Source organism: Amblyomma maculatum, unplaced genomic scaffold (genome assembly GCF_055883805.1).
Source record: "Amblyomma maculatum isolate TAMU_Amacu unplaced genomic scaffold, ASM5588380v1 scaffold_20, whole genome shotgun sequence".
NCBI lineage: Eukaryota > Metazoa > Arthropoda > Arachnida > Ixodida > Ixodidae > Amblyomma > Amblyomma maculatum.
This window is the reverse complement of record NW_028146745.1, coordinates 4,594,030-4,719,459: the sequence shown is the minus strand read 5'-3', so window position 1 is coordinate 4,719,459 and position 125,430 is coordinate 4,594,030. Positions and strand designations below refer to the sequence as shown.

At 45.6% G+C, this 125,430-nt stretch overlaps 1 protein-coding gene, 1 long non-coding RNA gene and 1 pseudogene across 2 annotated transcripts; 2 read left to right on the top strand and 1 right to left on the bottom strand.

Annotated features, from left to right (window-relative positions):
- The first annotated feature begins 52,106 nt into the window (after positions 1 to 52,106).
- LOC146171546 (uncharacterized) lies at positions 52,107 to 74,188 on the top strand. The gene is made up of 4 exons (XM_084586496.1): positions 52,107 to 52,133; positions 52,761 to 53,035; positions 72,687 to 72,934; positions 73,620 to 74,188. The coding sequence occupies exons 1-4, from the start codon at positions 52,107 to 52,109 to the stop codon at positions 74,186 to 74,188; spliced, it is 1,119 nt and encodes a 372-aa protein (XP_084442622.1).
- Positions 74,189 to 81,182: 6,994 nt separating this feature from the next.
- On the top strand, positions 81,183 to 88,661 carry LOC146171545 (uncharacterized). The gene is made up of 3 exons (XR_014702857.1): positions 81,183 to 81,434; positions 83,310 to 83,459; positions 88,310 to 88,661. It is a non-coding gene; the product is annotated as an uncharacterized LOC146171545 (long non-coding RNA).
- Positions 88,662 to 93,706: 5,045 nt separating this feature from the next.
- LOC146171544 (uncharacterized) lies at positions 93,707 to 94,537 on the bottom strand (annotated as a pseudogene).
- Between the last annotated feature and the right edge of the window lie 30,893 nt (positions 94,538 to 125,430).

Here is a 125,430-nt window from a genome sequence, read left to right as displayed (position 1 = left end):
TTACTATAGCTAAAAGACGCACACGAGCGATAAGTATGCAATGAGTCCTCTCCACAAGGCAAAACGTCTTTGGGCTAAGGCTAATAACACCGAAACAAATTATAGGATCTCTTAGATGTCTCTTAAGAGGAGAATGGTGAAGGCCTACCCTTCCTTTCTCCTATTATGTGCCTCTTATCGCCGGTCGTTGCAGTGCTAGATATGGATATACTTGCTTTACAGGAAAGGAAAGGTGCAGTATCTGCCACCGCTCCTTTTGCGTAGCGTTCCTTAGCGCGGGTTCAAGTGTGGGATTTAGATGGCAGCAAATCTCGCGCATAAATATTGTGCACGATCCTGCACAATATCCTTTGCGCGAGAGTCGACTCTCGCGCACATTTTTTAATTCCATGATCCTAGAAATGATTTCGCCTTAAACATTTGAGATCATATTGTGCACCCGCATTGGAGGGATGCGAAAGAATTGACGCCTACTCCACACTTTGTCCTCCGTTTGCTGCACTCGGGACTGTAAAAGCAACGAAATACCGTTCAATTCTACGCTTGTACGAGCGCTCCAATGAAGTAGTGCCAAGGCGACACGCGACAGTAGCACTGCAACGAACGCACGTCAAGTAACGGAAATTTTCACTTTGCGTAAGCTCAAATACACAGCACATTGCAACACGCGCACTCGTCGACAGCAAGGTAACGGCTATCGTGATCAAAGTAGAAGCGGAGGGCCACGCTATCTCTCTTATGGCATAATGGTGTACTGAAGCACGCCATGGAATTATTTTCCAATGCGTTACCCTCTCCCGATAAGCGCCTCTCTTTCCAATCGCGCCGCCGCCATCTCCCATTACGACGGCACGCGTTGATAGTCCTCATAGGTCAAGTGACTGGAAGTGATGCACCATGAGACCGCAAGGGAGGTATCAAGTGGTCGTTTTAGACATCGTTAATACACCGGTTGGCTATTGCGACATCCAATAGACTTACTTGGATCTGAATAATTATCCGGTTACACAACATGCACCAAATTTTAAATCCAGAAAGAATAAAATTTTTCGTCCTCTATGAGGTACAAAATTAGTTTTTCTCGAATTTGTTCTAGTGTGACACAAATACCTCTACAAATTCCTGGTGACAAACTCCTCTAATACTACTTAAGGCTTTTACCTTATAAACCGATGAAGAAAAATGACGCTCCTCACCTTCGCCCTAAATCGGTTCAAGCATCCACGCAAGAAAAAATTAAAAAATGAAGACGCAACAGCGCCACACTACACCCCGTTCTGCCCGCATCACTTGGGAGCTGTCAATGAGTGGGCGCGCCTAGCTGCCCCGATGACGTCACGGGTTAGGTAGGTCAGGCAGCCGGAGTGAGCGGCCGCGCGTTCGATGAGCTCCGTCGAACGCAGCCGTTCAAGTCCAAGTTTCGACCTACGGCGTGCATTATACCGCTGGATTCGACTACACACGTGAAGTGGAGTCCGAGGAGACCGCAAGTTCGGAGGTAGGCACACTAATTTGCCTATTTTTCGGTGGCCCACGCGGGACCGCTAGGCCTACCCATAGGCCTAGCAGAAGAAAGACGCTCTCGGCGGCGGGAGCCACAGAAGAGCATGAGCAACGCAATGGAGCTGGTGGAGGGAGAGACTATCGACCCCGCGGAGCTAACTAAGGGTACTTGGTTTATTACGAAAAAGAAAGGCCGCGTAGTGCCCCTCGAAGAGGAAACGCGAACCGCGACCAAAGATGAAGAGCGGCGGACTACAGGTCACAAGGCCGCCATCGGAAGAAAGCTAGCGGCAAAATCGGTAGAGAAGCAGTCCGTGCAGATACCGAAGGACGCCGAAAAAATAATAATACGCCCCCGGGGCGGAGTCAGCCGTCTAATAGAAGGTGGAATGATTGAACTGGCTGAATCGATCGCCCGCGCCGCCGGCATCGAGCTCAGGGACGCCGAGAACGACATCTTCTCGGCAAATATAAAGCAACAGTCCATACTAATCGCCACTACTAGCGAAGAGCGTGGAAGAAGGTACGCGGCTTTGCGCGCAGTTCTTTGCGGCAGCGAGAATATAGAAGTAAAGGCCTATCCCGCTATGCCTGAAGATTGTGGCAAGGGAGTCGTGCACGACGTCCCCCTACGCTATTCCAACGAAGAGCTATTGGAGCGAATACGCAGGAGAAAGGAGAACCCTTCAGTGCTCGGTGTTCGCAGACTGGGAGCAACCTCCAAAACAATACTAATCCTCTTCGAAGATCAGAAGGTTCCGCGCTGGGTGTACCTATCTCCTTTCGCGCAAAGATGCGTCTTGTACAAGAAGAAATATGAAGTTTGCCACGCGTGCGGGCGCATGGGACACCGAGACGACGTCTGTCCGGATCCGACGAATAAAAAGTGCCGCGGATGCGGCATGGAAAACCCGAAAGAAGGTCATCTGTGCGAACCCAGGTGCCAGCTATGCGGAAAGAATCACCTCCTCGGCGATAAGCGATGCCGGGAGATATATAGAACCCCATACATCACCAAAAAAAGACGTTGGGAGAAAAAACTGGGTCAGCAGGAACAACTGGCTGATGCAACGCAAAACTGCGAGCGAGCGGGACGCTCAAGAACCAGAAATGGTGAAGAGGACCCCCGGCTACTAAGAAGGAGATCGAGATCAAACAGCAAGGACTGCCACCACTTCACAGCCAAAGAGGGGGACTTCCCAAGGCTGGAGGAAGGAGCCACCGCCAACTCTACGCGACGCCGCTCGAGCTCCGGTACCAGGGACCGTTCCAGCTCTGGACGAAGCCGCTCCAGTTCGAGGACCTTGGCCGACTCATCCACTGCCAGCAGCTCCGGGTGCTTTACACGGGACCCCAAGACGTCGTGGGGACCACCTGCACGCAGACGCAGTCCGAGCGAAGATCGAAAAACGGTAAGCTTCACGGTTAGCAGTTCCCAGGTAAATAGGGAGGCAGACGAGAGAACTAAAAAAACTAGAAAAAGAGAATCGAGAGCTCAAGAGCATGCTCAGCATGCTCACTACAGAGATTCAAAATTTAAGAATGGAAAAGAGTACCCCCCCTCCTCCACCGAGGAACCAACTGGTACCCCAAAAACAGGTACAGAAACAGATGCCCTCTTCCCCGCCTACAAAGGTCGTAGTCGCGCGCCCTGAGCAGAGGGATAATGAAGAGGAGAAAATGATTACTGAAACAATCAGGCCACCCCCGCAAAAACGTAAAGGGAACGAGACGGATCCGCTGGTGGCATTAGAAAGGAGACTGGACGCTAAATACGAAGCAAGATTTGAAAGAATCGAGACCCTCCTCACCCAATTAATGGGTGCGGTAAATCAAATGCAGACGCAATTCACCGCGATGCAGAACGCCTTCACCGAGAGGCTAACTACATTAGAAAAGACTGTGACCCCAATTCAACAAAATGGACAGGCGCAGTAAAAATGAAGACTCTCTGGTGTGGCAGTGGAACTGCCGCGGCTTCCAACGAAAGCGAGCGCTCTTGCAACAGCACTTAGAGCAGAGCGCAGAAAAACCTTTAGCTATAGCCCTTCAGGAAACAGGAAAAGGTCTACCAAAATTATCGGGATATCAGGCGTTCCACGGTAATCGGGGAGAAAAATCCCGCGTCTCCACGCTAGTTAAAAGACACATAGCGGTAGTCGAGCATGAGGTCAACTCACGAGACATCGAAGCTGTATTAATAGAAATTATCACTGGTCGCAAGGAAGAGGCTAGTCTCTTCATCTTAAATCTGTACAGCACCCCCCAGCAGAGAAAGGTACGTTTCCGCGCCCTCTTCCGCAAAGCGATCAAAACAGCAGGAAGCAATACTCTTATAATTCTAGGAGACTTCAATGCCGCCCACCAAGAATGGGGCTACAATAGACACGACCCCAAGGGTAGGCAACTGTGGGAGGACATACATGAGCTCGGCCTCACCCTGCTGACGGACCCTAGCTGTCCGTCCAGGATGGGAAACAGCGTCTGTGCAGACACCACCCCGGACCTTACCTTAGGAAAAAACACGGGAGACGCAGTCTGGAAAAACACAGCTCAAAATTTTGGCAGCGACCACTTTGTTCTGGCTCTCACCCTCAGCAAGGGCGTCAAAACGCGTCGCCTCAAAAAACCCAAAATCACCGATTGGGACAGGTTTAAGCAAATCAGAGAAAACTGCGAATCGGGAGATGAAATCCAAAACATAGAGCAATGGGCAGAGACGCTTAAGAAACAAGTAGAGAAAGCAACCACGACCCTACGGGAGGACGATGCGCCGGTGACGGTTGACAGCAAACTCCTTCATATGTGGGAAGCAAAATGCGGCATGGAGAGGCGTCTCCGGTCGCAAAGATGGAACAGGAACCTTAGGCGAAGGATAGCAAGATATAACAAAGAGATTGAAGATTACGCAGTAAAACTTTGCGAACAAAACTGGTGTAGTAGGTGTGACGAGATGGAAGGGAACATGAGCCTTGCTAATACGTGGAGCCTACTCAGACACCTACTTGATCCTGACAATTCGAAAACTCAATCGGGCATAAGACTGACGAAAGCCAGACACGCGTTCGAGGGCACGGACGGGGAACTCATGGCGAAACTAATTAACATGTACGTAGGCGACACGCAAACCTTACCCCTGCCGGATTACGAAGGACCCTTAAACGAGGCCCTAGACGCGCCGATCACGGAGGCGGAGGTTCGCGCCGAAATATTAGGCCTAAAAACAAAATCGGCTCCCGGCCCAGACGGAATCACAAACAAGGTTCTCCGAAATTTGGACGATAATTCCATCCGCGCGCTCACGAAGTACATGAGAATCGTATGGGACAGAGGCCGCCTCCCACAACAGTGGAAGACGGCAAACGTAATTTTGATACCGAAGCCAGGCAAACCCCCTAAACTAGAGAACTTACGACCAATCTCTCTAACATCCTGTATAGGGAAATTGATGGAGCGGGTAGTCCAAACGCGACTAACGCGTTTCATGGAGCTTAACGACCTGTGGCCACACGAAATGGTTGGGTTCCGGCCCGGCCTGTGCACACAGGACGTAATGCTCCGCTTGAGACACGATATCATAGAAAGCGAAACCAGGGACGCGAGGGTACTACTAGGTCTAGACCTGACAAAGGCGTTCGATAACGTAAAACACGCGGCAATTCTTTCTGGTCTCCAAGAATTGGGGGTCGGAAAGAAAACGTACGACTACGTAAAAGACTTCCTGTCGGGTAGAACGATAAAGATAAAGTTTCAGGACATTGAATCCTCCACCGTCAAACTAGGAAGCAGGGGTACGCCACAGGGTTCGGTGCTGTCCCCGTTCCTCTTTAATGTTGCCATGCGAAACCTCCCGGCAGAACTGAGGAAAGTGGAAAACTTGAAATTCAGTATGTATGCGGACGACGTCAACCTGTGGGCTACCCAGGGGAGTGACGCGAGCATCGAGGAGCGCTTGCAAGCGGCGGCGGACACCGTCGTGTCCTACGCGGCCGAAAGGGGCCTCTCGTGCTCTCCACAAAAATCGGAACTGTTTATATACAACCCGAAGGCGCTCAGGTGTAAACGCCAGATAAACATCAGCGTAACAGTAGACGGCCAAATAGTGCCAAAAGTCGAACAAATTAGGATCTTGGGGCTGTTTCTACAAGCAGATGGGTACAACGATACAACGGTAAAGAAACTGAACGCGTACGCCACGCAAGTCACGGGTCTGTTCAGGAGAATCGCACTAAAGGGTCGGGGCCTTAAGGAACGAAGCCTCCTGAAACTAATGCAGGCTTACATCACTAGCCGCATATGTTACGCCACACCATTCCTAAACATTAGATCAGACGAAAGGCAGAGAATAGACGCACTCATCAGACGATGCGCGAAGAGGGCTCTGGGACTACCCATCTCGACCTCGACTGAACGCCTCCTCGAAATGGGGGTGCACAACAACTGGACGGAACTAGCGGAGGCTGTGCGCATGGCGCAACTAGAAAGATTAAGCAGAACCACCACGGGCAGAACCATCCTCGGCTGGGTGGGACTGCAGTCAGATAGAGGAACAAGCCACAAAGTAGACATTCCACGAGAGTGTCGCGAATATATAATAGTGCCCCCCCTACCTAAAAACATGCACCCTACGTACAACAAGGAGAGGAGACAAAAGAGTGCCGAGACGCTCGCAAAGAAAGCGGGGAAAATGAAGCCGGGGGAGGTCGCCTACGTGGACGCGGCTAGCGGGAAGTCGGGGGCGGCGGTGGCTGTGGTCGTCAACGGCCGCGGCGTGCCCGCCGCCGCCGCGTCCGTTAGAAGCCGAAATGTAGACACGGCTGAAGAAGTTGCAATAGCGCTCGCTTGCGTTGGAACGGAAGCCAGCATAGTTATTAGTGACAGCAAAACAGCTGTCTGGAACTTTGGAAAAGGGAGGGTCTCGACGGAGGCAGCCAAAATTTTAGAGAAAAGAAAACTTGAAAGAAAGATTCGAATTATTTGGACCCCCGCGCACGAGTCCGTCCCCGGCAACGAGGCGGCGCACGAGCTAGCCCGAGCTCTCTACTTCCGGGCAGCCGTAGAGCCGCCTGATTGCGATGGGATGGACGAGAGGCTGCAAACTTATAAGGAAATTTTAGAACACTACAGACTTAGCAGAAGGTCCCTGCCACCACCGGACCGAACGCTAACTAACAAGGAGGCCGTCGCTTGGCGGCGCCTGCAAGCTGGGAATTTCCCAAGTCCCGTCTGGCTTTTCCACACGCAAGTGGAGGAAAAGGCGGACGATAGATGCGAAACCTGCGGAGAAAGGGGTACTCTTGATCACATAATCTGGCAATGCCTTGATTCCCCTGGCGCCAAGGAAAACATAAACAGTAGAGAAGCCTGGAAACTGCTACTGCGGAGCGAGTCCCCCGCCAACCAGCAGCAAGCTGTCCGCCTGGCGGCTGAAGCCGCGAAGAAACACTGTCACTTCGCCTGTCTTTAGTCGCGGAGGCCCCGGCCTCCGTCCCATAGGCCTGCGTGCCGGGGGCGGGGAGTAGGGGGCCTCCTACATCGGTGGAAAAATAAAGTTCGTAACAACAACAACATTGCGCATATGAGTGGTTTGTGCTCGGTAATGTATCCTCCTAGTCGGCTGGGAGCGATCGGCGGGATGTAAGGTTTAAAAAATTGTTTGAAACGTATTGGCTTCACGCAGAGCTTCTACATGTGACACAAATTATGACAATGACCACCTCTGTAGATTTCTTATATATTATTACCACTAGTACCGTGTCAAGGGCCCCTTAAAGAAAGAACCGCAAGTCATTTGGAAAGAAAGTTTCTATCGAAATAGCGTTAAAGGCCCCTTGTCGTAGAAAAACCGGTGCGACGCTGTGGTTACAACGCGAAAACCAGAAGAAAATAAAGAAACAATAAATGTTTTGCGGAAACCCGTGGAGTCGAACACGGTTCCTTTGCAAGGCGATGCGAGAACGCAACCACTCCGAGAAAGAAACATTTTTTTTTTATTTCCAAGTTTTTAATCAAATTTTACACAAAGAATATTATTCGATAAATACTCAACAAGCCTAAAAACTACTCGATCTCGGGCTGCGTGATCCATTAAAAATCGTGCATGTGCAGCAACACTTCCATTCTCGGAAGCCACTGAGGCACTTGGTCTTTTGTCTTGAATAAATCCATGATGCACGCAATGGCTTGGCGAAACTACTGCCGTATATTCCTTGCATCCATGCCTGCATGTCTGAAAGCCATTCTGGTTCGCCAGATACTGTGCAGGCCCAATAACATGATCCTTTCCAGCGGTAGCCCATCATATTCTTCAATTGGTAAAAATCACATTCCGAATACATCCACGGGTAGGTCTCATTTAATGGTTCGTTGTAGAATGTCCCATAAGAAAAAGGCTTCATGTTCGATAGTTTCTGGCTTGCGGCATATGAAGCAGTAATTTACGCAAGGTACAAAAAAAAAACAATTTCTAAATGGATCTTAATTTCTTGTGTATTGCTATGGAACTTGAAAAAGAAAGCTTTTGCTCCCCCTGGTACAGTCATATTTTACTTTATTTTAAATTTTCCTTGAATTCATTCCTTAAAGGAATGAATTCAGTGAACCTGCACATTACAACTATTTGTACAATGGAATCGGGAGAAGGACTTTGCACAAGTCCTTAAAAGGTTCGCGTCAAGGCTGATAAGTATTCAAACGAAAATCAGGCTTGCAATACAAGACATGGCATGTATACTTCTTTAAGGATTAAAAAAATCCTCCCTCGCATGCTCGCCGCACTTACAACTTAAAAGGTTCGCGTCAAGGCTGATAAGTATTCAAACGAAAATCAGGCTTGCAATACAAGACATGACATGTATACTTCTTTAAGGATTAAAAAAATCTTCCCTCGCATGCTCGCCGCACTTACAACTAAGTTTGGTAAAACTTCTTTCAACCTAATCTGACACACAGTTCGTAAGAATGGGTTCGGCGGGTGTGCTCCCAAGCACTTCCTCAAAGAAAAATGGCGAACACACTGTGCAATCTCTGCACATTCACAGGAGAACAATGCAGTACTTGTAGCACGCACCATACCCTGGTACAAAAAATAATTTGCAAATAGCCCTTCGCCACCGTGACAGAACTATATTGCTTCTCTGCCAATAATGGTGGACCTAATGTATGTATTGCCTTATGGCTGTCAGCAAATGTTTAGGTGAGTCATTAGAAAAAAATAATTACGGAAGTAATAGCTAAGCGAGTGACAAAGCACATTTACCCTTCGCTTACCCGCAATACCACGCCCAATGAGAGATTCCTTCGATTGTACGGCGCTGCCGCTTCAGATAGCGCGATCTGTCGCCCCATTCAAAGCATTATACATCCATTCATCCTCTTCAAACCTTTGTGTTAAACGCTATCACGTTTAATTCTATGGGGGTTATTCTCGAAGTCATGCGCCACGATGGGGGGTGGGGTGCAAGATGCTGCTGTCACCTTCTAGCCCCGGAGTGCCAACCATAACAGACAGAGATGTGACCCCCAGACCGTGGTGGGAGAAGTCGCCACTGTGGCGGGTGCAGCCCAGAGGGTACAAACACCGAGTTACATGCTTGAAGCAAGTTTTAATCTGCCTGAATAATGATACACGGCAAATCAACGGTCCTGAAAGACAGCCGTCGTAGCGAGCGAATGTACAGCTCGCGTACAGGAGTGCAATAAAAGCCCACTAAAAGAGGAAGCACGCGCAAGGAGCTGAGATGAGTGTTGTGCTGACCTGGTGTGGTTTCGCCCTCACGGCCTGCAGCGGTAAGGGCGCACGACGACCGGGACACTCAGTGACGGCGGTGGTCTCCTCGGCGGAAATTATGAACCGTTCCGGTGCTCAATCAACCGCCTAAAAGACCCCGAGAGAGTATCCCCGAGAGACCGGGCAAAGAAGGTCTCCGGGCTACGCAGAGAGGAAACAGGGAAATCCGCTGCGAGAGACTGGGTGGAAGTAAGGTGTGGCCAGAGTGCCCCCTTCTCGCGGTCCTCCTTAACAGCGCGAGCAATCTCGCGGGGTAATTATGCGCTGCCGTTAAAAAGGGGGCATGTGATTCGTGTCAATCTCCACAACTCCAAAAGGTGAAGCTAAAATGTCCTCCTATTTTTTCGTGAGATGATGAAGAGGCTCCAACAGTGAACACTTGCGGCCAAAAAGCATCCACTACAATTACCTCAGCAATGATGCAAGAACATTACAATGACGACCTCTAGTTATAGTATTACATGAAGCCGTGGCACGACTCTATCCTTGGAGTCGGTTAGCCTTCATGGCTACATTATATTATCGGTGGCTGCATGGTTACTTCCTTAGTTGACACATGTGTTGACTCCTCTATTATCAGAGGACAGCTCGCTGCTCAGCTTAGAAGAGTAACAAGCACTTGGTACCTCACACATATTTGCGCGATGGAATACCTTCTGAAGTCACAGGCATGTGCATCTCCAGCGCAACTTCCAAGGAATATTGCATTAGGACTTCCTTCTTAAAATTAAGTAATCGTGAACTGCGATTCATACTCATGACACTTTCGCCGAATTACGCCAGTCCATCAATGCCAAACCGGAAACATCACATGATCCTGAATGTCCTAGGGGAACAAAGAAGAGCTCTACCTCGGTCGAGCGAACGTCACCATGACGGGAACGGTAAAGCTCTGCTGACAGGGGGTTGGGTTCTGTTGACACATTATGGTTATGTGGTTATGGCACTGAAGTTAAACATTATACATTGGTATAAATTGCTCGTTTTGTGTTTCTTGTATCCGTCATTGTGGTTAATATTTTAGGTTTTGCTAAAATAGGATAGGCTGGGACTTAGTCTTACAGAAAAATTTAACAGCTAACGAATCGTTTACCCGCTTTCTCTATGCCTCTGTCCTCTGGTCTCCAGCCTAAGGTATGCGCATAATGAAGGACTGTTCGGCCATTATACGCACAGTGCTAGAGAATGGCTTCGATAAGAAGAGGGGCCAAGAAAGACAGCAGCGCATGTGGAACCTACACGTGCTCCTGAGCCAAAAATCCAAAACCTTCCGATACTATCCTAAACCCTAAACTACGAGTTAGGTTTCCGTGCCTTTAAAAGGACAGATTGAAGTATACAACACCAGCAGCCGGGAGGATCAGCCTCTGTTCTTCTGACCTGGAAAGCAGCCATATTCTGCTGAGTGTTCTAATATTTGTGTAATTTACTAGATGTCCTACTTTAGAGCGTGTGGTTTGGACCAAATAAAAGCTGACGAATAGCAGACGGAAAATAGAGGCCATAATCATTTCCGCATTCAAAATACGTTGAAGCACGTAATGATGTTCAGTAATGGGCCTGATGAGGATCCTTAAAAAAATCGCCGCTAAAAACGCCCAACATACACAGTGCCAGGTAAAAAGCTTCCAGTTACATTTTTGCTCAGAACCTATGATTGATCTGCGTTTTTATTAAACATAATGACATGGCAGTCGTATAGTTGCTAAAGAATTTTTTTACGCTCTTTGTAGTAGAACAACATTCGTCCCTACCCTTATGAAATATCGATTTCAGATATATATGAAAGCATCACATTTCTAAAGAAATGATTCGAAATGAGCTCCAGTATAGGGCAGTTATGTCTTAAAGCTGCTGGAAAGGTGTTGTAAATCAACAAAGAGATCAGCCATTATGTGTTTAAACATTGCTACTATTTCATTCGGTGTTCTCGATTAAGAAAGGTACTTTTCAGCACATATGCTGCAACAATTTCAGGCATAGAGTTTGCTTGCTTTGGTCGTACAATATGGCTCCAAATAAGGGTAAGATCGACATCTCAAAGTATTTTAGCCTCTGTACCTACTTTCCTAAGATTATTTTCATTGTTCTCGCAGCTGCCTATAAACTGCTTAATTTGATTCTAGTGGATGTACGGCGATTTCATTATTGAAGTGAGAATAAATTTTCGAACAGCGACTGATTGTAGGCCGTAAAAGCCTGGTGACCTTTTTGCGTTAAGAAAAAGTATTTCAAGAGAATCTCAATCATACTGCTTATAAAAGGTTGTATAATTATTTCTTTTGCCCGTCGCAGACATGTCGCACTAGCCAAGTTTCAGTTATGCAGCGCGAAAGTTTATCCTTCGCACTTTCATGGAATCCGGTCATGCATATTAGAGGTGATCTCCTTTCTTCTAGCGGTAGTGCTATATCAGACCTTTTTTGCCAGCTTCGCCATCAGCTTGGCCACAAAGGTTGAACCATCCAGGAGAACGCGAGCTTATTGCGTGGCTTGAAAACAGCACCTACACAAACAACATTTTAGGGTGGCAAAAAATCATCATCATCAGCCTGACTATACCCACTGCAGGACAAAGGCCTCTCCCATATTTCTCCATCTAACCCGGTTCTGAGCTAGCTGCATCCACTTGACCCCTGTGAACTTCTTAGCCATTCTGCCTACCTAACTTTCTGCCGTCCCCTGCTATGCTTTCCTTCCCTTGGAATCCAGTTTGTTACCCTAAGCGACCATAGGGTATCCTCTATTCGCACTACATGTCCTGCCCATGCCCATTTCTTCTTCTTAATTTCCACTAGAATTTCGGTAACGAGTTATTTCTCTGAACCACTCTGCACGCTTCCTATCTCTTAATGTTACCCCTGCCATTTTTCGTTCCGTAGCACTCTGGGTTGTCCTCAACTTAAGTAGAACTCTTTGGTTAGCCTCCACGTATCAGCCCCATAGGCGAGTACAGGTAAGATGCAAATTAGTAGCCCCCAAACATGAAAACAAAATAGCTCGGGAACATCTTCTGCCGAAGTTCTAGGTTCTGCAGCACTTCGGTGTTGTGACGGGTTTACTATTATGGCGCACAGGCAACGAAAGCCATCATGCGCAATACACAACGTTTGGCTAATTTTTTTACTGACCAAATTTTAACAGTGTTTAGATATTTACAACTGTTTTAGGAGCCTCATTTTTCGAGAAATGTATGGGTGGATGAAATTTTAATAGGCCAATTATCTCCTCTTAGTAAAGTTGGGTGAGATGAAAATGGTTCGAGTTATAAGCATGATAATAGAATATAATTCAGGATAAGCAATTTCAAATGTATCATCAAAGGGATTGTCGGATTGTTAGAGTAAAAATGTGTGTCATGTGTATGTGTATATGTATATGTGTCCAATATGAAGACGGAATGGGATAAACTCATGAAGGCGCTCTTCCTGCGTCCATGACCTTTATTCTTCTAGGTGGGTTTTACAAGGTGTAGCTTATTGTTACCTACTCTGTTCTATTAGGTCTGCTATTGTTATCTTAGCTTACACTACATTTGAAAAATTCATGCACTCTTTTTAGGAGATGTGCAGGTTTGTTATTTCTCTCGAGTTCGCGCGGCACATACATCGGGTCTATAATTTCCATCTCTTACGACATTGCTCGGAATCCAGCTTAAATTTATTGTGCGTCCTTGCCTAGTGGCGTTGTTGATCCTCTGGGTGATGCTTCGTATTAATATTTGAAGTACATTTCTAAAGTGTAATGCCGCAAGCAGGCTCATGAAGTCTCCTTTTATTATACTGCTTACGATGTTCTGGTTTGTTACTCAGTGTATGGCTATACGGACCGCGTAGGGTTTGGCTATAAATATAGATGAGCAGTTTGGTAGTTTCACTACTTTTTTTCCAGGTACCTTGCGCAACTCGACATCTGAAGTAATTTTATAAATTTGAGCTGTCTGTATAAAATCTAGATTTGTTCGTATATTTCTTTGCAGGGCGATGTATTCTTATAAAATATGCTTTGCTGAGTTTGCTATTTTTAAAACTGTGTCCGTGTGAGGCCACGTGCAGAGGGTAGTCTGCACCATTGCGGCAATAGATCACCTGTTTAGGCGTTATTTGGAAGACCATCTCGCATTTCTAACTATTTGCTTATGTCCTTAATGAGGAGTAGCAAAGGTTTGATTGACTGCGAATTTAACAGTAGTCTTGAAGTCAGGTGTTCTTAAAGGGATCTTATTTTGAGAACATATGCACATGCAAGCCCGCAGAATTTGACTAGTGGTGTAGGTTGGTACACGTTCACACTTTTCACGCCGCTGAGTGCCATTATCGAAGAGTTAAGGACGTCAGTGACAGATGCGGTCAGAGTAAGTAGAGTAGAAGCGCTCAGGTTCTGTACTGGCAAACACAGAGAGACCTGATAATTGCTCATGCAAAACCCGGCGTATCCGCGTGCATGAAGAGACTTTTAGAAGTATTTATAGTTGATTACATAAGCATAGGTGCCTTGTATTAAAGGTATAGTCATCCACAACAAACCAACCTCCGGCTAAATTATTATTTCTCACTGTGCTGTCTTCTTTTCGCAGTTACAAGATTCATATTTTTTTCAAAGGAATGCCCATTGCTCAGTGTTGTTTTCCTGGGACACAACCAAGCTACTCGTCTTTTGTGGCGTATGCATAGGAGTATATTTCCCGTGACAAGTATGGGCAACAACAACTGCAGAAAACATTACAAAGTTACTACTCCTTAAAAAAACGTGCAATAAGAAATATTACTAAAGATTCTTACCTCGAACATACAGGACCAATATTTAAGCAGCTAAAAATAGTTGAAGTAACATCTTTGTATAACTACAGGCTTTTGCGATTGTAAGAACAAGGCACCAGTAAAAAGGACAGCACACTAACACTCATAGGAGCGCTTCAAGACAACCCAAACACATACGACACCCGTAACCCGGAGCATTGACACGTTACAGCGTGCCGGACGAACTATGGCAGGCAGATGCTTCCCTTCAGGCTTCCTACCATATTAAATCAATACTTTGCTAATAGTGACTAAGATTTCTCTCTTCCTCCCATTAAATTTATCCGCGAAATTTTTCTATAAATACTTATTTTTAAGTTAGGTGTTCTGTCTTGCGGCGTTTCTGTTTTATTTTCATGCATTGTTTTCTGATTTAACTAGTGCTTTTTTGTAGTACAATTATTTATCCATTACCTGTTTTTTCACTGTGTGGGCGTGACTTTCTCTGCTGTGAAATGCCGTGATATGCAGGGGCAGCCGCCCCGTCAAGCTGCTCTTTGAAGCAGCGTTTTAGCGGCTGCTCCTTTCCTTTCCTTGTAGTAAAGGAAAAATAAAGTATTATTATCTTAGGTGTCTCACATGACTGAATTTGCATTACCATCGTTCCTGGTTTCAGTAATAAAACGGAGCGCTTGACATGTCGATTGCAAACGTATTTCTAAACACTGCGCACTATCTTTTACTACGAAAACAGGCAGTCATGAAGAAGATCCAATAACATGTGCGAATTCATACAGTGATTATGTAGAATTCTTGGATGTATTTCTTAGGCTAAAACAATGTCTCAATGAAATTTATTGCCTGCTATCTGAACTGTCTATTTAAACTCTATAATCATTCTATATGCTTTCATTGCTATTAAAATGTTCGTACTAGTTTTGAGCATCTTTATATAAAAAGCATGACTAAAATATAAGCGCTTGTAGGGAAACAAACCTATTCTGTTCAGTGTTTTCAGCAAGCAGGTACTAAAATCTGTTCAAAAGTCTTATTTTACTTTTGATTAGGGTCGCTTCGAAAATAGCTCAATATTTTAATTTCTGGTAGCTGCGTATCAGGAAAGAAATTTATTTGCCACTTCATATTTCTCAAACTGCGTGTTTGGATATCGTCCAGCAATAAAGTTTCTTTGGCTTATGATGCCCTTTGCGATGCGTACTTTTTCTTGGTATTATTGGCAGAAGAATCAAGTCGTCTCTTACTGACAGGGGGTTACTTTTGTGCGCTCGATATGACAAAAGAAATTTCCTTTGTTGATATACTCGAAACTACAACACTTGCTATTTCACGCACTGAAAGAAAAGAACGGACATATAGTTGTTTTCAAAAATCTATTTATGCAGGAGAATACAGCTGCCGGTGCGAATACCCTTTAAAGATTTAGTTCAAGTTAATCAAAACAACTAATGTTTTCCGACCATAATCAACAACGCAAGAGCGGCCAAAACAGACAGTTTTAACACAGATGTAAAGAACCTTCTTCTTATAGCAATCTTCTCCATTCATAAAGAAGTAAAGACACCTTTAAACTTACACAGTGTTCTAAACACAGAGACCATTATCCTGATAAATATTAGCTAGAAACTTACGGAATGAATTTCTGTGTTGTGAGATTTTGCCAGTTTTATAAAGGTTATATGAGTGCGCAGTTCCGGCGTTTGGCGTATTCAGAAAATGGGTGCAAATCAGACAGATAGATGGTTTTATTTAAAGAAAAGAAGAGAAGCTGGCCGGAATGATTAAAATCTGGCCTGCTACTTTTCACTGGCGAATGGGAGAAGAAAAAAAGATTATGATGGTCGAAGATGGGGGAGAAGGCATATAAAATATATATACAGGCATGGCAGCTTGCTTTACAAGAGCAAACCAAGTCAAATGGCGCACAAAATCAGCCAAGAGCCCGCACTGCCGGGACCCCCTTCACTTGTCCTGCCAAGCGCCCAGCTGCAGTTCCTCCCACCGAGGCCTCTTGTCCAAACTCTTTTATTAAATTTGTGTTCAAGCAGTCAGCTTTGAAAGTTCTGACTACAACGTCGATTAAGAGCTACCTGGGGAGAAAGACGCTAGCCCAATAAAATAAAATTGTTTTTCAAGCAGAGCACCAGAAGGACGCAAAAAAAGAGCGCCATCGTTCATTGCGACCCCTAGCTAAGGCTATAGTTAAGACCATGCAGTGGAGCAAGGAAAGACCAGGCGAATGCTACTATGCAGAGTTTGTAAAATATTCATGGGGAATGGCTGTGAGGAACCTTGGAACGTGTGTGTATGGTAGGTGACCAGGGTCCAACAAATTTAAAATGAAATTCCTGAATGTGTGAACAGTCATATTTTTTCTCTTTACGAAATGTACAGCTTTCATACATCTAATAAACAAAGTAAAGTTGCTGTATGCACGATAAAAGGTCAGTGGACACAAAAAATGCCAGGGGTCATCTCTGTTAAGCCAATTTCAATGCGAAAGCATGGGAACCTGCAGTTGTAGCAGTGCAGGTGCTGCTATCTGGCAGCAGCCATGACAAATAGCGGATGTTTAACCGTGGCCTCCGCGACCACCTGTGGCACAATGGCGTGCTTAATGGCGTGCTTGACATTGGAGGCCATGAGCTTAACCGTAGTTACACCGCCGCTAGGACGTCGCTCCGTAAAATTGTAGACACTTAAAAGTGAGACGAGAAAGCACCTGTCATTGTGGGTCAGTGGTTAAGGAGATTGAAGGCTGAATCAGAGCACCCAGGTTCTACCCCGGCCACTGTAATCCAACGGTTTATTGTTAAAGCAGGTCATAGTCGCTCAATGTTAAGTGATAGGCTCCATCACGCTTTCTGTTGGCCGATGAAGTTAAACGGCCCCTCAAGGAGCCGTGCGCATTTGCGCCGCTATACCGGTCTTAGTTTGAATTTTCCGTGCGAGGCCGCATGGTTGTGACCCCAGGAAACAGCATAGCCACTCAGAGCAACGGAACAAACAAGATTGGATAACTCAGAATAACAGCTTGAGAAACAAGTAGTGCTGCATACTACTCAGAAATGTGGCGCAACAAACACAATCACCTGAGAAGAAACACAACACAAACTTCCAAATGCTAACCTAAGGAATAAATTACGTCAGGTGAATTGTAACTGTCTGCTAGTCATATTTGCAACCGCAAATATAACAGTGCGCTGACGTCATAAGTTTTTTAAAGACATCTGAGAGGTGATTATGGCACTAAAGCCTCCACAAGTTGCTACCTAAAAGCAGAAAAGTCTGAATATGCAATGCAGAAGGAAACACGCCACAACCAATAAATAAAACTATTTCTGAACTGCAACTAACAGAAAGTGCGATTAAAATTTCGCAAAAAAAAGTGACGCTCGTGCTGCTATCACTTGTATTGAGATGTAGAGCTGTATATGATTGCTCCACACAAAATTTATCGAATTCTTTAGTGTTTACCTACAAGTTTATACAATTTAATAATTTAGGCTAGGGGACGCATTGCGCTATTTAGATTTGAGATGTTCGCTGCGGCAATGTCCTGTGTAACCACTATGCTAACCTGTGAGGTAATAGTTGTGTCATTTAATGGCAGTATATTTTTTAAACAATTGTGTTGTCTATTTGGCAAGCGGAGAACGAGGAGGCGTTAAGTAAGTGCACGGAGCTGGCCCAGAAAAATAGGTATGTTTTCTTAAGCGTATTAATCTGACTATGCTGCCACCCTCAGTATGTTTGATCTAGAAAGTGATCGGTTAATAGAAGCCCGTTTCGTCATAAGAAGGTTTCATCACATTTGAGCCAGCTTTGTTTTAGTGCGTCTGCTCTACAGGGCCCACTGCACCATTTTAACGCTGTCCGATTTCTTCCTCCTCAACGCTTGCTAAACAGCGATGACCGTATGACACTCTCCTAGTTTTTTCGCCAGTTGATTTGACATTTTGAGGCAACGTATCATGATCGCAGGGGCAGGACATTAAAACGTGAGCAGCCCTTTTTTGATGGGAATCAAATTCACCGGGTGAAACTGAAGTGAAAATTTCGTTGTTAGAACACGTAATTTATATTTGGGCTAAGCGCACTACATCGATAGCCGTATTTCGATCATTTCTTTTGACGCTGGTTTGACTTGTAGGTCTACTTCGGTGTTCTTGTCAGCGTTCAGAAGCAATGTGGTACTAGACTTCAAAGGGATTCTATTAGGAGAGGACATTTTGCTTTGATGAACCCATCGTGGCTACGTATCTTAAGATGTCAGAAAAATTATAAATTTTTTTCGTTTTTCGTTTTCTGTGAAATGTATAGGATCGCCGGTCAGACCATCTACTCGTGGAGAATAAAAACGGGGAATTGTTTCTATTGAGCTTGTTCTACACAAATTGTGGTAGATTGCGACTGCATACCAGTGGATATATGCGACTTAAACTGAAGTGAAAATCTAGTTGTTAGAACACCTAATTGACATTTGGGCTTAGCGCCCTAGATCGACAACCATATTTTCGATAATTTCTTTTGAGGCTGATTAAGCATGTAGTTCTACTTCGGGGTTCTTGTCGGCGTTCAGAAGCAATTTGGTACAGGAACTGAAAGTGATTTAGTTAGGAGATGATGTTTTGATTTGATGAAGGCATAATGACTAGGCATTTAAACCTCTCAGAAAAGAAATAATAAATGTTATCGTTTTTCATTTTCTGTGAAGTACTCTCACACGCGTTCTTTCTCAAAATTCTGATTGACTTTTGGGAAGTTAGTGCGCGTTGACCTGTATTGATATGAACAAAATTGAACCTCATGCATAATAATCTGTTTGTCCCTATCTGTCAAGCGTTTATAAATATAAATGGCATCACTTTCACCTTTGTGCCATGATAACGGCGAATACTCTGAATCGGTCGAAATGAAAAGGTGGTTACTTTCCCGCCTAAAACTTCCTTGTGTCAGATGACGCTACACTCATATGTACTTATGTAGCTGCTTATCATTACGCTTACGTCCTATTTTCCAGAAAGTATACGTAGTCGTTCATTCGTCCGCTTTTAGTGCTGTGCGATCGCGTGGCTTTTCAAGTAATTTAAGTTTTTCTCACCATGGTGCTTCGAAAAGCTTTTACGGATAATGACGTATTATCTCTAACCTTTGCAATCGGATGAGTATTTCGGAGATGACCTCTACAGAGGACACCTGGCGTCACTTTCAGAGGATCCGGAAAAACATCCACGGAAGAAAAGTCGCCATTTGCAAAGTAGGAAAAAAATTGCCCTAACGGGTCGAGTCATACGTACTGTAGCATCAAGCTTCGCATCGCTGGTGTCCAGCTTATCAGTGATGAATTGTATTTACTATCATCGACTTTTATTGTTTTTACTTGAAAGCTTCTAAACTTTCAGCCTGAAACTAGTTTTATTGTGTTTTCATTGTTTTTTTTTTAATTTCTACGGGCTATAACGTGCAGGATTATCTGGATTGGCTTGATGGATTATTCTATGGTATGAGGTTTCTAACCTTCGGATCAAGGTGGTCAAACAGGAAAAGCTATATTGAAGTGGAACGTTCAGAACAACAAAAAATATTGGTTGTAGCTAAAAGTATTGGCAGATGGCAGGTGCCTTTCCAGATCATTATTTGCTTCAATAATGTCCCCTGTCGAAGTTTCATGCAATGTGAAGTTTTATGGCATGACCCGCTCTGCACTGTCATGGTGTAATTTAATACTCCAATACCGACGTCATCAACAGCGCCCTCGTTCTTGCGTGTTTGTAAGATCAAACGCGCACTGGGCAACGTCCTGGTGAAAAATCGCGTATCACGCCAAACCGGTTTTTACTGGTCCTGTAATATCCCTTATAAACCTCATATCGGTGTGACCAGATCTGCATCAAACATAAACACGTTTGTGCCGGGCAGGTCATGTCCGGTATGAATCTCAATTCAGAAGGACCAGTTCCGCATGGAGCTGATATACCAGACAGACCCTGTCCGGGTGAACTGAAACCTGACGAACCCGACATGAAGGGAACTGATACCAGACAGAGTATTTCCACTTCATAAATCAGCCAGGTCTATCGATCAAGGTCAACCTTGATCATGCCGGAAAATGCTGGTGTGCTAAACAAGGATGCAACCATACATATTATACTTTACAAGTTTTCTCTATATCTGGAGTACGCGTTGTTTCACAAATACCTAGAAGATATGAAGCCGTCGAAGTGTGCGCTAGTAAGTCAACACGCTCATCGTACCGCTTTTTCTCGTGCAAAAGTCGCTGCAGCTCGTACGATTTTGTGGGTCATCATCACATCTGCGACTGAAGATCTGCCTTCAACGCAGAACAAGGAAAAACGTAGCGCTTCGTAAGCGAGGACAAAAATACACTAGGGAACAAATTAAACAGATGCAAATAAATAAAGCATCTGCATCCCTACAAGGAAGTGTGGCAAGAATTCCAAACTGTCTTCATCGAATGGGTTTCCGCCCGTCACCAGAAAATTTGCAAATCGCTTTCGTGACACCTCCTGCGGGGGTCGGCCCTCGATAACTAATTGTTAACCTGGCGATTGCACTTTCCTTAATGAGTAGCATTACTAGCTGATGAGACAGGGGCTGGATCATCGGGGGCCAGACAATTTTTCTATTTTTATGAAGCGATCGTTGCAAAGTAATTCTTTGTTATGAATCTCGCCGGGAGACATTTGTTTTTATTATGGCTGGTTCTTCAGCATTCTTTTCTTCCAGGGAGATTTTTTCCGGGGACGTTTATACCTAAGCCCCATTTTAAGTACCTTGTGCCTTATTCAGAGCTCCGAGTATGATTTGAAAGTCTGCAAATGAAGCAGGTTTTGTTGTCTAGTGACAGATACTTGGCATTATATGAATGACGAAGTTTTGGTTTGGGGAGAACATGGACGCCTACTTTCGGTCAAATGTTTTTGTTCTGAATACACCGTTAAGCTTTAAAATTTTTTTACGATATTTATTGCCTCAGGGCATCAGCAAGGTATGAGATGAAGAATGAGCTAATGAATAAATAAATGGAAAAAGGTTGGCTTATTTTAGGAAGTTCAAGAGTGAGCGATGATGTGGTCTCTGAGTCCAAGCGTGATACGAAGCAGGATTGTGGCTTGAAAGGCCAGCTATCGTCAAGTGCTGGATACGTGTTGGGTTCAAAGCTGGGCATACCCACAGCAAATAGCGGATGTCGACTTCAACATTTCCGTCTTTACCTTGGTGGGGATATAAGTATCGAAAATTAGACCACGTCCGAGCGACAGCTGGTGTGAGGGCAACCCCTAGCCGGATCCTCCTAAGCACAACCTCCTCTGCACGGGTGAGACCGCGGGGGAGGGGTGCCCCACACGGAGAGATAAGAGCATGTGTGCGGCGCCGGAGTTGTGTCTTTCTTGATAAAAGGAAGGTAACGTCATCCACATCAAGGAGCCGTGGTAATGATGAATCTTGGGTCACGAGGCGCGTTGCTAAATGAGCTTGACTTTCTGAAGGCAGAAGGTCCTGTGGGACCCTCTCAATACGTGCTGATTGCGGGATGCGCGCCGCCAGATGGTGAATCTCTTGACATATTTTGGGCAAGGGCTGACAGGTTGGAGTAAACGTACCGTTTGAAGTGCGCCAGTGCGGATGACAACTTGAGTCGTAGGGAGCATAGTAATGGTGGCCACGGATCAGAGCGCCTACTGAACTGCCACGAGCTCAGCGCAGAAAGATGTAGGTTGTTCCGAACGTTTAAACGTAGATGTCTGATTCAGGCAATGTCTCAACGGACAGTAGACTGCTGTTTTTGCTTCACAGCGTTGTATACTTGTATCCACGCATATTACAATAGATACTTGAGGCAGATGATCATCTTGCTCTTGATATCTCCGGCGAAGGGACGATGCCGAGTTGCCAGACGTTAGTCCGCGGTTATCTGTTGGCTTATTGTCGTCTAACTGCACGAACTTCCAGGGAGAGAGAACAGGCACAGGTGCCTGATGAATAATATGTGAAGTTGCATACGCCCTCAGTGCTTGCATGGAATGTGATAAGAAGGCTTTAAGTCAGCGCGCATCACGGCGGTGCTGCACCAGCTCATCGATGGTGTTGAGCTGCGCATTCTCTTGTAATGCTACGACCGGAGTGATTCGTGGAAGGCATGTAATGGTTCTCATTGCTTCTCGATTCATGGCTTCAAGGCGATCCCACTGTACTCTTGTAAGATGCTGGAACCTGGCTTGATAAACAATACGTGGCTGCAGCACCGCCCTTACCAAATGACATGCAACAAACAAGCCAGCGCCATCCGTTTTAGGAGACATTCTTCTAATCCCAGTTTGAATAGCTTGCTTGCTTCTTAGTCTGAATAGCTTGCTTTTTTGGCTGAGAAGGCCAACCAGTCGCTGATCCTGATTGATGAATCGCTAAGCGCAGAAGTTTTACACTCGGAATTTCCTGTAGTGGGGTGCCTGATAGACAGAGACGAATTGAATTTGCAGTAAGTTTACGCGTCCCCAGCGGTTTTGCGACACACGTGTGCGTAGTTTTACACACGGAAAGCTGAGGGCCAATGGAAGAAGCGGAATGACAGGTAATACCTAAAGCTGATTGAAGAGCAGCCTCCTGAGTGAGCAGATCTTGGTGAGTGCTCCATGCCATGATGTCATTAGAGTATTTGTCACGAAATCGGCGCCCATTTCCATCAAGTCGGTACGGCGCGAGGCCCGCACGGCGTCGCGTGGAAGGCATGGAGAGCAAAGCCCCCTTCCCCGCGCGGGAGAGCGCGTAGCTTTGTACGCGTTGCGTCACCCTCTTTCCCATTGCCCGGGGAGGACGGTGGTTCATCGGCCAGGAATGTGCCAGGCCTTTCGAGAAGGTTCTATGGGACCTGGCCAATGACGACGCGCGGCTCGACGGGAGGAGAAGAGGGAGCTATAACCAGCGAAGCTATGTGTGTGTGCGCGCTAGCTTTGGCGCGTGTTAACAAACAGACGCGGCGCGCCCTATTTAAAGCGACCGCGCCGCTTGTTGAGTCAGTCAGTCAGTCAGTCAGTCAGTTCGTCAAGTGTTTTGCGACGTGCTCGCCTGTGTTTCGACTGGACTCCCGGGGATCACCCGCTGCTGGCAAGCCCACGGACTTTCAAGGGAGCGGCGCTCGTCTCGTATGGCGGCCACATCGTGACTCTTGAGGCGTCGGACTGCAACAGTGCCCGGTGAACAATTTGGTGTTTGTTTATGTAACTCTCTCGTGTTTCATCTGTTGTAAAGCCTCTACGTTATTGGATACCTGTGTAATTGCATGCTTAGCGTTTGTTATTCTGTGAACCTCTCGTCTGTTGTATTTCAAGTGATCTTGTGTATTCCTCTGTATCGTCTATTGCTGTACATAAATTGTGTTTTGTTTGTTACTTCTGACTCCGATCCTTACTCTGGTTTGAACCGGCGACCGCTGGGCACCAAACGACCACCCCCTTCTGTCACTACAAGGTAGCTGAATTCCGGCTGAGCTTGCCACGCAAGTCGAGGGCATCTCCTTTGCGACCGGAACAGCTACCCCCACTCACTCTAAGGGTGTCTGGGAGTGTGCGCACCGTTAAGGGCGCATCGTTAATAATACCCCCATAATTATTAACGGGTGACAGTATTACAAAAACTTCATTTCAACGATGTCATATAAGCGCCATGCAGTTGGATGAAAGCAATATTGAACAATGTCGGTGACAATACTGATCCCTGGGGTACGCCACGCAGCGAAACGAATCAACCAACTGCGTCACCTCTGAGGCGTATTGTAAGTCCTCTCCCGTCCAAACATGATGCGACAAAACTGCGTACTCTCAAATGGAGGTGGAGCAAGTCAATGGCGTTCAGGATTGCAGCATGACTGATGTATGTTTTTTCAACGTCCATTGCCAATATAGTGCGCACATTGCGGCTGCAGGTAGATAACAGTACTGCTGATGCCAAGACCACCAACCCGTCCTCTGTACCTATGTATGGACGAAATCCAATTTGAGTGGGATTATAAAATTGGGGCTGTTCCAGCCACCACGAAAGTCGTGTAGACAGCATTTCCTCTGCAAGCTTGCACAGCGTTGATATTAATGAGAATGGTCGCAAGATAGCGAGGTCTGTTGGGGGCTTTCCTAGTTTGAGAATAGGGCTCACCACAGCGGATTTCCAGCTCTCAGGTACGACACCATGCAGCCATAGATCGCTTATAGTGCCTAGCATTTGAGGGAGTGCAACGGTACTCAGGGTCTTGTAAACGTCATACTGAATTTCGTCCGGGCCGGGCGCTGTTTTTCGTTTCGCCTCATCAATTGCAGCCATTAACTTAGGCATAGAAAAGAGACTCGCAGTTCCATTTGAGTCAGCAGCAGATGGTATTGTGTATGCATCTGCAGGGATACCTGCAAAAAATTTATCAGCTGAAGGAGGCAATGTATCATACTTTGGGAAAACGTTTTGTGCTGCTTCTGTGGCAAAATCATCCGGCAACAAATTAGCTGCAAAGCATGCTGTTGCTGCTGCGTCAGTAGAGTGGCGACTATGTTCCATTGCACGATCCATTGCATCCATGTTCCATTGCATCGCCATGTTGCATTGCATCGCCAGAGTTAGGCATTCGAGGATTTAGCGGAAAATTGTTCGTACCATGCATGCAACTGGCGTCGCGAGAGATCGCGTTCATATCTACGAGCCTTAGCAGTAAGATAATGCAGTCGTCTACGTACCTGCATCAAAATAGGGTCTCGCCTTGCAGCCAGTTCGACTTGACGGCGGGCAGCCCACAGGTTAAGGAGGCCGAGGTGTGGTGCCGGTCAACCAGCATCAATCCAGGTAGTAGTCGTAGCGCTATTTAGTGCACTTTGTGTGCTCTCAACAAGGAGTGGCGAAGAATCTGAAGACAGACTATCGAGACGTGAGCGAAAGTGGTCCCAGTTGATCACAGAACATTTGCGGCGTAAAGGGCGGAGACGTGCAGGATGGAGACCGATGATGATAGGGTGGTGATCACTTCCCCAGCAGTCTGGCTCCATGTACCACGGGGGAAGTCCCGTGCCCTACCACCACGCCAAGTCCGGAGTATAGGCAGCATTACGTATCTGACGCACAGGTCACTTTTCTGTCCCAGCATGATTTAGCAGTACAAAGAGGGCATTAGTAAAGGCGTCCCGCACACGCCTACCACGAGGGCTTGCAGTGGGATACCCCGCCTCCAACTAAAATCGGACACCGGGACGGACACTTAATAACCAGCCAAGATTAATACGAGAAGGGGAGCCTCCGGCTGGCCTAACGTAATATGAAACAATCACAACGGTTCCTGTCAGAAATTCCACAACAACTGCTACAACTCATTGATATCAAGTGCACCAGGTTTCAAGAGAAAGGCGTTCATGAGGAAATCGCTTATCAACATATAACGCCGCCTTTCCCGGTGGAGCAGAAGTCTGCACGCGACGGTCGGCCACCGAAGGAGAAACGTAGCCAGTGAAGCCCGGAATTATTCGTAAGGCGTTTGTTTCCTGTAGTAACATAGCCCATACCTGGAGCTTGTTAATTCGTACTCGGGTCTTTAGCTCGCCCACCTTCGTGGAATTGCCTTTACAGTTTCGCTGTAGCACACCAGGACGACCGGTATTCGCGATTTTCCGAGCGTTGCAGTATCACGGAAGTCAGGTTGGACAACTGGTTGATCATATAGCGGAGCAACAATGCTGTAGGGGTATCTGTGGTCATTGTGGTACACTTGTTAGAGGCAGCAAATGACAAAGTTTCGCGGGAAGAAGATGACGATGCTGCGCCATTGATAGAATTGGCTGTTAATTACGCAGCTCGTCGACGCCGAGCAAGCGTTTCGCGGTGTTGTCAGAGCTTGGAGACCTCTGCTAAGAGACGAGTGATTTGCTCGTCTACTACAGCCATATCGTCCTCCGGTAGTTCCATGCGTTTCTGTATTGGCTGTTGTCGGCGGCGTTCCTTGAGCACCGTATCGCTAGACTTCGTCTTAGTTGGAGGTGCATTCGAAGCGGGCTTAGGAAGCTCTGGGCACTCTTCGTCATCCCACTGGAGAGCAGCGAAGCGTTTGGGTGTCTGTAATGGTGCCATGTCTTGCATTGGCCAATGCTTAGAGTTCCGAAGACGAGCCTTCTGTGTTGCCGTTTACTTTGTCGGACAAGCTTTAACATGTTATAAGGCTTTATGCCCAGAGCATGCGTACGCTCCCAAGCCCACGTAAACGTCCATCTGAGTAGTGTGTGCCTTCATGAGCGAAGTGACCTGAAAGATTACAAACGCAATGAACTCTACTTCCATCGAGAAAGGAGAAGATATTAGCATTGCTGCTAGTAATCATCAGCGATGTGTCACGTCTTGGTCACTAGACCCTGGTGTGACATCATCACCTTTTTGCAAGTCATCCTGAATGAAATGACGTTTTTGTCATTCTTAATCATGGGACATTTTTAATCGTGATAATATTATTGCCAATTCACATAGCAATCTGCAATCGGAACGACAAAGAGGAAGAAGAGGTTTTGAACTGGGATACAGTTGGCGCACGAGAAACAGCGCCATGTTACGGTATTGACGGCAGCGGGGACAGCCGAGATTAAACGTAGTCAGAGGCGGTCTGTTGTCTGCCCTGCTTCTTTTATATATTTTGGCGCCGAAGCCCGAGATGGTAGTGTTCGCTCCTCCATCGATTTTGTGTAGAGGTTGTACCAGGAATGCTAACCACAGTCCAGAAAGATGCCAGGAGCTCCGCCAACGAACCCCACCGGAGAGCGACGAAGAGTGCTTCATCGTTACACCGTGAACCGCAACGAAAGGAAGCGCGTCATCCTTGGTGCTATTCTGACGCGGCTGTTCTATGAGGCAAGCGAATGTTTGAATTCTAAAGCAGGAGATATTCTTACATTGAAGCTTATCACGCGAGGCTAGAAATATGCAACGGCGGTTTACGCGTACTAAACGAGGAAATGCAGGTTTTTAAAGTCGACGTCTGTGCAGAAGACAAAAGTTTTAAAGCTACAAAAGAGTATGAGAGGACTGCCACACGAATGATGTCGCTCCTCCGTCATCAGATCGAGGGCCTTCAGGCACCGACTCCTGCTTCCGACACAGATGTTTCATGGAGACAATAGCCGATAAAACCTGGCAGCAATAGTACCAGAACAAACATTGTAGGTCGCTTCCTGCCGAAGAAAAATATGCCAATGACGCACTATGCGGTGAGTCAGAGGCGCAGGTAAAGTGTGACGGCTTGAAGACAATTGATATTCAGAGCGTCCCGAATGAAGTGCTATTCCCGGTGAACATTGCAGAGTTTGCTAGCGACGAGGCACTTGATGTTGTTGTTTACGCAGTTGTGCAAGAAAGGGAAGAACAATACCTTGCTTCCAGTATGCAGGCGCGAGCGCCGCTGGCGTACGAGATGATATCTAGGACATTAGGGCGATTGAGTTTGACGATGTTCGCATAAAAGATGTTCGTAACGAATTTCATGCGCCTGATGAAACGGGTGATTCGATAGTCCTAAAAGCCCAGTACGAACACTTCAAGCCCACTGGCGCGGAAACATTGGGGCTGGTTCGCTTTATTGATGGCTCTGACAGTTGCTTTGTCTGTCGCCTTAACAAGAACTATGAAACGCTAGCACTGTTGATGGTGTACTATGAAGCATTCTGTGATCCAAGCGCGTATGTGCACGAGAAGGGGCCAGACCAATGAATAGCAGCAACTGAGCGGTTCAAGCTAGCTGTGTCAAGCACGAAGTTTGCGGATGAGAAATTCGCTCCACGTGCGGCATTGTGCAGTCGGACTGCACTAAGAGCATTGCAAGGGCTTGCTATCAGAGAGCGCACGATGTGATCGGGACGCTTATGCTGCGCAGATGGCCTGCGGCGCAGGTGACGAATTTCTCACAAGGGAGGGGCAAGTATTCGATCCTGGGGACGCACCGATTTGCTAGCCTCGCTGTCTGTGCACTGTCCTTGGTGGAATTCTTATTTTGAGATGGTCAGCGCTGGAAGTTCCTGTGAAGATTTTTCTGTCCCTGAAGTAAACAATTTATCATGTGCCAAAAACTGCAAAAGGCTCAGTACGTACGCGTGGAATAGGGGTGAATTGACAGATCATGAACTAATAGTGTTCGCATTGATACTCTTATGCAGAAATAAGTGACTTGTGTAGCAGATATATATATATATATATATATATATATATATACATTTTAATGGCAACAGGAGATGTCTGCCTGGTGGAAAACCTAGCATGCTACTCCTGATGAGGGTTGAGGGATGAGGGTGACAGAGTGTGGGAGGGGAAGGGGAAATAAATGAGAAAAAAAAGAGAATCGATGTCGCACACTTTCACACGCACATAATCACACACAGATGAGTTTTAAAGGGTATTGATCAACCCTGTGTCCTTAAGAAAAGTTAACTTTCACACGCACATAATCACAGACAGATGAGTTTTAAAGGGTATTAATCAACCCTGTGTCCTTCAGAAAAGTTAGTAAGACCTGGGTAGCTCGCGCAGCAGACGATCCGTCGCACCAAGGACCCAGAACATGTTCAAGGCGCAAGGTTGTGCCTTTACGTAAGCTTAAATTATTGCGCGGTGTCCTGCGATGTGCAGTAAACCGTTGACAGGAGGTTACCAAATGTTCAAAATTTTCACACACATCACATATAGAACACAGAGGCCTGCTTGCTATGCCTATTTTATGTAGGAAGTAGTTTGTGTATGACACATTCAAGCGGATTCGGTGTAGACAGTTTCGATGCCACCTGTTCAAATTGTGAGGAATTCGAAAGACGCAAGTGGGATCTATTGGGTGTAGACGTCGATATTGATGGTTCGGGTCACACCACAGAGAGCGTTGCAATAGCCATGATTCAGTTGCTACAAGTCTTGCTGCATCTCTTCGTGAGAATGGTACTGAAATTGTCCTTGTGGAATCTTTTAGTTCTTTTGCAGCGGCGTCAGCGAAGTCGTTGCCCGCGATGCCGCAGTGAGCAGGAAACCACTGTAGCACAATGCTGTGACTCAGGTCATAGGCCTCTGTGTGTAGCTTATTTATGACAATGACGAGCTCTTCCTGAATTCTTGATTATTTAAGCAATTGTAGTGCAGCGCGACAATCGCTGAAGACAACCCATGCTGCAGGGTGTTGTTGTAGAATATATATAATTGCTTCTCTCAGAGCTGTTAACTCAGTAGCCACAGCTGAAGTGCGATGACTGAGTGTTGCCGAGATTGTAGTGTGCATTGATGGTATCCACACGTCGATGGATGAAAAAATAGCTGTTACAGAGCCATCAGTATAGATGCGGCAATGACGACTGTAGCGTGCTCACATGTGCTCAAGGGCGAAGTATTTAAGGGCGGGTCCTGGAGTGTGGGCTTTTCTTTTGATGCCAGGTATAGTTGTCCAAATTTGCCATGAAGCAAACCTCCATGGTGGGAAAGATGACGGTACTGCGCGTTGATATTGCGCAGGCAGTAGATGGGAGATTGATGTCATACTTTCCTCTGAAAACGGGTAGGCAGGTTCACGTGCAAAGCGCAGCTGGGCGTAGCAGTTTATTTCATTTCTTCAGTTACCCTCAATGGGTTTTAGAACGCTCATTTGAAAGTGCTCTTCGTGCATGTAAACTGGGTTTGGATAGGAAGAACGATTCCGTGTTATGCTTTTCTTTTGAACTTGCGACTGAAATTGTTCTAATAACTTTGTGATAGAGTGTGTGCTGTGTTGTGTTAATGTGTGTCAGTTATGTCATAGTAATGACGTCATTTAGAACTTCCGAGATGCAACAGTGACCTCCAGCTTTCAACTCACCAATTTATGCAGATGAACAAGTTCAACACCGTTTATGTTTGCAGTGAAGTGGGACGAAGCCACAACAAGACATTAGGACGAGCAACAGGGTTCCAACGAGCGATGTCACCCAAGCAGCTTAGTGAACCCTTTCTACCAGCGTACCACGTCACCTGGAAGCAGAGCAAGTGGTGTCACAGTCAATACCTGGAGAGGTAGTGCTCCGGTCGTCGACCGAAAGAACTGGTCATGCAACATTGACGAATACCTATGGCTACGATCACACTCAAGCAGATAAGCGATATTATCCATCTTGAACAGTTGCAACAACCAGGTGAACCACGAAGCCAAATTGAACAATATGCTCGATGAGTGCCAGCAACTTCCCTGTACAACTTTATGATGCCATCTTCGACGCCATTCATCAGTCGCAGGTCGTCATGATAAGGCATCCCACAGGAATCAGGTAACTGCCCAGAAGGTGGCATAGTACGTACTTAATACAGGAACCACGGGATCGATGCCGAGTTGTGTACTGTGGCCACAGCCTACGAATCCGTGCAGTCTGTTGCAGGGCGTAGAGCAGAAGAATGCTCAAAAGTACTTGGATAGAGTGTAGGTTACGGTGTGTGATTAGATTTTGTACTGCCAAGAACCTGAGGGCCCATCTTGTTCTGCACTGTTGGCGGTCGTTGAACTACCCCTCACCGGCGCAGAGTGTTGGAGATTTACATAGGAATCTGCAGTCAGGACGACAAAAAGGAAGAGGTTTTGGACTGGTACAGAGAGGGCGCGAGGGACTGAGCACCATGCTGTAGTATTGACGGCAGCACGGCTAGCCGGGAATTAAATGTAGTCAGATGTGGTCTAGCGTTCGCCCTGCTTCTTCTCTAGATGTCACATGATTGTTATGCAGTATGACTACCATGTTACATAATCAGCTTTCCACCTTTACTTTTTTTACTTCAAGACAAGCAATCACATAACATTACTAGACATGATTACGTGATCTGGAATAACGTGATGGGACCGAGTCTTACGCTACAATTTTCAGTTTATGCATTCACCCCCTCATCGTGGTCTCAGAGTGCGGCAAAAAGGAAAACAATAAGAATAGTCACATTCAAGGGGACCGCACCCCCTTTACAAACATAAGTGGCAGCGACGCCACCACGTAGTGCTGATTGTGACACTGAACTGATGCTCAGCAACTGCAAAGAATGAGAAAACAGTAGTTATACACACAGCAGATGTAAGGAATATCACCATAAATATTGCTACGTGGTTTATTTACAAGGCAGCTGTTAGATGCGCTGGTCATTAGCACACCCAGATCGAGCCAAACCAGCTTCCTCTTCCTCTTCAGCTTCTCCTGCAACCCCTCATCTTCCTCCTATACAGGACCACAGCACGACATGCGTGACAATATATACAAATAGCAGATTCATTCACTTTTACAATATTATTTCTATAACAGCATGCAAATTTGTATGACGTCGCGTGACCTTTTGGTACTAGGACTTCCGGCGACACATTTTGCGCTCCATTTTCTGTGTGAAATACGTGTGTATTCCAGGAGAGGTTGTTAGAATAGAAAACAGCTTAGAAAGAAAAGTTCCAAAATGGCGTATTCGCACGATAAGAAAAAATAAAACGAAATCGCCGCTAAACACTAATATCGCAGATTCTTCTGCAGGCAACACGAATGCGACCTGTGCAGGTGTGGCTTTGCGGAGAGTGGATAATTTAAAGGATTCTGGAACAATAACGCGTTTTCATTGGCGGTAGCTAAGACGGCTAAAGCGATGGGGAAGTAGGGAACAATGCAAAGGCCAGAAATTGCGTCTTCGTCGAAAAAAAGTAAGAGAAAGAGAAAAGCAACAATCCAAGAACGGCTAAAAGCAACAGGATGTTTGGAAAGGGTAAAGGCTATGTACTTACGCACCGACCCGACTGTATTAAAACCAGAAGTCTATTTTGTAAGCAGTAGGGACGCACGCACCCTATGGAGGCATTGAAAAATGCTTCTTTTAAAAAGCTTTATTTTTTAATGTTTACAGAAATAAAACGGGTAAGCTTAACTGTATATCACGCAAACAAAAGCTAATGAAATGGTATAGTGAAGAAAAGACGAGGCAATCGAAAAACCATGATGCCTTCGAAAGAACAGTGAGGATAAGAAGTTGAAGCTTCTTAAGATGGAAAAGAAAAGTGGAGAACGTAATTAAAAACTCAACAGGAAATACAGGTCTGCGTTCTGTGCGAAATAAAACAGTCCACTGATCATAACGCACATGAAGTGTTTTTAAGCACCTTTCAATCATCGCAGCTTCTTGGCAAAAAAAAATCAAGCTTGTTTCAGAGGCTCAATGTTATATTTAGAGAGCTACAGCTCTGTAAAATTTGATGCATCATTTATGTGGAGTAGTAGCATCGATACCGTTATGGCCTTGCAGACAGCATAAGGGAAAGCAGTGCCGTATTAGAGAGTCCTAGGAGCAGAAAGCTGGGGCCAAATATTTCAAGGACAACGATGGCAGGGCAGACGTAAATCCAATGGGGCTAATAATGAACTTGATCTGAGTCTAAGCAAGCATTGCTATAGACATTGGAAAGAAATCTATCAACTAAGCGACCTCAGGACTCTGACAATAGAGCTGACAACGGCAACAGCAAGGCCATAAAATCCTTGAAATCAGTTGCGATACCTTCGGTTTCGCTTTTTCTTCTAATTCCAGTAGTTAAAACATAACGGGATTTAAACTGAAGGAATTAAAATTCCGCGCAAATTGCGCGATTTGTTCACAGCGGTAGGCACGTAGATAATCGCCTGTTAATGTGTAACCACTGCATAGAAAGCGCTAGTAAAAATGCAGTCCTTTGAGTTTATTCTTCTTAGACAGAAGTGCAGCGTATGGCAATATAAAGAGGATGTCTTGCAGTTCTTTCTGAATAATGCAGGGAAGTTCAGTCGGTCACGGCGTAATGTAATTTCAAAAAGGAACACACACACAGTCACACACAAACACACACACACAAACACACACACACACACACACACACACACACACACACACACACACACACACACACACACACACACACACACACACACACACACACACACACACACACACACACACACACACGCACACATATATATATATTGGGGCGGGTTCTCACGGGGCTCGAGCTCTGCTCCCGTAACCAAAGACCCTGCCGCTGGCTCGGGCCAAGTCTAGACAGGGAAGGCACACACCAAGACACAGCTAGCGGTCCAAACTATTTATAGGGGCTCCCAATGTTCTCCCTCGGTCGTAGCAGCACCCCCGAGCGGCGGTGTCCGATGGGTGGATGGATGGATGGATGGATGGACGGACGGACAGACGGACGGACGGACGGATGGATGGATGGATGAATGGATGGATGGATGGATGGATGGATGGATGGATGGATGATGGATGGGCGGATAGATGGATGGATGGATGGATGGATGAAATATAGAAACACCCCTTTTAAACGGGGCGGCAGCTGTTGCTATCCCGCTCGTTTTATTGCGAAAGCAATACTAGGTGAGGTTTTGAGCCTTCAGCGTAGCGTGGTCCGGTAGTTACGCTTTACACCACGTGACTACTGACGTCATACCAGCGCGAGAGCTGGGCTACCAAGTCGGCTCGTCAGCGTAGTGTGGCTCATAGCCACGTCGGCGTTTCACACTTCTTTCACTAGGTGCGCTGTAGTCTAACAGATGGTGTGACGTCATATGCAAGGCGAAGATTGGCTAGCAAGTCGGCTCTTCAGTGTATCGTGGCTCGTAGCCACGCCGGGTGATTAACACTTTTGCCACTGGGTGCGCTGTGGTTAACAGGTGGTGTCGTCTTCAATCGGAGACACTTCTCCTCTCTTCTCTCTTCGGTAAGTAGATGAGGGGAGGCTGCGCTGTATAAAGTATGCTCATTCAGCGCTTGTAAGACAGTTCGTCATGCTTTCTGAGAAGCAGAGGGAGAAGGCAGCTCGCCAGTGTGAAGCCAGGAAGCGACAGCGAGCTACGGAGAGAGAGGAACAACGTGAAGAGCGTCGGGCAAGACGTCGTGCTCAAGAAGCGGCTCGGCGAATGCATGCTTCTTCCCAGTCACCGAAGCAGATTGGTTTGGTAATACCCTAGGCTTAACTACAGCTAAGCCACTGAACATTGTTTTTCTCTATATCTTGAATTTTAAGGCGAACGTCTTTACCGTGTCAACTGCTGAGCACAACCCAGGCGCGCACAGCACGCACTTCACTGACCGCAAATTTGTGCATTTACTGATTGCAGATTTTTCAAAAAGCAACGCCACCTGAAACGAGCTCGAAGGCACGTGTCGACGTTGGCGCCATCGGAAAAGAAACACGGTGCTGTCATCCTTGAACGGGAACTTGTTGCAGCGACCCAGCAAAGCATATTAAGTCGTCGCCAAGGGAGGGACGGCCACTGCTGAGGACGACCCAGGCGCTCACAGCACGCACTTCACTGGCCGCAAATTTGTGCATTTAAAGGTGTGTTGTGTTTTTTTTTAAGTCTTGTATCTATCTATTGTGTGCCTGGGTCGTCCATCAGCAATGGGGGACGATAAATCGTATGTTACTGTGTCGTGGAAACCCTAAAAAGAGAAGCTGTTTGAGAAATACCCTACCACTGTCAAGGAAATAACAGCTTTACTCGTCAAGCTCAACATCAAAGTTGAAGCAATGGAGACAAACATAACAAGATACTTAAGCAGTCTTACAGAATCTGCATCATTTATGAATGAAGGCTTTGAACAATTTAAGGTAGCTACCGCGAAACATGAAAAGGAAGTAACTCTGCTTAAGGCTGACCAAGAGCTACTGAGGAGAGAAGATCTCTTTCTTCAGAAGGAGCTTACGAAACCTAGAACTGAGCTGACAGAAATTCAACAATACAGTTGAAGACAAAATCTAGAGCTAAAAGGCATACCGGAGTCTCCCGAAGAATGCCTGCACAGCATTGTTTCTACTCTCGGAGTTAAGGTTGGTGTCCCGATAACAAAAGAAGACATCGACGTGGTTTGAACGGTACACGATGTACCGTTCAACCATAAGCCACACAATATCATTGTCAAATTCGCCTTGTGCAGCAAGCGTGATGAAGTATTAAATGCCACAAGAAAGAAACGCCTAGCTACTTCAGATGCAGGCTTGACCGTCACCACATCGGTGTTTGTGAATGAACACCTTTGTCCCGAGAATAAGCTGTTGCATTCAAAGGCTATCACTGCAAAGAAATAACACAACTGGAAGTATGCTTGGGTTTCTAGAGGCAAAATTCTGATGAGAAAGACAGATAGCTCAGAAATACATCACATAGTCACGGCAGCCGGCCTTGACACGATAGATTAATTCCGGTAACCGACCTTGACAAGATAGCTTGAAGATTTTGAAATGCTTACGTCTGATCAAGTTGATAACTTCTGCGATTTGAACTGCACTCGCTCAGTACTACATTGCAATATAAGGAGTATATCAAAAAATTTTCATTTTATTTGCTCGTTTTTAGCCGAATACAAAACTACATACGACGTAATTGCAGTCTCAGAAACTTGGCTATTTCCAAATGAATGCCTCAATATATCGAACTATGTTTTTTTGTCCTGCCCTCGTTGTGCCAGAAGTATGGGTGGTGGCGTCGGCCTCTATATTAAACACTCTCTAAGTTTTACATAATGCCCTCATATTGTTAACTGAAGGAACGATGATACACAGGCAATATTCGTGGAAATTGTCAGTGTAATGATCGGTGTTGTTTACCGAGCACCACTTAATAATCGTAACATATTCTTAAGTGACCTTGAAACTATATTCATTAACATAACTATGTGCTCGAAAAATGCTATAATTACTGGGGATATGAACATTGATACACTGAGTGTAAATTATAGTGACTATATTAACCTCCTCTCTTCATTTGGTTTTCAAAATCATATCACATCCCCGACCCGCATTACGAGTAATACTTCAATATGTTTGGATCACATCCTGTGTAACTTTTAACGCCCCCCCCCCCCCCCGTAGTCTCGCTGGAGTATTCAATACCGCGCTTACTGATCATCTACCTGTTGCACTGTTGTACTGTTTCAATACTCGATGCCGCCCCGAACCACCCATCAAATCATTTACCCGAATTGACCACAAAACGTTTCCTCGTTTGATTTCAAGCGTTAGCTTTGACGATTTTGAACCTTTAAATGCCAACGAACACAGCCAACACCTCATAGAACAAATAAATATGTAATAAATGAATGCAAGGTAACTAAAAAATCGAAATATCTCACAATGCCAATTTGCCCTTGGATGGCTTCTTCTGTGCTCGAAGTCATGAAGCAACGCGAACTTTGGCATACGAAAATGAAACAGAACAGGGGCAACGATTGTTACGTAGCTCAATATAGAACTCACAGGAATAAAGCCCTTGCGTTGATGCGTCGGCAAAAAAGGTGTTATTGTCAGTCAAAAATTAATGCTAATGCTAGCAATACGAAGACACTGTGGGAAAGTTTAAATTCTATCATTCAGCCAGCAGGAGCAAAAAGGGTACTACCATCAAAAGCTTTATCCCCAAGCGAAATTAACATGGCAGATGCATTCAACAGGAATTTTTTCTCCGTAGCTCGAAACGTGATCCCCAAAGCACAAAGCCTGGAGCCTGCTCTTCTTCCTCCATGGCAGGAATCCAGCTTCGGATATGATGACATAACTTGTCATGAACTTATATCAGTTAGTAGCCAACAGGAGACGGGAAAAGCGCGCGGACTAGATGGAATTCCTCTGTCATTATTGAAAAACAATATGGAAATTCTAGCGCCTACTTTGGTTTCTTTATTTAACAAGTGTTTTTATGGTGCCACATACCCGATTGCATTGAAGGTAGCAAAAGTCGTCCTAGTATACAAAAATGGAGATCCAGATAACCTAAGCAATCACAGACCAATTTCTGTCTTAAGCTGCATTAACACACTTTTCGAGAAGCTGCTTGCCAAACGTGTTAAGAACTTTTTGAAGAAATATGCCATTCGAAGCACTGATCAACATGGATTTCAGGAGTCAAGATCTAGTACTACTGCAATCTTGTCGCTATCCGAACTCGTTAATGATGCACTTAACAGCAACTTTATAGCAATAGACGTGTTCTTGGACATAAAAAAAGCTTTTGACACTTCGGACCACGAAATTCTCTCCAAAAAACTTGAAAGGCTTGGCTGTAGAGGTTTGGTGTTGCAGTTTTTGAGAAGTTATTTATGCGACCGTTCCCATGGTGTCCAAATTGATGACAATGTCTCTAATGTGATAACAATGTTCCAAGGGCATTCCGCAAGGCTCGGTTCTGGGACCTATTCTTTTTTCCATTTATGTAAATAACCTTCCTTTATATGCACAAAACTCGCATGCCATTATGTATGCGGACGACACGGCTATGGTAATTACCGCCAAATCGATAGAAGATGCAGCAATCGTGCTTAATAAGGAGCTTCAGTGCGTTAAAACCTGGTTCCAACCGTCTATGGCTGAACACCTAAAAAACAAAATACATTATTTTCAAATCGCCGCATAAGCCCGCGTGCATATCACCCTGCAGCTTGCATATTGGAGAAGATGAGTTACAGCAAGTTGACACAATATCATACTTAGCAGTGATCATGGATAAAGAATTCAATTGGCGTAATCACATTGATGCCCTGTGTAAAACGTCATATTCATGCTAAACATTAGCAAAAGCATCTAAATATTTTCAGACTAATACTCTAAAAACATTATATTTCAGTTTGTTTCAATCACAGCTTGCATACTGTATCGAGGCCTGGGGCCTTACATAACCATCTTATATTGATCCTCTGGTAAGGTTGCAAAACAGAGCTCTTGAAATGATAAACCTCGTTGCACCTAGAACTCCATAGCAGCCTTTATTTAAGCAAAATAATATCATGCCACTAACTAACCTAAGAGACTATCGCTTAGCATTTTTTGTAAACCGTGTGATTTGCAACCCTATCAACTTTGCTTTAGTTTCATTCAAGTCCCCTCCGTCCAGTTCTCGTTCAGCCGCACATGGAAAGTACTTACTTTCAACATCCAACAATCATTATGGCCATAGATGTCTCCGTTTCCGTGGTGTTAAAATTTGGAATGCTATCCCATGCTCAGTAATATCCTCAACTAATACATTTAGAGCACTTAAAATTTTTTTCATCTATACAGAAGTGTCTCAATAAAGTGGCTATTTGCATACACTGTGGCCTAGTGTTCTGAATATGAAATCACCTTTTTTTTCTCGTTTCGTTATTTTTGTCATGTAATAGATTTTTAGTTTGTATCATGTTGTTTTATATTATAGTTTAATTTTTCACTGGTAAATATTGATACGGGGCAGAAGGCTAACACAGGAAACCAGAACAGGTGATGAGCAAGTGTTCACAGCACAGTAGAGCAGAACACAGCAGGTGTTCAGGCAAGCCCAACGGTTTTTTCAGCTTCGTCGTCTCTCACTCTATTTTCTATCGTCGTCCTCTTCAGTGGCATATACGTAACAATATGTATTTTGTTTTGCTTCCTGAGTCGTCAGTAGACATACTTGTATTCATTTTGGGTTCCACGACTAGGCTCTGGCTAAGGATCCTTCAGTGTCTGATGTAATCCCTTGTCTACTTTGAAATTGCCTCATCGTTGTCGTCAGCAAGTGTCACGCTTTTGCGGCGGCTCTGATTGGTCGAGACGGGATGACGTCATGGAGGTCTCGACCAATCACAAAGCACCAGCACAGTATGCGCGAATATGTGCCTTATATTGGGATATGCCAATCAAGGACTACAAAATGAATAATTATTGTATAATAAATATTAATTATTACCGATTACTAATAATGATCGACAAAATAAATAATAATTAATATAGATAATTGCAAATTAATAATTATTGAATAAATAAATTATATTTTTTGAATAATGACAGTTGCGTAATTAATTAATTATTTACTAAATAATGCCGCGCACGCTAAAATCAACCGCACAGTAGCAAACGTAGAACAACAGTGAAGATACAAGCAGCGCGATCTCGTCGCTGCCAAGCAGAATTCACTGAATAAATGCACTCGCAGAATGTGAAAGAGTAGTCGCTCGCTTTACTCGTAGCAGCATTCATCGCTACATGAGCGACAGTCTCGTAGTATAATGCAGCACTCAGGCTTGCGCCTTTCATCCCTTTAGTCGCCAAAGAGTCCTAGAACTATACCATCAATCCATTTATTGAATCTTTCTTTCTAGATTCCTAACATTACGTCCCATTTCTGCTTTTAAGCCACCAATCTTTCAATCACTTTTTGCTAGCTTCCACTACGGATACATTCGCCCGACCACTGGTGCCTCTAAACCCATGAGTCTCAGGAAGAGTCACTGCGCCTGCATAAACATCCGGATCCCTCGTATTTGAGTATAAGATGCTAAATCCTTTCTATGGATTTAGCACATACTGTAGATATTTCATCTTCTTGGACAAATTTCTGTTCGTAGCTGCGTGTTCTAATGCACCCTGATCTGTCTTCAAAAAGTAGGCCACGGCCTCCTGAGTTATCAGAGAACGCTTCCTTCCTGATATGCCTTTTCCACTTTCGGTATAGTTCTACACTCGGTCTCTTGCATAGAATTTATCCAATGTTTACATTTTGTGTTTTTCACCTCTTGTTTAATGCTATTTATTTTTCTGTAATTGTGAGCAGCATGCTTACTGGTTAGGTTCCTAGTTCTGTTGCTCAATTGTGAGCCAACGTTTTTTAAGTATAGATATTTAAATACTTTAGCTGCCCACCTGTTACTATCCAATTTCCTCCGGAGGTTTTCATATCACATTTTACGCTGAGCATCCCGAGCTTCAATACATTCTCAGCCCATATCTCCCTGTAACGCCTAATTTGTGATTTTACCGCGGGACCCTGTTTCATTCTTCGAAGGCTAATTTATGTCTAATTTCCTCTGTACCTCTGCTTTTAGGCACCGCATTTCCGAAAGTAATCCCGGCTACCATATTTCCTTTCCAAATAACCCTCAGCACCTGATACCTGTTATATCCCCACAATGCCCTATGCTTCCAAATCGCGGCATCTCTTTGCTACGTTTTCTTTAAGTGTTCGCGCATGCTTTTCAATGTATGCCGGTCCTTCTTTTGCCCATGCCCCAAAATATTTGTATTCTGCCACTATGGGTATTTCATGGCCTTTTATACTAAGAACCTAATCAATTGAGCCATTTAAAATCATCATATTCAGCTTAACTGCTCAAAAAGTAAAGCCTAGAGCGTCCTCTTTGTCTGCCCAATACTTAACTGGAGTTTACAAGTCTTCCTGGCTATCTGCTAACAGCAAAATATCGTCTGCATACATTTACTACGACCATTCCGCCTAATCTATAAGACAGGTTAAAACCAAGATTACTTTCTTGTAGCGTCCGTTCCATAATTATCGTCTAAAGCATTCTTATCCTTCTCATGTAATGTGTACTTTGTTATTCTGGTGATTCGCTGTAGGAAATCCGCTATCTCATGACCGATACCTTCTATGAATATAATGTTCCACATAAGTGTCCTATTTACGTTGTCGCACGCCCCGTTTATGCCCGTGGCGTTGTCTCCCCGCTGCAGCTGTGACAGCACGTCGAGATGAACAAGGAGAGGGCAGGAGGGGCTGCCCGGTGCGCTACGCTAGTCCCCTTCCCTCCGCGCTCTCTACAGCAGGCCCAGGTTAAGGAGGTCTAGAGGGGAATGATGACAGCTCCCCGTCAGAGAGAGAGGGCAGGGTGCTCGCCGCGTCGTGCGGCAAAGGGAATGTTGGATCCCCCTACGCTCCCTCTTTCAATCATGAGCTCGACTTGGGCGCCTTTGACCCATTTCGAGCCGCATGGCTGGTTTTAAATAGGCTCATGCCGCAGGACAGTCGTCGCGAATCGGGTTGGTAGCCTCTGCTCCTGGTGCACCGGCCAAAGCCAGAAAGGCTGCTCCTATGTGGCATGTTCTCCATGTGCAGGCTGCACATGCGACTCGTTCTGAAATCACTGCCGCTGCTGTCACGGGGGAAGATGAGGGGGCGAGTAGGCTGCCTGGCACGCGGTCAAGGGCCGCCGGTACGCCTTAATGCACTGCCACCTTACGGCCGTGCCGACTCCCCGCAGGTCGTTGATTAAGGCAGCAGGCTCCGTCCCTCCATGCCTCATGCTTCTTGCAGAGGTCAGTGTACAGGAACCACGTCTGCCTGCATATTCCGCCGGTCGGATTGTTTGACACGAGACCACTCGCATCGCCCAGCTTAGCGGTCGGCAGTGTTGCCGTTCGGTGATATTGCCGAATATTGTTCCTCCGGTTATGATCTCCTTGCATTACAGCCGCCGTAGCGCGAATTCGCGTGTCTCAAATTTGTCCGCCGTCAGCTCAAGATGCACAGGAGGCCGACGTCACTGGCGCTGCTGTGTCTGTTACCTCACGCTCGGAGCAATCATCCTTATTCAAGCGAATTCGCTGGCTAGGGGTGTCTCAGGGATGGCTGTGGAGTACCTGTGCGCGTGATCGCATCTCCGCAGCATACAGACCCTTCAGGGGAGGCACGGTTTGCGCGAGAGCGCGTGCGGCATTGTCACATTGTTTCAGCGAGTTCGCTGGCTCCGGATGTTGCATTGCTGTCCGTAGAGACCTCTCTGGGTTTCTCTAGCCTCGGCGTCATTCAGTGCGTAGAGCTTCTGTTTCCACAGCCATTTTCTCTGGGACGTACTGCTGGTATGGGTCCTCCGATTCGGCCCGATCTCGAGTCTTTTTGATTCCAGCCGCGAAAGGATCTCAGCAACCTCCAACGCTTCCACCCATCTGAGCGCGCGGTCTGTCGGGATCTCGCGGCCTCGACGGTGAGTGCATATAGTTGCATTTGATGACCGATGCAACGCCTCAGGGCGGGCATTCATAGCTAGCAATCTGATTTGTATTGTTCTTACCGCGGCCACGGTTCGCCTTTCGATTACATTGGTCGCAATCTCGCGCAACTACCTTGTCTAGTCGTCGATATCTGTCATGATCTTGCATTTTAGCGCCAAGCAAATATGGCGTGCCAGTGCACATTCTGCTATTATGCGATGTCGCATATACACCCTGGAGCGGGTTTTTACTCCATTTTTTGCGCTCACTTCTCTGCGCGGAATAATGGCTTTGCAGCAGTCATCTGAGTCGTCATTGCTTAGCATGTATTGTAGCAAAGCTTAATTACTGATCAGCAGGATGTCTCCTACTCCCTTGTAGCAATACCACCTCCACTAGGTTTACCGCGAACCTCACTACAATTGGCTGCACAGCGCAATTTGGTCTGAATTGTCGAGGTTTTGTTTATGGGGTTTAACGTCGCAAAGCGACCAAAGCATGAAAGGCGCCGCAGTGGAGGACTCCGGAAATTTCGGCCATCTTAGATCTTGAACTTGCACTGACATCGCACAACACGCGGGCGTCTGGCTATTCGCCACAATACGAAAAGCGGCCGCCGAGACCGGGATTCGATCACGCGTCCTTGGAAGCAGTAGTCGAGCCCCGTAACCAATGCGCCACCCCGGCGGTCGAGTTGTCGTGGAGTTCCTCTTCAATAAGACTGGTGACACTCTTATGAAAAACTTTCAGCCTTCCTACTAATCCCTGACAAGCTCTTAACTGCTGAACGCAAAGTCGAGGTGGCATCGCCACTCTAACAAGATGCACGCGCTCTCGAGTTGTCCGCAGCAGGGCGCTGACCGCTGCGAGCTCGTTCTACAAATTTGGTGTTCCACCGCTCTTATTGACGTCGCATTTGCGATCATATATTAACGCTCGTTCCGAAATGGCATCTGGCTGCTCGTGAAGTGACCTGGCGAATGCGAGTGACCTCACCGCATTTACATGCAATGCTGTTCCAGCCAACTTTGCTCTCGATTCTCCTGAGGTGCTTAACTTTGTACCTATGCTCCGCGCGCTTCGACAGCGCTCTCACTCGCATTCTCCGCCGTACAGACAGCGTGGTTTTGATCCAACTGCAAAACGAACCTACCGCATCTGCATGTATAGGAAAGGCATTGTATTACCGCACCAGTGCAGCACCACCTACCGCTTGTATAAAAAGGCCTGCAAATAAATGATTCGCGTTCTTCTTGCACTGCTTATTCGCCTCGGTCTCTTTGTATCTTCACGCCAAGATACATGATGTCAGATGTGTGATCACTTCGTATCGGAGGAGAGTTTGAGCACCGTGGCGACAACGATGGAACTTCTGAGACTGCCAACTCCATTGCAAATGACCGAGAATATAACGAAAAACTGGATACGCTTGACGCAGAAATTTTACCTCTTCCTGCAGGCAACCACGACCAAAATACAATCACGCAACGAAGCTGGAAATGTCGCGTTCCTACAGAGGGTAGCTGGCGATGAAGCGCTGGAGGTGCTAACAGTTCGAGGCTGCAGAAAGCAAGGAGGACTACTAAAGGCTGTTTGGGAAGTTTGAGTCCCACTGCACCGAGGTGAGCAATCAAGTTCACAAACGGTACCTGTTTTGGACAGGGAAGCTGGCATGGGGAGAGCAATTCGAAAAGTTTGTTCGGTACCTAACAAAACAGACCGCGCAATGCAATTTCGGAGACCTGCGGGATTCTTTTCTCAGAGATCAGATTGCGTTTGATTTCATTTCATTTATTAACCTCAAATGCCCCTTTCGGGATATTACAAAAGGGTTGGGGTGGATAAACATCGAATGTTACACTTTTCACAGATTTTCACATGATATACACATTTCAATGTTGGCGTTGAAGGATGATGGGCAGGTGATTGCAGCTACGGAGTGGGATAGGTTGTTCCAGTTTGAGGCAGCTCGTAGAAAAAAGCAAGAGGCACAACTAACTCAAACCTGCTTGAGAAATTCTACAAGAAAAACCTTTGCCGCTGTTGAATGCTGACGAGTTATGCAAGGTCGCAGAATTTTTAGCACCTCGCAAGGAGGTGTGGAACGCGGACCACGGATGCGAAACGCGAAACGTGGATTTGTCGATGCTTATTCAAGGCAAGGGTCTCAAAGTAAAAGTAAAAGAGGCGAAGAGAGCAAGACGCAACTGAGGTGGCTTCTTATCGTTTGAATGAAAATCTTACCTTTCGGGTAAATACGATTCTTACATCAAGAGATTGACTTTTCAGAGTCCGAGCAAGCTCCGAGAGCTCATATATTGTCTAGTTTTGTGGAATTCATCACATAATTCCTGCACCTGAACTGCGCTCCGAGATTAGTCCTTGTCCCTTCGGTGGCACGCTGGCGGTGGTACCTTCGTCGGCGCCGCCTGTATCGACGGCATTACCGACCGCACAGTTATTGATATCCGAGCCTGTTTCCCAACTCCTGGTTCCTGCTCCTGGTCACCCGCTGCAGGATACATCGTGCCTTCTCAAAATGCACATCAGGCCGCAAGTAATCTGTCCCCAGGGCGGAGCACGGGAATGGCTAACCATACTTCACTAGGCGATGCAGGTCCTACTAATGTACATAAGCAGCCGAGCACGCCAATACACATGTCTTTATAGCGCTAACATCCGGACGGATGGCTCAGCGCGGTGCTCAGAAGCGTCCTTGAGAAGACAGTGCACGAGGGTATTCTTCCGCTAACAACAGTTCAAAAGGCAAGCATTCCTGTACAACGACTAATCACCTGTTATTTTCGACACCTGGATCAGCCTCCATAAAGTCACCATTGTGGCTCTGACAATCAAGTGCCTTGTTGAGATACCGAATAGAGTTATTCAGGCGAACCCCGAGGCATGGCTTCGAACCAAGGGTTTCCGTGGCTTCACAGCCGAGAAGAGTGCGATACCACTGCCGTGTGGCTCCTGAGTTTGTCTCCTGTTGAGCCTCCAAACACTTAAGTGTATTTCAGTAACAAGCGAAATCTCGGTTCCAGTCGAGGTTTATCTTGTTGGTGGTTCCGACTTACAACGCTGTATTGTCTACTACATCTGACGAGCAACAGGCTGCACTTCAGCCTGAGCTCTACTGCCCTACCCATCGTGTGGCCCAAGTTCGTCGCATGGGAAAGGGGCGCTCTTTCATCCTGATTTTGCAAGGCCCTCTGACTGCCCCAACTCGGCTCTTCTATAATGGGTTCATTATATGCCCTTTACCATATAAACCTAGTGTTGTCTACTTTTATAGGTGTTTCCCACCTGGCGATATTATAGGTCCTGCCCTTTTACAACACCAGATGAAGCTAGGCGAGAAGAAACCGTATCTACCGGTACGGGCTTTGCAAGGCTAATGATCATGGGATCACCTCTACAACTTGCCCAACAAAACAGAAAGCAACTAAAAAGATCCGTCATGTGATACAGTGTTTCAACATGTTAGTTCACCACCGGTCTAGACATCCAACAGATTTAAGGCTCTCCAGCTGGATGACGACGAAGGGCCACAGCTATCTGACCCCAAGTCACCGGCAGTCTTTACACCACATGCTTACAGCGCTAAAGTGAGCTTACAATCACAAACAGGATACAAACGTGATGAGCATGATGGGGCCTCCGCTTGATGATGTGACTGCAGTTGACGATCAAATTGAACGGCTTTTAGCGGAGGTCTATACGCTCCGCAAACATCGTGAACTGCTTGCTCGACATAGGAGAGCAACGGAATCTCAGACTGCCAATATAGCCTCGCCAATGGTTACGACCCATGCTCATGTGTCGTTCACTTATTCCCACAATTTGTTCGCTGCCCTGCCTGAAAGCTCTTCGACGTCAATACTGACGTTTATGGTCACACAGTTTCTAACCGAACATCTGTGCTTTTGCGACACCTGGACTAATAATCAAGTAGGCGACTACAAGTTATAGCGGTGTGCTTCCACAAAGGTCGGAGAGCTCAAAACACATCTCCGCATGATCAAGCTTCATGTGAGGGCCCTGTTACTGCAGGAGACCAACGCGTTGCCAGCCATTCTTGGTTATAGCGGATACGTGTCTCCTCTATGAGTGACCGACGTGTGCACACGGATACTCCTCTGGGAAAGGTGGCTGTGTATGTTGACACACGATGTCCTCAGGTCCGCCTTGCTCTGGAAAACTGGTGTACTCCATATCAGGAGGTGGTTGCAGTGGCAGACAAGTTTAGTACGGCAACTGTTGTAGTTGTGTCACTCTAAGTCAGACCTGGCGGTGAATCTCCCTACCACATAAACATGGGATGGTTATTGAATGTTAAACAACAGTACCCGGGGTGTCCAGTTTTAGTTGGTGGTGACTTTATTGCTCCTCACCTGAACTGGGGCTACTCCACTTTAAGTCCTCACTGCAGGCGAGTGCGGGAGGCCTTTATGAATGTGTTTGTTCTCCTGAACCATCCCAATACGTCGACGAGGGCAGTGCTTCATACTCTGAGTGGAACATACGCTCCAGACCTTACGTGGGGGTCAGGACCCGGCACTCCCTCGTGGCACTTGGAGACGGGCTCCTGGGGGAGTGACCATCATCCTATCGTCATCGGCCTTTATCCATCACAGGCCCGACGATCACGCCGCAAGTGTTCAGTTGTCCACTGGTACAATTTCTGCGCCATTCTACAAATTTGCTCTGTAGAGTCGACACCATCGCTTCTAGACCGCATAAAAAGTGCACTAAATGAGGCTACAACATTTACCTGGGTGCAGGTTGGTCGACCAACACCGGAAGTGGCTCTACTCAACTTGTGGGCTGCTCGTCGACAAGCGGAATTGACTGCAACTAGCAGCCCAACTTCTGCACAAGCACGTGCAAGACTGGATTACGTTACTTCTAAGGCTGGAAGGTATGAGCGTGCTCTTTCCCGACGGCAATGTCATCTGTGGTACGAGTTGTTCTCCACATATTCATCGAATGCTTATCTCTGGCGAACTTTCCATACCATGGAGCAAGGTTGTCGTCGCTGTGATGCAGCGATACAGCATGCTTTGCAGTAAACTTGTCTCCGGATGATTTCGCAAGACAATCAGCGTGCAAGTTTTTCCCCAAGTACGACATGTTTTCCGCACCAGTTGCAAGAAATTATTTGTGGGGCATGCCGGCCCATGTCGATAAGCTACCATTTGCAGCCAACGCCGAGAGAATCGCGAGCTCATTCTTCATGCTCGAATTAATTGCAGCTTTAGATGAAGCCTACCGAAAGACAGAGGCCGGTCCAGACTGCATTACGCACGAGGTTTAAAAAACCTCAGTAGTGATGCACTTCCTCAACTCCTTGACACCATTAACAAGATACGGCTACACGGCGATGTACCAGAGAGTTGGAAATCAGCTATTGTGATTATAGTTCCAAAGGCGTGGGAAACGGCAACAGACTTTAGCAACATTCGACCTATATCCTCAGCGCCCACGATTTGCAAGCTTGCTGACAAAATGCTCGCCACACGAACCTCGTGGTGGCTGCAACATCTCAGTTTCTACCACCAAGCCCAAATTGGCTTTAGACCATCTACAGACACAGTAGACTGGTTGGTAGTTTTTGCGTCCTCAGTATTATCATCCACCCGCAGCCACGATGTACGCACCGTCTTCGCCATGGATGTTGAAAAGGCTTATGATAATATAAGCCGTACTACCATTCTGGATTCCATTGACATGCTCCATTTACCACATGGAGCACGCAACTTTGCACAATCTTTCCTTGAAGGTTGACAATTCGCAATAAGCCTCAGTGGCGATGCCATCAGATCATTTGTCCCTTATTGCGTTGTAAAATAGGACCAGTGTTGTCACCAACATTGTTTAATATTACACCTATCTCCCTTGCATAATGGTTAAATGAAATATGTGATGGTAAATTCTTAATATACGCTGATGACGTCATGGTGTGGAACACAGACAACGACCTACTGACTCAATCCGCTGCCCTGCAATCAGCTTTAGATAGTACGTCTACAATGCATCTTCCATTGGCCTCGGACTTTCCGTCAGTAAAATTACGTCCATATCAGTCGCCAACCGGTAAGGCGCCGTAAAAAAGCGGCAACACCTATTCGACAACATTTGACGCAACCCCACTTCACTAAAGTTCAACAGTAAAAATATCGGGTTTAACAATTCATGAGTCAGGAACTGGATCTTCATGGCTGTCTCAGGCTTAAAAATAGGCATTACAGACTCTGGGTGTGATCAGACGCATTGCTCAGAAAACGGGTGGCGCTAGCTTAGATGTCGGAAGACCGTTTGAGCGGGCAGATGTAACCGCGTCTTGGTTTATCATCATCCTCAGCCTGCCTATACCCACTGCAGGGCGAAGGCCTGTGCCATATTCCTCCAATTAACCCGGTCCTATGCTAGCTGCATCCACTTGACACCTGCGTACTTCTTAACCTCATCCGCCCACCTAACTTTCTGCCGTCCCCTGAATTGCTTTCCTTCCATTGGAATCCAGTTTGTTGCCCTAAGCGACCACCAGTTATCCTTTCTTCGCGCTGGATGTCCTGCCCATGTCCATTTCCTCTTGTTTTGCACTGGAATGTAAGTCACTTGAGTTATTTCTTTGACCTACTTTGCTCATTTCCTATCGCTTAATGTTATCTTACCATTTTTCTTTCCATAGCCCTCTGCGCTATCATCAACTTAAGTAGAACCCTATTTGCTAGCCTCCACGTTGCAGACCCATAGGTAAGTGCAGGTAAGATGCAACTGTTGTATACCTTCCTTTTGAGCGATACCGGTAAGATGCTACTCATAATTTGGGAGTGCTTGCCAAATGAGCTCCATCCCAGTCTTATTCTCCTGGTATTTCTCTTTCGTGGACCGGGTCTGCGGTTACTACCTTTTCTAAGTAGACATATTCGCCTACTACTTCCAGTGCTTGCAACTTAACGTAAACTGCTGTTCCTTCCCTTGTCCATTTAAAGTTACCTTACTCTTCTGCATATTGGTTTTCAAGCCTACCTTTCTACTTTTCCTGTCTAGGTCATCAATCATAATTTTCAGTTCATCCCCTGAGTTACTTAGCAAGGCAATTCTATCAGCAAATCGCAGATTACTGAGGTCTCCTCCAACTACATTTATCCCTAACTGCTCCCACTGCAAGTCTCTGAACACTTTTTCTGAGCAAGCTGTGAATAGTACTGGGGAAATCGTGTCTTTTTCCCTAACATCTTTCTTTATAGGAATTTTGTTACTTTCTTTACGCAGAACTATGGTTGCTCTGCACCCTCTGTATATATATTCCAGCACTTGCATGTACGGCGCGTCTACACCCTGATTTCGCAATGCCTGTATGACCGCCGAGGTTTCTACTGAGTAAAATGCTCTTCCGTAATTATTGAATGCTATGTATAAGGGCGGGTTATATTCCGAGCATTTTTCTATCACCTGGTTGATGGTATGGATATGATCAATGCTCATTGGTCAATAAGTTTTCAAGTCCTTAGCGTCCCCTTTCTCATGAATTAAGATAATCTTTATTTCTTCCATGGCTCCGGTACCGTCGATAACACCAGGCACTGCGCATACAGGGTGGCCAGTTTTTCTAGCACGTTATCCCCCCCCCCCGTCTTTAAACAAATATATTGTTACCTGAACCTCTCCAGCTGTTCCCCCACTTCGTCCTTCGTCACTGGCGGAACGTCTGACTGCATTTCCCTACCGTCAATCTCATTATTGTCGTGACTTCTTTGGCTGCTGTAGAAATCAGCATAGAACTCCTCGGCTACTTTGACTATTTTGTCCATATTTGCGATTACATGGCCCGCCTTGTCCCTTAGCGCATACATCTGATTTTTGGTTATGCCCAATTTCTTCTTCATCGCTATAAGGCTTCCCCCGTTCATTACAGCATGCTCAATTTCTCAATGTTTACTTCTTATATCGGCCACTTTGCGCTTATTGATTAGCTTTGGTATATCTGCCAATTCTATCTGGTCTGTTGGATTGGAAACTTTCATGCTTTGACGTTTCATAATCAAACCCTTCGTCTCCTTAAACAGCTTACCGGAATCTTCTCTAACAATCCTACCGCCTACTTCTACAGTGCAATAACTAAATATACCCCTGAAATAATTGTTCATTGCTTCTAGGCTAATGGCGGCATCCTCGATTAGAGCTAAATATCTATTCTGTAGCGAGATCCTGATCCCTTCTGCTCTCCCCCTCACCGCAAGACGCCCGCTTGCCACAAGGATCTATTCTAATTTACATCGACGCTAGCATCCAAGCCTGCGAAGTTGCAATTGCAGTTCACTGCCCTAGCTTGTTTTCACCGAACAGGACATCAAACTTTAAATTACCGGAACTTCCATTTTCTTTTTGTGTGGAACTGCTTGTAGTGCAAGATGCGATTCGCTCTGTGCGATTCCCAGGCCTCCCACGGCCCGTATTGTCATATGCACTGATGCCCCCCAGGTGACAAAGCTACTTATACGCGGTAGTGGTAGCACGGAAATCGGCCAAAACCTACACAGCCTAGCTGCACGTATACCATAGTCAATTTGTAGTGAATGAACTCATGTGACCTTTTAAGTGCTCAAAGCCAAGCGGAGTCTGCGACTCGCCTTTCACCCTCAACCTCGACATCGCCGAGACTCATAAAATTGAACAATGCTACCTTACCTTGAACACGAATGGAACACCTCGGACGCCGTACACGTGCTCGGATACCTCTGTTCACGATTCGCGGTCTAACCCGTGCAGAGGAGTTGGCGATTCAGAGGATTAGAGTTGGGTTAGCCCTAACACTGGCAGTGATATGAAAGTGGCCTCAGTTTCGAATTTGGTATCCACACCCTGGGTGCCCCATCTGCAAATCCATTAATACAGAAGCTGACATCCATCCCCGGCAGTGGGAATGTCCAACGCTGAACCAACGCGGATCCGGCATCTGGTGGCAGCTAGCCTCTCCCCCATAATCCGCAGTCATATTACGCGGCTTGGACGCAGGGACAACATCATCGTTCACACCTAGACTTCATTGCATCAGCCAACCTTTATTCATTTATTTCACCACAATCTTCATCCTTCATAACATTTCTTATGCCCTGAGGCAATGAACATAGCAAAAAAAAAAATAAAAAAAAAGGAAGCAGTCACTTTGCAAGAAGTGCAACCGACAGCATAATCCTAGGTAGCGTCCAGCCAATGAAAGAAAGTGATATAAATGCCGCAAACCACTTTGCGGTTTACTGTCCTGGAATGTCTAAAAAAGGTTTAGTCAGCTGAAGTTCTGGAGTTTGGAGCTGAAAGAGGAAGCAGCAAGGACTGGACAGTGGACGCTAAAGTTGCTGGAAAAATGTTCTTCAAGGTAGGCGCCGGGTCTCAGGCCAGCCTACTTCCATTCTCGGTTTACCGCAAGAAGCTGCAGGCACACGAGCTGATGCCTACTAGGGCGGTACTGCGAGCGTACAAGAAAGTGTTATAGCACATTTCGGAACGAGGACAGAGGAGGGGACTGTTGGTAATGCTTTTACTGCCATTACGTGTTTTGTGGTAAAAAATGGCCGCCAAGCCATACTAGGACTGGATGCAAGTGAAGCCCTGGGACTTCTCCAGCGCACCGTAGTCACTGCAAGCTCTTCGCAGTATGAGGCAATTAGGAATTTCGGGCATGTCTTCTAGGGATTAGGCTGCCTGATCACAACCCTACGGTATAGTAATGCAGCCAGATGATAGGCTAGTCGTCCAAGCAGCACGGCGGGTCCCCATGTTTCCCCTCTCCCTGCAAGAACCTCTGCAGGGGGTGCTGCGAAGAATGTAGCGTGCGGGCGTCATTGTGAAGGACGGCTCCACAGATTGAGTAAGCCCCTTTATTTTGTTCAAGAAAAATGGGAAACAGGCCTTGCATGGAGCCAAGGAAGATAGGCATGCCCCTAAATAGACAATACCATCTTCAAAAGCGCGAGGACATGGAAGATAAACTGGCTGGGGCTGCTTGCTTCAGCTATTTAGATGCTAAATATGGTTTTCACTACATATCCTTAGACGAGAAGACATCCAAAATTAACAACTTTGCTATTCTGTTCGGAAGGTACCGCTATCTCCGTATGCCATTCTGCATGTCATCAGCGCCCGACGTTTTTTAGAAAGAAATGCAGGAAGTGTACACGTGTACACTGATGATGTTTTAGTCGGGGGAGCAATCAGAAAAAAAACATGATGGAAGACTAGAGGCAGTGATGAAAGCGGCTGAAAAAAAGAAGGTATGACATTCAACTCTGAAAACTTCAAGGTGAGCGTTACTGAAGTGGGGTTGCTAGGTGTCATCATTACAAGCAAATGCTTTTCCCCTATCGCCTAACACAAAGCTCGTCAAAAGTTTGCTTGAAACATCTGTGTCTGAGTAAACATGAAATCCAGTGCATGCTTTGTGTGCAGAACTATTTTGGCAAATACGTGCCATGCCTATCTGAAAGAATGGAATCACTGAGATTGCTTATCACATCGCGCTCAGAATGGAGAATTCGAATGCGAGAGTGGAAAGGTGTATCACAGATTCTAAGCTCGACACCATTTCTAGCAATTTGTGACCCCAGGAGCAATGAAAGATAACCTGCGATACATAAAAAAACGGCGTGGGTGCAGTACTTTTGCATTGTCAAAGCGGCCTGTGGCGACCAGTGGTATATGCATCCCGTGTGCTGACTCAAGCTTAGCAACAGTCTGCGCCGATTGGAAAGGAGGCGCATAGCATTCTCTTTAGCTGTGAGACATTTCAGCAGTTTGTTTATGGACAAAAATATTTCATCGCGACGGATAACAAACCTCTACTCTCCGTAAGTGCAAAATGAATGTATGACTTGCCACCTCGACTCCAAAGATTTCTTTAAAATTGCTCATGTACGGCTTCACATTGCAGTACGTTCTTGGCAAGCATCTCAGCTTGGCAGACATGCTGTCCCGATCATCTCCACTTCAGCAAGGTGGCCCATCTGGTGCCAGGGAGGACGTGGAGGTAGACACAGTAGTGGTCTGGGGCTACATGGTGGCGGACGCAACAATCCAAAAGCTGGCAAAAGAAACTGCAAGGGATGAGTACCTCCGTGAAGTCGTCAACAGGTTATCAACCGGTGAAATGCTACAGGAGCTAACGTCATTTTCATCTGCGCTTTCCGTGGTGAAAGGTGTGCTGCGGCAAGTTACAAGAATGGTCTTACCAAAAAGCATGCGCCGCGAAATTCTAGCAATAATTCATTCGAGGCATTTAAGGCTGTGGAAATGTAAAGAAAGGGCACACCGCATGGTTTTATTGCGAAAGCAATACTACTCTAGGTTTCAAGCCTTCAGCGTAGCGCGGCTGGCAGTCACGTCTTACCCACTTGACGCTGTGACGTCACACCTCACGTAGGCTAGCAGGAGCTGCAAACTTGGGTCTCTCGTCTCACACGGGACGGTTATGTTAGAATCAGCCTGCTAGGAGCTTGGCACTCACGTTACCCCTATATGCCACTTAGGGCATGTTCATACGGCTTGGTTAAAGCGGGGCTTTATATGTGAGCTGGTAGCCTACACTGTCGCATCATACCCTGAAAAGGCAGAGCTTAAGTGTCTCCCATATTTAGATGCAATAAAAACCTTTACTATCACCACCTAAGCGCCGGTGAAATTTGATGCGGTCGACGGAACACTGGTTGTAGTCGATGCACCGCTCGGTCGCTCGTAGCTAACTCGCTCCACACTCCACATTCGGTTCACTCGGTTTCGCTTCACCCTCGGTTTAGCACGTTGAAACCATGCGATGTTTTGTTACAACTCAGGGCATGTATCGGAAAGGCGCAGTAATACCGTACTATAGCGGCACCACTCACTGCTTGTATAAAAAGGGCTGTATTAAATCATACGCGTTCTTATTCCTGCCACTTGTAGTCGCCTCTGTCTCTGCATCTCCACGCCACTATACAATGCGATTCTGAACGAACGATGAGCTGGACCAACTAGCTGGCATTTCCGAGGGGCTATAAGTGATAGCGGTGGCAACTGGCAGCAGCCTGACGAGTAGCTCAGGATCTCCATGACAACGACTCATTCGGCGGACCAAATCCGTGGTTTTACTGGAAAAGAATCCTAGGTTATGCATGATTGCTAGGACCCCAGTGGAAATATTGGACAAAATATATTTAACTTTGCATTTATATTTATATATAATTTCTTGATAGATCTAAGCTGAATGATTGTGAGTAGATGCCTCTACTTTTGAAGTATGTGAACAATATTGTATTATGTTATAAACAGGCGGGCATACCGCACTTAACGCTTGTGGAGTAGGAGATGTTCTAGGCCTTACATTTGGGGGAATACGCCGATTATATGCAACAGGTTCATTATTCGTTTGCACTCAGCAGAATGTCAAGGGGTACAAGGAGGACGAAACATAGTTGTTTTGGTGTACGCGTTAAAGAGGACAAATATGCACGGAAGGCACATAAAACTGCCCAAACAAAAAGGAGGAAAAGAGCCGCGATACTAGAGCATAGATGAAAACAGGTCGTACAAAATGTCCACAGTGCCGAGTGGTATTTAGAGAAGAGCAATAACTTAGTTTGCGGAACGTCCTTTTTGGCCTTAGGGGTGAGGATCAGTAAGGATTACAAATAAATCAGAGAGCTGTTGCCACGTCAGCCGCTATGAATATAACAAAATTACGGTGCAGAAAATAGAGGGGACGCAGGTCGCACATCGTTCGAATCGCCACGAAACAATTCTACACTGAACAGTAGCTGAGAAAAAGAGTACAAGAACAGGTGAACAGGTAAAGTGCCTAAATGACCAGACCGAATGTAAACGGCCCTCCCCCTTTCCCTCTCTCTATCTCTGTTTAAAACACACACAATGTTGAAAAGGACTCGAACTTCACCAGTAGGTGTGTGCAGACAATCAGAACAGAAATACAGTTTCATTCGTTAGGTTAAGCATGCATTTTAAGCGATGGAAACCCTAAATGAAGAAAACTCAGACATTAGACTTTTTAAAAATGAACTCCAGGGGGCATGCTGAAACCTTTGAAACAATGATCAAAAATTTAGTGCAATGCGCTAGCATTCACCCAGATTCGATAGCGGCGCGATCCGTCACACTCAGACCCAAAAGTTAAGAAAATTGAATGAGTAGGAATCAAGGTGGCCTGAGCGAAAACCTTGCCATATGGTACTTTCTATTACTGCATTTATCCAAAGGAAAATACAAATACAGTTACGCAGGGGGTCGGTTGGTGCTTTCATTTTGGTGAGGTTACTACGAGGGAAACACGCCGGGGAGTTTCCATGCAGCTGTTTACCTCCAGCTGCAGAGTGCTGTAGCAGCCATTGCATCCCTCTTTTGCATTCCATTTGGTGCGAAGTTTGTTTAATGTATAAATGTACGCCGTTAAATCGGCGACAGAGCATAAGCCGGAGTAGGTGATGTTTGAAGTAACGCGACAAAACTGAAGACAGCATGTGAATGAAGAGCGATTATATGCTTCAGTGCAGAGCATCGTGGCACCCCACTGGCCTACCACTCCCAACCTCTTTGCCACTATTTGTTAGTATTGGACGTAGGCAATATTTGTTTTCAATGTAGCGAGAGGCATTTTAGGGTGTTTCGTGCTGTGTGACCTGAAGTTTTGGGCTCTCAGATCAAATGCTTGTTTTGTGGATGGGAATCGGCTAGTGCATGTTGTCTTTTAATTTCTTGCATTTAAAGACAGTGTACAATAATGCCACTTTTGTTATTTCGCTTATGTGAATGTGCTGGTAGCACTATTATATTGCCTCTTAGTCGTCTGAATATTTCCCTGCGTTTTTGAGTGATGGTATGGCATGTTCCTAGGTTATGGTGCTGTTACCAAAAGCAGGGCAGACTCAGGTTGCTGTCGGACGGATGTGCCCTTGAATCCTTAATATTCTCCCAAATGGCCATGGTCGTGAAGCCATTGTTTGTTGGAGTTGTTCGGAGAGATGAATTCTAGTTTATCGTTTTTATCAAAATGGGGCGCCAATCACCCATTTCGGCAACTGGGTCTCAAAGCTTACAATCGGCTTGCATCATGTCGCCGGTACAACACCACTGCATAAAATTGGTTTCGTTTATTTCATCTTCACTGGGGGTACTAATATCCACAAGAACGCTCAGTCTGACGATCTTAAATTCATCCGAAAGCACCTTTTCAATCAAATCGCTTGGTAGCAGTTGGGCATGAAGATGAAAAATTGTAGTTGATGCTAAATGAGCACTATTTCTGGAAGGCCACTAAGGCAGTCCTTACCGAGACTCCATCTGTTGTTCTGAAGCTATCGGCCTCTGCAGAAAGGTCAACCAGAGTTCTTCGCGAAAACCCTTGACGAAATAAGGCGTTTGTGTTATCCTTAGATTTTAGACGGATTGTAACCACTTACTTCTGCATAACCCCAATTAAATATTGAGAGAAGTTCAGATGTTAGCACTCGACATATGACCTCTCGCAGCTTTTATCATTTTAGTTTTTGTTTTTTTGCAGAGTTAAGGTACCTTCTAATTCCAAAATGTATGATCTGCCTCTCTAATTATGTAGAAAGCGGGAAATGCCATGAAGAATTTGCTCCTTTATATGTGATCTGGAAAATACATTGATCTTTACTGCATCCTCTCATTTCATAATGAAGGTACCGAGAATCGTACATAATGATGAAGCCTGTATGTCGCGTACGGGAAAACCTTTAGCTCTAAAGAGCAATAATCCATGGCACACTCAGACGCCGGCTTCAGTCTGCTGCCTCCCTCTGCGGATCCTTCTTCGCGTACATGCACTTTGCTACAGCCTTAATAATAAACCGTTTATTATTTTTCATCTTGTAACTCATGCAAATTATCGCGGCATCTCAAGTCCTTGCTTGAGCCCACTGATTGGATTCTACAGATTGAAATTTGTTTTCCAGCTAAGGAAGTGGAGATAACCGACCATATTTTAACGGCGGAAATTGTATCCGCCGAGAGCTCCTTTTTCGGCCATCAACTTGTACATATTTCATCATGTAAACAGTTTTATAAAGCATTCCTTCGCCTCTACTCCCTGGCGGCTTCTACTTCTTCTCCTTAGTCTCGGCCCCTCATTGGTCTAGTGCGGTGAAGGCTAGGCCCGCGAACCCAGATTACATCATCTACTTCGCCTCAAAGCCCATCTCGTCTCATCGTAACTCCGCAGCAGCAGACTTCTGAGCCAGGACCCAGGAACTTCGACCCGGCTAGAGACATCCCAGGCGGACCAACGGCGCTCCCCTTCAACAGCACGCAGCGAGGTCAAATGAGACGAAGCGCCTTGGTCATTCACTTCTGCCATGTCACAGAAAAGAATATCAACATTTTATTCACCTGTACCAAAGCGTCCATGACAAGGTACTGAATCCAGCAAAAGTAACTGCGTTCTTATTTATTTTGTCTGCTCTGACTTCTAATCTAGAGGACACATTGAGACCTCTTCTCAATGTTCTTGTTTTCGCTACCCGGGGGCTAGCAAGGCCAGCAAGAGCGCATGCGTTTTTCTTATGTTGCCCCGACCACCGCGCGGCGCATTTCGGTGCGCGTTTGTTTTCTCTGGCCGAGTGGAATCTTCCTGGCAGCCCTTAGAATGCTTTTTGGCTATGGCCGTTCGCGTTGAAGCGAGTGGCAGCATGAAGGTAGCTGCTGCTGCGTTCAAGCTTGCTCACCCGTTCGTTTCACAGCGAGTGTCCACTGTCGTGGAATGAGACGTGTTCGTACGCGCATGCTGCCATGCTTGTTGAATTAGCTATCAAATGTGTTGCTATCGCGTTCAGTGTTTCGCCTTTCCGACGAAATTGTGAGTTTTTTTCTAAACATACCCTACTACTCTCGACATCACACAATTTGTCCATAAGGTCATTTATTTATAAGGTAGGCAAATAATTTCGATAATAACTTGTTTTAGTTATCATCAAAAAATGCCTGACAGCTTCAGAACTTTAAATGCCACTCATGACTGGATGAGAATTTGCTTTCTTTGCGTTCGAATAACCGGTGTTTTAAAAACAACTAGAGGCGCGAACGTTGTGATAGAGTACATATATATTTTGTGAAACTTGGGCTAAGATCCAATATTATATTTGTCCTACAAAAAATTTATGTACTTCACCATAACGTATATGTTTAGTATTGTTTTAAAGTTGCTTTCTGATGGTTATCACTTTTGTAAACTTTGCGCTTGTTGCTGAATTTTGTCTGTATGTTTAGTTCTTGCGGTCCGAAAATGTTACCCCTTCTTACCAACGCTCGCCGAATCGTCTGTCTTTATGTGCAAAAAGTTTACTATCTGTAATTGCGCAACATGTTTATTTCCCTTATTTGACGCTTTATATAAAGTGACTTTGCTTAGTTGCATAGATTTATTGGAGGGATACGTATATTCAAATATCGTGTTAGAAGGTTCTGTGCATACATATAGTGAAGTTTGTTTCCAGCGTTAACTTTTTACCTTTATCAAGCTGTACCTTCACATTTGTAATATTCCATTGTATCTTCGCATTTCTATGCATATGTTTCGGAACTCCTGCTTTTTATGAGCACTCTCTGTGGCGACTATAATTTCGTTGCAATTACTCAAAATTCACGACCGATGACAGCTGTTGCTGTGCAATATTGTGGAAGAGCACATGTACAAAAAATAAACAAGGGTCTTAGATGACAAAGATTCAATAAAGTATTTGCCGCCAAGTGTTCATTTCATAACCTTTACGTTTTTATATCAACGACATGTACTGCCTTGCTGGTTTCGAAGTAATACATTTCTAAAGTTCGTTTATTATATTCTGTACTTATTAAATAGACAAATTCACAGTAGCATTGATATCAGTTGTTTCTGGCATAATTTTGGCACATACATTATGTTCTTTTATAATAAAATGAGTGCAGCGGTGGCGTAGCGGTAGAACATCCACCTCGCATGCAAGAGGACCAGGGTTTAAATCCCGGTGCCGAGCAGTTCTCCACCGGAAAAAAAAAAAGAAAAACCCGCGTGCCGATGGAATTGCATAAACAGGTTTGGGGTGCGATCGGTGCCGGTGGACACCTCCGGCAACGCACTCCCTCACCACAACAGGAGTTGGCCACCTTGGTGCAGTAAATGGCCGCAACCTCTCATGATTAGCTCTATAAAACCCCGGCCCTTAGTCACCAGCGGCTGCGGAACAACTGACCACGGCGGCGGTCAGACCTGTGACGCAGCAGGAGGTGCTAAGAATTCTGGACTCCTATGGACAGGCCGCCATTGGAAACTGACACTGGCAACGTTTAACGCTAGAACTCTAGCTAGTGAAGCTAGCTTAGCAGTGCTGTTAGAGGAACTAGAGGGTATTAAAAGGGATACTATAGGGCTTAGTGAGGTTAGGAGGCCGAATGAGGCATATACTGTACTGAAGGATGGGCATGTACTGTGTTATCGAGTTTTACCGGAGAGGCGAGAACTAGGAGTAGATTTCCTTGTCAATAAGTACATAGCGGGTAATATAGATGAATTCTATAGTATGAATGAGAGGGTGGCAGGCATCGTAATTAGGCATTAATAAGCGGGATAAACTGAAGGTTGTACAGGCCTATGCATCCACATGTAGTTATGGTGACCAGGCAGTTGAAAGCTTCTACGAAGATGTAGAATCGGCAATGCGAATATAAAGACGTAGTATACTGTACTAATTGGCGACTTCAGTGCCAAGGGAGGGAAAAAGCAGGCAGGAGAATAGGCAGTAGATGACTATGGAATTGGCTCTAGGAATATCAGGGGGGGAGTTATTAGTTGAGTTTGCAGATCGCAATAACTTATGAATCATGAATACCTTCTGCAGCAAACGGAAGAACCAGAAATGAACACGGCAAAGTCCTAACGGGGAGACTAAAAATGAAATTGACTTCATACTGTGTTCAACTACCGCCATTATTCAAGATGTAGAGGTAATCGGGGAAGGGCGATGCAGTGACCACAGAATGATGAGGTCCCAAATTAGCTTATATCTCAAGAAGGAACGCACCATATTAGTAAGAAAGAAACCCATCAACGAATTAGCGGTGAGAGGAAGGGCAGAAGAGTTCAGGATCTCGCTACAGAAAAAATATTCAGCTCTAACCGAGGATGGCTACATTAATTTAGAAGCAATACACAATAATTTCGGAGATGTCATTACTGAGTGCGCTGTAGAAGTACGCGGTAGGATAGTTAGAGAAGATACCGGTAAGCTGTCTAAGGAGACGAAAGATTTGATTAAGAAACGACCGAGTATGAAAACTTCCAATCCAACAGACCAGATAGGATTGGCCGAGATATCACAGCTAATCATTAAGCGCAAGGTGGCCGATATAAGGAAGTATAACATGGAGAAAATTGAGCATGCTATAAAGAACGGGGGAAGCTTTAAGGGGTAAAAAGAATTTGGGCATAGGTAAAAACCAATCGATGGTACCGCAACCATGGAAGATGCAAACATTATCCTCATTCATAAGAAAGGACCTTAAAAATTACAGACCAATCAGCTTACTCTCTGTTACGTATAAGGTATTTACTAAGGTAATCGCTAATAGAATCAGGACAACCTTAGACTGCAATCAAGCAAAGGATCAAGCAGGTTTTCGGAAACGGTACTCTACTATCGATCATATCCATACCATTAATCAGATTATCGAAAAATGCTCGGAATATATCTAGCTCTTATACATAGCATTCATTGATTACGAAAAAGCATTTGATTCACTTGAAACATCGGCGGTGATGCAGTCCTTGAAAAATCAGGGGTTAGACGAGCCGTACGTGAAATAGCTGGAAGATATACCTATACAGCGGCTGCAGAGCAACCATAGTTCTGCATAAAGAAACAAAATTCCCATAAAGAAAGGTGTTAAGCAAGGGGACACGATCTCCACAGTACTATTCACAGCTTGCTTAGAGGAAGTATTCAGAGACTTGGAATGGGAGCAGTTAGGGATAAGGGTAGATGGAGAATACCTCAGTAATCTGCGATTTGCTGATGACATTACCTTGCTAAGCAAATCGGGGGATGAACTGCAAATAATGATTGATGACCTAGACAGGAAAAGTAGAACGGTAGGCTTGAAAATCAATATGCAGAAGACTAAGCCTCGGGAAGCAACAGCAGTTTACATTAGGTAGCGAAGTACTGGAAGTAGTAGGCGATTATGTCTACTTAGGGCAGGTATTAACAGCAGATCCAGACCATGAAAAGGAAATAACAAGAATAATAAGATTGGGATGGAGCACATTTGGCAAGCACTCGCAGAATATGACTAGCAGCAGCTTACCGGTATCGCTCAAGAGGAAAGTATACAACAGTTGCATCTTACCTGTACTCACCTATGGGCTGAAACATGGAGGCTAACCAAGAGAGTTCTACTTAAGTTGAGGACAACCTAGAGGGCTATGGAACGAAAAATGGTAGGGGTAACATTAAGAGATAGGAGGCGTGCAGAGTGGGTCAGAGAATTAACTCAAGTTACCGACATTCTAGTGGAAATTAAGCAGAAATGGGCCTGGCCAGGACAGGTAGTGTGAAGAGAGGATAACCGATGGTCGCTTAGGGTAACAAACTGGATTCCAAGAGAAGGAAAGCGTAGCAGGGGGCGGCAGAAAGTTAGGTGGGCGTATGAGGTTAAGACGTTTGCGGGGGTCAAGTGGATGCAGCTAGCACAGAACCGGGTTAACCCACCAGCACACTGTCCATTACTCGTTGAAATGTCGCTAGTGCGGAGCAGAGGCCAAATTGTATAACCTTGAATTCGAAAAGGCCGTCCGGTGTGATCTCTTTGGTCGACCTTAATTTGCCAATATCCGCTCTTCAGGTCCATCGATGAGAATACCTTGCATTCTAGAGCCGGTCGACTGTGTCGTCGATGCGGGGAAGTGGGCAAACATCCTTCTTAGTTATGCTATTCAAGCGGCGGTAGTCGACGCCGAAGCGAAGCTCATTTTAAAGGCTGCTCAAAACAATCTAGATATCGTCACACACTGCTACTAGCACATCCTGGAACAATGTAGAAACATACGCAAGCAATCGGAATCTTCGAGACAGATCTCGGCGCATCTTTCGCGACAAAGAAAATGATAACGCGTCGTATCGCGACAACGAGAATGAATAAACACGGGATACAGAATTGGTACGCGTGCCAGAACCACCGTGATAAGGCCGCATGCCGGCAGCTGTTGAAAACAACAAATACAGTTTTGAAGGTTTGGCGGCAAGATATTCAGTGATGGAAATGTGTGAAGGAACTTATTACGGCCTTTGTTCAGCCGGAATCAACTGTGCGCTAACTTGGAAAATTTCATTTTAGCTTAGCCAGATGTGAATTAGCAGCTGTTTTTCCCATTTTTATTCTATTCCCTTCATATGTCCACAATATTCCTCCGATAAACATTTTCTTTACCTGCGAGAAAACTCCACACTTGGCTAGTTCGTCATAAAACTTTCGTGCCTTGAATGAGTCGCGCAACAGCTGCTCTGTGTTCACATATCTTTAGTGCATTTCACTAGATTTAGTAATGTCAAATCCAACCACGAATCTTGCGTGAAGCCTCTGCCGAGCATAGACGCAAAATCACCAGCATATGAGCGGATCCAGTAATTTCTGGTGGGAAGCGAATACGAAGTCCCGCAGTCATCGCCGAAGCCGACCACCCCGCGTGCAGAGAGAAACATAGTCTGGCGCTTTTCATTGCACGTCGTAGTTTCCGTCAACTTTCATCTGTACCGAAAAGATTTCGTCCGTGCTAAGAATTTAAACTACGTTGAAGTCGTACCATTTCTGTTCTTGCTGTCCTACACTCAGCCTCAGGACATCGGTAGTGCTGTGGTGTCCTAACAAAGTCCTAGAATTCTCGTTCTATGAGTATGCTAAAACCTACGGCATGATGTCGTTTGGAGTCAGATACGTGGCGCAGCATTATTTCGTTTTCTAAGTGGGACCATCCCATAGTTTCTGATATAGCGGAGACACAGTTTAGGTGTCATTCACAGAAGTATTAGCCGAAATCACTGTTTAAAATGTTTACAGGCGACCATATTTAGGGTATCGCACCATCGAGACATTGAAATCACGCCGCGTCGCCATATGATATTACAATTGACATGCGTTACGGCGCTGGACATGCTAGCCATGCGAAAACGCTTTAAAAGCAGCCAGAACTCTGAACCCATTTAATAGAGGTGTTTTAATTTAAAAGGACGTGCGGCTGCGCACTGATCGTTGGAGGCATGCATTTAGCTGTGGTAATTCCCAGCGGAGCACACATCACCTTTTTTGCGTTTTATACGCGTCCTGTTTCAAAACAACGTGCCTAACACTTAAAGCGCCTCTGCAAAATATAAGAACAGATAATTTAAATATCTAATTCATGAATTGCTGCCTGATTAGCCATTTCGCCGCCCGCTGCCTTTTGCAATATCTTTGGTTTCGCGCAACGCTACCCAGCTTCCTACGTCGCGCCGGAGCGATCCTGGAATACTGTCAACGCTGCTCGCAGGGTGGCGCTGACTTGCTAGGCGATCGCGGCGGCTCCTAGCGAATGCCCACTGCCTATAGGGGTAATATGAGTACCAGGGTCCTGGCAGAATGATTCTGACATAACCGTCCCATGTGAAACGAGAGACCCAAGTTGGCAGCTCCTTCATTTGCGGCTACGGCATACGAGCATATACACGACGAGCCGAGCTGGCTGGCGCAGTGATTACTTCTGTATAGGGCTCCTGAACTTCTGCTTTACACCCTTAGAGGATAGCCGACTGCAATGAGAGCTTCTTCAGGGCCGGCGTCTCAGAGCTAACCTTCAAGATTTTGGTTCGTCATCGAAAACGCAAGTAAGGAAGCACCATCTGAAAAGCGGTTGTAAGCCTCTCCCATCTTTAAATAGGGTCTCAGATGCGAGGCTCAGTTACAATAAATTGTCAAACAAAGTACCTGTCGGGCGTTTGGACGCAACAGAAGGCATTGGCTTCAAACTCGTGAGGAATATTCACCGGAAACCAGGGATGAAGATGACAACAGTGCTTCGCTCGATGACGGGCTAGTGGATTCAAGCACGTCGGCTTCAAACAGTTCTACTGGTAAATCAGCGCTATGATCTGCTTGGTCCCCCCAGTAAGTCTTCCGCCGGCAACGCAGCACGCGTAAGTACAGTGGACCATACACCACTGTCTACTCCTAGGCTGCGCCTGTCCCAAGAAGGTGAACATGTGCAGTCAAGCCACCGCAATGACTCCATTATGACGTTGATTTTAATCAAGTGGCCCAGACCCTTTTTCATTTTATTACCCCTGAGGGGATATATCGGAGAGGTGCCGTAATACTTTACTATCGCAGCGCCGTCTACAGCGCCGCCCACCGCTAGTATAAAAAGGCCTTCAAATGAACCATGCGCGTTCTTCTTATTCCTGCCACTGTGTAGTCGCCTCGCGTCACATGGTAGCTTGACGTCACAATATACGCTTCAGTCTTCATCGTGAGAAGGCTCCTCTCCACAGGCCGTATGCATTAGGATGGATCGTGCCACAATCCGACACTGAAATCCGCCACCAGCAGGAATCCCGCGGGAATGCTCGCGCCTCACTTCCACCTCATTTATTCACCCTCACTTCCTCTGCCGATCACAATCCGTACTAGAGATTGACTGCTTGTCTATGCTCAACCGCGCTGTACGCACATAGAATACAGAGTGCGTAGATTGAAGTTCTATGAGGGGCCGCGGCGGCCCCACAACGTAGAAACCAAATTGTAGCAAAGATAAAATTAAGCCATGCGGCTATATATACGCTTGGTACAGCCGCGGGAGAGCGAGTTGCGAGTGTTCGCTGTCCTTTTTAAGGTAATAAAGAGCAGTACATTGATTACCATTACCCTATACAAAATCAGTAATATCTCTAGAGTGGAATAATGCGCGCCAGATGTTTAGTTTCAATAAACATGCACTTCATTATGGAATGATAAATGCATCTTAGTAGTGTTTGCAGCATGTCGCACGTATACCGAAGTGTTGTGTGTATGAAGTGTGCCTAAATGCGGCCATCCTAATATCAGGTTAGATGTTAAGCTGCACATCATAACTGCTGATGAACGTTTCGCCTCAAAATATTTTTTTGAAGGACCGGGCTTGGAAGCCCCTTCGTGAGAAATTTTGAGACGTTAATTAACAGTTGTATTTTGTCACGCTGTTTTACGCAAATATATATCTCATGTATATCATGCTTTTAAATTATGCTGCAATAATATTAAGGCGATAGCCTTTAACGGCTCATGCTCGCGGATCATGTCTGTCCGTCCGTAACGCTTTCATTACGTGTGAGGCGGTAGCTAGCAGCTGACATGGCCAAGCTCTAACTGGACGTAGGGCTTCCTGACACTACGTTCGGCAGGAGCTGCCAACTCGGGCCTCTCCTTTCATGCGGGAGGGTGATATCAAAATCTGCTTGCCAAGACCCTTGCATTTACATAATCCCTATGCCATGGAGGCAAGTCCATACGGCTCGGTTAAAGCGGGACTTTATATGTTGGCTGGTAGCTATCGCGTCAACGCGAAGGTATGCGTGAAGACACAGAGAAAGAGGTGCCTTAGGGAAGGGCTTCGGATCACCACGTGATAAAGGCTTTCGCCTCATCGCAGTTTAGTGCAAAGTGCCTCCTAGAATTTTTTTCAGCTTTTATAGAAAAGATCACTATGTCGACAGCGCTCCAGCTGCCTGCTGTGGAGCACACTAAATGAAATGTTTCTGCACTGCTTTGAGAAGGGCAAGAGACGTATGCGTACGCAGTTGTGATACGTATTGAGCTGAGCTCCAAAGGAAGTCAGAGAGTGTATGTTTCAGATTGTTTTCTATGTTCTCCACTTAGGAACGCAAGAGCGCTGCCGACATCTTCGACCTAGTCTTAAATGTAAACATGTGCGTGCTATCGAAAGATGTTCATTGTGGCTCATATATGTTTTGTTCCCTATTTGGCAGCTATCACAAGCCCAATGCAAGTACTGTCCAGTGGCCACTGCGTGTCATGCACAGAGCCGAGATGCGTACGAAGAGAGCCTGGGGCTAATATCGCCCCCCCCCCCCCCCACTTCATGTTCCTGACAATAACCAGTGTGTAAAACGTACTTTCTTGAAAACTTGCAAAGGAAGATTTTATGATTCAAGACACGATTGCGAAAGATGCTTTCAGTTTCATCTGCTGGGTTACCCACGTGCGTAACCGAAACTAGATTCTCGGTGTTGCTTAAAACCAATTTTTTAAAATGATTGTGTTAAAGAGCACTAGTTTTACGTTTTTATACAATAAATCGTATCTCTGTGCAAAGTGTCTGGTTGTTCAAGAATTCTTTTGCAATGAACGTCCAAAAATATGACATGAAAGTGAAGGAATTTAAAGTAGGGCCCTTTTTTCTAATTTACACATTCTTTACGCCATGGTGGAAAATGACATGATTATTTAGTTCAATATGACGCTTGAGTGAAGAAAAAATGGACAATGGACTTTATTTACCAGACGTTTTGGAGAACCACCTCAGCTTAACGCTCTAATCAAAACGCTTGATGAGGTGTAATCAGCCATAGCAAGGCAGGTCAGTTCCTACTTCTGAACTAAGAATATAAATATATATTGCCTTAGAATGAAATATTTAAATCCACAAAATTAGAATGTGAAGTAAAAAGTCGAATATTTGAACTTTTGTAAAGAAAAATAAAACACTTCTTATTACAACCAGAATCAAAAATTCTAATTACATTTTGTTCAAACTCTGTAGCAATCGAGCCCTACCAGAAAGCAGATGCATCTCGAATAGCTCTTTCTTATACATGCCAAACCTATTATTTTTTATTATATACTTGCAAAACAAGTTGACGAACGTGAATGCCATGAATACAGGAAAGCTAGAAGAAAGATAGTAAGAATACACGGGGTTTGGTGGTCAGAATACTATCCTGCCAGCATGATCGAGGGGTTTAATTTCGTCATGATAACAAAAGCGGCTGTTTGCGTATGAACATGCATGAATCCTGAAAAGAGTTGGCATACAAAGTAATGCCTGAAATTAGTCGCACTACATATTAGGGGCAGAGGAATGATATTCGACGCATGTGTTCATATTCTTTGTTTGGTTTAGGGGGTTTAACGTTCCAAAGCGACTCCGGCTATGAGACGACGTAGTGTAGGTCACCAGAAATTTCGGCCTCCTGGGGTTCTTTAACATGCACTCACATCGCACAGCACACTGGCGCCTCGCTTTTCACCTCCGTCTAAAAGCGGCCACCGAGGCCGGGATTCGATCCTGCACCCTTGTGCACAGTAGTCAAGCGCCGCAACAACTACGCCGCCCCGACGGGATTTTTGTTCATATTCCGGATACAACTGACAATGTCGCGCACAGCTTGTGGAAAATTTTATAGGGTGGTCGCATTTGTTTCATCGGTTAATGGCAATCATGGGATACACAGGAAGATTCCCAGATAGGAGAACATCGCACATGTCTTCACCACCTGCCGCACTACATGTTCTGTGGACCGAATGTATAACACCAATTACCCCTTTTCACTGTTAGCCGTATGTACCTTACAAACTGTAACTTCTCTTCATACCTATCCACCCGACACTTGAACGTCCTATGCTTGCTGTCTCTTGGAACATCCCCCAGTACCTTTTAAGAGAACATCTCATATCATCCCCTGATAATACATGGCCTGCCAATCCCAGTTTTACACCCCTTTATTTTGAATACCGGGTATTTTTTAAAAAATCCTGAAAGTAGTGAGTTCTAAAAAAACACATACAGGAACAAACTTTGAGGTGCCGCGGACACAATATGCTGCTAGTCTAAAGTATACAGCTAAAATTAAAGGTCGATGCTTAAAGTGCATCGGGAGAGCTGCCGCAACGTGTTTGTAATTTATAATTATTACTTTGTAATGGTGTCCTTTTATTCCATACTACTTAGTTTTTCTATTTGTTATTTTTAATTTGAAGTTATGTTCTGTATCTTTATTAGTTTCCTTTTTAATTTTATTGTTTGTATTTGTTACCATCAATTGCCACCATTATCATTATTACTTTTGTATTTGTATTATTAAAAATCATCATCCCTAATTATCGTTTTAATACTTCCGTATTAAAAATGAAACCTACCACTTACCTTTATTATAGAAGCTGTGTGCTTAATCCCGATGGGGAGTTCGAATATGGGAACAAGGCAATGCCTTATCACATCTTGAAACGAAGAAAATGACGTTTTTAAAGCCCCACACGGCAAGACAATTCGACCGTTCTGTTTTCGCTCGAAACCGAAGCTTAGCAACGAGAGGCCCAAGAAGCTTGGTACTGAAGTGACTTCAGGGTTGACGTTCGCAGTTACTAGGCGCCAAATAAGAATCGCCTGCGCTACTTTCACGTTTCATGCACCTATTTGATTCTCTCACTCTCGAACTTAGAGGCACACTGCAGAACATTTTGCAAAAGTTGGGCTATGAGCAGAAAGCCATAGTATTTCATGCTGCGAACTCAAATATCAGAATATAATTAGGCAGAAGAAAGCAGAAATAGCCTTTTTTCAGCAGAAATACGCAGCCCGCGCGACGGGGCTCACTGCGGGTCGCGCCGCCGCCCGTTATTGGCCAAGACGTTGCGTGACGACATTCTGAGGACCGGGGAAGCTGCCGATGAGGCTCCTTCACTGCGCTGTGTTGATCTCAGCTCTCTGCGGCTTTGTGCACGTCATTATGGCATGCCATTTCCAGACGAATGACCATCGGGAATTTTACCGCATATATCCGTACCAGATACGCCCACAAACGATTCAGCACTTCCGTTGTGGGGAGCGTAGATTTGGCATGAAACCTTGCTTTGGTTATAATGAGGCATTTTCGAAAGTGGTGTGTGTCATTATTAGCAGTAACTACATGACCCTCAGCGAAGCATCGGCCCGCATATTTCTGGGAAGGAAGGATAGCGAACATGCCCTAGCCGACTACCTCCGTCCAGGCCTCTCGCCCCGTCCGGAAGGTCATTGTTGTGAAAAATGAACCCAAAGCTTGGTGTACCAAATCCTGCTTTGAATACCAGTCGTGGTATATTGGGGAAATGAAGAATTCTATAAAAAGGGCGAAGCAGTACACAGCTGCCACCAGACAAATGAACAATAAGCGAAGCGCGGTTGCGGAGCTCTGCAATGCATACCAGGCATTGATGGGGCCATTGTGCTGGAGACCAAGTCAAATGCGCGCAGAATGCTGCTTGAGTCATACGACAGTTAGCAGACGTTGAAAGCCCTTGCTTTTTATCCTACTGTCACAAAACATGTTTGGTGAATTGACGACTGACGTATGTTGAAATCCAAGCTGCAGCTCCTCCGCACCCATACCTTCATGAGAAAACCGTGTTCCGAAATGTGCTTTCTCAGTAGAGCTTCGTCGTATTCATTTCAAACTTAATGTGCATCCCCAAGCAAGACAGGCCTATGTAAAATGACGAGGCAGCAACGGGTGCAAATCGCAAGGCCATGTATGAACAACTTCGATGATTGATTGCTTGGACAAACCGAGGGAACCCAGTCGAAAAAAACTACAGAAAAGTTTCTGATGTTACGACAAGATTCCTGTGCGGTTTTTGACGAGAAACCTGTTGTGACAACAGAACATTTTGTAGTAACATCAGAAATTTCTGTAGTTACAACACAAAAGTGCTACAGAACTACAGAGAACAGAAATATACTACAGAAGAACTACAGAACTACAGAAAAGTACTACAGAACTACAGAAAAATCTGATGGTTACGGCAGAACTACAGGATATTTTGTCGTATTATTGACACAGTTTTGTAGTTTTTTTCGACTGGGAAACCTCGCTTTTTGCGCTCCTTATCTGAATGCGCCTATAGCCAGCTGAGCGGTATACTCCTTATCTTCTAATAATGCTCCCGTAAGGGTTCCACGAACATATCAAGCACGTGCCGTGCTAGAAAAGATCTCGCAGTCTTCACAACCTAGCTTCGACACAGCAGTGGGCTCTTCTTAATCATCTGCTAGTTCGCAAAAATTATCAGCGCGTGCTTCTGATGAGTTGTCCATGTTTAGCACAGAAGCCATTGCGCGAAGCTTTGAGCAAAAAAAAGAAGAAAAAAAAACGAGACACGCGAATACAACCATGCACCGATGCTGTCTGACCGTCCCATCATGAAATTGCAGTCCATAAACGGATCGGAGATGACTGTCACGACTGTTTCGTACAAGGAAACAGAAGGAACCGCGTCATGGCTCAGCCATGCCTTTTTGGCCAAGCCCTATAGAAATCGCATTAGGAACAAACTGCATGTAGTCGCAGTTACGAAAATGCTTCGAGTAGAATTTTTCCTTTGGTGGGCTTGAATTTATCTCTATTCTCAGCAACGCTGCATTGCGCCGCGAGCTTTTAATACAATGGAAGATTACATCGTCGCGTCCACAGCTGTTTGTACATCCGAACACATGCAGAGCTGTGTTGTATCAGGTGCTTAACACTAAGTTGACATGTTTTGTACGTCCGCAACGCATGCAAAACGAGGAACAGCGCACGCCGAAAACCCCCTCCGTTTGCTCTGAATGCCATCTGCTCCGGCACGGACGGAGAAGCGAGGTTTCTCCCTCTGCTTTCCACCGCTGTAGCAGTCGCGCGGGGCGCGGTAAATTCAAATTGCTCGCTTTCAGTCGACGATTGCGCAGCTGTTTTATGCATAATCGGATAAATAACTTTACAGACATGATCAACAAATGATGTACTTCAAAAGCCTATAGTATCGGTACATTTGAGAACCGCTGCAGTGTCCCTTTGAGGAATGCGCAGTTGGCAATCACTGGAATTGTCTTGAGACAAGCTGCTAGGCACAAGAACACTCCCCGAGATTTTTTACCTGAAGCACCACCTCGATCGCCGAGTCTACAAGCGCCGTACGACGGAGCACGGCGCACAGCTGCGGTACAGGGCCCTATTCTCGACAATTCGCCATTTTGTTCAAATTGTGACGTACGCGTGACGTGTGCAGTAGGACGGTGCCAGGTTACGTAAGCACACAATCGGGTTACGCATTCTTACGAAAATAAGAAGTAAAGTGACAGAAAAAGCGCTCTGTCATCTGCTACTATATATTGCCGCCAAGTATGAAAAACGACAATGCTCCTGCAGAAACTGTGCCGCTGCGGTGGATTCCGCGATTCGGAAGCCTCGACTTGCAGCGATGCGCGTGAAGTATTTTGTGGCGTTGCGGTATCAGTGTGTCATGAGTCATGACATACTTGCTGTCGAACATTCGGCATCAGCTACGCACGGAAAGGCTGCGCGAGTTTCTTCTGAAGAGCAAGGACGGCAAGGGAATATTCGCAGTGGTGCGAAATGGGAGCGGAAAGTAGCATTGCTGTTCATAAGCACCGGTGACCTCTCACGTTCACTTATCAGCGGCTTTTAAATGCAGGAACTAAAACGTATAAGGACTTGGTCGTAAGAAGAAATCTGCAGCCGGCATTGTCCATATCTGAAGACAACGCTCGAAGTCTCAAATTATTAATTACTCTTTGGTATTGGCTGTGCTAGTCACCTATTTTGAAAGCCGCGTTATGACCAGCTACCGTCAGGTAACCAAGTCTGCGAAGTTTCTAATATATTTTGTCGGCATGATAAGTTTAGAGCGTGGAAAGTAGAGCAGAGAGATATGTAAGTGAAATGTTGTTTTATCTGCGAACATGCGCACTTGGTTATCAGAGCATTTTTGTATATATTCGTGTTCTTTCAATAAATCATGCAGTTGATAGTCAGCGCTGTTTCCGTCTACTCGCTTGTCCTGTTTGTTGCGCTGTGTGTTTAAAAAAAAGACATATCGAGGGAGACAGAGAGAGAGAAAGAGAGTCTTCCACACACACACGAAGTGGAAGGTAGTGGTGGAAACGTTTTTTTGGTTAATTGGAGCATGCTCTGGGCCTTACGCATAGTCGGTTAAATTTTTATGCGCGGGAGTGCGAAAAGTTCTTTCGAAGCGCGAAAGACGTCCGAAAAGAACGCAAGAACGGAACAGCAGGAAGGTTAATTAAGCGATGCCCAGGCTACCACACACGTGCAGAGGGGGATAAACGGAGAATGAAAGCAAAAGATGACTGAGGAAATCGTGGTATGAAGCTATATTCCGCGTCAACTTTTCTTGGCACCGCTGGGAAGGCTGCCTCCCTTGTCTCCCTGCGCGGGCGAATATAGTTCGCAAGTTAAAATTAGTGTTTAGCCTTGAAGAAAATAGCATTCATAAAACGTGTGATTTTAAGCACATTTCTAACATAACTACGATTCGCTAGCGTTAGAAGGTGACTGCGAAGCGTTTTGTTTTCTTTTCCGAGTTTTCTGGGTTCGCTTGAGTTCCATCGCGGGTCTTGAAAACACCGAGCGCGCTGAAAGAGGATGGCGTCTGCTCCTTGCGCCGCGTCAGGTTCTTCCGAAACTACACCTCTTCTTTCGCCAAAGAAGATGCAAGTGAGACTGAAAATCCGATGGTTGTCCAAGCAGGCGAAAGAGATGGTGTGCAACTTGTACGCTGGCGTAAAGAGCAGTTAGCCTCAGCTTTCTATATCATCCGTGCGCCGCAGTCAGCGAGCTCACCGGTGTGAGTGAGCGTGCTGTCTCCCGTATTAAAGCGGAGGCCCTCGCTGGCTCTCTTAAATCTCCAAAGCGAAGAAGGCTGAAGTCGTCACCTGGGCTTGTTTTCAAAACAAAAAAAAAACCGGGAAGCCGCGGCTTTAAAGGTACGATACTTTCACTCTCGCTACTCTGAGGCGCAAAGTGCATCAGTATTATATGCGCAACGAAGTGCCGACAGCCGCAAAGCTACGGGAGGACGTAGTAAATGATCACGATGCGGATATGCCGAAAATAAGTGTCCGCACGTTGAGGATACTAAACGGTATCGGATTTGCGTTCCGGAAGCGCAAGCGGAACTCTTCCCTTTTGGAAAGAGACGACATCGTCGTGTGGCGACGAAAGTACCTCCGGACGATCAGGGAAATGAGAAAGAAGCAGAGTCAAGTACGCTCTTTGTTAGGTATTTTTGGACGTGTACCTGCATGCATTATATGAGAAGGCAAGGATGAAACATGTATTGTTTTGTAATTGCAGAGCTGTAAGACAATTACAATGGAAAAGCGCAGTGCAGTGTCGGAAGCTGTTCGGATGAACCTGGAGAGGCAGGCGCGTAATAAACGAAGTGATACAGTCATACGTAAGTTGAGTGCCCTGCGCGGTCGGCTTCGTCGTGTCGTGTGATCGCGATGAAAATCCGTCCAGGTGCATCGTCTCACGTATCCTGCGATCACTTATAGCGACGGGGCCGCTTCGGGGCTGCATGTATGAGTCTGAATGCTTTTTTTTTTAAGCCTCTGTCCGTCCTAAATCGAAGATCGCGTCAAAATCACTTTGGGCTGACTGTATATTATTATAATAATAATAATAATAATAATAATAATAATAATAATAATAATAATAATAATAATAATAATAATAATAATAATAATAATTATTATTATTATTATTATTATTATTAATATTATTATTATTATTATTATTATTATTAGTAGTAGTAGTAGTAGTAGTAGTAGTAGTAGTAGTAGTAGTAGTAGTAGTAGTAGTAGTAGTAGTAGTAGTATTTAGCTTTCAAATAGCAATGGATGCAGAAAACCGCGTGCCACATAAATTCACTTCCTTTTGCAGGACCTTTTACTACCTTGATGAGACCTGGGTTAATGCAGGCCACGTTAAAGATAACGTTTGGACAGACACCACAGTGGCGTCAAGGTTAGATGCCTTTCGCCAAGGCCTAACAACTGGACTTCGTGCACCAAGCGGCAAAGGCGGCAGATTGATCGGGGTTCACGCCAGCAGTGAGAATGGATTCGTCGAAAACGCGTGCCTGATCTTTCGCGCTACCAAAGGGACTGCCGCTTACCACACCGAAATGGACGGTGCTCGATTCGAAAAGTGGTTCATGGAACAACTAGTGCCGAACATTGATCAAAACAGTGTAATAGTGATGGATAACGCTCCGTACCATAGTGTGCAACTGGAAAAAGTACCAACTTCGCGTACTCGAAAAAGCGACATTGAATCTTGGTTGACAGAAAACAACATTCCGTTTTGGGGCGACCAGCTAAAGGCGGAACTGTTGCAGGTTGTAAACCAACACAAACATCGATATTCTGGTACCGCATTGATGCTCTGGCAGAGTGCTGGCCACGACGCAGTCAGGCTGCCTTCTTATCATTGTGACTTTAATCCAGTTTAGCTGGTGTGAAGTCAAGTGAAAGGCTACGTCGCTGCCAACAACACTTCGTTCACTCTGTCCGCAGTAGAAAAACTCGTGAACGAAGGGGTCTCCCGCGTTACAAGAGAGAATTGGTCACGGGACTGTGCCCATGTTGTACACCTTGAGGAAGAAGCATTTGAACGTAATGGAGTAACTGACACGCAGCTGGATGCGATTATAATTTCTCTGGACTCGGAATCTAGCTCATCGAGCAAAAGCAGTGAAATGAGTGGCGTGGAAGAATTGAAGGGGGACATCAAGATTGCTGATTCAGAGGAATTTCTTATTTCTCCGCTAAAAACTATTGTGACGTTGTGTGTTGACAGTGTTGTGGAGCATCCATATATTTCTGATAATTTATACGACTACAGTGCTGTGTTTACGCGGAAAAACTATCTGCTGTAGCTTTCTGTGCTATATGAAAATATGTGGTGTGATCTACTGGTGCAAGCATTTATTGAGTGCTTACTTAGAGAAACATGCAACAGATATTGCCGCAATGATATCTTACTGGCGCCGCCATGTGGCGAGCTCGGGAGACTGGCACGCGCTCGTCTTCTTCGCTCTCGGTGCTCGCCCGCCAGTCGGTTCCGTGCCTGATCTTGCCGGTACTTTTACTTAGTTCTAAGTATACCTGCTGAACCAGTTTCACTGGCTTCTGTGACATTTTTGGTGGAGGTGCTGGGTAGATTCCTTGTACGAAGAGCCTCTGGCTGCCCCCTACGCCCATCTGCACACCGTGGACACGACACCTGTGCACAAGGCGAGCCGTCGCTTGAAAGGCTTAGCACCCGAGTGTGGTCCTCTTGTTTCCCCACCGCGAACCACGATGACTACAGCGGCAATTCAGACCACTCAGCTTCCCGTGAGTGCCCAGCAGCTGATCTGCCATACTCCACGTATGCCCACACCGTTTCATGGCGACAAGTTCGAAGACGCTGAGGACTGGCTGACCAGCTACGACCGGGTCGCTGTATTTAATGCGTGGGACGAGGAGCGAAAATTGCAGAATGTCTATTTCGCACTAGAAGACTCCGCCAAGATGTGGTTCGAAAACCATGAGGCTACCATTTCCACCTGGCAGGATTTCCGGCGGCATCTTCTCGCAACATTCGGCAACGATGCAAGAAAAGAGATGGCCGAACTCGCTCTACAGTCCCGAGCACAGCGGCATAATGGAAGCGTCGCCATGTTTGTGGAAGAAATGATTCGCCTTTTCAACCGGGCGGATCCCTCCATGTCGGAGGTAAAGAAGGTGCGCTACCTTATGCAAGGCGTCAAGGAGCAGTTGTTCGTTGGCCTTGTACGTGACCCTCCACGTACTGTTGCTGATTGTACGAAAGAAGCAACAAGCATCGAGCGTGCCTTGAATCAGCGATTTGTACATTTTGATCGCTCAGCAAACATCGCTGCCATAGACTTCCGCTTGCCAATGGCCGGAAACGACAGGGAAGTCCTTCGCGAACTTATCCGAAGCATCGTGCGCGAAGAGCTGCAAAAGCTGCCCTCTCTCGAACAACATCCACGTGTTGGGGGCATCTCGGATATGGTGCGCGAAGAGCTCCGCCAAGCAGTGCCATCAGCACCGTCACCCCAGCCGCCTGCACCACATATCATGACGTACAGCGACGTGTTGCGTACCCCTGCGCCTGAACAATTGGCACCCTGCAACCCTGCTCCTCCCGCACGTCTTCCACCGCAATATCCAGTTTCGACTGGTGTGCCTGAACCTCGACCACCTGTTGCTCACCACATTCAGCTCAAATGCGCGCAAAGAAAACGCTGAGATAGCAATTTGTTCGGGGTCTCAGCAGTCAAATGAAAGCGTGGCCACGTTTGTCGAGAACATGACGAGACTTTTCAGTCGGGCCCACCCTACCATGCCCGAGGCAACGAAAGGACGGCACCTCATGCGCGAGGTGAAGGAACAGTTGTTCGCTGGGCTCATTCGCGACCTTCCGAGAACTGTCGCAGTTTTCGCGAGAGAAGCTACCAGCATGAAATATTCACTGCAAAAACATTGTACCCAATACTGCCGTCAGGCAAGCGTAGTGGCCACACCCTACTGCGCGTCCGTGCCAGCAGCTAGGGACGAGGCATTGCGGGAGCTTGTGAGGGGCATTGTCCGCGAAGAGCTGCAGAACCTCCAGTTGGATGCTCCACCAGCAGTGAATTAACCTACCAGGGAAGTTATTCGTGATGAAATCCGGTTAACGGTGCAGCCACCACCAGCACCACAACTTGAGCTATGCATTATGACGTATAGTGATGTCCTACGTCGACCTGCCCCCGAGCAACATTCATTCCGCCCCGTTGCCGGACCACCACCTCGCTACCTGCGCCCCGTTGAGCAGCAACAAGATCTGCGCCCCGTCGAGCCGCAGCAAGACCAGCGTCCCGCTATCGGCAAAGCGCACTTGAGGCGCACACCCAACAGACGGCCGCTTTGTAATCACTGCGGCGAGCCTGGCTCCATTCTTCGCAATTTCCCATACCGGAGAATACGTTTAAGAGAATTTCCACCAAACGCGCATCGACCTCGCTATGGCGACAGACCATAGGAGGTTGAGGAATACCTGGCTCCTAACGAGATGCACCCGACGTTACCGCAACGGCAGTCGCGATCGTCATCCTCGAGGCGTTTTGAGAAACCCGGTCCATACTCCTCCTGTGGGCAAATCAGGGCACGTCCTCTCGCCGGGAAAACTGAACATGGCGACCTCCAGGGGTGAGGCTGCCGCTACGTCTCAGATAAAACAGCCTCCACCCGACGTTTTGACGCCACGGCCTGAGCAGCGACGACCCGCTTCGATGAACTTACTGACGTGCTGCGAACGCATTGTTTCCGGGGAAATTTTTGCAACTGCCGACAGTTAGGATGTGACCGCACTTGTGGATACCGGCACCAATTTTTCCGTCATGAGCAGCCAGCTAGCCACGGCACTCCGTAAGGTTCTGACGCCTTGGTCTGGGCCAATGACTCGCAGTGGCGGTGGCCATGGGATGACGTCGATTGGCATGTGCACTTGCCGCATAGAGTTCTGCGGTTTTACTTTCACTGGCGCCTTTGCCATATTACAAGACTGCTGCAAAGATCTGATTCTATGCATGGATTTTATTCAAGAGTATCGTGCTGTTATAGACCTTCGGGAGCAGCTCATGGTATTGTTTTCAACCAAGCGTTGATAGCAACACGGACTTCCAGAAAACGATGCTGCGCGTCTCTGACGACCACATAACAATCCCTCCGCGGGAGAGCAAGTTCGTCACAGTCGAATGTGACACAGCACCGGCACGCGTGGCATTGCCGAAGCTAACATGTCACTGCTTTTCACTCGATAAGTTTGTGTAGCTCGGGGCCTTGTCGAACTTGTCCGTGGGCAAGCCGAAGTGCGAGTGACAAACTTCACATGTGAACCGCAACATTTGACGGCGAACACGACGGTCGCTTATTTTGAAGAACTTGGAGAGTGTACCGGCCAATACGCTTTATCCAACACATCAGACCTCGGCAATGCGACGTCTGCAGCCATTCAGACCGATGTGAACCCACACCTCTTGCCCAGCCAGAAACACCCCAGGCAGCACAAATCATTGGGCCAATGTTGTAAGTACGACGGCAAACAGTGGCCCTACATTGGGACAGCCTAACCAGCATGCTCCCAACATAGGACATGCCAGTCACCACAATGTCCAACAATGGCCCAGTCTAGCCAGTGCTCTCCCAGTGTTGGCGCTGCCAGTAGCCAACACTGGCTAGCTTGGGCCAAGATGTACAGTGAGTTCCCGATATTGGCACTGCCGTACATACAGAATGTCGATGTTGGACCGAGATTGCTGTTGTTCCTCCAATAATGGTCGCATCGGGTTTTAAAACTGGCTATAATGGGCCAAGCTGTCCTGCGTTCCTCCGTCATTGGGTTTTCCGTTTTTTAAAACTGGCTACAATGGACCAAGTTGTCCTGTGTTCTTCCGGCATTGGATGTTCCGGTTTTTAAACATGGCTACAATGGACAATGTTATCCTCTGTTCTTCCAGTATTGGATGTTCAGTTTTTTAAAGATGGCTACAATGGACCAAGTTGTCCTGTGTTCCGCCGTCGTTGGCCGTTCCTTTTTAAAACTGGCTACAATGGACCATGTTGTCCAGTGTTCTTCCGGCGTTGCCCGTTCAGTTTTTAAAACTGGCTACAATGGACCAAAGTGTCCTGTGTTCTTCCGACGTTTACCGTTCCGTTGTTTTAAACTGGCTGTAATGGACCATTGCAATTTGTCTTGTGTTTTTCCAGTATTAGCTATCCCTGTATGAAAACTGCCCACGATGGACCACTTTGTCCCCTGATCTCGCAATTGTCATTGCCATCCTAAAAACGCAGCTTTAATGGGCTGCCGAAGTGAATATTTTCCGTTGACCATTCAATCAAAACAAATTCTCCATTTTTATGGTTGAATACACGTGCGCTGGACGCCAAACCGCGGCATTTAATTCCGACAACATTGCAGCCGATCGTTCGGACCTCACCAAGCACCACGTACGGGACGACAATTACTATAACGCATTTAAGCACGTACCGCTGCAACTGTCTGGATTCGTCTTTTCGGTGCGCTCATATTCGGCGCACCTTTGGGGGTCAGCTATATGTGTTTATGGTTTTAGCCTACTGGCATGCATGCAGATTTCGTCGCAGGCGCATACGTTTGTCGCACAATTATATCTAATGATAGCACGACCGTGCGACCACATATGTATACCCCAGACCGGCTAGCACTCACGACCCAATATCCCTGTATTGGACGCCGATTACATCCTTGCATCTATACGTAACCTATAGTACAAATCCAGTTGTCAGTGAGAACGCGCATAAAAACGAAATCGTGTCGCCATAGCATGTTCATGTGACATTAAATTAGTGATTAGAAGGTAGCTTTTTCATTGCCGAGAAGGAAAACGTTGCCTCAAGTTGAAGGAACAAATGACCATTTTCTCAGCGATGTTTTTGTTCTGGTGCTTTTGTATTATCCATAAGAAACTACGCGCAGCATTTTCTGTTTACCTGGAGAAAGGACCGAATACGATGTGTGTACTTTCTAGACGCAATCACTGGAAAATGAAAAGCCGGAAGACTCGCGAGGTTACCATTTTAGTTTTGGGCATTCACACGGTGGTAAAAAAATGACAGTTTTTCGTGCAGACTGCGAGCATGAAGGCCCCGGTACATTTATATGGCGCACGACATATATATCGCCAATAAACAAAAAAATAGTTTTTTCCGCCTATTAGTTTAGAGTTTGACCATTCCAACCGCGCTAGGCGGTGGCAAAGGAATAAAAAAAACTGTACAGGAATGAAAATAATGTGCGCTGTCGAGTCATTCGAAAAAACGAATGCAGCCTAGAAACACTGTTTTAATGAGGCAGTTTTCCATGCCCTTTTCAATTCTTTCATTCTACTAAAATGATTTGGAATACGTTGCTTGCTCATTGAACGTTATCGTCTATTTGTGCAATCCGCGTTAAGGTGAAGGTGATTGCGAAAAACGTCTGTGTATTGCCTGATGCCACAGCGCATCAGGACCTCGAAGCGCACAAAATTGATTCTGTATCATTCATTGCTGTGTCTGTCACCGTCGATTTGCGAAGTCGAGACAAAACATGAGCGAAGAAATATTGTTACAGCTGGAGAATGATGAGGACGAAGTGGCGCGCTCGTTTGTGGAAGATTAAGAAAAAGAAGTGCGTCGAATGGGCGGCCCTCGTAGCCTGGCTCCTTGGCTGTTCCTCAATGTATATATCTTTAATCCTCTTTTGTAAATATATTTCTCCCTGTTACAAAATTATATGCCAAAATTTAAAAACCTTGAACAATTCACAAATTCCGTAGAATGTTCAGAACAGCGCGGTGCGCTATAATTGGACAAAGGCTTTATCGACGTGGCCATAATTACTTGCGCAACAAAATTATGCAAGGTGTTTTAATGCTTTTGAAAGCTGAGGTAGTGTAGAATAGGTGGAAAAAGTTTAAACAATGTGAAAACTGTATTTGTTTTCCTAAAAATTTTCAATGTTCGCTGTTTTCTGTAAATTAGCGCGATCGTATCTCTGTATCCAAATGTCATAAAAATATGAGCTTTACCTGTTTGCGGATAATTATGCTGAGAACATATTGTGGAATTATTGCTGCTCTACCATGAACTTTTTCTGAAATAAAGGCCTGCAAATTAGGAAAATTTTCGTTTCCTGGGCCGATGTTGAGACTTTTTATAAAAACATCTACTCATACCCGAAAAGCGAACATTAACTGAATACAAATAAAAACATGTATATATTTAGTCGGATAATTTTCAGCTAGTTAACTTGAGCATAATTTGTATAATCTATAACCAAAGTTGGCCAGAATAGAAGAGAAGCTCGGAACTCCACCTCTTTGACATTATTAATCAGTCATCACGCAACAATATATAATATTTTGAAGTAAATATAAAAGGTCGAACGACCATCCTTTGTTCGATCATAGGTGGCGAAAGGGAAGGGACGCGCGCATTTGTCGATGCACCAGCTGTATGGATTTACGCAAGAATGTGGATGGTAGATGGGGAGGCTTTCTATTTTTTTAGAAAATGTTTGTCCGTGGTTGGCTTGAAGAAACAATGCGTTTGCGAACACACAAAACAAAACTATTTATTAGAACTCGACTCGAGCGGTGCGCGCTGGCGGCCGCTCATCGGCACGGTCCGAAGTCGCGGCTGGCCGGTGCAAGCAGAAGAGGGCTGGGTAAAGGAGGAATGGAATGTTGAGAGGGTCGTTGGTCCTTCGTTCCCACGCGCAGCCCTTGCGAACACAACACCGCGGCGGGAATCACGCGCTGGTTGAGCGGGTCGTTGTTCCCCCTCGCCTACGCGTCTACGTGCAAGACACAACAGACAGCATCCCCAGCAGCGCTGCTGTGCGGCCTCCTCCCGAAGCGTTCATTTCAGAGCTTGTTGGAGACGCTACAAGACTTGTGACAGCTTCTCAAACATTTCTTTAATTTCTTCCCTCATTAATTTTCTTTTTCATTGTGCTGTGCATAATTTTCTCTTGCGCCTATACATGTCCATGTGCTCCGGTTTGTGCTTGCTACATATCAGTGAATAGCTGAGCTGTGAAATGTCGCCGGAGTACGGATTACAGCAACGGCGGGATACCATCGGCATTATCAGACTCAGTGAACGCCGTCATCTTAGACCGTGAGTATATATCTTTGCAGCATCCCATTGCTTCATAATTGGTTCTATATAATCTCCTACCAGTCCCAAATGTTCTCTTTCCTTATCCTTCTCGAAACAACTGCGCGAAGCATGACTTCAAGAAAGAACTAAGCGAATTTTCTTCCGGATTACATGCAAGCAAGTGCGTGGACTTATTTGCTGGCTGCGATATGAATAGCATTTGCGCCGAAAATAGAGGAGCCGTGCGTAACAGGTGTGTATGCCACCAACACGTGACAGAACACAGCAGGCATCCATTTGCGCAGTTTTTTGTCTGTGCAGCGCGCCGCAATCAATTAGTAACCAGATTCTATGCGCCCGGCTTTGTACATATATTTTGGACAGCCTCTCTTCTGCGCGCAGGAAGCCATGTTCACACAGTTTTTGGATTTTGTTAAGAGTTAAGGGCAGTTTTTTGTTTTCAGATGTACAGACGAAGTTTTGAAAACTGTTCGTGCCGTCTGTGCAAGCGAATTTTACAGTGGGGCAGACATGTGCGTGATGCCGCTTGATGATTAGGCTATAATTAAGTCATAATGAACCTCCACTTTTATAATGGTTAATATCATATTGAGCAATTGAAAGCCGTGAACAGCGCAAGTGAGCCCCTTTTCAAAATTTTCTTAATCGACGCCCCCCTTCTGAGCCCGCGCCTTCAGGTGAGGGCGTTATCAGAAAGCGGCGACAATAGGAGAGCGATTTCGCAGACGCGCTTCGAAGGCGGGGGAAAATAACAATACAATCAAAAAGGCACATCAGCCGTGTGTGCACTGCGTCCCTGTCACTGCAAAGTAAACAACGTGCACGCGGGACACATTGTACAAAACATTGACGGCTGGTATGAGGCAACCATATCGTCCGAAATATTGCTCGCGAAGCGCTCGATCACGGCGAGCACTTCCAGGCGAAATGGGACAGGCCGTCAGGTCCGCCTGTTCGGCAATTACAGCTCTCTGTACCTCACGTACCGTACCGTATGCATGAAGTGCACGCCATAGCCATCGTGCAAGAATGTTGAAACCGAAGCAGCGATCCACGTATTCTAATTCTATAGGAAATCATTTGGGAGTAGAAAAGAGCAACTTAATATGATGTGCATGGTTCTTTAATGAACGATATGTACAAATGGACGGTTGGATAGTTACAGTAATGGAGTGTTCCGCTAGAATTGTTTACGGCCGTGACCGCAATAAACATTACTCATATTACTCTTAGCTTTAAGCTCTGGCATTGATAAGCCTATCTAAAGAACCGACTGGCAGTGACAGGTTGTTTACAGATGTTGATCAAAAGGTAGGCCATCATGCTATTATTGCAGGCATATTTGCTTCTTTTTGTACCTCTGTTTACTAAAACTTAATTTTGTTCCCCATTCCTAGGGACGCTGCACCTCTTACAACACTCACTGTTCAGTCGCTTTTATTCAAGTATACAAAAAGGAGGAAATGCGCATGCACTCATAGGATAGCCTGTCTTTCCGTTAACAGCTGCAAATAACACGCCACTGCTCCTCGGTACCTTGGATGAAGTTTTCAATGGGGTTACCTGAGATGCCTAGCAATTGCTGTAATATTTATACCAATCACTGCAGTGAAACAGAAAGGTAACACTGCATCACTTTAACTGCTGCATGCACCTATAAACGTGCCTTAATTTATTGCCTATTCTTATAGACGCAGGACCTCTTGCTATAGGCTTTGTTCAGTAAGCAACCGTCTTTCATTGCTTCAATTTCTATCTCTCCACCACTTTCTTGTTGCTCTGGGTGTGATCATTTGATTTCATTGTTCAAATCATATTGTTTTATCATGTGTGAATGATTTAGCCTGCACATACATGCTTTCATTTTTTTAGATGCGCATCGGGAGCGTTTTCTACGTAGAAATGGATCGATTGAGTTGTACCGCTGGTGCGAAAACCGACAACCCCCAGAAGATATGTGTCCTGTGGTTGGAAGGGCAATAAAGAAGAAGAAAATCAGCGGAAAAGCCTGCCTAAAAAAAGGTAGCACTGCATCACTGTAACTGCTGCATGCACCTTTAAATATGCCTTATTTTTATTGCCTATTCTTACAGGCGGTGGACCTCTTGCTATTGGCTTTTTGCAGAAAGCAACCGCCTTTCATTGCTTCAATTCCTATCTCTCCACCACTTTTTTGTTACTTCGAGTGTGATCCTTTGATTTTATTGTTAAAATCATATTATTAAATCGCCGGTGAATGATTTCGCCTACACATACATGCTTTCATTTTTTTAGGTGCGCATCGAGAGTGTTTTTTACGTATAAATGGATCGATTAAGTTGTATCACTGGTGCGAAAACCAACAGTTCGGTACCCCCAGAAGATTTGTGTCTTGTGGGTGGCAGGGGTATAAAGAAGAGGATAATCAGTGGAAAAGCCTGCCTAAAAACTTACAGAGATGGCGCAAAAGCGAAATGCTGATCAGAGTTAGAGTCTGATTACTTCTGTTATCCCATTTCACTTGCTAGGTGATGTGACATATATGAAGCACCTTAGTATAATTTGTGGTATACTCACTGAAAATTGTGTAGACATTAACTTTTTTCTCGTTCAATTATTTTGAGTGACGCACAAATTGGAATAAAACTTAGTCATCCACACATCTAATGCCCATAGACATTAGATGCGTGGATGAGCTCATTAATTGTGTTCCTATGTGAGCATGCAATAGTTTGTCGAATATATTAATATGTTATAAGTTGACTTTTTTACTGTTAACCGGAGTAATACATATGCTCCATATCATAGCATTATTCGCCTGTAGTTTGTATCTGCTCTTTCCTAAATTGTATTCTACAAAGTATACGTGTGTCACCTCGTACGTCTATATTTAACTAGCGAACAATTTGCAATCGAATCCCTTTTGTGATGTTTCAGCTACAAATAATGTATGACAGTTGTGACAATATAGGTAGCTTTAGGTATAACATATAGCGCGAAAATCTTTAATATATGCGATGATATTTTTATTCACCGCATTGGCTAAACCAGCCTGTTGAAGAGACGAAATGAAAACAAATATGGATGTCTTCGGACAGGAACAGTAATCGTGGTGCCATGACCATTTCTTTAAATTAAATTTTCATATGTCGTGGGCTAATGTCTCGACACAAAGGAATGACCCTTAGGTTTGCCAGATGCGGCGTAGTATTCTCGAAAAAAAAAAAACGCCTATCACTAAAGCTGGAAAACGCCATTTTTGTCGTTTCAAAAAGTTGCACGTTTGGAGGCCGGCTGGTTGCGTAAATTTGTCATCCACTGTTTTTTACTCACCGCATTTGGGTAACGTTTACTTGTATAAGAAGTATTAAAAGTGTGTTTCATTGATGCAGTTGATTTAGTAAAAAATCGCAAACTTTGCTTCAAGAACAACGCGCTACAAAAATGTTAATGTTCAACCTTACATACTGGCGTGACGCGTTGCGTTGTTTGCACTAAAATATTCTGTGTTTATTACGCAGGTCATATTGTTAATTTAAGGCAGAATTTGGAGCTCTAAGCTGCTATGTGTGTTCTCTGTAACGCCACCAAAAGTATTATGCTGGAAAGCGATTTGCTTATGATTGTAATTATAAAAATTAGGCATTGAAAAATCATCTTCAAAAATATAGCATTGTTAGTGGTGGTCAAAGCTGAGAAATGGAATAATATATTAATAACCTAGATTGAATACTATTGCACCTAGCAATAAAAAAGAATGCAGGACAGAGAAAAAAATCAGCCTTCACTTGCGTTCTGCCATGAAATTGACAGAAATAGTGAATTAATACCATTTTAAGCTATATTAAGTATTTATCCCAGAAGCAGAAAAACGGTGTATAAGCGCTGACAATGTTTTAAATTTTACTTAAGGTAAAATGTAACTAAATTCAGCAAATACTAAATTGAAGTTTTGATGCCTATTCCATAAGGGGGAGCCATATAAGCACATCTATAGGACAAAATCAAGCATTTTTATATTTCTAATATTACATTTTGCAGAATTCAATATATTTACTGACTCAAATTAACAAAGTACTTTGCATTGTTTCCACAGATTTTGATAAAAATTGATGTTGCGGCCGTTTCTTCAATTCTAATCAGTTTTCCTTATTTTACCATTTTCTTACTTTTGTCCAATTTCAAAATAATATGCAGATACACACACAAATCTAGAGCTTCATATTTTTGCAGAAATAAAGAATGGAACCTAGATAATGTAGAGAAATAGTTTCTGTGCCAAGATATTATTGGATCTTGCAAGAATGCAGGCTGAGTTTGGCCATTATCAGCACAAGCACTCGGTTTAATATTTAATGTTATATTTTTAAACAGTATAACGCAACACTTTTTAGTCCGTGATATTTTTGAGGCACTGAACATTTTTTAGAGGGATTTGAATGAAAATCGAAGATGATCTTTTTTTAATTGCAGCAAATTTGCCCTTTACTGCTGTTTTCGAATTCTGAGCAATTTTGATGCGTTGTGGAGAACACACCTAGTGGTCTGGAGCTCCAGATACTGCCTGGAATTAAGAACATGCGTCAGGAAGTGAAAACATATTTAGTGCAACCAACCTAATGCATCATATGCCAGTACATAAGGTTAAAAATGAATATTTTTGCAGCGTATCGCTCCTGAAGAAAAGTTTGCGATTTTTTAATAACACAACTGCAAAAACAAAATAGGTTTCTAATAGTGTTTGTAAATGTAAAACCTGCATATATTTAGTGAGTAAAAAAGAGCAGACGACAAAATCATGGTATCCAAACTTGCAACATTTTGAAATGGCAAAAGCAGCGTTTTCTACCTCTAGAGATATACCATACAATTGTTTTTTTTTTTTCGAGAAAACTACGCGTATCTTGAAAAACTAAGGTTAATTCTTTTGTGTCTAGATATTTGCCCACCACATATAAGAATTTCATTGGAAACGAAAGATGGCCATGGGACCTCGATTATGTTTCTTATCTAAGGCACCCATAATACGCTGTGAGAAAGCCAATATCAAGGGCTTTTTTTAATATTCCATATTTCGAACGGTTGTGCCATCTAAGAAAATCTGAAAGCTAGGCACACCTTAGGTGTCGCCAGCCCTCACTTTCTGTTACAGCTGCATTTGCTAAGCTGAATTAATGCGTTGAGTACTTTATTTTAGCCACGAATATAGCGCTATTACGTGTCAATTTTAAAGAAAGGCCGCAGTGACGCGATTCCTGTAGAATTTGTAAGTGAAATCTGTAAACCTTACAAATCTACCTATATATATGATCTCTCGCAGGTTTTATTCAAGCTACATTACACCTGCTGCGCCCCATAGCTTGAGCCAAGGGTTATAAATAAACCATTAGAAACAGACGATGGAAACCGGTGGTGCATTGCTGGCAGCCACTTAGGACAGCGCAGAAAATTTTTATTTTGTACGTGGGGAAGTGAGGTTATTCGCTTCAAGTACTAAATATTCACTTTAGACAATAAATAGGACTTACAGAGTCGGTGAGCACGTTCGGAAACCCATGTTTCAATATTTGCGGTTAGAAACCTCATGTGTACCTTTTTTTCCAGCTGCAGATAAATTCCGGGTTATGTAGATACCGAAACCGTTACCAGCCCATTCGCGCACCTCAACTGTGCTGCTCACAACATGATTTTGAGCGGACAAAACAACCTGCCGCTATGATTGCTAGCCCCATGCATGAGTAAGGGTGATATGCTGGCGATGGTTGCTTCGCGTCGGCCCTTTGGCGCACATGAAGGCTCGAGTTACAATGAGCGAGCCGAACTTTGCAATGCGGATAATGACTACAAAGTGGTAAGGATATAAATGAGTTTAACAGTATTTTTCAGCTGTAAAATACAAATACAGTCTTGTTGGACGATGTGCTGGCGCGGACGAAGAAACCATAGGCAACTTGTAGGTCTAACGCTACACAGGGCTGTCGAGCCAAGCCAAGTCCTCAATTGTATTGTCCGGGAATCAGATTTCTGTATTTTCGTGGTTTCCTATTGTATCTGGCGTTCAAAATGCAGACGTGAGGGTTCTTTATCACAAATAATCAAACGTGGATTGTGTCGGTACTCTTCAAAGTAGCAACACCATTTATTGTGTAAGTCATTAATCAGTAATTTAGGTAAATAATGTCAATAAGGATTCCAAACAAAACCTTTTCTGTGGCGCTCAAGGTAGCTTCCAGCAATATATATCTGGTTTCCTTTGCCTGCCTCCGAAATGTTTTTTTTTATCCCTTGGATCAAATTTGCTTGGACAAGCAGTATATGTGTAAAAATGATGCACCTGCGAGCTACCCGTTTAAGTGAGCTCCCGTTTAAGTGAACTACCCACAAAACCAGTCAAAAGCGTATATCAGCTAACCAGCGGCCAGTGCAGCAGTCGTGGGCTTAGATCGCTTGTGTATATTATATCTAGCCATTTAAAAAAAATGCAAATGGTCGCCGAACATTCTCTTGGTAACGATATTTAGTATAAACTGTTTGCACATCGCAGAAAGCGTAGGAGCGGCAAAAAACTAGCGCGCCAGTCACATGCGGAGAGAGCCGACAATCAAGCACTAATTCCTAGTGTGGGATGAAACACTGGCTGTCTCAGCCGTATTGCTGTGGAGGCGATCAAAATGCAACAGGGCACATGCTATGCAATGTATGTGCGTCTTTCATCCTAATAAACCCAAGGCAGCTGAAACTAATCTGGAACTCATCCGTATAGTGTTTCTCATTGACCATAAATTTCGGTACATGAATCCTGGAATTTTCTACATCTTCCTAAAATAATGCGCGCGATTTTATATGCCTCGTAATAGTGTTGTAAATTTTGTTTCCTCATTGTTTTTGTGCAGGTGCCATTTGCGAAAAAGTTGGGGTGGACGATTTGGAGGCACACGCATTTATTCGCAGGTGGCTGCCTGGTTCCTGTGACAGGGGGGGGGGGGGGTGGAAGAAAAAGGCGTTATGCTGAAACCTCCCCTGGCGAACCAGGCATGCCACCTGTGAATGCAATTGCAGGGTCAGCCCCCTCACTACGCCTATGAGTGTGCCCTCCAGCTCCCTGGCCCCTTCCACTTCCCGAGAGCCCGCCCTGCCCTGACCAACCCTGCCCCTGCCCCGCTAACTGCTGCTGTGTGTGCCCTCAGCGCTGGCTAGTAACAACTGCCGTCTATAGTAACAATTGCAATAAATATTATCTTTTTGTGAACGATGCCCTTGTTTTGTGAATATCTACTGGTTGCTCATGAGCGACAATTTGAATTTATATGGCCACTCCTATTTCAAAGGCCATTATTGTCCCAGCAAGTTCGATGTGCTGTCACGAATATGGCTAGAATGAAAAAGGCTGCATTTTATGGCCTGCACAGGCAGTGCCACCAAATGTGTAATCTTGACATCATCAATGGCACATGAATGGAGTAGCCGGTGTACCCATCAGCCATTGGATTAATATTGGTATCGACAATATGCGGCATGAATGGAGTAGCCAGTGGACCTTCAGTGGCTAACCATTGGTACAATATTGGCATTGACAATGGGCCATCAATGGAATAGCTGGTATTAAACAAATATTGGTAATACAATGATGGTATAATGCTGGACAGTATTGGCAAGAATCATGGTGCATGAATGGAAAGTCTAATATTGTGCCTACATTGGTGGCTCCAGCTTGGTTGAACACTGGACCAATCTTGGAACGAAAGATGGGCCAAGAATGGAGAATGTAGTAAAATGCCCAAATGCCAATATCAGTCCAATATTGATGCCATTCTTTTCCAGTGATGAACCATTGTTGGACCAATGCTGGTGTGCTGCTTGGGACTGCATAGAGAATCCTGTCAATTCGTTAAGCGATTATTTTGCATCAACCTCCAAGGTCCGACAGACGCCACTAACAAAGCACCGAATTATAGTTGCTGACGACCAACGTCCACTATGTCAGTGCCCTTACCGGGTGTCTTCAAAAGAACGTGACGCCATCCGCCGCCAAGCAACAGAAATGCTCCAGGACGACGTTATCCAACCATCGACGAGCCCCTGGGCTTCGCCTGTTGTCCTCGTCGCGAAGAAGCATGGGACCTTGATGTTCTGCGTGGATTATAGACGCCTCAACAACGTCCGAAAAAAAGGATGTGTACCCCCTGCCGCGCATAGACTACTCCCTAGATTGCCTTCGCCATGCCACTTGCTTTTCGTCACTTGACCTCCGCCGTAGGCATGGGCAAATAGAGGTTGACGAGCGAGGCCATGAGAAGACCGCTTTCATTACGCCGGACGGTTTTTATGAGTTTAAAGTGCTCCCTTTTGGCCTGTGCGCGGCCCCTGCCACATTTCAACGAATGATGGGCACCGTACCATCCAGCCTGAACTTGCAGTCATGCCTCGTATATCTCGACGACGTTGTGATTTTCTCGCTACGTTCGACGAGCACCTAAAACATTTGCGCGATGTTTTCGAGGCCATCTGATCTGCCGGTCTTTCTCTCAAACCCGAAAAATGCTATTTTGCTTTTAATGAGCTGAAATTTCTCGGCCGCGTCGTCAGCGCTCGAGGTGTTAGCCCAGACACAGAGACGACAACCGCTGTCGCTCATTCCCCAAACCAGAATATAAACGAAGCTTGTGTCGATTTCTCGGCCTCTGCGCGTACTATCGTCGCCTAATTCACAACTTCTCCAAGTTCGCTGAGCCTCTGACCCGCCTGAAAAAAGACGCCGAATCGTTCCTTTGGGGCCCCGACCAGAAAACATCCTCCACGGAACTCAAGTGCCGTCTCCAATGTACGCAAATACTTGGCCACTTTGACGAAGAGGCCAACACGGAACTGCACACGAATGCCAGTAACGTTGGCCTCGGTGCGGTCCTTGTTCAGTGGCAGGACGGTACAAAACGCGTCCTTGCTTACGCCAGTCGCAGTTTGTCCAGTTGCGATGTTAGTTATTTAACTACGACAAAGGAGTGCCTCGCTGTTGTGTGGGCAGTCATGGAATGTCGTCCGTACTTGTACGGTCGTCCGTTTCGTGTCGTGAGCGACCATCACTCACTGTTTTGGCTGGCAAACCTGAAAGATCCATGGGGTGCTTGCTCGATGGAGCCTTCGGTTACAAGAATTTGACGTTACTATCGTGCATAAGTCCAGCACGAAACACAGTGATGCTGACTGTCTTTCCCGCGCCCCTGCTCCTTGCCACACGGACGGCTCCGACGACGATTCCGCTTTCCTTGGTGTTATCACGACGTTCACCTCAGCCCGAGAGCAGCTGGCCGATTCTGAACTTCTGCCCCTCACCGAATACCTTGAAGGAACCATGTCATCTCCTTCTCAGCTCTTCAAGCGTGGACTGTCGTCATTTTGCTTGAGCGATGTTGTGCTCCATAAGAACTACGGTCCAACAGAAATCGTTTAGTAGTACCCACTACGCTTCGTGACGAAGGTCTTCGTGCGTACCACGACGACCTTTCTTCCGGCCATCTCTGTTTTTCGCACAGAATGGCACGGATACGCCGAAAGTACTACTGGCCCAGGATAGCTGACGTTGTGTACCGCTACGTCCGTACCTGCCGTGAGCGCCAGCGGCGGAAGACACCGCCCAATAAACCAGCTGGGCTCCTGCCTATCGATCCCCCGAAATTCCCATTTCAACAGGTCGGCATGGACTTACTGGGTCCATTCTAGAAGTCCTCTATGGGTAACAGGTATATAGCGGTTATTATTGACTACCTCAGCCGCTAATGTGAGACCAACGCCATTCCCCGTGGTAACGCAGATAAAGTTGTGCATTTCTTCATTCACAACATTGTACTCCGTCAAGGCGCCCCAACAGTTGTCTTAACTGACAGGGGAACCTCGTTAACGTCGGCACTCACGAGCGAGGTCCTTCGACTGAGTAGCACCACCCACCGCAAGCCAACTGCCTATCATCTTCAAACTAATGAACCAACTTAGCGGCTTAACAAGACAATTGCCGATATGAATTCTATGATTGTAGACGACGGTCATGGGAAATGGGGCCGAATTCTACCTTACATCACCTTCGCATACAGCACTGCGCTCCAGGAAATTACACGCTTGACTCTCTTTCATTTGGTCCATTGACGCTAACCTTTGACTATGCTGGATGCCATGCGTCTTCCGGATTCTGTTCCCTCCACGGTCATGGGGCTGACCAATTTATTCGTGACGCAGAAGCCGCACGCCAACATGACCGACAGCGAATTCGGCACCAACAAGTACACAACGCGCAGCGCTATAACCTGTGACACCGAGAGGGGACTTACACACCCGGCGATCATGTCTGGGTACGGTTGCATGGGCGCTCTGAAAAGATTTTGCGCCGTTAATTTGGACCCTACGAGGTTCTCCGCAGTCTCAGCGTGGGGAACTACGAGGGGCTACCACAAGGCACTGTCCGCTGTTCTCAGTATCCGAAGTCTGGAATTGTTCACGTCGCCAGTATGAAGCCATATTACAATCGTTAAACCGTTTTAGGGTCCAGACCAGAGCCAGACACTCCCGTATAACTTGCCCCGCTTTGCTATTCTTCCCCTACGTTTGTGGCATTAGGTCGATGCCTCTTGGAAGGGGGGATGTGACACCGCTGCCCATCTTCTAGCGCCACCTAGTGGCGGAATGTATTGGCGCGTGGCTGAGCGTCGTCCTCGTCTGTCTCGAGCTTCGCTTTATTAAAAAAAAGGCAGCTCGGTTTTTCTTCTGCTTTCTACGCGTGCTGGTGACATTATTTAATATATTTATGAAGATCTAGACAAGATGGTTGCATAGGGTATTGAAGCAAGAATACCCCAGCGTATCGCAATATTGCCATGATAGCGCCTTGTAGCTTTGAAAGGGCGTCTAATTGGAGGTGGGGGCTGTAGTCTGGCTGTTAGGAAAAACGTTTTGAGATACTTTTATTTTGGGATGAGATGGGAATTGGGATCCGATGTGCGATACGCAGCAGTCTCCGTGCGAAAACATGAAGAGGTCGCTTGGATAAGGGCCTAGGCCTAGTCCTCATAAGATGTGAAGGATGCGGAGAAAAGTAAAGTGCGAAAGTTTCTCCAGTTCATATGCCGAAATCGCTTCTTGGGTACGGGGAGCCATAAAGGGACTGGTCAGAAATAATCTAGTGGTCACTGAGAAGGGTATCGACGGTGGCTGACAACATAGATGAAATGGTCCAGAGGATTAATTAAGGCCAGGGACTGGTGGACATTGAAAGTATGTCCCCGCCCTAGTGGCTACTTTGTCGAGTGTTGAGGAGGAGGATGTTAGCTTGTTGAGCAACACTGGCGTAGGCAGCAGGCCCGAAAGGTCTAAGGATGACTCCATAAAATGCAGCGGCATTGAATTACAGCTATGAGAAGGCATTCTGTCCAGATATATACCCAGGGCAGTAAAAAATTTGGCATAATTTGGGCAGGATTGTAATATATGCCAGTTTCAGGATGATGTGAACATAAGGAAGATAGCAGAGGACGCCCATCAGATAGGATTGGAGCGATGAGGGAATATTAAGCGATGTTAATGAGAGGTCAAGACCAACGTGTATAACTTTCACAGTGAAATGCTCATTAGCCAGGAACATTAGCACAGTATCGAGTTTTCTGAAGGAGGACAGAGTGAGGCAGAGAGGGGAGGAAGATGTTGATATAATGAAGTGCTGTTAGTTTTTGCACTGCGATAGTTCGACTGAATGATATTGAGATCTTCCATAATAAAATCTAACTTGATCACGATGACGCAAGCTATCGCGTTTCTTAGGTGGAGCGGGAAGATAATCTGTGGAGTTTTGTAGGGATGTCTGAAAAGCGGAAATCATATTAAGGAGACGTTCGAGCTGAACTTGAAGTGAGCATCAAGGCGATTGAATTTGATATCAACTTGGGTAATAGCCTTTTCATACTGTTGGATGTAGCAGTCAAGGCCAGACTGGTGTGAGAGATAATCGGCCCCGACTGTCTCAACGTTATAGCACTTCCAATCGATTTTAGTAAACAGTTGAAAATGCAAGCCAAATAAGCATCCAGGCTGCGAACAATTGTGCTGAAGTAGTTGAGGGGATCAATAGCAACTTCCAAACTAGCCCTAGCCACACGGAGCGGTAGGTTATGATAGCTTTATTTAATAAAGGACATCAGAGGTGACGCACAGGATGATGATGATGAAAAACATTTCTTCTTTATATACAGGGAGAGAACGGGAGCGGTCCTTAAGGGGCCGCTCATTACAATTACTATGTGGGCTCTCTTTTACAGGAGCCTATTGGCGTCGGCTGCGGCCCGAGCCCGCTAGACCAAGGCTCGTTGGGCCATCAGGTCGCAGCAGCCGAGTAGGGCCGCCTCCCAATCCTCCCTGGAAGCTTTTGGTAGTGGGTAGAAAGGGTGGGGGAGGGTTCGACATGCCCACATCATGTGGAAAATGCACGAGGACGTTTCATCACAGTGCGGGCGTTTCCCCGTGCAAGCGGGGTCTAAGTATTTTAGTACTGCCGAGCAGAGTAAAGTTTTGGTATAAAGGCGAAGGAGAATTATTGCGCTCCTCCGCATTTGTGAGGCCCTTGCACGGCTTAGGATAGATTGCATGGCTCTATTGTTAGGATTTACTTATTTCTTTGAAAGTGAAGGCGGGATTGGGCTCGCAGTCCGGATCGGTGTGAGAAGAGGGTTCTTGCCCAGAAAGTAAACGCGCGGGCGGCGGCATCGGCCATTTCGTTTCCCTCGAGGTCAGTGTGAGCCACAGGTGCGGTGCCCCCTCGCATAGTTCGATGCGAGGGGGCACCGAAATAGGCGCTGTTTTGTAAAATGTTTGCTGGCGAAGTGCGATATATGTAGCCATGCTCGATATTGCGGCAGGCACCCCTCGAGTCGGTAACGTTGACCCGTGAGTCCTGACCTGCGGCAGCTAATGCGATGGCAACCTCTTCCGCGTGTGCTATGTTGTGTGCACGGAAAATGAGTGTTTACAGTGTTTTTATGGACGCCTGCCGCCGTGTGCCAACCACCATGGTGCGGGCCAGAGACTTGTCCACGCAGAGGACCATGTTTGTGTCCGTAGTGGTTAGCCAAGGCTTCCACCCGCGCGAGACGTCACTGTGGTACTCTTATGTCACGTTGGCCTTAAGAAGGAGTACGTGCAAGACATATCTCCACTCTGTTGGGATACATTCGCGCTATTACGAATGCATTGAGTGGTGGATGTGTAGTCGGACAGGAGGCAGCGACCGGAGGGCGTTTTAGGCAGTCTTGTGTATTGATTCCGCAAGTGTGGCTTTCGCAGTGGAATTAAGGCGTTCACCATCATAAGGCTATTTAGTCGCTGGTTGGGGGTATTGATCAGGATGTTGAGGGCACACTCGTATATTTTACAGAGAACTCCTTCTAGTGTATTCTCGTGATATTTGCGCAGGTGAAGGTATGAAGCCGAGTACAGTCGACTTGTTACAAAATAATGCGGTAGCCGCAAGGCATCTTTGCATCGTAATCTTCCGCGCTTTTTCGAAACCTGTTGGACTATGCGGCCCACCAGGTCCTGTAACTTGCGTAATTTGGCCGGCTTTGTGCAAGCTCTACGATGTCTGTAATTGAAGAGGCCCAGTACTCGGATCTCGTCGTGTTTGGCTATGAGTCCACTGTTAAGGTTGAGGTCGAGTTTGGTGGTGCAATTTCATTAGGGGCGTATGTGCACAAATTCCGATTTGGACAGGGAGCACTGAAGACCGGAACGACAGGTGTAGTTGTCTGCAATGTCCGGCGCTTACGGCAGGGTTGGCTACATTTCTGCTACCGAGCCGTGTTTCGCCCGGATGGTTATGTTGTCGACGTACAGCGAGTGCTGAATACAGTAGACCCTCGAAGTCTCATCATAGCTACATTGAATGGGAAGGACGAAAGGACGCTCCGTGCCGGGTCCCCCGCGTGCCTAGTTTGTATGGGCCATGTTCGGGTTCCTCAATCCGTATATGTCATTGTCGGTCAGTCAGAAATAGCCTAATGCAGTTAAAGATGGTTTGGCCACTATATTTCTGGCCAAAATACGTTAGCATAAATTTGTGGGTGAGGTTGTCGAAGGTCCCCTTCAAATGCAAAGCGAGTCTGCAATAACGTCCTTGCAACTACCTTATCATTCAAGAAATGTTCGATCGCGTTGAGAATTTCCCGATCTAGTTGGAGCAGGATATCCTGCGCGGACCGGTGTGGGTGGAACACGAAGATGGTGCCTGCAAAAACATTTTTGCTCTCACGAAACTCACAGCCTTTCGCGCACCATCGTCTCCGTTATTTTCCACACAAGAAGCAAGGGAGATGGGATGGAGGTTTTCTGTATGAATGACTTTATTAGTTTTGGGAATGAAAGTCACCAGCGCCATCTTCTAACCAATTGGGAGTGGTGTTTCCCCGAGCCAAATGGCGTTGATGTAAGCGAGAAGTGTGGAGTATGCTGAATCAGGCAGATTGACAAGTACATTGACTGTGATTTGATCCCTTCCAGGTGCACTCCCAAATCTCCCACAATCTCCAGGGATAGGACAAAATGTAACAAGTAGAGTAGCCTGGTATATCCTGCTGCGAAGCGCGGACCCTGCGTCCAGCACCGCACCGTCCGTCTGGCGGAAGAGGCAGCAACAAGCCAAGGGCTACCATCATCATCATCAGCATAAGCAGCAGCAGCAGCAGCAGCAGCAGCAGCCTTACTATACCCACTGCAGGGCGAAGGCATCTCCCATATTTCTCCACTTAACCCGGTTCCGTGCTACTGCATCCACTTGACCCCTGCGAACTTCATAACCTCTTCCGCCCACCTAACTCTCTGCCGCCCCCTGCTACGCTTTCCTTCCCTTGGAATCCAGTTTGTTACCCTAAGCGACAATTGGTTATCCTCTCTTCGCACTACATGTCCTGCCCATGCCCATTTCTGTTTAATTTCCACTAGTATGTCGGTAACCTGAGTTATTTCTCTGACCCACTCTGCACGCTTCCTATCTCTTAATGGTATACCCCAACCATTTTTCGTTCCATAGCCCTCTGGGTTGTCCTCAACCTAAGTTGAACTCTCTTGGTTAGCCTTCACGCTTCAGCCCCATAGATGAGTACAGGTAAGATGCAACTGTTATATACTTTCCTCTTTAGCGATACCGGTAAGCTGCTACATAATTTGTGAATGCTTGCCAAATGCGCTCCATCCCAATCTTATTATTCTTGTTATTTCCTTCTCATGGTCTGGATCTGCGGTTAATACCTGTCCTAAGTAGACATAATCGCCTACTACTTCCAGTACTTCGCTATCTAATGTAAACTGCTCTTGCTTCCCGAGGCTTAGTCTTCTGCATATTGATTTTCAAGCCTAATTACTGTAATGCATATATATCATGTATTTGTACAGTATAAACTAATTGCAGTCTAGCAGGTGTCCCTTGTGCTTCGTGTTCTCTGTGTCTGCGTTTTCACCGCTACAAAATGATTCCAACAAGAAATTACCAACAAGCTCAACTTGAAGTTTTAACGAAGTTTCTATTTTGAACTAACTACTTTCATGAATGTTTGAAAGTGTTTGCTGAAACATCCGATCAAATGCCAGCAGCCGCGCCTTCTCACTGAGCCACTCTACACTCCTGATTTCTTAGCATGTGATGAACAACTTTCTTGCCGGGAACCTGCAGCGCTGTTCTTAATTGAATCTAAAAGCTTCCCTTAGTCATTGATTTTCTGTTGTGGAAGTTTGCTGTAAAATACAGCTGTCATGATTGATCATTTTCTGAGGGATAATTTCGTACGTACAAACACAAAACAAGTGCAGATGTTAAAGTCTGCCTAGGTATGACCATGGAAAACATTACTGCACCACATCCGTTTTTTGTCTTTGAACGTGTTCGCTTTTGAACAAGCCACATTTGGGGTCTATAGCTATACAAACGGAAGTCATGGCTCACCTATAGGCGAACCACAATCGATTGTACACGCTACACACACTGCGGAACGGTTCTTGAATAAACACCTTGCTGAAATGGTGTGTGGTCACCTTGTACGGAGTCTTGGTTCGTGCGGTTTCAACGCTGTCATAAGTGGCTTCCTGCTTCTGATTCTAGTTTTCATAGTTCTTTGCCCTTCTTACGCTTGCGGCCTTTCGTTGTTGCATGTTGGCGGCTAATTGTCGGCGCTTTTATCCCAGCTTCTCGGTGTCTCGTGATTGCAGTTTATCGTCGTGATATGATCGGGCACGTTGAACGTTCGCAGGGTGTGCACTGCGCTTGGACGATGAAATATTGGCCTTTTCCACCCCACCAAGCGAAACTCCGCACGACGCGCCTCATTCGTTCATCTGCGCTTTTGGCCCCCTTCTGAGTAACTCGGTCATGCGCCCCCGCACATCCAGCCCTTTGGCCGGTTAATTTAGATGGTTCTTTGCCATTTTTAAATTGAGCGCTGCCGAATTCTGCTTGCATACCTAGTTTGACGACAAACGGGGACGTTTGCCGTTACAGCCACTTGAAGTTGCTTAGTGATGTTGCGGGCACAAAAACGTCCAAAAAAGAGTTAATTCAAGTTGTAATGCCACTGTCCTCGTATCTTGCTACCAGGCTTGTCACACCTGCGTAGCGTCTGGTGGGTGATGGTGCCCTTCTGCCCCTGTCCTCCTCTACAAGCCGACACAACACCACTGTTTCTGCGGCCCTGGGGAACACCATACATGTCACCAAGCCCGACGCTGACTGCAAAGGCTTCAATACGAACATTTCTGCAGACGTACCAAGTTCAACGCCGGCAGAAGGCCTCAACTTTGGCAATGATCCAACGTATTATACCGGGTGCTTCAGCAGCCCCGGCAGCCTCCCATTTTCAGCTACACCGTGGGGCAAGATCCAGTGGACTGGCTAGAACAGATGAACGAGTTGCCGTTTTTAATAATTGGGACGACTTTTTGAAGTTGCAAAACGTGTTCTTTGCTCTTGATGGGACAGCTCAGACGTCCCTTGAAAAGCACCAATCTTTACTCACGATGAGGTAGGAATTTTGTTTGTATTGAAACATATTTCCTTAGGGTATCAGTAGGGTATCAAAGAAGATGAAGGATGAATAAATGAATAATGATTGAATGTGGGATGAACTCAAAAAGGAAATATTGAAGCAGTTCTAGAGCCTGTATAGAAAGAAAGAGCCGAACTGCTCGTCCAGTGCAAAGCCAAGTTATCAGCGAATATGACCTCGCTTACTATAAGCAGCTGGAGGGGAGATTGCTGGAAAACGTATCAACAACCTTAGATATGCGGATGATACCACTTTAATGGCAGAAAGCGAAGTGGAACTCAAGAGACTTCTGATGCCCGTACAAGTAGAGAGTGATAAGTTTGGGCTTAAACTGAACATTAAAAAGAAAAAGATCATGACGTCTTGCCCTATCAAGTCCTGGAGCATCAAAGGACAAGAAGTGGAAGCTGTGACAGATTTTTTCTTCTTGGGCTCCAAGATTACCTCGGAAGGAGACTCCAGCTATGAAATTAGGAGACGCCTGCTTCTGGGAAAGAGAGCAATGGTTAGCATTGATGGCCTAGTAAAGAGCAGAGACAATAGTCTGCCAACCAAGATCCGTATAACTCGTGCTATGGTCTTTCCAGTTGTGTTGTATGGATGCGAGAGTTGGACTGTGAAAAAGGCTGACCGCCGAAGAATTGACGCGCTTGAATTGTGGTGCTGGCGAAGACTCTTGAGAGTTCCTTGGACTGCCAGAAGACCAAATCAGTCCATATTGTCGACCATAAACCCTGACTGCTCATTGGAGGGTCACATTCTAAAGTTAAAGCTCAGCTACTTTGGTCATCTGATGAGAAGAGAGGAGTCGCTGGAGAAAAATTTGATGTTGGGAAAGGTTGAGGGTCGCCGGAGAAGGGGTAGGCATCGAACGCGGTGATTAGATGGCATCCTCGAGGCACTGCAGATGAAGTTATGTGATGTTAGGAAGATAGTGAGAGACCGGAAAGCGTGGCGTGACATGGTCCATAGGGTCACGAAGAGTCGGACACGACTGAACGACTGAACTGAACTGAACTATAAGCAAATGAAGCGCTTCTTTCGCCTCGATAACCCAGACATGATGGAAGCGAAAATGAAATAGTCAATTCGAGGCGGTGAAACAACCGCTTTTAGTAGGCGTTGTAAGAAATCTACCGACAACTGTGGTTGAATCCGAAAAAGTAGCGTCGTCCACCTGAAAGAGTTGAGACTCCCGCATATGCCAATACAACCGCATCTTGAAGCAGTCTATTCAAACCCTTACAACGGATCTGCTTCAAGCGGAGACAGCCTGCGAGAGCTTACCAGTGAGGTCCTTCGAGAAGAGCTGCGCCAGCTACTTTCACAATCCCAACAGCCTCAGCAGCGACAATCGTGGACGTCGTCCGTGAAAACGTTCAGCAGACACTGGGCGTTCCTCAAGCGACGGCTCCAAGGCTCCGACGTAAGAACACACTGCGATGAACTATGCTAGCACGCTACGCCATCGTGCTTTCCGACGAGATCCGCTAAGTCCAGCTCGTAGTGAACTAGCCGCTCGTGAGCGACACCACTTGGCCCCCGCCCACCAACCCTACGAACGACTTTCCCGTGTCAAGAAATACGACGCCTGGAGGACGTCCAGCAACCATCCTCTATGCTTCTTGTGCTACGACGACAGTCACATTCTACTCCGCTGCCCGTATAGACGCATCCGCCTTCGCGGATTGCAAAAGACATCCAGCGACCACGCACCACCGAACGATCAGAAGAAATCGACACCTACGTGCGCTCCCCATCGCCGTTTACCGCTACATTTTGCGTCGTCTAGAAGCAGCTACATGTGAGGAGGGTCGCTTAGCCCCCGTACGGGAAACGAAATGAAGAAAGCTTTGGAAGTGAGGTTTCTATACGACGAAATAACGATGATACTCCACCATCGACGAAGAATGAGCGTGCTGCAACTTTTGCACCGCCGCCGCAGATGAGAGCGATGGTGACGACGCGACTAGACCTCAAACTAATAACACCAATTAGCCAATTGACGACGGTGTGCCCACGCCCCGATCTCAATACAGGGTGAAGACGAGGTAGGGCGATTGGACCAAAACGCCATGTGAGGAGAAGAACAAGTTACCTTGAAGTTACTGCCGACGCACGTACGATTGCTGCCCTAGTGGATATAGGAGCTGACTACTCAGTCATCAGTGGACCGTTCGCCGCGGAGCTCAAGAAAGTAACGACAAATTAGAATAGCACACTGATACGAGCCGCTTGGGCAACCTTATAACGCCAACAGAAAGATGCAGTCCAAGAGTGACCATAAATGAAGATACCTACCTAACGAGCTTCGTGGTCCTACAGCAAGCAGGGTTCACGCGACGAAATTTTGCGCATGGGTTTTCTTAATGAACAGCGGGCGATCACCGATCTTTGCTGAAATCTCATCAAGCTTCAGAGAAATAAAGCATACCTGCTACGTCAAGATAACATAACTTGCTTTGAGCCTCCTCGACAAATTATTTAACGCACCGCCCCGATCAAGCGTCGCGCTCTTCGGTGGTAGCGGAGATGCCGAAACCACTGAAGGCTTCATCTAGGGAAACAGCCAGTTGCTCTTGGATTGAGCACTGGCCATCGACCGAGCATCGCTCATTTCCGGAATGGATAAACTTATGCTTAGTTGACGAACTTCACCGAAGAAGACTCAGCTTCTTCGCTTCTCAGCTTCTCAGCTTCTTAGCAAGGGCACAACGGTCGCCTTTCTCGGCGAGGTAGCAGACATCAGAAAGGTCTTCGACCTCCCCGAAGAAACCACGGAAGATCAACCTTACCAAAACCATCCTACCGTGTTCGACATCGATCCAACCCTGCCTTAAACCAGAATAAAGCATATACGAACACTTTTTGAAAACTACACTGAGTGCTTTTTGTCAGCATTCATGGTGCATCAAACTCGGTTGGTTACTGACGAGCACGCCCGACATATTCTTCAAAGTCCCTGCCGTGTATCGCTAGGAGAACACCAGGCCACCTGAGATCAAGTGGAGAAATTGCTTTGCGGTGACGTCATCCAACCACTGAAGAGTCCCTGCCAGCACCAGTCGTTCTAGTAAACAAGAAAGACGTTACACTTCACTTCTGCGTTGATTACCACCGCTTGAACCTCATTACAAAAAAGAGTGTTTATCCACTCCCTCGAATCAACGACACACTAGGCCGGCTCTGCAATGCAATGTACTTGTCGTGGAAGGATTTTAAGAGCGGCTAATGGCAAATTTAGGTCGACGAAGGGGATCGTAAAGAGACTGCGTTCATCACAGAGACCAAATGAATCTATCTTGAACTCAAAGAGGTCGATGCGTCAGCTTTTTATATGCTAATTCTGGGTTTCACCAGATTACTCTAGACAGAAAGACATTCAAAATTTGTACCTTTTCTACCCTGTTCGGAAGGTATCGTTATCTCATCAGCAGCCGATATTTTTCAGAAGCAAATGAGCCAAATATTTCAGACCCTTCCCTGTTTCACGTGTATATATGATTATTTATTCTGGGGTAACCAGGAAAGAACATGATGAAAGACGAGTAGCAGTGATGAAAGCATCTAAAAAAGCAGGTATAGTATTCAACGCAGAAAAATACAAGTTTTGCGTTACTGAATTGTAGTTCCTAGTTGACATCATTACAAACAACGGCATTTCGCCTAAACCAAAGGTCGTCAAACGTTTGTTTGAAATGCCTGCGCCGAAGAACAAACTTGAAGTCCTGCACATTCTCTGTTGTCTGAAGGAAGGGAATCATTGAGAGTGCGTATCAAATCTCAGAATTCGAGTGGACTGAAAAACCACATGCGAGATTTGAAACGTGTATCACAGATTCTAAGCAGAAGACTAGTTTCAATACTTTTTTATGCCCAGAAGTAATCTAAAATAACCTGCGAGGAATCAAAAGAGGCGTGGGGGTAGTACTTATGCAGTATCACAACGGCCTGTGGTGGCCAGTGGCATATGCATCCTGTGTGCTGATTCAAGCTGAACAACAGTACGTGCTGGTTGAAAAGGGGCGCTCAACATTTCCTTTGGCTGCCATAAATTTCAGCATTTTATTTATGGACAGAACATTTGCATCGAGACGGACCATAAACCTCCTCGCTCCAGCGCTGCAAAATTAATTTGTGATATATCACCTCGACTCCAAAGATTTGATTTGAAACTGCTTAAGTACGACCTCACTTTGCAGAACATTCTTGGAAACTCTACTGAAAATATTGTGCGAGGCTCTGCGTGGTTATCTGTGTGTGGGTATCGACCCGCACAGCGCGAGGTTGTGCGATGCGAGGATGTGCGATGCAAGGTTGTGCGATGTAAGGGTGTGCGATGCAAGGATGTGCGATGCAAGGATGTGCGATGCGAGGATGTGCGACGCAAGGGTGTGCGATGCGAGGGTGTGCGATGCGAGGACGTGCGACGTGTGAACGGTGGCAGAACGTGCGACGGGCTCACGGCGCGAAGGCGTGCACACTGTGAGGACTTTTTTACCTGTGTGTGCGCGGCAACATTTGTGCATAGCTATCAACATTCAGAGTGCATGGATGTGGGCACTCACTTAGTGCAAGGAATGAGCGCACACTGAAGGTGCTAGACATTAGTCTGATCTCAGATGAGAGACATTCGGCATGGGAATGCTACCATGCTATGGTGATACTCTGCATGGTTGTGGTTGCAAGGCTCCTACATCACACCTCATGTTTGTGTTGCGCATAATACTAATATGCCAGCTTTAGGCCTTGTGCAAGACATCAATCAGTGTGTGCTACAGTTATGACACAAAATGTTTCGCAGAAATGATGCTCTCCATGAGATGAGTCTCAAATGCAAAGAATCATCATCATCATCCTCATCATCAGCCTGACTATACCCACTGCAGGGCGAAGGCCTCTTCCATATTTCTGCGATTTACAGGGTGGCCAGTTTCTCTAGCACGATATCCCCCCGTCCTTTAGCTAATCTGTAGTTATCTGATCCTCTACAGCTCATTTTCCCCTTTTCATAGTTTCTAATGCTTTCTTGACCTCGTCCTTCGTCACTGGTGGAACGTCTGACTGTTTTTCCCTGCCGCCAACCTCGTTACGATCCTGACTACTTTGGCTGCTGTAGAAATCTGTATACAGGTTCTAGGAATAACAGGGGGGAGTTACTAGTTGAGTATGCCGAGCGCAATAACTTAAGAATCATGAATACCTTCCTCAGCAAATGGAAGAACCGGAAATGGACATGAAAAAGTCCTAACGGGGAGACTAAAAATGAAATTGACTTCATAATGTGTTCAACCCCCGCCATTGTGCAAGATGTAGAGGTACTCGGGAAAGTGCGATGCAGTGACCACAGGATGGTGAGGTCCCGAATAAGCATAAATCTGTGGAATGAACGCAGCAGATTAGTAAGAAAGAAACCCATCAACGAATTAGCGGTGAGGGAGGAGGGCAGAAGAATTCAGAAGCTCGCTACAGAATAGATATTCAGCTCTAACCGAGGATGACGACATTGCCCTAGAATTAATGAACAATAATTTCAGAGATATCATTACTGAGCGTGCGGTAGAAGTAGGCGGTAGGATAGTTAGAGAGGATACCGGTAAGCTGTCTAAAGAGACGAAAGATTTGAGTAAGAAACGCCTGAGTATGAAAGCTTCCAATCGAACAGACCAGATTAAATTGGCCGAGGTATCAAAGCTAATCAATAAGTGTAAGGTGGCTGATATAAGGAAGTATAACATGGAGAAATTGAACATGCTGTAAAGAACGGGGGAAGCCTTAAAGCGGTGGAGAAGAAATTGGGCACAGGCAAAAACCAGATGTATGCGATAAGGGACAAGGCGGGCAACGTCATCACGAATATGGACAAGATAGTCAAAGTAGCCTAGGAGTTCTGTACAGATCTCTACAGCGCAAAGAATGCAAGCTTCCAAAAGATACATTTGGTCACCTGGATTGGCTTTATTGGCTGATACACCGTGGTCACAGAAGAACTGCTTTTTGGTCCACCAAGTTTGAGCTTGGATACAGGTTTCCTTCTTCAGCTGCTCTTGGCCTGTTGGATTCGAGCTTGGATACAGGTTTTCACTGTGCGATGTCTGCAAAATGCAAAAAAAAGGCAGGACTATATTCTAAAATCCGAAAATTCATCTCATGTCTTTACAAAACATTCTGAGAAAGGGGTAAGTAGGTGCTCTATTATTATTTGATAACAATTCAAAAAGTTTCGATTCTGAACTACAGAAATCTGAGGAACTGACACAAAAATACAGACTGTTCAGCATCAGTCCATCACAAAATCTAATATCTTAGTCGAACAGATATTTCAAGGGTCTTTGAACCATAGCCTATCAATCAAAGACATTTGAGCAATGTTTCATGGAAAGCTACAATAACTAGAGTGAACAGAGCAGTGCAAAACTGGAGATTTAAATGGCCTTTGAGAAATAGAAGTGTGCATTATAGTGGCACAACTCCCAAGTTTGCTAAAAGCTTGCTTAGGATTCATGACGGCCCCTCAGCCTTCCTTCCAATAAGGTCTTGATAAATACTCTAACCACCCGAGGCAGTAGAAACAGTGAATGGGGATCAGGTTAACTGATATTCACAAACATGCCTTGACTAACACCTTTACTCCAAGCGGTCCTCGATGTCTTTTTTTTAAATGAAGCTCCACTTGAATCGCTCCTCGAGTGCATGAGAAAACAGAGCATCTATAAGTGGGAATGACACTACTACAGGGACATCCAGAATTCCACTTGCGAACATGGGGCATCACAGCTTTCACACACTGTGCAGACTTCGTTCTACGGCATACCCAGCCTTTCATGAAAGTGGATACAATAAGGATTCACAGACCCACTCTCTGAAGCATTGGCTCTGAGAACCTCAATCTGACTTGATAATACTGAAACACCCCTTCATGGATCACTGCCTTGTCGTGGCGGAGGGGCTTGCGAAACTCGATGAAGTCGTGAGCTCTGCTGTGTAGGGCCACCCAAGATAGACAGGTCACGGCAGAGAGTTCTGACAAAATGTGATTCACTGGAGAAGGTAATGGCAACCCACTCCAGTATTTCCTGCCAAGAAAACCCTATGGCCAGTCACAATACCATTATCGATATGGCGCCGGAAGATGAGCCCCCCAGGTTGGAAGGCGTCCCACATGTTACTGGGGATGAACAAAGGGCGATTCCTAGTAGCTCCAGGACGAATGAAGCGGCTGGGCTAAAGCCAAAAGGACGCTCAGTTGTGGATGTGTCGGGAAGCGACCGGAAAGTCCGATGTTGCAAGGAGATATATCACATAGCAACATGGAATGTAAGATCTATGACGCAAGGTAAACTGGATATCGTCAAGCGAGAAATGGACAGATTGAACATTGATATCTTGGGTATCAGCGAGCTCAAGTGGACCGGAATGGGAGAATTTAACTCCGGCGACCATTATGTCTTTTATTGTGGGCACGAATCCAAGAGAAGGAATGGGGTCACTCTCATAGTAAACAGAAGAATGGGCAAAGCAGTGCTAGGGTACAACCCCAAAAACGACCGAATGATTTCACTTCGGATCCAAGGTCACCCTTTCAACATAACAGTTATCCAAGTCTATGCACCGACCACTGCTGCTGAAGAAGCTGACGTTGAGAGATTTTATGCGGACCTACAATGCCTTTTAGACCGCACCCCATCATCAGACGTCGTTTTTCTCATAGGAGACTGGAATGCTAAGGTCGGGAGTGAAGAAATATCCGGAATTACAGGCAAGTTCGGTCTTGGTGAGCCAAATGAAGCTGGGCAGAGGCTAGTAGAGTTCTGTCAAGAAAACAACCTGACCATAGCGAATACTCATTTTCAACAGCACAAGAGGCGCCTGTACACATGGATTTCACCGGACGGTCTGTACAGGAATCAGATCGATTATATTATTTGCCGGCAGAGATGGAGAAGCGCTATACAAGCAGTAAAAACAAGGCCTGGGGCCGATTGTGGCACCGATCATCAGCTTCTTGTTGCCAAAATTAAGCTTCGATTGAGGAAAACGCAGAAAACTAGAAGGCCTTTCAGGTATGATCTGGATCAGATTCCATTAGAATATGCTGTGGAAGTGAGGAATCGATTTCAAGAATTAGATCTAGAAGACAAAGAGCCCGAAGAGATGTGGACTGATGTTCGTGATATAATACAAGAAGTTGCTACTAAGGTAGTTCCAAAGCAAAAGAAATGCAAAAAAGCAAACTGGTTATCTGAAGAGGCTTTGCAAATAGCTGAGGAAAGGAGGATGGCAAAAGGTATGGGGGAAAGAGAAAAATACAAGGTTCTCAATGCGGATTTTCAGAAAATAGCAAGGAGAGATAAGAATGCCTTCCTGAACATACAGTGTCAAGCAGCTGAGGACAACAGCCAATTAAGAAACACAAGAGCTCTGTATAAGACAATCAAAGATATCAAAGGAAGCTTCTGTGCTAAGCTGGGCGTGATAAAGGACAAACGAGGCAAGGACCTCACTGAAGCCTCAGAGATAAAGAAGAGGTGGCAGGAATACACAGAAGAACTGTACAAGAAGGACCCGAATGTGCAATCCCAACATAGGACGGTTGTGATTACTGATCTCGAGCCGGGCATCCTGAAGAGTGAAGTTGAATGGGCCTTAGCCAGCCTTGCTAAGAACAAAGCAAGCGGAATTGATGGTATTCCAGCTGAGTTGCTTCAAAACCTCAACCACGACGCTGTTAACACACTGCATACATTATGTCAAAAGATTTGGACAACCCTGCAGTGGCCACAGGATTGGAGGAGGTCAGTTTACATCCCCATTCCAAAGAAAGGCAGTGCCAAAGATTGTTCCAACTACCGCACGATCGCGCTTATTTCGCATGCTAGCAAGGTGATGTTAAAAATCCTGCAAGGTAGGCTGCAGCAGTATGTGGATCGGGAGCTTCCGGACGTGCAAGCTGGGTTTCGCAAGGGCAGAGGAACTAGAGACCAAATTGCCAACCTTCGCTGGATCATGGAAAAAGCAAGAGAGTTCCAGAAACCCATTTACTTCTGCTTTATTGATTATGCGAAAGCGTTTGACTGCGTAGATCACAGCAGATTGTGGCAAGCTCTCCGAGAGATGGGAGTTCCAATTCACCTCATCTGTCTCCTCAGGAACCTGTATGAAGGGCAAGAGGCCACAGTCAGAACTGGGCATGGTCTTACTGATTGGTTTCCGATTGAGAAAGGGGTGAGGCAAGGCTGCATACTGTCGCCCTGCCTATTTAACCTATATGCAGAGTGCATCATGAGGAAGGCCGGTCTGGACGAGTCTTCAGCTGGAGTGAAGATTGCTGGAAAACGTATCAACAACCTTAGATATGCGGATGATACCACTTTAATGGCAGAAAGTGAAGTGGAACTCAAGAGACTTCTGATGCGCGTACAAGAAGAGAGTGAGAAGTTTGGGCTTAAACTGAACATTAAAAAGACGAAGATCATGGCGTCTTGCCCTATCAAGTCCTGGAGCATCAATGGACAAGAAGTGGAAGCTGTGACAGATTTTCTGTTCTTGGGCGCCAAGATTACCTCGGAAGGAGACTGCAGCCATGAAATTAGGAGACGCCTGCTTCTGGGAAAGAGAGCAATGGTTAGCCTTGACCGCCTAGTAAAGAGCAGAGACATTAGTCTGCCAACCAAGATCCGTATAACCCGTGCTATGGTCTTTCCAGTTGTGATGTATGGATGCGAGAGTTGGACTGTGAAAAAGGCTGACCGCCGAAGAATTGACGCGTTTGAATTGTGGTGCTGGCGAAGACTCTTAAGAGTTCCTTGGACTGCCAGAAGATCAAATCAGTCGATATTGTCGACCATAAACCCTGACTGCTCATTGGAGGGTCAAATTCTAAAGTTAAAGCTCAGCTACTTTGGTCATCTGATGAGAAGAGAGGAGTCGCTGGAGAAAGATTTGATGTTGGGAAAGGTTGAGGGTCGCCGGAGAAGGGGTAGGCAGCGAACGCGATGGTTAGATGGCATTCTCGAGGCATTGCAGATGAAGCTATGTGATGTTAAGAAGATAGTGAGAGACCGGAAAGCGTGGCGTGACATGGTCCATAGGGTCACGAAAAGTCGGACACGACTGAACGCCTGAACTGAACTGAATACTGAAACAACTTTTGAAGTACTACCAAGACAAGCCTCCTAATTTTCTGCGGCTGACGTTGAGCATGGATAACTATCGTCAGTTGGAGATTTCAATGCTTTAGTTGATCATCGCATTACGCTAGTGTGGTGTAGGCACATTTCAAGTCATCACCAGATACATTAGCAACATTTCAGAGCATGCCGAGTGCCAAGTTGCAGAAAGCATTTCATGGCTGACAGCAAATGAAGCGTGTGCAGTGGTTTCTGTGAACCACTGTGGACAGTGGTGCAATCGTGGGGAATGTCATATTGTAAATAGGAAGAAATCGAGGTACCGGAGGTGCGGTTTTGCCATGGAAAACCTGTGCTGCACTCATCAATGGCTTTCTGATTGCCTCAAATATACCTGTATGTCTAGATGCAGTGCTGAAGGGGGGGGGGGGGTCAATTCTGTCTTTTTAGCTGTGGAGAGATATTTGCAGTTGGTGAAAGGCATGGCTTTTTAAGGGCGCTTCCAATTATAGCTCCTAGATTGCTTGGAAATAGAAGCGGCATTTGCTTCTGGAAAGTCAAATTTTTTGGCTCGGGTGCATGCGCTGTAACATGCTTATTTGCACCTTACATGTGCTCAACGCTCGCCGCTGAGCACTCAGAGGGCAAATATGCAACTAGGTCACTAGAGTTCACAGCAGTTCGAGCAGTTCTCAATGCCTAAATCCTGTTCTACATGAGCCATATGTCACTGGCAGTGAATGTTGGTAGATGTGAATTGTTTTCAGCCATTTTTCACAGCTGCCATGTTCATGCAGTCTGCAAACCATATTTTACAAGGTTGTGACTCTTTTTTAACCTCCAAAAAGCGACTCAGGCTATGAGAAATGCTGCAGTGAAAGACTTCAGAAATTTCAACCACCTGGAGTTCTTTAACGTGCACTGATGTCGCACCGCACACGGGCGCCTTGCTTTTAGTCTCCATCGAAAAGCGGCCGCCACAGCCTACTAGCCTGCGACTATTGAGGCAGATTGTGGATGCTGTTTACAAGGACTTTACATTAGAAAATGAGCATGTTACACGTAGTGGCATGCACTTTCCGGGCCAAATTTCGTTTGGGGGGACGAGAGCAGAGGCGCCGAGCAGTACAGAGAAGTAAAGGAGCACACCGAGCGAGGGTGTAATTGTCCTCCCACGGGAAGGCTCACTGCGTGTCGTGAGCAGCGCGTCACGACCATTGTGACCGCACTTCCCTCCCCAGCATTCTCCGCCTGCCGCAGTAGCAGCAGTTGCAACCCGAGGAGAAGCAAACACTCGGTGTAGAACTGCTTGCTTTGCATGCCTTTGTTCTCACAGCGCGGCGATCTGCCTCATTTGGCCCTTTCGATGCCAGCAGTGACTGTCAAACCTGGGCAATGCTTTGCAGCCGCCATTTAGAGAGTCACCGACTCGAGAAAAAAAAGATGACGCAGATATAACGCTTTATGTCATGTGACTTCTTCTACACTCACTTTAGATGAGGGAGCAGCCGGGAGTGCATTCAGGTGCTCTCAACGAAGGAAAAGACCTTCTCCTCTACCATTGGAAACCAGTGATTCAACTCCTGCTCTACCACTGGAGGGCACCCGCTTGTCTGAGAGCACTTCGAAGTGCTCTCGAGGGCGCCTGCTTGTCCCCGTAGTCTTGTTCCCGTATGTCACTTGTGCTGTCTGGAGTGGAGAAAAATTTCTGAAGGGTAACTCGGAGGAAATGCTGAAAAGCATTCAAGAATCTGAATTGAACCTTAAGTACAGAAAAGACTTTTCTTCACTTTATAGAGCTGAGGTAGCGTCGAGTGTGGACATGTTTTTGAATTCGGCCACAAGGGTAAAATTTGAATTAACTATTCCACACGCAAAACACTCATGTCCTAAGTCAAGTCCTCTGAACATTCAGAAGCAAACTCGATATTCACAGGCTAACAGAACATGTTTCCCAGGCTGCATGAAAAGGCAGCTGTGAAAAACAGCTGAAAACGCCTAATGTCAGGCGAAATGTCGCTGCCGCTGTGATACTTTCATGTAGAACATGACATATGCATTGAGAAATGCTGTGAAGTTTAGTGACCAAATTTGTTTATTAAGGTTTGATTTGAAGTTGCTGCAACACGTGATCTTTGAGCTTGCAGGGCTCGGGGGCGAGGGAAGAAAATATGCGTTCTTCTTCGCTACATATACACCCAAATCAACAAATTCAACTTGCTGATTTCAGTTTATAAACAAAGCTGGGAGCCACAATGGTCATTGCACTTGAAAAGCCATGCCTTCTGCCTACCGTGAATATCTCTCCACAGAGCAAGTGAACTAACCGCTTTGACTGCACCATGTGTCCAAAGACGTACATAGTACCCTTGTTTGACAAGCAAGCCATTGATGCCTGTAGTACAAATGTTGACATTGTTCACAAGGCTCAATCGCACTACTAGTGGCCCCAGCTTCCTATATACGTACTTGCTAAGACCAAAATGGGAAGACTGCAAAAAGGGAGGGGGGAGGTAGCATTTGTGTACAAAAGGGGGAGGGGGCTGCTACTTTCAGGCAGTGTCTGATGCGTCCTAATCTAAGCATCCTAAGCATAAACACATGCAGCAGCAAGCATGCAATGCATGTCTAAAGGTGTGCGTCCGTCGAGATATCTGCAGGCCGCCACCGAGCGTTCCCACTACGTCTCTATAGCCAACGCAAAACTGATCTGCATGCCCACCACCACAGTTTTCTCTCAGCACCATCGGAGCGCTGTTTAAGTTTTTTAATGCAGAACCATAACTAGCCCTTTTACATGTAATTTCGTCCGTGACCGTTGTTTGCTGCGTTGGTACCGAAAGAAGAGCAATCACGCCATTGTTGAGCTTGGTAACATAAGGCATGCGGCTGAGCGCCAGCTTGGTAACATAAGGCATGCGGCTGAGCTCAATAAGAAGGATCAGATAACATGACATTTGGGCAAAGCCTTTAACCTCAAGTACACTGAGTCGCTGCCCTTAGCTGAGATAGAAAGCGAAGCCAGCAAAGCATCTATATCTACTGTGGCTGCATTAGCTGTGCCTCGCTGCCTACAAGAAACGCAGTACACCAACTGTCTTCGCAGCCAGCGACACCTACTCTTGCTCGGCTAAAGTCTGCTTTGATTGATTTCCTGCTCAGCCAATTATGCCGATGGTGCTAGTGTGGCCTCTGATGGAGATGTTCGAAATTATAATGCGGCTGCTGATTCCTCGGTGCCGGTTCCGCAAAAGCCATTCTATGCAGGCAGAAGCCCCTTATCGGAAGATCTAGGGCAGTGATCGTGCAATCAGAAAGTTTGGTCAAAAATCTGAAGTCTTCTAGACAATCGGAAGGGCTGGCTGCAGGTATGTACGCAACATGCCTTCCCCGCTAGTGTGTCCTTGTCTGTGGAAGCCACTAAGCAGAACAAACTTTCTATTAGTCCCCAAATTTGTACCGTAGCTCAGCACTAAGTAGGTTCTGAAACACTGCTCATATACAGCGACAACTTAAAATGTGCAGCACCACAGAAGTATGTGATGATCAATTACAGCACTGGAGTTAGTGATAGACCATGATTATGCATACTTGGTGTCAGAAGCTGGGATGTCAGGAGTGATGCCAAAGCCATACCCAGAAAAATAATGTGCCAGAAGTTCTATGTTAACCAGGCTTGACCTGCGCTGTCACTCAGCCAATGCTTCAGAGAACAGATCTGTGCATAGTCATTGTATCCACTTCAGTAAAAAGCTTGTAAAGCCGCAGAAGAAAGCCCGCAGAGAGAGCAAATGATAAGATGTCAAGTGTTTACAAGTTGAGTGCCAGTCTATGAGCCCTCAAAGTCACATAACTGCCAAGAAAATGAAAAGCAGGCATTCAGGGCTGCGTGGAGTTGAAGTGAATGTATTCTTATGAAGTGAAGATTTCCTGTCACTGCACTCAATCTCACAAGCTGTCTACTGCCCCTGGCCCATTCGAGATCATATAGATTATAGTAGGTAATTGTGCCCTTAAGTAACTCTCACCTCTTGAATTGGCCTGGGTGAAAGTAGGAGCACAATGACCTACTTGGACCCTTTGCAAAACTCAATGCGTCCCCTATCTTATATCGCAAAATCCTTGTGGGAGAATATTTTTGCACGTCCTGGGTGCACAGTCACGTGACACATGGGTAACATAGCCTATGTCACATACACATATCTCCTAGATTTTTTTTACAGAGGCATGCTGCTCACTCAAAAGACGCGATGCGCGGGAATGTAGTGTGCACCGATTCTGAGCGTTTGCAATTTTTTGTTTTCGCTCTGATTCTTCCGACAGTTTGGTGGGGCGGCTGGTATGCAATGCAATGCGGGAATTCTGGAGTCGTGCGTCTGCTTGTTCGCTGCATGCCGCAGGGATGGTGCATTTTCTTTCTGCAGTCTAAAACAAATGTGCAAGAGTACTTGCCGTGTGCGGGGCTGCATATGTATTGAGTACCAGAGTGCGAATTATTTGCTCACACGCACGCCCATACGCACCCATACACATGCAGTTTTGTAGTGGCGCAAAAAAAGTAATTCTGTCAAAACAGAGCATCTGCTAAAAGGCACGTAAACTTTGACGTTTGGATTAGGCAATGGAATTATACAAGATGTTTCACATCAGGTTTCCTTTATGGGGTTTAACGCCCCAAAGCGACTCGGGCTTATATCACATGAGGGGCTTAACTCAAGGTACAAAACCGGCCCATGTGCGGACATAGAAGCAGTCAAACCTTCCGTGCTACAAAAAAAAAGCAAGCGTGCATACTACTCTGTGCTTTTCCGAGGCAGCTCCAAGCCATCACACACTTGAAACCGTGCTGCCTGCAGTGGTCTGCCCCCCCCCCCCCCCGATTCTTTCATCCTTTTCGCACTGCTAAGTAAAAAAAAGCAAGCTTGCATATTGCTGTGCTTTGCCGAGGCAGCTCCATGCCATCACTCACTTGAAACTGTGCTGCCTGTGTTGGCCAGCCTAACCCCCCCCCCGATTCTTTCATCTTTTCCGCACTGCTAAGTAAAAAAAGCCAGCGTGCATACTGCTCTGTGCTTTGCCAAGGCAGCTCCAAGCCATCACTCACTTGAAACCGTGCCCATTGGACAGCCTTCCCCAGATTCTTTCATCCGTTCCGCACGGCTAAGTGAAAGAATAAAGCAAGCGTGCATACTGCTCTGTGCGTTGCCTAGGCAGCTCCAAGCCATCACACACTTGAAACCATGCTGCCTGCGTTGGCCAGCCTGCCTACCCCCCCCCCCCTCCGATTCTTTCATTTTTCCGCACTGCTAAGTAAAAAACAAAAGCAAGCGTGGATACTGCTCTGTGCTTTGCCGACGCAGCTCCAAGCCATCACTCACTCGAAATCGTGCCCATTGGCCAGCTTGCCCCCCTCGATTCGATTCTTTCATCCTTTCCGCACTGCTAAGTGAAAAAAAAGCAAGCGTGCATACTGCTCTGTGCTTTGCCGAGGCAGCTCCAAGCCATCACTCACTGGAAACCGTGCTGCCTGCGTTGGCCAGCCTGCCCCGCCCCCCCCTCGATTCATTCAAGTTTTATGCACTGCTAAGTATAAAAAAGAAAAGCAAGCATGCACACTCCTCTGTGCTTTGCCGAGGCAGCTCCAAGCCATCACTCACATGAAACCGTGCCGCATGCGTTGGCCAGCCTGCCCCTCCCCCCTTCGATTCTTTCATCCTTTCCGCACTGCTAAATAAAAAAGCATGCATGCTGCTGTGCGCTTAGCTCGCAGGACAGCTAGACTCCCCTCCCATTACCTCCACTCCCCTCCCCCTTCCCACTCGCCACTCGTTTTAAAGGACGGAAAACATCCCTGCACCCTTGCGTCCTTCCCGCGCTGACCAGGCAGCCCTTTTCTCACTCCCTCCCAGTAGAATGAAAAAAGACGCATGCTGGACATGCAGGAGAGTGACATAGCCACGTCACTTCTGTTTCAACGAGGTTTGGGTTGCTTTGGCCTGAGCAGCAGTATATGGAGCGCTCATGATTTGATTGCTTCTGTGCGCAGCGTGTTGGAGCACAGGGATTGATCAGCCACCTTTCCACCTTAAGTTAAACTGTTGTGTGAAACGATAGTGCCGGAAAAGTGTTGGTTCATAAGCTAAGCCACATCTTTAATGAATTTACAGCTTAATTTTAAACACCAACGTTTATGTGACCTTAGAAGATGCTCTCAGTCTTGACGGTTATTTCTTTTCTGACACTGCAAAACAGCATATGTGTGGCATGCGTGTGTGCAAGTAACTAATGCACTAGCCTTGCATGTTTTCATTATAATGAGGCAAACAAATGCACAATCCCTGCAGCGCACTGTAAAGAAGCACACTCTTGACTCCGTGTCCTTGCATTGCTCGAATACCAGCACACCCGCTAAACCACCGGAAGAAAAACAATGAAAGCTAAGCAAAAGATTGCAAACGCACAGAATCGGCGCTCACTCTACATTCCTCTACATCATGCCTTTTGACTGAGCAGCGCTTCTCTCTTAAGGAAAGAAAGAATACAAACTCCATAAGATATGTGTATGTAACATATAGGCTGTCAGTGATGCATCCCGCGATTGTGCACTGAAAACATGCAAAAATACCCTCCCAATTCCCTTTGGGGCAGAAGATGGGTGCAATGTTGAATATTTTTGTATCAAACCTCATGTTATGCACGAATCTGACGAGGAGCATGCCTTCACTATTGAAAACCAGGAGAGGTGGAAGTGGGGGGGTATTAAATTTTGTTACTGAGGGGAGCAGGTAATGGATGTGGTCATTGTCACATAAAATGTCTCCTGGCAGCCGCCTGTTTCTGCCCCCAAAACAGGTTTAGCCGCCACAGTGAAGGGGTTTGCGCTGAGCAGAGAAGCATTGCAGAAATATTCTGCCAGAAAAAACCCATACTTCATTCATGGTCTATGATTACATGTGACATAGTATTATCAATAACACTCCCATCTATACTCTTTTCACTTTACATACAAAATGTGTTCGCACTCAGTTTAGCTACCAAAAAAGTGCAGGGGGTCTTTAAGAGAGGAAATTTGTCGGAGCTGATTTGTAAGAAAGCAGCCATCAACAGGTCTTGTTGAAGACAGGAAGACCAGAAAAATAACAATCCAGAAAGGTCTTCAAGGAGTTCCAATTAGAGAAAAATTTATTCAAAGCAGTTTTGCGTAAATGTTGGGTGAAATTTAGGAAAACAGACAGACATGCTGAAAAAAAGAAACATAAATAGGGACAAGAGATGTGGCAACTGCGAAAAAGAGGACCACCTGTAACCCTGGTCTGGACGCATGCCAGTCTGTGACTTTGGGTTTATATTATATAGGCTAATGCTCTCTTCGGTTGTTTCCTGTGAAGTACACTTTTAAGTTTCATGTAGGCTCGCTTTTAGAGAAAAACCATGCAATTTTTTGTTAATTTTAAGAAGCAAATAATCGCAGGAGTTCCAAAATTCTTTGAAATAGTTCCTGAAAACCAAGTGTATTCAATGATATTAAAGGCCTGTGTAAATCACAATCCATGATCATCATATTGAAGGGAACGGCTTAACAGCCCAGCCTCTGGGGTCTACGCCTAATAAAGTATGGATGCATCATGTAGAACGTAAGAAATCCGCTGGTAATGACATCTGTTTCAAAACTTCTGTCTTTTCCAATCTTAAAGTAATCTCGCATTTTCAGTAAGTAGCACTTTAGTGGACAGAATGCAGTAATTTATAATAAACGACAGCTTCAGCTTGTCCTCAATGTCCTTTTTTTACTCTAAAGCTGAACATGAGCTATGAGAGACATCATGAAGGAGGGCTCTGGGTTACTTTCCAGAGCCCTCTTCCACAAAAGTTCTTAAAGCTATGCAGTGGCACCAAATGTGGGCAGGCAAATTTGCATTTTGCCTATATCAACAGGCCACAGGCACCATTCCACTCCGCATTCTCAAACTCAACAGCCAAATGTCATAGCCAGTAAGCAACGGCAGCAAGCAAAGAAAACACTGAAGAAACCTAAATGTCAAAATAAACATGAAGGGTCACAAATGCAGTAGTGGGTTAGGCAAATAAAAAACTACACTTACTGAAAGATGCCTTCAGTACTTACATCAATGTCCTGCTTCTTGCCCACCACAGCACACCACGATTCCGGCAAAGGGTATAGAGCTTGAGGGAGCCATTGTTTACGAAGTCACATGGAACTTGCTGCAAGGTAAAAAGTACCATGACCCAACGAATTAGTGAAAACGTAATATGGTGCAACACGTACATCCAGAGGCTTTGTGAGCAAGAAATAAAGGCACAGAGTAGGAACACCACAATACTGTTTTTTTTTCTTGAAATGATGCACGACATGCTGGTGCAGGTCACTGCATGAAATTTGCCTCTGCCTGCTAAATAATCTTAAATTATTATTTTTTTAATTCAAAATTTCACTTTGGGATTCAATTAGTTGAAACGCGATTGCCTACAATGCCAGAGAAGACACAATGTTGACATCACCCGAGACATATCAACAGTGAAATAAGATAACTCCTTTCACTCCATCTCGTCGCCAGCCTGGCAGAAGAGCAAGTCAGGCATCACAGTGCCCCTAGTTAAAAACAAAAAAGCATTTAATTGACTTTAACTGCAAGTGCATTTTAACAGCCTATCCATAATCCACCACTGGGTTCGAGATCAGACAAGCCCTTCCTTTCTTTATGCTTTACATCGAGCGAGCACCTTAATTGGTATTGCAGGGCCTAATACATGCCTGCAACTACAATACTACTTTTCTAAGAGATGTGGAACTTCATTAAAATTCATTTTATGACCGAAGTAGCAAAGATTGTATTTTATCGTAAAAGAAGCAGGAATAAAAAACAAGGTTATGAAAGGAAACAATACAGCACTAACTTACAACTAATGTTTACTGAAGTATACATGAAATATATAAAAATGTCGAGCAACAACGCAAACCACTCAATCACTGATAAGCAAAAAGCAAGACATGAATCACTAAAATTTAAGAACAGTTCCCTATCTAGATAACCCAACTCATTGCATGGTAACACGATGGATGGCTCACTAACACATTCATTACCTAGTTGTAAAATGTGTCTAGCTTCAATGATTTCCCAGCTGATTTGCAATGGATGACAGCCAGAATGTGCGCAGCAGAAAGAAACTGAAAGCAACCAGTGCATTCTCTACAATGCACAGCCAAGTTGCCCTTTTCCTATATCTACTCAAATGGAACCGTTCGGAGGTTTTAGTGATTCATGTTTTGCTGTCTGCTTATTGGTGATTGAGCGGTTTGAGGTGTTGCTTGGCATTATATATTTCTTATTTGCATCAATAAACTTTAGTTGCGAGTTATCATCTGCTTGCTTCTTTTCACGTCCTTGTTTTTTCGTGCTGCTACTTTCAAGATGACACCTTACCACTCACCCAAATTGCCATCCTTATCATTGTATTTTATTCAGTGAAATTTTACTTCATGTGACACTAATCAACACACATGACCACGTTTCATGAAACTTAAAGCCACTCAATGAGAGCCTCATCATAAATCATGAAAGTTGGCTCAGATATGCAGCTCTCCATGCCAACACAGCTTGCACAGACATGATTTTCTGTGGTAAACAAAACACTGGGCTGCTGCAGGGGTGGTACAGAGCAAGCAGAATGTTCTCTGACACTGAGAAGAAACGTGGCATTGAATCTTGCTGCACATGGGGACAATATTTTGGGGCTATGCAGCCGAGTCTAGGTACGAAAGGAAAGGAGAAAAGTTTCTGTCCCCTTGCCGTAAAGAGTGGTTTGCTCACTATTTGGGCTAGGAGTGTACTGGGTTGTAGTGAAGGGAGAAAGTTGGAGAGTTAATGCAAGGTCACTAGGGCTGAAGTAACCCACTCTACATGGCAAGGGGAAAGAGGTTTGTTGCCTCCTCCTTCCTGCCTAACTTCAGCTGCATAGCCACAGTTATCCCCGAGTATAGTGATGTGCTACCGTGATCAAGACTTGTAGAATTGAAAACTGTAACACAGGGGTATGGCATGATTAAAATATCTATGGCGTTCATGTGAATAGCACGCTACACTCCAGGGTTGCTGACAGCGTATTTACTTATTTTGTATTAAAAAAACAGTAGTTAGTGAATCATAAATATAATACTTCTGCTATTGGTGAGGATTCCACAGCTATGTAAACTGCATGAAGAAAGTGAAACTATCAATAGCTAACACTGACAACCCACCAGGCACCCACTGGTGAAATAAAAGTGGAGCAAAATGTCTAATCTGCATTCACCACATTCATCATGAAGGTATTGCAGACACTAAGCATTGTTCCCCATCATAGCACTTCAGATATCATATCCAATCCATCTATAAAGGTGCCTAGCTTGTCACACGAACATTTCAGCAGATGACTTTTCAATGGTCACATGACTTACCAAATTCTCATAAAAAAAACGTTTATGACCAAGTCAGCCCTTTTCTCAGAGTTCACTGCATGGGGGTGAGTTCGTCAACTGCTAGTGTTTCAGAAAAAGGGGTCATCAAATTGTAAGTAACCTGAGTTGAGTTGCAAACAACGAAATTTCGGAGAGTGGTGAGGGGCAGACTTTGTGGCATTACGAAGGTCATCTACTAACGCTAACAGTAGGCAGCCTTTGATTTGATGATAGGGTTCAACATGTCAAAGAAACTTAGATAATGAGGGTCAGCAATAGTAGGTAGCTCTGGATAATTTGGCTATCTACACTTCTTTAATGTGCACTGTCACTGTACAGCACATAGGGACTTAGAGTTTTGCTACCACCGAAATGTAACCACCCCGGCTCGGACCAAGCCCGCGTCACCCAGCTCACTAGTCAAATGCCCTAAGCACTGAAGCCACCACAGTAGGGTGTAGGCAGCCTTGAAGAGGGTACATTTGCAAGCATGTTTTGTACAAGCCAAGCTTATATAAGCTGGGTATGGCCAAGCTGCGGCTAATGAGTAGCACGAGGCTCCTTGCAAAGTCAAGGTGCAGATCACGACAGCTTGGCACCAGTCCTTCACTCACCGTTTGCAGTATTTCTGCCTCTGCAGCCAGCTTCTCTGTTCTTTCTCCTTTAGGTTCCAAACCACCTATTGTTTAGAATTCTTTTGAACAATGAAACAATATGCCAACCTTATGGACAAACATCTAACAGAGCTGCTCACGACTGTAATCATGCCAATTCAGAATTTCAATATGCTTGCTTTACAAATGGGGCAGTAGAGGCATATTAACAGTCGTGGCATGAGTTCTTCACTGTGACCACCAGCTTTGTTAAATGAAAAAAAAAAGTCATTCTTATCATTTACTTTGCTCTTTGTAAAATGTTGCCTTTTTAGTCAAGAGTTCTCATTAAAGGTATGGCAGCAGTTGCTGTAGGCCCATAGCTAAAGATCTGTCTGACATATGCCCGCATTGTACTAGCTTGCTCGTACATGGAACTGGGCTTTAGCAGCCTTCACGGTGATGTGAAGAGATGTTTGCCCATCCTAACATCTCGGCATTTCCATAATGGCGTAGATCAGTCTCTTCACTCCTACTTGTTCTATGAACATTCCCGTCACTAGCACATATTGAAAGTAAAAGGGATGACAGCAGGCAATGCGACATATGCCAGCAGAGACACGTTCACCTGCTTTTCCTCTGCACATACAGTGAATTACAATCCCAGAAGCGAAGTGGTCTGCCTGCTCCGCAAAACAGCACCTGCATCTAGTACAGATTGTGTCCCGACTCTGCATTTGGAACTCATGCCAGCGCAAGTAGGTGGTGCCCATGGACTGACAGAAGAATTGCCTGTCATTCTGTGTGCTAGCCCGTGCTTCGTCTACACTTGTCAGCTGTTTTTAACCCTGTAATAGGTCTGCATTTCTCCCGCTGCTTCTTGGAACGGTATTGACAGCAACAGTTTATTCCATTCTTTCGTATAGCCGAGTGCAGGCAAGCAGGATAAAATATCTTTCACACTATTCTCATATAAAAGGAAGTCGCCGTTCATCATTTTTACTGTAATGGCTTTAAGTTCATGAATAGCACATAAATATGGTTTCCGCACAAAGTCTTCTAGTCACACTTCGAGCTGAGGTCTTTAAAAAGATTATTGCATATAACTGCTGCTTTTAGACTTGCTGTCCTCAAGAGTAAGCACTAGTTCATGACAGCAATTTGCATTCATAGCAGCGGCAAGTAATGATCATCTATTATGGAGCACAGAGCAAGCACAGCAGTGCATGCTACTAGAAATGGAAGGTGAGGCTGAACAAATACTCAAGCAAACTTCTAGCCGGTTCTGCTGATTTCGGCAGAACAATCCTCTGCTGCAGGGACCGATCTTGGCTCAGCAATCGCTCCCCATCTGCACTGGGAAGATGGGACCTGTGTTCTGGATCTGTATTTGGAATACAGTTACTCCAAAAAGAGCAGAAAAAAATGTTCTGTAAGTCACCAAACCCTGTGATTGGAATTGACCATTATTAAAGTCTTGTCATCTATCACCTCGATCTGCTCATAATTTAAGTAGCATTATAAAAGTCTGCGATTCTGCAGGAACCTCTGATATGACACCAAGAATTCAGTGCCCATAGCAGGCACAACACGCACCTAGAGATGCCAGGTAATGTAACTCGTAAGAAATGTTATGCTAACTCTTCTTTACCTGCTAAGAGAGTAAACAGTATTTCTGTCATTGAACCTTCTTTTAAACACTATTTCAAGGCAATGGCAAAAGGCATTTCGAGTCAACTGGAGGTCTAACCTAGTACAGTGGCGATGAACGAGTCCCTGAGCCTGCCATGTGCCAAGGCATAAATGCGCTTCACTGCAATGTACGAGTAAACAAGCGGAAGGCTGGAAGCTTGAACAATCTGTTTCCAGTAAACAGTGACGTTTGGGTGGTTAGGTTGGAATACCAAGCAAGCACTCTGCCCGTAACTTCATCTACTAGATTTCCTCTCAAAGGTATAACCAGCAAACAATGTCTGCAACTTAGGCCAGGAGTACAATCACAGCATGTTCTGAATGTTCTCAAGACTTCGATCATCACATTGAATTTTTAATCATGCAAGTCACCTCAATATCAAATTAAAGCAATATATGTGGCACCTTATGGAAGCCTCGCACATATCAAACACACCGAGAAATGCAAGCCAGTCAGTCTAAAGGCAGCCTATGATCAGCATATTGTTCATGGCCTTCACAGTGCCACCAAGTTTGCTCCCTCACCACCCTATGAACATGCAGTGTTTGCACCCCAACTCGTGTTACACAAAATGTGGCAGCTCTTTAAACAAAATAGGAGCAGTGCACCAAGAAAGGCAAAAGTTCCTCCCTAGCTCCCATTATGTCAACTGAAGAATGTGCAGAGTCTGACCAGAAATATGTATTTCTGAAAATATGTATTCTGTATAGAAATATGAGTGATGTCTAGGAATTTAGGAAGATAGTGGTACCAGTGAAGTAAACTTTCTGCCCATTGTGCATCATGAAGGGCCAATGCTCTCGAACTTCCAAACCTTTTATCATGCCAAAACATGCTCACCCGATCAATTATGAATTGTGAAAGGCTACGCACTCCAAAGTGGAAACACTTCCATGCAAAAAAGTAAAAAGAAGCCAAATGCAAAATGTGATGTGACTGTTCAAACAATGTCTAGAATTGCATGTGGCAACCAAGCAATCATAAATGTGGTAGCCATTCATAATATAGATCCAGACACAACACTAATTCCATGTCAACATCTACAGTTGCTTCTACAAAACATGCACAACTTTAAACGAGAACACCACAACTGAATGATACTTTAAGAAGAAAAGGCTTGTTTTGCTTGGAATTCTGCGTGCACTCTTCATTTTGAAACCTGCATGAATTTCATATTCCCACATCTGTGATGAATCAGTGGTATACTGAGTATGAAAAAACTGCACACATTTTGATTCACATTTCATATCAGAGAAGATGCCAATGGGGCATCTCAGCCCTAAGTCAGCGTTTTTCGCTTCATTTGTAAATAATTAAACAAGAAAATCAATACTATTGGTACTGTTGAACGCATAATTACCTTTACCCCTTACTGACATTTCTGGACTGAAGGTCTGAGTTTGGTGTCTGTCATTTATATGCGCTTAGTAGTTTTTGGGGATTACTTCAGTCACGACAAAGTATGAAAAAGAAAATGTCAAGCCAATACAGGTGAAAAAATTCAAAATAGCTCAAAACTTTTTTTTTCTTTCTACTACCCAAGGCTCGACAATGGAGTTGAAGTACGGTTGCTGCTGAATCATACTGCCGTCGCATGTTCGCCGGCTCCATATCTCATAATCCGCAATATTTATGGAACATAAGAATAATGATCTAGCCCTGTTGTAACGCAGGTAGGTTTTACCGCTTATTCAATCCGCGTAGTTGTAACAGCACAAGCGCCGGATCTTCAACTGCAGCGCAACATAAGGCCCGGGTCGAGGTACTTGGAACTGGCCCATTCTAAATTCTTGCCGAAGGCTGAATTTCAGTAGGCGCCAGCATCGTGCACCCCGCAATGGTCTTACGAGTGATGATTTGTACGGCATATTCTACTCAGAGTGCAGCCCCTGGCGCTAACTGTCTCATTTCCAAGACACCGCAAACGCATTCACCCTTCCCTCGTCAAAAGCAAACTACCGTATGTTATAATGACATGCGCATCTTGATGTTTACGAACTAGCTCTGTGTTGGCATGCATCTGTTCTGCGCAAAGTTTTTAAGAGAATGTACAGGAAAGATGGCAATTAACTTACCTCCGAGATGTCAAATGTATGCTGGGTTGTGGCCGCCCTCCAATAGCCCCGTCGTCAGCGTAGTGCTTGCAGTGAAAGCGCACTAAGGAAACGCACTACCTGTCGGGCACGCGAGCACACTTTTTGCACAGGTATACACACAACCTGACCACGCTTCTGCGCATCGCACGAGCTATTTTGTTGCGCTCTGTGCCTCGTATATCTCGAAAGAATGATGCCGCAAGCAGCAAGGCCCTCAGCAGTACACAAGAAAAAAAGGCGTGACGCAATATCTTTCTTTATGGCGACGCCACCAACTCATAATGGCTATGGCTAGCACTTCGATCCGTTTCGGCTGCCTTGTCTGGCTTCGACTTGTTTCGGTTTCGGAAGTCGCTGACTTAACGGCTTTGCTGCTCGCCGAACAGTGGCAAGCACGATGTCGGGCGTCTACGCGCTAATGCTGCATGTTTGTCGTGTATGCGTGCCTGTAGTTTGTGAATTCAGAAATGCAGCAGTGCTAGCGAAAGACCACCGTGAGTTTCGCTTCTTTTCTCGCGATGCTGGACAAACTAACTGCGTGCTTGTCATTGACGTCAGGTTGACCGCGGTCTGTGGTTCGGCGAATCGGAGCTTCGGCCCAAATTCACTGCCAAGTTCCTTGCGAAAACTCCTGTTCATAAACAGTTACAGTGGCAATTGTTTGTTTGCTAATATTGGAAGACTATACGGCGTTTTACAGATCAAGTGATTTGTTTGGAAACAGAAGATGCTGAATTGTGCTCGCCCATAAAGAACAGTGGGCGAGCCCAATTCGGCTCGCCCACTGTTCCTTTATGGGCGCAATATCTATGGCTGTCAGCTCAAACTGGCCACCTGAGAGCGATCATTTCTTGTGTGACATGTGCCTCACTACTTCAGTGTTTAACATTTGAATGGTGACGAAATATTTTAATGCCTGTAGACTATAGCAAAAGCGAGGACAGCTGGGTGAAAGCCTGAACTCTCAGTCAGGAAAGCTATGCGATATGCAAAAATAGCTTACCGGTCAAGCTTCAAGTGAAGACAGTGTGAGGTGTTTGCACGCTCTTTACTTCAGTTAAGAAACTGACCATACAAATATTTTTAATTATCTCTGCGGCCTACAGCATACAGTAAAGAAGCTAAAGCAACCAGCTGCTCTTTCCATGCAGCATAGTGATTATCCACTGGTGGTGGAAACTGCACAACATATATTCTTGGAGTTGTACGTACAGCTTTGCTCAATGCATCCCGCGTGACGCAGCCTACAGGGACACTGAAAAATATGCCATCTAAAAGACATTTCCTTGCAATATGATGATTCAGCATATATGTGTATAGTGTGCATAGCTTCAAGCTGAAACACATACTGTTGGCATCACCTCTCATAAAGTACTAGGATTTGTGTATCCCTTCATTAGTCTAAGATCACCGATTCAGTCCTTTCTTTTTTCTTTTTATTTGACAATGAGACAGACAACATTTGCAAGTGTCATTACGCCGCAGAAAGCTTCAATTCAGAGTAGTGCAGTTCAGCAAATGTTTGTTATAGTCTCAGGAAACTTAAAAATGGTGTATATAGGTGTAGATGTGCAAGTCAAAACTCAAAAGGCTTTAGGAGCTGTTTTGCTCAGCCTATCCTTGTGCTAAAAAAAAGTCAGGCTGGTTGGTTATAATGAGTCAATTGAGTGAACAGTGCTCTAAGATTGTAAAGGAGAGAAAGAAGCAGAATTGTTGTCATCTTCTCTCCCATCCCATCTGTTAGTGCTGTTCAGTCGTTTGAGAATTGTCTTGCTGTGGAATTTACAAGTGAATATGAGCTCGTGAAGTTCAGTACTGGAGTTGGCTTTCACATTTCTGCTATCACATTTACTTTCCTTCTACAGATGGAACTCCAAGCCAGTTCTTCATACAAACTTGTGATGCCTGATGGTGGTAATAGTGTGCAGTTATAGTGCGTTGCCTCCATTCATATGCAAAACACAATATAAGGGGGATTTTGAT

Bases quoted from the DNA above. Each gene is read 5' to 3' on its own strand.
- LOC146171546 (XM_084586496.1), top strand. From the start codon at position 52,107: ATGACATTCAACTCTGAAAACTTCAAG. The intron at 52,134-52,760 runs GTGAGCGTTACT...TTCACATTGCAG, and splicing joins TCAACTCTGAAAACTTCAAG to TACGTTCTTGGCAAGCATCT. The intron at 72,935-73,619 runs AAGTACGCTCTT...CCTTTTGCAGGA, and splicing joins AATGAGAAAGAAGCAGAGTC to CCTTTTACTACCTTGATGAG.